The sequence below is a fragment of the Doryrhamphus excisus genome, chromosome 19, assembly GCF_030265055.1.
Source record: "Doryrhamphus excisus isolate RoL2022-K1 chromosome 19, RoL_Dexc_1.0, whole genome shotgun sequence".
Taxonomy (NCBI): Eukaryota; Metazoa; Chordata; class Actinopteri; order Syngnathiformes; family Syngnathidae; genus Doryrhamphus; species Doryrhamphus excisus.
This window is the reverse complement of record NC_080484.1, coordinates 1,614,495-1,740,180: the sequence shown is the minus strand read 5'-3', so window position 1 is coordinate 1,740,180 and position 125,686 is coordinate 1,614,495. Positions and strand designations below refer to the sequence as shown.

General features: G+C 36.6%; 1 protein-coding gene across 1 annotated transcript; it reads left to right on the top strand.

Annotated features, from left to right (window-relative positions):
* Positions 1-7,384: 7,384 nt before the first annotated feature.
* On the top strand, positions 7,385-123,640 carry efna2a (ephrin-A2a). The gene is made up of 5 exons (XM_058056171.1): positions 7,385-7,911; positions 7,997-8,165; positions 103,502-103,794; positions 112,798-112,864; positions 119,606-123,640. The coding sequence occupies exons 2-5, from the start codon at positions 8,035-8,037 to the stop codon at positions 119,724-119,726; spliced, it is 612 nt and encodes a 203-aa protein (XP_057912154.1). The 5' UTR covers positions 7,385-7,911; positions 7,997-8,034; the 3' UTR covers positions 119,727-123,640.
* The last annotated feature ends 2,046 nt before the right edge of the window (positions 123,641-125,686 follow it).

The following is a 125,686-nucleotide window of genomic DNA, read 5'->3' as shown; positions in this document are numbered from 1 at the left end:
CTTAAAAAAAAAAAAAAAAGTGTCTGCTTCAAACTTTTTTTTTTTTTTTTTTGCACCGCTCAACTTGCATGACAATGCTTGCTATGAAGGTCACTGAAGCACCCGTGTGGCGTTTTGGTTTTAGTTCAAAGGAACCCTGGTGGAGACAAATTGTTACATCCCATAATGTTTCTGGACTCGTATAGAGTAACTACACGCAATAATCCGCACAGAAAGCATTCTTGATCTTCCAGATTCTTCGGGTTTTCCGGCCTTCTGCTGAAATGAAATCTAGGCCCAGTCCACTTTGGTCACCCCCCCCCCCATCCTATATACAGATGAACTGTATAAAAAAAAAAAAAAACGGCATACAAAATTTACTTGACTCATCACACAGCAACTTAACACTGAAATGTATACCTCAGATATTCAAACCTGCACCAATACAAGTTAAAAATGGGGAGGGGCGGGGTATATTTTGTTTGAGCAGTACATTTCAACGGAGAACAAGCGGCATAGAGAATGGATGCTCCCTCCGTCCACCGGAGGGATGCTGGTTCAAAGCTTCAAGGCCGAGGGTTCCATCTCCTCATGCTTGACTGATCACGCCGTGGGCCTCAAAACTCACCATACTGGTAAGTAGTTGTTCTGTACCATGGACTACTATCACACTACCACTACTTTACCGTTGCTATGATGACTTCCAAAAGGTTCTTTTGTGACCTCTTGTGGTCATTTTGGTTGGCCGGCCACTCCTGGGAAGGTTCCATTAGTGGATAATGGCCATTAGTGGCTAATGGTGGGGTAAGGATCTTCTTTGAATGTTGTTGTGGGGTCTTTTGTGACCTCTTGTGGTCATTTTGGTTGGACGGCCACTCCTGGGAAAGTTCCATTAGTGGATAATGGCCATTAGTGGGGTAAGGATCTTCTTTGAATGTTGTTGTGGGGTCTTTTGTGACCTCTTGTGATCATTTTGGTTGGCTGGCCACTCCTGGGAAGGTTCCATTAGTGGATAATGGTGGGGTAAGGATCTTTGAATGTTGTTGTGGGGTCTTTTGTGACCTCTTGTGGTCATTTTGGTTGGCCAGCAACTCCTGGGAAAGTTCCATTAGTGGATAATGGCCATTAGTGGGGTAAGGATCTTCTTTGAATGTTGTTGTGGGGTCTTTTGTGACCTCTTGTGGTCATTTTGGTTGGCTGGCCACTCCTGGGAAGGTTCCATTAGTGGATAATGGTGGGGTAAGGATCTTTGAATGTTGTTGTGGGGTCTTTTGTGACCTCTTGTGGTCATTTTGGTTGGCCAGCAACTCCTGGGAAAGTTCCATTAGTGGATAATGGCCATTAGTGGGGTAAGGATCTTCTTTGAATGTTGTTGTGGGGTCTTTTGTGACCTCTTGTGGTCATTTTGGTTGGCTGGCTACTCCTGGGAAGGTTCCATTAGTCGATAATGGCCATTAGTGGCTAATAGTGGGGTAAGGATCTTCTTTGAATGTTGTTGTGGGGTCTTTTGTGACCTTTTGTGGTCATTTTGGTTGGCCGGCCACTCCTGGGAAAGTTCCATCAGTGGATAATTAGTGGCTAATGGTGGAGTAAGAATCTTCTTTGAATGTTGTTGTGGGGTCTTTTGTGACCTCTTGTGGTCATTTTGGTTGGCCGGCCACTCCTGGGAAGGTTCCATTAGTGGATAATGGTGGGGTAAAGATCTTCTTTGAATGTTGTTGTGGGGTCTTTTGTGACCTCTTGTGGTCATTTTGGTTGGCCGGCCACTCCTGGGAAAGTTCCATCAGTGGATAATTAGTGGCTAATGGTGGGGTAAGGATCTTCTTTGAATGTTGTTGTGGGGTCTTTTGTGACCTCTTATGGTTGGCCGGCCACTCTTGGGAAAGTTCCATTAGTGGATAATGGTGGGGTAAGGATCTTCTTTGAATGTTGATGTGGGGTCTTTTGTGACCTCTTGTGGTCATTTTGGTTGGACGGCCACTCTTGGGAAGGTTCCCTTCGTGGATAATGGTTTTCCCACTGTGGTTCCCAGAGTCACAATTTGTGTCACTTAAGTTACGTTTTAACTTTTAAAAGTTTTTCCGTGTTTTTCCATGCGAGGCTTTATCCTTGTCCCCCTCCTTGGATTCCTGTTTACTTGCGGCGTCTTTGCAGCATTGCGCTTCAGCACCAGCATGTCGAAGCAATGGAATCCTCTGCGGAATAAGTTGAAATGCAAAGAGATTGCATAATTTGGCAGAAGAGTTTGGGTGGGAATTCAAAGTGCTAAGATCCCAACAAGTTCCCCGCTGCTGCGTATGATTCCGTCTTCACAGGCGCCGCCACCAAAAGTCGACCTGGCTTGTCCGAACGTTTGCTTCCAAAGAGACTTTTCATCCATGAAATAGAAAAAGGGGGTCCGGACTGGACTTGAACATGAAAAGCACATCTGGCAACACTTATTGACATCAGGCTGTGCTTTCTAATCAAGCAAATACGCACCAAAACAAGCGGCTTTTCCTGTTGGGGAGACTACCCCGATTCAGAATTTGGATCTTGATGAAATCCAAGAAGCGGGGGTAGGGGGGGATGGGGGGCACGTTACAAGTTTGCAATGAATGGAGACTTTGTTTGGCGTCGCTAATATTTAGTATTGCTAACTTGGGTAGTCTAACGCTGAGGCTAATCTGACTAACGTTACTACCCAAAAAATTATGTTTACAATGTGCCGCGGACCGCAAATGGTCTTGTGACCACACTTTGAACACCATTTTTTAAAAATAATTTTTTAAGAATAAAGCTATAGAGAAGAAATTTGGGTGATTTTTTGGTGTAAAAAAACCCTCAGCACAACCAAAGTATACTTCAGAGATACTTCAACAATATTCATATTCATATATTGAAAATATTCATTTCATCCATCCAGTCGTCCATCCATCCAGTCATGCATCCATCGGTCCGTCCATCGGTCTGTCCATCCAGTCATGCATCCATCGGTCCGTCCATCGGTCTGTCCATCCAGTCATGCATCCATCCGTCCAGTCGTCCGTCCATCCATCCAGTCGTCTGTCCGTCCAGTCATGCATCCATCCATCCTGTCGTCCGTCCATCCAGTCATGCATCCATCCGTCCAGTCGTCCGTCCATCCATCCTGTCGTCCGTCCATCCAGTCATGCATCCATCCATCCTGTCGTCCGTCCATCCAGTCATGCATCCATCCATCCTGTCGTCCGTCCATCCAGTCGTCCGTCCATCCAGTCGTCCGTCCATCCATTCGTCCGTCCATCCATTCGTCCGTCCATCCATTCGTCCGTCCGTCCGTCCGTCCGTCCATCCAGTCGTCCGTCCGTCCATCCAGTCGTCCGTCCGTCCATCCAGTCGTCCGTCCGTCCATCCAGTCGTCCGTCCGTCCATTCGTTCGTCCGTCCATTCGTTCGTCCGTCCGTCCATCCAGTCGTCCATCCAGTCGTCCGTCCGTCCATCCATCCAGTCGTCCGTCCGTCCATCCAGTCGTCCATCCAGTCGTCCGTCCGTACATCCATCCAGTTGTCCGTCCATCCATCCAGTCGTCCGTCCATCCAGTCGTCCATCCATCCATCCAGTCGTCCGTCCATCCAGTCGTCCGTCCGTCCATCCATTCGTCCGTCCATCCATTCGTCCGTCCGTCCATCCAGTCGTCCGTCCATCCAGTCGTCCGTCCGTCCAGTCGTCCGTCCGTCCGTCCATCCAGTCGTCCGTCCGTCCATCCAGTCGTCCGTCCGTCCGTCCATCCATCCAGTCGTCCGTCCATCCATCCAGTCGTCTGTCCATCCAGTCGTCCATCCATCCATCCTGTCGTCCGTCCATCCATTCGTCCGTCCGTCCAGTCGTCCGTCCGTCCGTCCAGTCGTCCGTCCGTCCGTCCAGTCGTCCGTCCGTCCATCCAGTCGTCCGTCCGTCCATCCAGTCATCCATCCAGTCGTCCGTCCGTCCATCCATCCAGTCGTCTGTCCATCCAGTCATGCATCCGTCCGTCCATCCATCCATCAGTACGGAAGTCCACAGACCTGAAGAGGTGAGGTCTAGCCTGACTGCCCAGCCAGGAGGAGGGTCTAAGGCAGACCTAAGGATGGACTGGAGGGGTCATGTCTCATGGATGAGGAGCTGGAGACCAGGAATTCTGGACTTATTTACTGTTTTCTCCAAAGACTGCATTATCCACCGGGAATGAATGTGAGTGTTTGGATACAAGAGCTCTGCCATTGGCTGATGACCAGTCCAGGGTGTCCCTTGTCCCTTGTCCCCAAAGTCGGCTGGGATAGGCTCCATCATACCCTCGCCACGCACATTTTAGTAGCGTTCCCGTTTTTATGTCGATTTGAACTCCGGTGTTTCTCCTTTTTCCCTACAAATGGATGATGACAAGCGAACTTCCGCTGTACTTTGTATTCCCGGGAGGCCTTCAAAGGATCCACTTAGTCCGGCGATCCTCCGCATCTGAATCCTCCCAAATAGCGTTCAGGCTGCACAGCTTATACGATTTAGGACTCCAAAGTCGGGAATGACGGCGGAGGAGGAAACTCTTCAAGGAGGCTTTACTTTACTTTACTTCATGGTGGCTGCATGACTGCACCCCCCCCCTCCGCCGTCCCCCCTTGAGCTAAAACTGAAGGAGCCAACCGGGAGACTTGTCCACCTGTTTACATATTCAGGTCTCAGACAGATGTTGCATAATTCATGGGACGGGGGGGGGGCGGCTGTATTTGGGTTAGGAATATGATGGAAAAGTAGGCCACTCCGAGAGTAGACGAGGTGACCCTAAGATATAAAAGTGATGGAGAGCTCCGAGGGCGGCCATATTTCACCTCGCCGGCGACGCCGTCCCACGCCAAAAGATGCTTCAGGGCCCCCAACCCAGGCGGGCCGGCGGGTCGCTATCTGGTGCTTTATGGCGCCCGCGTTTTACACTCGGATGGCCGCCCCCTTTTTTTTTTGGGTGGGGGGGGGTGGTCCATCCATGCGTCAGGCGCCACTTCTCCTCTCTCTCTCTCTCGGGCGCCATCCATCTTAAGTTGAGCTTCCAAACGGGTTGGACTTTATGGCCGCTTTAAGTGCGTCTTAAAACGCCTTCAGTGGGCGGGGAGTGGCGCCGGGGCAAAGACGCCTTCAGTCTCGCCCCCCCCCCGCGCTTGTGGACCCAACAACATAAGGTACCCCCGTCCCCCCGATGCCATCCCCCTTTGAGGTGGGCCCGTTTGTATACCCTGGATGGATGGATGGATATTCCCGTCATATTTGGACATTATTCCTATAATAGTATAACTCCCCCCCCACCCCCCCACACTTACAACTTTATTCTTTCTTAGAATATTACAACATTTAAAAAGTAATATATAATATTATATATAATATAATATTTCATTCTATGCTACTAAAATGATATTTTCCCTCGTAATAATACACCTTTATTCACACAAAATTGGGACTTTTTTTCTGGTTAGAATATAATATATAAATAAAAAATATTATATAAATATATATAATAAATTATAAAAATATTTTGACATATATATAATATTTTTTTTGTAAAATTACAGCTGTTTTGTCCTTGTAATATTTTAATGTTTTCCCCCAACCCAATTTTCTAAAAAAAAAATACATTTGTCATAATATTGCTACTTAAAAAAAACATCTTAAATATTAAAATTCTATGGTACTAAAACAACATAATATTTCCTCATAATATTACGGATTTATTCTCTTTGTTTTTTCTTGTAAGAGTATTATTTTTTTCTGCTAATATTTAGGATTTATTCTCATAAAATTAAATATTTTTTTCCATTTCTATTATTTTTGATTTTCCAATTAAATCTACTTTCTTCCTGTAATATTTGTGACTTTATTGTCATAATATGTCATAATTTATTCACATAATTTATTTGACATTTTTAAAATTTCATTTATTCTTTATTCTTGTAAAGAAAAACACATTTTTCCTTAAATATTTAAACTTTATGGTACTAAAACAACATAATATTTCCTCATAATATTATGGGTTTATTCTTTGTTTTTTCTTGTAAGAGAATGTTTTTTTTTCCTGCTAATATTTTGGATTTATTCTCAAAATTAAATGTTTTTTCCATTTTTGTTGTTCTTAATTTTCCAATTAAATCTACTTTCTTTTTGTAATATTTGTGACTTTATTGTCATAATATTTTATTCTTTATTCTTGTAAAAAAAATTTCCTTAAATATTTTAACTTTATGGTACTATAACAACATAATATTTCCTCATAATATTACGGGTTTATTCTCTTTTTTTCTTGTAAGAGATGAAGTTTTTCCCGCTAATATTTTAGATTTATTCTCATAAATTAAATATCTTTTTTTTCCATTTCTGCTATTTTTAATTTTCCAATTAAATCTATTTTCTTTCTGTAATATTTGTGACTTTATTGTCATATTTTATTCTTTATTTTTGTAAAAAAAAAACATTTTTCCTAAAATATTTAAATTCTATGGTACTAAAATATAATATTTCCTCATATTTTGGCTTTATTCTTTGTTTTTTCTTGTAAGAGTGGTTTTTTTTCTGCTAATATTTTGGATTTATTCTCATAAAATTAAATGTGTTTTCAATTTTTGTTGTTTTTAATCTTCCAATTAAATATACTTTCTGTAAAATTTGTGACTTTATTGTCATAATATTTTATTCTTTATTTTTGTAAAAAAAAAACATTTTTCCTTAAATATTTAAACTTTATGGTACTAAAACAACATAATATTTCTTCATAATATTATGGCTTTATTCTTTGTTTTTTCTTGTAAGAGTATTATTTTTTTCCACTAATATTTTGGATTTATTCTCATAAAATTAAATGTTTTTTCCATTTCTGCTGTTAATATAATTTTCCAATTAAATCTACTTTCTTCTTGTAATATTTGTGACTTTATTGTCATAATATTTTATTCTTTATTCTTGTAAAAAAATATTTTTCCTAAAATATTTAAATTCTATGGTACTAAAACAACATAATATTTCCTCATAATATTTTGGATTTATTCTCATAAAATTAAACTTTTTTTTCCATTTCTGTTTTTAATTTTCCAATTAAATCTTTCTTTTTGTAATATTTGTGACTTTATTGTCATAATATTTTGTTTTTTATTCTTGTAATATTATAAAATTTTCCCAAACAATTTTTTAATTTTTTTTTAATGGGACTAAAGTCATAATATTGGAATAAAGTAGAAATATTTTAATTTAATAAAACTTAAGCATCTACCTCAGGGGTCTCCAAGTCTTGCCACGGGGGCCAAAGCAGCTGATTTTTAATGATGAACCTCCTCTGGTTTGAGGGGGAGGAGCTGTCAATCAAATCACCTGCTGGAGAAACCGTTTCGAGGGGGCGGATCTGTCAATCAAATCACCCGTAGACACGTGATGCAGCTCACGGTACCAGTTTAACTCCGGTATCACACCGGTATCGATAATATCGACGTTCGTTTCGACCCGCGCGGCTCAGGAGTTCCTAATAAAATGGCTGCAAGCGCAAGGAGGCAGTGAGCCGTAAGGGGGCGTGGCCAGACCCCGCCCTCGCAGAGGAATAAAGAGCGGGGACGAGCGTGGCGGGTGGGCGTGGAGTGGAGTGGCCGTGTGCTGCCGGGGATGCAACGCGCGCATTCATGTGCACGCTGCGTGGGGCGGGGAGCGTGGATTTTTACACGCGGAGTTGGAACCAGGTGCGCCATTTCTTGTTTTTTTTTTTTTTTGCGTGTATTTCGCTTCTTTTTCTTTGTTCGTGAAGTGCACCTGAACGCATCACCGCTGTTTTGAGTTCCGGAGTCCAGTCTAGAAGCGGAACGCCTGCGAGATTTTCATTCGGTTTTTTTTTTGGGGGGGGGGGAAGAAAACTTTGGACTCTCACAGAGGACCCGCAGAACCCCCCCACCACCACCGCCGCCCCGCCCACGTGTGAGTACCATGAACGCCGCGCACTTGCAGAACCCGAACCGGTTTTCAGCGAGAGCATCTCAACTTTCCGCTTTGTGGACCGCAGCGAGAACGTAAACAAAAACCGGATCTGGACCAGACCAAATGACGATGAGGGGGACAAAGTGTGCCACGGAGGTGCTGCTTGTGACCCTGCTGTCGTGGGTGTGCGTGTGGGCCGAGGAGAAGATCATATTTGACAGACACTCCGTCTACTGGAACAGCTCCAATCCCAAGTGAGTGTGCGCATGCGTCAACGCCTCGATTGATAAATTGATTGATTGAATGAATGCTTGCGTTCGGTTTCTTTGTGTGTGTGCGTGTGTTTGTGCGTGTTGTTGAAAGTCACGCTTTTTCTCGCGTGCACGCGCACGCTTGGAATGCCTAATTAGCAAAAAACAAAACAAATAAATCCATAAATAAAAAGGCGTTTTTAAGAGTTGAATAATCTGCAATGGAAATGGCAGGTTATACCAATTGTGGCCACCAGAGGGCGCTGTTTTACATTTTCTCCCCGTGTAACGCAAAGATGTATGTAATACTTTACATTATTAATTTGCTGATGCTATCAAAACGATACGAGGACATCCATTGAATATGAATATATAAATATATAGTATATATATTACTGGAATAAATGAATATTTAATTAATTGAGATGTTACAGCGTTGCATATAAACGCTTCAGTGTATGTAGTGTCCTTGAGATTGGCGCCATTGTTATGGTTATGCTTTGGTAATGTTGTTGCTATAACTTTATTGCAATGTCGCGTATTACAATTTTTTTCATATGAATTTGTGTTTCAATTCCCGTTGATATGTTTTGCTTTTAGGGGCGATGTACTAATTTTTTTTTTTTTTTGGACTTCATCTGCTTCTGAGATAATAAAATTAGTTAAATATATTTTATTGTATATATATATATATATATATATTTATTGTTTATGACCTGATGCTAGTTAGCTACTTTATTGGAGATATTTAACGATATTATTATTAACGATATTTTACATGCAAATTGAATCTGTTCATACAATAGATTTAGGCATTTTGGCTTTAAAACTAAATTAATTTTTTTTTTTAATTTGACATTTTTAAATCACATATTTTCAGAATGTAAAAACTGGCAAACGTGTGTCCAAATTTTTGTTGAAAAAAAAAAATTTTTTTTGTTTGACCCAGTTTTTGATGAATTATTATTAAATGTTGCCTTGGTTATAGTACGCCCTGGTTTTCATACTTCCTAGTTTTTGGTTTAAAAAGTGTGCCTAAATGGGTGGGTGGGGGGTGTCAACATTGAGTCTAGGTTTTTCTCTGCTCCAGTTTTTTTGAAATTTTTGGTTAAAGTTCTCCCTCATTTTTAGTCCAAAAATGTAAAAAATTTCCATTTGTTTATTGTACGCCCCAGTTTTTGCCTAATTATTAGTGAAATGTTGCCTTGGTTATAGTGCGCCCTGGTTTTCATACTTCCCAGTTTTAATTTAAAAAGTGTGCCTAAATGGGGGGGTTCAACATTGAGTCTAGGTTTGTCTATGCTTCAGTTTTTTTTGAAAATTTTGGTTAAAATTCTCCCTCATTTTTTGTCCAAAAATGTAAAAATTTGCAAATATTTGCATGTATTTTTATGTGTCCCAAAATTTCCCAAACATTTTCCATTTGTTTATTGTACGCCACAGTTTATGCCTAATTATTTGCAAAATGTTGCAAATAATTTTGTAATATTTATATATTATATATATAAAATTTTTGCCACCAGCTGCTTATAAAGATCTGCTTTGTCGTTTCTAAGAAACTCTGATGCAAAATTCAATTTCTGCATTAATTTTCTATGCCGCTTATCCTCGTTAGGGTGGAGAGTTCATCTAAGCTGCACTTTTCTTTATTAGCGACTTTAACCAAGACAAATTCCACTACTTCAGTTCCGGAAGCATTTAGCTTGTAGACCGGTGTTGTCATTCAGTGGTTTAGATTCTGCCTAGCAACAAGTACCAAATATGTCACATGGCCAGGAAAAATAATAAGCAATTTAGTCGATTTAGATTTTTGATTCTTCGACTGAATGTTTTGGTTTACATACATAGTCAGCCAAAATACTTTTGAACTTCCTGTTCCTGTCACTTCCTGTGTAAATTGTCATTCAAAGAGCAGCGGCGGGTACATGATGATTTTTGTTGTTGGAATTCTGCCTAGCAACAAGTGGCAAAGCAGGGAAAAAAAAAAAAAACGTCTGCGTCTGCTAGAATTAAATGTGAAGGTTTATAGCGAATGATTTGCACGACGATGCTCTTTTCCGCTTTTTTGGTGCTCCGCTTTTTTTTTTTTTTCCTGTAGAAAAACACTCATGTTCCTGATGCTCACACACACACACACACACACACACACACACACACACACACACACACACACACACTCTGACTACATCACTTCTCCACTGAAGCCATCTCAAATATTTAACAGGCAAGGGGGAACATTTTCTCCCTTTCTCGCTCTCCGTCTCGCTCCTTTTCTTCTCCTCTCTGCACTTTCTACTCCTCCTCTCTCTCTCTCACACGCACGTACGCGTGCACGTACGCACGGCCAACATCAGCCGCTATGTTTAAGCTATATGGAATGCTGCCGCGGGCGATGCTATTCCTTCAGGGAAGTTGAAGCGAGGAAGTGGGGAGGAGGCGCGTATCAAAAATGCATAGCAATGAACGAGGACGGTGACGCCGGTGAACTTGGTTCCCCCTTCTTCCGTCCCACACCGGGTTCTGAATGGGGGGTGGGGGGCCAATTTTTTTGCAAAATTTTTTTCACGGCACGTTTTTGTGAAAAAAAAAATGTGAAAAAGTGAACATTTTTTTCACTGTTAGCTTTTGTGAATTTTGTTTTGTGAAAAAGTGAAAAAAAATTTCACTGTTAGTTTTTGTGATAAATTTTTGTGACAAAGTGAATTTTTTTTTCACTTAGTGTTTGTGAAAAAAAAAAAAAAAAATTTGTTGAAAATCCCCCAACATTTTCCATGTGTTTGCTGTACTCTGCAGTTTTTGCCAAAGTTTTGGCAAAATTCTACCTCGGTTATAGTGCGCCCTGGTTTTGTTGAAATTTTTTTTCACAGTTAGTTTTTGTGAAAAAAATTTTGTAAAAAAATGTTTTTGTTGTTGAAAATCCCCCAACATTTTCCATGTGTTTGTTGTTCTCTGCATTTTTTGCCAACGTTTTTGCAAAATTCTACCTCGGGGGAATTTTTTTGCAAAAATTTTTTCACGCCATGTTTTTGTGAAAAATTTGTGAAAAAGTGAATTTTTTTTTCACTGTTAGTTTTTGTTGAAAATCCCCCAACATTTTCCATGTGTTTGTTGTACCCTGCAGTTTTTGCCAAAGTTTTTGTAAAATTCTACCTGGGTTATAGTGCGCCCTGGTTTTGTTGAAATTTTTTGACAAAAATTTCCCTCAAATTTTTTTTCACGGCACGTTTTTGTGAAATTTTTTTTGTGAAAAAGACCTTTTTTTCACTGTTAGTTTTTGTGAAAAAAAAATTGTGAAAAAGTGAAAAAAAAATTCACTGTTAGTTTTTGTGAAAAAAAATTTGTAAAAAAAAATTTGTAAAATTTTGTAAAAAATTTGTTGGTTGAAAATCCCCCAACATTTTCCATGTGTTTGTTGTACTCTGCAGTTTTTGCCAAAGTTTTGGCAAAATTCTACCTTGGTTATAGTGCGCCCTGGTTTTGTTTAAATTTTTTGACAAATTTCCCTCAAATTTTTTTTCACGGCACGTTTTTGTGAATTTTTTTTGTGAAAAAGACCTTTTTTTCACTGTTAGTTTTTGTGAAAAAAAAAATTGTGAAAAAGTGAAAAAATATTTCACTGTTAGTTTTTGTGAAAAAACAATTGTAAAAAAAATTGTTTTTTGTATAACATTTTTTTTGTGGAAAATCCCCCAACATTTTCCATGTGTTTGTTGTACTCTGCAGTTTTTGCCAAAGTTTTGGCAAAATTCTACCTCGGTTATAGTGCGCCCTGGTTTTGTTGAAATTTTTTGACAAAAATTTCCCTCAAATTTTTTTTCACGACACGTTTTTGTGAAAAAATATTTGTGAAAAAGTGATTTTTTTTTCACTGTTGTCTAAAAATTTGAGGGAAATTTTTGTCTAAAAATTTGAGGGAAATTTTTGTCAACAATCAGACATTCATATCAGACATTTTGACTTCATCTGAGTTTTTTGGGGGTAAAAATTTGGGGTTTAATTCCCGCGCCATCGTGTGGTGAATTATCCAGAAATATAATAGCACACACAACACAGGAGTCTTCCATGTTTTGACACATTTTCCGGCCTTTTAGTGGAACCAGTCCGGAGCAGAAATTGTTTATACAGCTAAGCATTATACCCAAAGTGAACAAAGTAGGAATAACGGCAATGTTTCTCAACCAATCTTGCTCAAATTTCACCCACGTGAGTTTGCCCGTCATGTAAACGTGTGTACCAAATTTGGCTGTGATATGATGAAATATTCCGAAGTTACAGTGCATTAACAAATTACTTATGTATTTAGAAAACAGCGCCACCGTGTGGTTTATTTGCTTTAAAAATAATAGCACATGCGCTACAGTGGGGGGGCACGTTTTGCCCAATTTTCAGCCTTTTGTGTGCAGCGGTTCAGGAGTAGAAGAGTTAGACGTAAGTAAATAAATATTCCTGTTTACAACCATGCATGCTGCTAATTGTTGCAGTCCATTCTAGGCGGGTTAATGGATAGCAGATAGCGGGATGGGGGATGGAGTTTTGGGGCGGCGGCGGGGGGAGGTGCGGGGGCGGGGCTGATTCTCCATTTCAAGGTCTGTTCTGACAATAGAAAATGTTCCCGCTAATTCAATTCAAAGCACTCAAGCAAAGCTTGCGGTCACGGCGAGTAGCGGCGTCATACGTGATGGGGGGCGGGGGGCGGTGGGTGGCAGTGGGGGGGTCGGGGGGGTTGCATTGCGCTATAAGAAAAAGAGGCAGCGAGATGTAGGTCACACAAACACCATTCAGGTTCCATTTTCCTGCTTGTGTACACACACACACACAAACTGGCTCATATAAAAGGCTTGCATGTTACGGTGCTTTGTGCAGCTAATAGCGTCTTTTGCACACAAGCTAGCAGGATAAAAAAATGTCGGCGGCAAAAAACATTACAGAGAAAAAAGTCGTCATTTTAGGAGGAAAATAAAGTTTTTTTTATCAACATAAAGTTTCAAATACTAAAGAAAAAAAATGTTGATTTTTTTTTTAAAAAATATTATTAATATTATAAAAAAGATGTAATTTCTGGAAAATTCTGTTTCGGAAAATTTGTGAAAAAAAAGAGGAACAAAGTCATAATATTAATAGAAAAAACACCCAAGTATAATTATAACTCATAATTACAAGTACAATAGTTATAAAAATAAACAATATGGAGTCATTAAACGATATTTCATAATATAAACATGAAAAAAATTGCTTGTTCTACTTACTTGTTATATTAAGTCAAAGGCATCAAAGCCCCGCCCACAAAAAAAAATTATACATTTTTTTCTTATTAAAAAAATTCTGTAAATAAAAATGAAGAGAATCTGCACAATTTTTTTTTAATTTTAATTTAATTTTTAAAATTAAATCATCAATACAACAATCCCTTTCACTATTTAATTTCTGAAAGATTACTACTTTTTTAAAGTGAAGTACTGTCTTGTTTTATGTCTACTATATTGCGTAATAGGAGTGTAAATGTGACTATAGGGGTGTTATTTCAAATCTAGAGGTCTCTAATAATGTTAAATATCATATTTAGGAGGTTGTAAACAGGTTTTCTATGCTTAATACATCTTACTGTCTCTTATTATGTCTACTATATTGGGTAATAGGAGTGAAAATGCGACTATAGGGGTGTTATTTCAAGTCTAGTGGTCTCTAATAATGTTAAATATCATATATACAAGGTCATAAACAGGTTTTCTATATGTAATATATCTTACTGTCTTGTTTTATGTCTACTATATTGGGTAATAGGAGTGTAAAGGTGACTATAGGGGTGTTATTTGAAGTCTAGAGGGCTCTAATAATGTTAAATATCATATATAGAAGCTTGCAAACGTTTTTTTTTTATACTTAATACATCTCACTGTCTTGTTGTATGTCTACTGTATTGGGTAATAGGAGTGTAAATGCTACTATAGGGGTGTTATTTCAAGTCTAGAGGTCTCTAATAATGTTAAATATCATATATAGAAGGTTGTGAACATTTTTTTTATACTTAATATATCTTACTGTCTTGTTTTATGTCTACTATATTGCGTAATAGGAGTGTAAAGGTGACTATAGGGGTGTTATTTGAAGTTTAGAGGTCTCTAATAATGTTAAATATCATATATAGAAGGGTGTAAACAGGTTTTCTATATGTAATATATCTTACTGTCTTGTTTTATGTCTACTATATTGGGTAATAGGAGTGAAAATGTGACTATAGGGGTGTTATTTCATGTCTAGAGGTCTCTAATAATGTTAAATATCATATTTAGGAGGTGGTAAACCGATTTTCTTTGCTTAATACATCTTACTGTCTTATTGTGTGTACTATATTGGGTAAGAGGAATGAAAATGTGACTATAGGGGTGTTATTTCAAGTCTAGAGGGCTCTAATAATGTTTAAAATCATAATTAGGAGGTCGTAAATCGATTTTTGTTGCTTAATACATCTTACTGTCTTGTTTTATGTCTACTATATTGGGTAATAGGAGTGAAAATGTGACTATAGGGGTGTTATTTGAAGTCTAGGGGGCTCTAATAGTGTTAAATATCATATATAGAAGGTCATAAACAGGTTTTCTATGCTTAATACATCTTACTGTCTTGTTTTATGTCTACTATATTGGGTAATAGGAGTGTAAAGGTAACTATAGGGGTGTTATTTCAAGTCTAGAGGTCTCTAATAATGTTAAATATCATATATAGAAGGTTGTAAACAGTTTTTTTATACTTAATACATCTTACTGTCTTGTTTTATGTCTACTATATTGGGTAATAGGAGTGGAACAATTGACTATAGGGGTGTTATTTCAAGTCTAGAGGTCTCTAATAATGTTAAATATCATATTTAGGAGGTGGTAAACAGGTTTTCTATGCTTAATACATCTTACTGTCTCTTATTATGTCTACTGTATTGGGTAATAGGAGTGAAAATGCGACTATAGGGGTGTTATTTCAAGTCTAGAGGGCTCTAATAATGTTAAATATCATATATAGAAGGTCATAAACAGGGTTTCTATACTTAATACATCTTCCTGTCTCTTATTATGTCTAATATGATGGGGAAATAGGAGTGAAAATGTGACTATAGGGGTGTTATTTCAAGTCTAGAGGGCTCTAATATGTTTAAAATCATAATTAGGAGGTCGTAAATCGATTTTTGTTGCTTAATACCTCTTACTGTCTTGTTTTATGTCTACTATATTGGGTAATAGGAGTGAAAATGTGACTATAGGGGTGTTATTTCAAGTCTAGAGGTCTCTAATAATGTTAAATATCATATTTAGGAGGTGGTAAACAGGTTTTCTATGCTTAATACATCTTACTGTCTTTTATTATGTCTACTATGATGGGAAATAGGAGTGAAAATGTGACTATAGGGGTGTTATTTCATGTCTAGAGGTCTCTAATAATGTTAAATATCATATTTAGGAGGTGGTAAACCGATTTTCTTTGCTTAATACATCTTACTGTCTTATTGTGTGTACTATATTGGGTAAGAGGAATGAAAATGTGACTATAGGGGTGTTATTTCAAGTCTAGAGGGCTCTAATAATGTTTAAAATCATAATTAGGAGGTCGTAAATCGATTTTTGTTGCTTAATACATCTTACTGTCTTGTTTTATGTCTACTATATTGGGTAATAGGAGTGAAAATGTGACTATAGGGGTGTTATTTGAAGTCTAGGGGGCTCTAATAGTGTTAAATATCATATATAGAAGGTCATAAACAGGTTTTCTATGCTTAATACATCTTACTGTCTTGTTTTATGTCTACTATATTGGGTAATAGGAGTGTAAAGGTAACTATAGGGGTGTTATTTCAAGTCTAGAGGTCTCTAATAATGTTAAATATCATATATAGAAGGTTGTAAACAGTTTTTTTATACTTAATACATCTTACTGTCTTGTTTTATGTCTACTATATTGGGTAATAGGAGTGGAACAATTGACTATAGGGGTGTTATTTCAAGTCTAGAGGTCTCTAATAATGTTAAATATCATATTTAGGAGGTGGTAAACAGGTTTTCTATGCTTAATACATCTTACTGTCTCTTATTATGTCTACTGTATTGGGTAATAGGAGTGAAAATGCGACTATAGGGGTGTTATTTCAAGTCTAGAGGGCTCTAATAATGTTAAATATCATATATAGAAGGTCATAAACAGGGTTTCTATACTTAATACATCTTCCTGTCTCTTATTATGTCTAATATGATGGGGAAATAGGAGTGAAAATGTGACTATAGGGGTGTTATTTCAAGTCTAGAGGGCTCTAATATGTTTAAAATCATAATTAGGAGGTCGTAAATCGATTTTTGTTGCTTAATACCTCTTACTGTCTTGTTTTATGTCTACTATATTGGGTAATAGGAGTGAAAATGTGACTATAGGGGTGTTATTTCAAGTCTAGAGGTCTCTAATAATGTTAAATATCATATTTAGGAGGTGGTAAACAGGTTTTCTATGCTTAATACATCTTACTGTCTTTTATTATGTCTACTATGATGGGAAATAGGAGTGAAAATGTGACTATAGGGGTGTTATTTCATGTCTAGAGGTCTCTAATAATGTTAAATATCATATTTAGGAGGTGGTAAACCGATTTTCTTTGCTTAATACATCTTACTGTCTTATTGTGTGTACTATATTGGGTAAGAGGAATGAAAATGTGACTATAGGGGTGTTATTTCAAGTCTAGAGGTCTCTAATAATGTTAAATATCATATATAGAAGGTTGTAAACAGTTTTTTTATACTTAATACATCTTACTGTCTTGTTTTATGTCTACTATATTGGGTAATAGGAGTGGAACAATTGACTATAGGGGTGTTATTTCAAGTCTAGAGGTCTCTAATAATGTTAAATATCATATTTAGGAGGTGGTAAACAGGTTTTCTATGCTTAATACATCTTACTGTCTCTTATTATGTCTACTATATTGGGTAATAGGAGTGAAAATGTGACTATAGGGGTGTTATTTCAAGTATAGAGGGCTCTAATAATGCTTGAAATCATAATTAGGAGGTCGTAAACAGGTTCTCTTTGCTTAATACATCTTCCTGTCTCTTATTATGTCTAATATGATGGGGAAATAGGAGTGAAAATGTGACTATAGGGGTGTTATTTGGAGTCTAGAGGGCTCTAATAATGTTAAATATCATATATAGAAGGTCATAAACAGGTTTTCTATACTTAATAAATCTTACTGTCTCTTATTATGTCTACTATATTGGGTAATAGGAGTGAAAAGGTGACTTTAGGGGTGTTATTTCAAGTCCAGAGGTCTCTAATAATGTTAAATATCATATATAGAAGGTTGTAAACAGGTTTTCTATACTTAATACATCTTACTGTCTCTTATTATGTCTACTATATTGGGTAATAGGAGTGAAAAGGTGACTATAGGGGTGTTATTTCAAGTGTAGAGGGCTCTAATAATGTTAAATATCATATTTAGGAGGTTGTAAACAGTTTTTTATACTTAATACATCTTACTGTCTTGTTTTATGTCTACTATATTGGGTAATAGGAGTGTAAAGGTGACTATAGGGGTGTTATTTCAAGTCTAGAGGGCTCTAATAATGTTTAAAATCATATTTAGAAGCGGGTAAACAGGTTTTCTTTGCCTAATACATCTTACTATCTCTTATTATGTCTACTATATTGGGTAATAGAAATAAAAATCCTGGGTAAAGCAGGTACGGCCTGCATTCCAGGACGCGAGCATCCATTCCAAAGGCATTAGCATTCCCGCCGCATCCGTGCCTCAGCGTCCTCCCTTTAATACTTCTTCTTCTTCTGCAAGTCCCCATCGTGCTGATTGTGTTTGCCCAGCCAAGAAAGAACGAAGAAAGAAGTCGGTCGTCTTTCGGGACCGCGGCCTCTCATTCTTCAACACGCATAATAACACACCCGCTACTGTCGGGATCCGCAGACAAATGCGGGCCAAAGGGCAGACGGGGACCGGGGACGGGGGGGTTGTTTTGGCGAGGGAGTCCAATCCTTTGGAAATTTGGATGGAGAGAATTCACGAAAATAAAAGCGTAAAAGAATTTCTAACCAGAAAACGTCTTGAATAATGCTGTATCATTATGAAAAATTAATATGAAAATTATAAAAAAATAATATGAAAATTATGAAAAAATATTATTTTAATTAATAATTAAAATATTTTATTTAATATAAAAATTATATTATTTAAATAAAGAAAAATGGGGAAAATATTATGTGAATACAGTATTAATGTATTAATTGGAAAATGTAAGTCGAACAAAGTTTTAAAATTACGAGAAAAAAAGTCAACCAGACTTGTTGCATTTTTACAAGAATAAACTTGTAATATTAAAATTTTAATAACATAGAGTTGAAATATTTAAGTTGTAATATTTTATAAGAATTAAGTTGGGGATGAAGGTTTAATATTTTGAGAATAAGGGAAAATATTATGGGAATAAAGTCTTAATATTACAAAAAAAAATGAGGAAAAATGAGGAAAAAAGTCCAAATAATGTGAGAAAAAGTCAGCAATTTTACAAGAATAAACTTGTAATATTCGGAGGAAAAATAATTTGAAATATTAAAGAAAAGTTATTCTTTTTAACTTGTACAATGACTAGAAACAAACAAAGTCTTAATATTACAAAAACAAAATGAGAAAAAAAGTCCAAATAATGTGAGAAAAAGTCATCTAACATGAAAAAAGTTGCAATTTTACAAGAATAAACTTGTAATATTAAAATTTTAATAACACAGAGTTGAAATATTTAAGTTGTAATGTTTTATAAGAATTAAGTTAGGGATGAAGGTTTAATATTTTGCGAATAAAGGAAAATATTATGGTAATAAAGTCTTAATATTACAAAAAGAAAATGAGAAAAAAATCCAAATAATGTGAGAAAAAGTCAGCAATTTTACAAGAATAAACTTGTAATATTCGGAGGAAAAATAATTTGAAATATTAAAGAAAAGTTATTCTTTTTAACTTGTACAATGACTAGAAACAAACCAAAAAAAATTAAGTTTTAAATTTAAATTTAATTATTTAAAAAAATTAAAAATTAAATTTTCTGAAGATTTGGTTGACTAAAAATATATAATATTAGGGGAGTAAAGTCTTAATATTACAAAAAAAATTAGAAAAAAAGTCCAAATAATTTGAGAAAAAAGTTGCAATTTTACAAGAATAAACTTGTAATATTAAAACTTTAATAACAGAGTTGAAATATTAAAGTTGTAATGTTTTATAAGAATTAAGTTGGGGATAAAGGTTTACTATTTTGAGAATAAGGGAAAATATTATGGGAATAAAGTCTTAATATTACAAAAAAAATGAGAAAAAAAGTCAAAATAATGTGAGAAAAAAGTTGCAATTTTCCAAGAATAAACTTGTAATATTCGGAGGAAAAATAATTTCAAATATTAAAGAAAAGTTATTTTTTTAAAAGTTGTACAATGACTAGAAACAAACAAAAAAATTAAGTTGTAATTTTCTGAAGATTTGGTTGACTAAAAATATATAATATTATGGGAAAAAGTCCAAATAATGTGAGAAAAAAGTTGCAATTTTACAAGAATAAACTTGTAATATTTGGAGGAAAAATAATTTGAAATATTAAAGAAAAGTTATTCTTTTTAACTTGTACAATGACTAGAAGCAAACAAAAAATATATTTAATTTAGGGGAGTAAAGTCTTAATATTGCAAAAACAAAATGTGTTGAAATAGTTTGACAAATTAAAAAAAATGGAAAAAACAGTTGGAATTTTATGAGAATAAAATCAGAATATTTTTAAAAAAGCCATATTCAAAAAATAAAATACATTTTTATTAGAATAAATATGTCACATTATGACGTCATTTTAGTGGAACAGAGTATTACAGAAAGGTGATTGTCTGTCTGGTGTGGTGGTCCAGGCGCTGGTGTGGTGGTCCAGGTCCAGGCCCAGGTCTGGTGGTCCATACGCTCATTATGGATACACAAGCACCAGTCCGCAGGCGCCTCGGCTTATCATAACCAGACTTGCGATGCGGGAAAAAGTCTGGCAGTCGTGTTTAGTATTTAGTGTGAGCTTTGGATTAAACCTGAGGTGAAGATTAATGTGAGGGCCCCCGGGTACGGGGTACGGGGGCGGCGGGGGGCATAATTACACAAGCAGCGAAGCACAAGGTTGCGTACTGTACATATGGACACCTCAGGAGAGCGTAGCCGGCGGCGATAAGAACATACGTTGATCCCGCCTCATTATCCTCATTAGCATGGTATCAATGAGTCATTCCGTAGCGGTCCTTTTCGGTCCCCGTCGCCACATGTTGGCGTGGACCGCAACGCAAAAGGTGCTCGGGTCGACTCTTTTGTTTTGAGTCCTGGGGGATCCGCTGGGGATCTTTTGGATGCAGATGAGAAGCGGATGCTTATTATTATTACTGCTACACTCTAGCACATGCGGGGGGGGGGGGGGGGGGGGTGAAGCGGGGGGGTCTCTCTGTGGCTTTAGTGCTGGGAAATAACAATTTTCAGAGCCGACTCGTTTGCCGAGTAGCATGCCAGCGTGTTCAAATGTTAATTAGATGTTTTTAGCTCCTTTTGAGTTAGCATTTTTAGCATTTGTTAGCATTTGTTAGCATTTGTACAATCCGCCGTTTTTCCCGTCTTGCTCACTGGAAGGGGCGGAGACCGCTACCCTGCTGAGTTATCACTGTCCATTTCATAGGAGCAGATCCTATTATTATTATTATTATTATTATTATTATTATTATTATTATTATTATTATTATTATTATTATTATTATTATTATTATTATTATTATTATTATTATTATTATTTGTCACACCTAAATGTTTCACATCATCCATAAAATAAATCAAAAATTTTTTTTTTTTTTAATTCCAAAGGATTAAAACTGACACAAATTGAGATCTATCAATGTTCAAAAGCTTTGGGACTCTAGCAAAGCACAGTGAGAGCCATTAGGCACAAATAGTCAAAACACGGAATGGTAGTGAACGTTCCCGGGTGTTGAGCGCAGCCACGACTCATCCGTGAGGTCACAAAAGACCCCACAACAACGTCCAAAAAAGGTCTGGTGTACCCCCCCCTCCCCCCCATCACATCTGGCGTAAAATATGGATGTCCCATATTGCCGTTTTTATCATATTTATTATATTATCCAACTCTCAATTTTTCGATACTAATATCAATATATGACATATGACTATGATATGACTATGAATATTATAGCAATAGTAAAATATGGTGGTGGTAGTGTGATGGTCTCGGACTCTACGTGGAATCTGACTGGAAGGAGGAAGTGGACGAATAATTTCACTACTGTGTATGTTACATTATACACTACATTTTATATAGATCGATATTATTATATTTTTCCATATTTTATATGGAATTTAAATTTTTTTTTAGAAAGTACGATTGTAGAAATTTAAATTAGAAAATTTAAAAATTAGAAATGTACAGTACAGTACAGTCAGTAGTTTACAACAAGTAGTAAATTAATCGCATTTGGGCCATTAACTCAAAATTAATCACGATTAATCAGATGTTTTGTGTTTTTTTCCCCCTTTGTCAGTACAGTACAGTCAGTAGTCTATACAAGTAGAACGCCATCCATATACTGTAGTAGTATACTGTATAAATAACAATAAAAAATACAATTAAAATTATAATAAATAAAATTATTCCCGAATAATTAACATTTTTTTCCTTGTTTTTCCCAGAATATTTGGACATTCCTTGTAAAATGGTGTTGGTTGTCGTCGGCGTTCACCCTGCCCACGGTGTTCGATGCCCGGCGTGGTGCTTTGGCGTTCTATAAACATAAGCGGAAATGACGTGAATAATTAATGAGGCGTTACGGCGGAGCGTACGGGACGTTTTTTTAAAAACGAAGCGTGTGATGTTTAAAGCCGGCGTCGGGCCAAAGGCTCCCCGTACCTCGACGGTATTCCCTGGCGTCTCATTTCCCGGATGCATCACCAATTCCCTTTGATGAATATGGAGGTTAAGTTTCTCTCTCGCCGCTTCGGCGATGTTTACGGAGGCGACGGCGATAAGCATCGTGAAAACGGAGCGCGGCTTAATGGCGTTGATTAAAATGTTGATGAGGGAGCGGCGTGACGTGCAAACAGACGGCGATGATGCTGACGCATGCAACAGTGTGATCCAGTGTGTGGACTCGAACGCTGGAGCTTCAGGCGAAGCATCCGTGCCGACCATCCTTCAGAAATAATTGGAACAACTGGCAACGTATACACAAACGACAACTATGCTAGGCTAATTACGTCTTATGTTACTCATATCACGACACAGTACTACACATTACACTACTCATTCATTCATTCGTTATTAAGGAAGGAATTAGGATAAATGATATCAGACACTGAGTTTAGGATAAATGATATCAGACACGGTGGCAGTCCTGAAATTATATGAATGAATGAATTAGGATAAATGATATCAGACACTGTGCTAGTCCTCAAATAACAATGAATGAGTTTAGGATAAATGATATCAGACACCATGGTAGTCCGGAAATAACAATGAATAAATTAGAATGAATGATATCAGACACTGTGCTATTCCTGAAATAACAGTGAATGAGTTCAGGATAAATGATATCAGACACTGTGGTAGTCCGGAAATAACAATGAATGAGTTTAGGATAAATGATATCAGACACTGTGGTAGTCATGTAATAATAATGAATGAATTAGGATAAATGATATCAGACACTGAGTTTAGGATAAATGATATCAGACACAGTGGCAGTCCTGAAATTATATGAATGAATTAGGATAAATGATATCAGACACTGAGTTTAGGATAAATGATGTCAGACACTGTGGTAGTCCTGAAATAATAATTAATTAAGATAAATGATATCAGACACTGTATTAGTCCTGAAATAATAATTAATGAATTAGGATAAATGATATCAGACACTGTGTTAGTCCTGAAATCATAATGAATGAATTAGGATAAATGATATCAGACACTGTGGTAGTCCTGAAATAACAATGAATGAATTAGGATAAATGATATCAGACACTGCATTAGTCCTGAAATAATAATTAATGAATTAGGATAAATGATATCAGACACTGTGGTCGTCCTGAAATGATGATGGGGTTTGGGATAAATGATATCAGACACTGTGGTCGTCCTGAAATAATGATGGAGTTTAGGATAAATGATATCTGACATTGTGGTCGTCCTGAAATAATGATGGAGTTTAGGATAAATGATATCTGACATTGTGGTAGTCCTGAAATAACAATGAATGAGCTTAGGATAAATGATGTCAGACACTGAGTTTAGGATAAATGATATCAGACATTGTGGTAGTAATGAAATAATAATGAATGAATTTAGGATAAATGATATCAGACACTTTGGTAGTCCTGAAATTATATGAATGAATTAAGATAAAGGATATCAGACACTGTGGTAGTCCTGAAATAACAATGAATAAATTAGGATGAATGATATCAGACACTGAGTTTAGGATAAATTATATCAGACACAGTGGCAGTCCTGAAATTATATGAATGAATTAGGATAAATGATATCAGACACTGTGGTAGTCCTGAAATAACAATGAATGAATTAGGATAAATGATATCAGACACTGAGTTTAGGATAAATGATGTCAGACACTGTGGTTGTCCTGAAATAATAATTAATTAATTAGGATGAATGATATCAGACATTGTGGTAGTAATGAAATAATAATGAATGAATTTAGGATAAATGATATCAGACACTGTGGTAGTCCTGAAATCATAATGAATGAATTAGGATAAATGATATCAGACACTGTGGTAGTCATGAAATAATAATGAATGAATTTAGGATAAATGATATCAGACACTGTGTTAGTCCTGAAAAAATAATGATTGAATTAGGATAAATGATATCAGACACTGTGGTAGTCCTGAAATAACAATGAATGAATTAGGATAAATGATATCAGACACTGTGGTAGTCATGAAATAATAATGAATGAATTTAGGATAAATGATATCAGACACTGAGGTTGTCCTGAAATAATAATGAATAAATTAGGATAAATGATATCAGACACTGTGGTAGTCCTGAAATAATAATTAATGAGTTTAGGATGAATGATATCAGACACTGTGGTAATTCTGAAATAATAATGAATGAATTCAGGATTAATGATATCAGACAATGTAGTTGTCCTGAAATATTAATTAAAAAATTTGGACAAATGATATCAGATACTGTATTAGTCCTGAAATAATAATGAATGAGTTTAGGATAAATGATATCAGACATTGTGGTAGTCCTGAAATAACAATGCATGAATTAGGATAAATGATATCAGACACTGAGTTTAGGATAAATGATGTCAGACACTGTGGTAGTCCTGAAATAATAATGAATGAATTTAGGATAAATGATATCAGACACTGTGGTAGTCCTGAAAAAATAATGATTGAATTAGGATAAATGATATCAGACACTGTGGCAGTCCTGAAATAACAATGAATGAGTTTAAGATAAATGATATCAGACACAGTGGTAGTCCAGAAATAATAATGAATAAATTACGATAAATGATATCAGACACTGTGGTCGTCCTGAAATAACAATGAATGAATTAGGATAAATGATATCAGACACTGAGTTTAGGATAAATGATATCAGACACTGTGGTAGTCCTGAAATAACAATGAATGAATTAGGATAAATGATATCAGACATTGTATTAGTCCTGAAATAATAATGAATGAATTAGGATAAATGATATCAGACACTGTGGTAGTCATGAAATAATAATGAATGAATTTAGGATAAATGATATCCGAGACTGAGGTTGTCCTGAAATAATAATGAACGAATTAGGATAAATGATATCAGACACTGTGATAGTCCTGAAATCATAATGAATGAATTAGGATAAATGATATCAGACACTGTGGTAGTCCTGAAATAACAATGAATGAGTTTAAGATAAATGATATCAGACACAGTGGTAGTCCAGAAATAATAATGAATAAATTACGATAAATGATATCAGACACTGAGTTTAGGATAAATGATATCAGACACTGTGGTAGTCATGAAATAATAATTAATGAATTTAGGATAAATGATATCAGACACTGAGGTTGTCCTGAAATAATAATGAATAAATTAGGATAAATGATATCAGACACTGTGGTAGTACTGAAATAATAATTAATGAGTTTAGGATAAATGATATCAGACACTGTGGTAATTCTGAAATAATAATGAATGAATTCAGGATTAATGATATCAGACAATGTAGTTGTCCTGAAATATTAATTAAAAAATTAGGACAAATGATATCAGATACTGTATTAGTCCTGAAATAATAATGAATGAATTAGGATAAATGATATCAGACACTGCGGTACTCCTGAAATCATAATGAATGAATTAGGATAAATGATATCAGACACTGGTAGTCCTGAAATAACAATGAATGAATTAGGATAAATGATATCAGACACTGCGGTAGTCCTGAAATAACAATGAATGAGTTTAGGATAAATGATATCAGACACTGTGGTCGTCCTGAAATAATGATGGAGTTTAGGATAAATGATATCAGACATTGTGGTAGTCCTGAAATAACAATGAATGAATGAATGAATGATATCAGACACTGTGGTAGTCCTGAAATAATAATGAATGAATTGGGATAAATGATATCAGACACCGTGGTAGTCCTGAAATAACAATGCATGAATTAGGATAAATGATATCAGACATTGTATTAGTTCTGAAATAATAATGAATGAATTAGGATAAATGATATCAGACACTGTGGTAGTCCTGAAATCATAATGAATGAATTAGGATAAATGATATCAGACACTGTATTAGTCCTGAAATAATAATGAATTAGGATAAATGATATCAGACACTGTGGTAGTCCTGAAATAATGATGAATTTAGGATAAATGATATCAGACACTGTGGTAGTCATGAAATAATAATGAATGAATTCAGGATAAATGATATCAGACACTGTGGTATTCATGAAACAATGACGAATGAATTCAGGATAAATGATATCAGGCACTGCGATATTAATACTACGAAATAATAACACACGAATTCCGGGGTAAGTTTTATCAGACACTGCGGTGTTGATGAATTCATCTTAAATGATATCAGACATCGTGGTATTAATACAGTAGCCCATCCCTATCCTGTACTTGTACTGTCTGGAGTGGATGCAGTAGACGGCGTCCATGTTGCAACACAAAGAGCCAGCAGGGAAGTAATCAGGAGGACAGGAAGTACTGCTACTTCTTAGCCGGTACCATTATGTACAAGTACACACGTAGATTACTACTAATACTGCCCAACATAAACACAAGCATACAGTACATTAGCATAGACTGTCGAGTGGACAAGTCAATTTTTGGGGTGCATCTTCAAGACGGCTGTGTGAGTGAGTTATGGGGGTTGGGGGCTTTGGGGGGCGGGGGCCAAGGGTGGTCTCAAAGACTGGAGCAATCTCATCAGCAAAGAAGCTCATTTTCCATTTCCATTCCACGCTGCCAAAAAAACTAATAATGTTCTCACATCTTCTCTCGCCACAGGGAGGGGAGGCGGGGGGAATCTTAATGGAGTCCTCCACGCATGGGGGCGGCATGGGGGGCACGGGGGCGGGGGGACATCTGAAATGTGTAATCACATCCTCTTCATTGTCATATTACATTGGAGATCAAAGCTGTCGTCTTGTGTGATGGAGTCGGCACCATATGCGACGAAAATGATGTATTTCTTGTTGCCCTCAGTCTCTGTTTGGATAAAACTGGTCTAAAAAAAAAAATCACACATGCTGTAGTTAACATACCCCGTTGTGGCAGAGTTATGCTCCACAGTCACCATTTTTCAGCAAAACAAACATTTCTTGTTGCCCTCAGTCTCATTTTGGATAAAACCGGTCTCCTTAAGCAGATAAGGTAAAAAAAATGCATACCATATTGATGCCATATTATGCTCCATCGTCAACACATTGATGCTGTGCTCTGGTTTCCTTTTGCCCTCAGTCTCGTTTGGATAACACTGGTGTCCTCACGCAGATAAGCAAAAAATATATATCAACAAAAACTCATGTTAGCATACCCTGTCGGTGCAGTTTTATTCTGCCCATTCTCCATTTTTATGCAGTACTCTGTTTTCTTGCTGCCCTCAGTCTCTGTTTGGATAAAACTGGTCTGAGGGGAAAAAAAACAACAAACATGCTGAAGTTAACATACCCCGTTGTGGCAGAGTTATGCTCCACAGTCACCATTTTTCATCAAAACAAAATTTTCTTGTTGCCCTCAGTCTCATTTTAGATAAAACCAGTCTCCTTAAGCAGATAAGGTAAAAAAAATGCATACCATATTGATGCCATATTATGCTCCATAGTCAACACTTTGATGCTGTGCTCTGTTTTCCTTTTGCCCTCAGTCTCTGTTTGGATAAAACTGGTCTGAGGGGGAAAAAAACAACAAACATGCTGAAGTTAACATACCCTGTTGTGGCACAGTTATGCTCCGCAGTCACCATTTTTCAGCAAAACAAAATTTTCTTGTTGCCCTCAGTCTCATTTTAGATAAAACCGGTCTCCTTAAACAGATAAGGTAAAACAATGCATACCATATTGATGCCATATTATGCTCCATAGTCAACACTTTGATGCTGTGCTCTGTTTTCCTTTTGCCCTCAGTCTCTGTTTGGATAAAACTGGTCTGAGGGGAAAAAAACAACAAACATGCTGAAGTTAACATACCCCGTTGTGGCAAAATTATGCTCCACAGTCACCATTTTTCAGCAAAACAAAAATTTCTTGTTGCCCTCAGTCTCATTTTGGATAAAACCGGTCTCCTTAAGCAGATAAGGTAAAAAAATGCATACCATATTGATGCCATATTATGCTCCATAGTCAACACTTTGATGCTGTGCTCTGTTTTCCTTTTGCCCTCAGTCTCCGTTTGGATAACACTGGTGTCCTCACACAGATAAGCAAAAAATATATATCAACAAAAACTCATGTTAGCATACCCTGTCGGTGCAGTTTTATTCTGCCCATTCTCCATTTTTATGCAGTGCTCTGTTTTCCTTTTGCCCTCAGTCTCTGATTGGATAAGCAAAAAATATATATCAACAAAGACTCATGTTAGCATACCCTGTTGGTGCAGTTTTATTCTGCCCATTCTCCATTTTTATGCAGTGCTCTGTTTTCTTGCTGCCCTCAGTCTCTGTTTGGATAAAAACTGGTCTCCTTACATAGATACATTTAAAAATATATAACTAGAGACACATGTTGGCGTACTTTGTTGGTGCAGTATTATCCCCGTCATTCTCCATTTTGATGCAGTGCTTTGTTTTCTTACCGCCCTCAGTCTCCATTTGGATAAAACTGCTCTCCTTACTCAGATAAGTTACAGAAAGTACACACACATGCTGTTGTTAGTGCTGCAGATTTATGCTCCACAGTCTCCACTTTGCTGCTGTGCTTGTTGTCTGGCCGCCCTCAGTCTCCATTTGGATAAAAATGTTCTCCTTACACAGATAAGTTACAGAAAGTACACACGCATGCTATTGTTAGCGCTGCAGATTTATGCTCCGCAGTCTCTGTTTGGATAAAGCCAGCCTCGACGGAATCGAGAGCCGCTGCTGCATACTCTGTTTGATCAAGGGCGCTTCAAACAGCCGTGCCTCCTTCCTCCCTTCCTACCTTCCTTCCTACCTTCCTCGCTTGTCCAAGTTGTGAGAGAGCGCCAGCGTTTCCTGCGTGCGGGGGCGTGCACGCGTGTTTGTTTGCTGACAATGGCGTTACGTTTGGGTTTCATGGAAAATGGGTCAAACGCAAACATGCAGACGAGCTCACAGTCAATCAATACGCATACGTCTTCTTCCTCTTATGATTATTATTATTATTATTATTGTTAAACATCTATAGCTCCATTCATTGATGATCTTCATCCATTTCATCTCGTTTTATTGTAATTGACTTCTAGTCTAACTACTAATTAGTGTACTATTTGATTACTATTACTATTAATAATTATATGTATTTTATTTTTGATGTATTAATTTAGTGTTTATTTTATTGACACATTCATACTCACAGACTGAAATTGTTTACAATAAACATTTTTATTAATAATACAGTGTAATTACATTTTATGATGTTATAATTATTTTTTAGATACAATTAATTGTATCTTACAATTTAAAATAATTATTTTTATTTTTTTTCACAATTTTTTTTTAATAATTACATTATATATATTTCTTTATATGTATAAAGAAAAATAAACATTTTACATACTGATAATATATGTAATAATTAAATTTTTACATGTTTTTCCTATAATTAAATGTTTTATATAATATATTCTAATGTCATAATACTTGTTTTTAATTATGATTTATTTTATTTTCGTTTTATAATTTAAAATTGACATTTTCAACTTTTAATTTTTTAAATTTACATTATTACTGTAATTTATTTTAATTGTATATTTTAATAGTTTTTAATCATGGTCTTATTGTTGTACTTTGTTTTTAATTATTATATCTTTAATTTATTTAAAATTAAACATATTTTAGTGACCATATTTTTTTTATGAATTATAATTTATTTTATTTTATTATTTAACATTTTCATTTGAAAATATACTTTCTTCCAAAATTTTTGTTTTGGTAATTTTCCGTTTTTAATCATATTTCTTTTGTATAATTAAATACTTATTTCATACAATATATTTTAGTAGCCATAATAATTAATTTTAATTTATTTTGTGTAATGTTATTTTTGTATGTTCTAATTTTTAATTCTTAACCCTAATTTTTTTTTTATTTTAATTTTTATTCTTTTATTCTCAATTGCTTGAATTCACGGTCATTTCAGTAATCGTTATGATTTTATATACTTAGAATGTTTTTTTTTCTGCATATTCATAATAAAATTATTAGCCGAAATGAAAATAAAATTCAAAATAGAATAAATAAAGAGTAAATAAATAGATACAGTAAACACACAATAAAAGAATGACATTTTGTAAATATCCCATACATGAAAAAATGAATCATATGCAGCATAAGAATGTGAGGACGCCTGCTGGGATCCATCATGGCCGCCTGGCGTAGTGGCTAAGTGATTGTTTAAGCGTACCGTAGCCTCGCTGTCCATGAAGTGTATGTGACTAACGTCTCGGCGTATCATCTCATGTTCTTCCTTCGCTTCTTGCCTTTTTTTTCATCTCCTCTGCGGCTCCAGAGATCTCATTAATTCCACCAACGGAGACGAGCCGCGGGATGATGATGATGATGATGATGATGACGATGATGATGATGATGGTGGTGTAGTTGGGAGTCTCTGCAAGAGCTTCGCCGCACAGTTATTTAAAAAAAAAAAAAAAAAAAATCCAAGTCCTCTCATGTTGTCACTGCCAAGTTGGATGCTTTGAGGGCGAATTATTGATTGCTAGGTGAAATGTGCAGCTAGCTGTATGGCTAAGATGTTAGCATTTGATAGCACTAGGGATCGACCCATATTGTTTTTTTTTCCGGCCGATACCGATTTTTTTTTCCATCACCGATTTTGCTTGGGGCCGATATTTATAATGGTGTAGGAGAGGGGTGGGCAAACTACGGCCCGGGGGCCACATCCGGCCCGCCAAGTGTTTGAATACGGCCCGCCTGTTCTTTCCAAAATATTTCATTGAAACTCAACGTACAACCTGGCATCGTGGCTTGAGCCAACCTTTTGATGGTCAAAGTAGCCGTTTTATCAATTTCGTTATTTGATGCGGTCTGATGTTTACAAAATGCTCCTAAAAAAAGGGACACAAGCACATAATAATAATAATAATTAAAATAATCATAATAATAATAATAATAATACATTCATTTTCTACCGCTTATCCTCACGAGGGTTGCGGGGGTGCTGGAGCCTATCCCAGTTGTCTTGGGGCGAGAGGCGGGGTCCACCCTGGACTGGTCGTAATAATAATAATAATAATAATAATAATAATAATAATAATAATAATAATAATAATAATAACAATCATAATTCATTCATTTTCTACTGCTTATCCTCACGAGGGTTGCGGGGGTGCTGGAGCCTATCCCAGTTGTCTTGGGGCGAGAGGCGGGGTCCACCCTGGACTGGTCGTAATAATAATAATAATAATAATAATAATAATAACAATCATAATTCATTCATTTTCTACTGCTTATCCTCACGAGGGTCGCGGGGGTGCTGGAGCCTATCCCAGTTGTCTTGGGGGGAGAGGCGGGGTACACCCTGGACTGGTCGTAATAATAATAATAATAATAATAATACATTCATTTTCTACCGCTTATCCTCACGAGGGTTGCGGGGGTGCTGGAGCCTATCCCAGCTGTCTTGGGGCGAGAGGCGGGGTCCACCCTGGACTGGTCGTAATAATAATAATAATAATAATAATAACAATCATAATTCATTCATTTTCTACCGCTTATCCTCACGATTGCCAGTAAATTTAGTTTTATTGCGCAACTTCTTTTGAAACTTGCACGACAGTTAAGAATGAGAGTACTTTTGTTTTAGTTTAGTTTTATTTAACTGAAGTAGAACTTGTTAGTTATTTTTGTATTTTTTGTTATTTTTGTTAACAGCTAGCAGTCGTTAGCTTTGTTTTACACTTGTTTTACACACGTTTTATTTATTTAGTTTACAGTTAAGAATGAGAGTACTTTTGTTTTAGTTTAGTTTTATTTAACTGAAGTAGAACTTGTTAGTTATTTTTGTATTTTTTGTTATTTTTGTTAACAGCTAGCCGTCGTTAGCTTTGTTTTGCACTTGTTTTACACACGTTTTATTTATTTAGTTTACAGTTAAGAATGAGAGTACTTTTGTTTTAGTTTAGTTTTATTTAACTGAAGTAGAACTTGTTAGTTATTTTTGTATTTTTTGTTATTTTTGTTAACAGCTAGCCGTCGTTAGCTTTGTTTTACACTTGTTTTACACACGTTTTATTTATTTAGTTTACAGTTAAGAATGAGAGTACTTTTGTTTTAGTTTAGTTTTATTTAACTGAAGTAGAACTTATTAGTTATTTTTGTATTTTTTGTGATTTTTGTTAACAGCTAGCCGTCGTTAGCTTTGTTTTGCACTTGTTTTACACACGTTTTATTTATTTAGTTTACAGTTAAGAATGAGAGTACTTTTGTTTTAGTTTAGTTTTATTTAACTGAAGTAGAACTTATTAGTTATTTTTGTATTTTTTGTTATTTTTGTTAACAGCTAGCAGTCGTTAGCTTTGTTTTGCACTTGTTTTACACACGTTTTATTTATTTAGTTTACAGTTAAGAATGAGAGTACTTTTGTTTTAGTTTAGTTTTATTTAACTGAAGTAGAACTTGTTAGTTACTTTTGTATTTTTTGTTATTTTTGTTAACAGCTAGCAGTCGTTAGCTTTGTTTTACACTTGAAAGAATGTCACGCAGTGTGTTCAGCAACTCTCCTTTTTCATTCCTTGAAACATTTTGCAAGTCCTTTAGTTTTATTTATTTAGTTTACAGTTAAGAATGAGAGTACTTTTGTTTTAGTTTAGTTTTATTTAACTGAAGTAGAACTTCTTTTCAAGTAAAGAACGCAAATATCGACCCGATATATCGGTCCTTAGATCCTTAGACAGCACCCATGCTAACGGTAGCATACACTGTAGGACACGGGTGTCCAAAGTGAGGCCCGGGGGCCATTCGGAAAATAGACTTTAAGGAGAAAACAAAATAAAGTCCGAGAATACGAGAATAAAGTCCATCCACGCAAAGTTAGCATCAAAAGTTAGCATAATTTCTGTTCCAAAATATCAAAGTGGCAAAGTTGCATCGTTGTGACCTTCCAAAAAGTCATGAAAAGCGTATTCCCATGCAGCCGGCGTCCTCCCAACAAAGCCATTATATGACCCAAATAAGGGAACGCCATTGTATCCTCTTAGTCACATGACCATAAACATTCCTAATAAAGCACCTGGGGAGCGACTTAGCCGACAATCGGCGGTCGCTAATGAGAGAAAGCGGTTTTCACGCGCACGGCGCCCCCGCATCCGTCCAAATTATTTCCCCGCCGAGAGACGGAATCTCACACCCGGGGAAAAAGTTGTGGAATAATCCAATTCCGAGAGCTGCGGGCAACAAGCGCCGCAGATCAAATCCGTCACGGGATCGGGGCCCCGCTTGCCTCGCCCCCCCCCCCCCCCCCCCCCCCCCCCCTCGGCCGCACCGCTAGCTAAGCTGCCTTCAGAAGGTTTCTTATTTTTATACCCGGAAAATACAACTTCCATTTTTATTCCATGATTTTACTCTACTGCCAAAATCAAAGATCCTCTCCGTGACAGGAGCGCTTTGCTGAACTCAGGGGGGCTGATCTATGGTCTTTTTCGGAGTGCTACCGTAATTCCTGTAATATATGGGCAGATTAATTGCTCTTGAAAGGTACGGACGTAAGCAGAAAGATTAGCATTTGCATTAGCATTAGCATTGACGGGATGTTATTTATTCCAAAGGAGCCTGTAGTCTGTAGTGCCTGTAGTGTTTTCAGAAGAAAATAATACTAATAATGTATTTGATTCCGGATGTCGGAACGCCGGAATGGCCATTGATGTTGTCGATTTTTTTTTGTCCTCCAAAGGAAAAACTATTTTGACATTTTGTCAAACATTTTGACACTCATTTTGTTTTATTTTGGTTTTATTGTACAACTATAAATGTCGTTTTACACGATAAAAATTTAAAAATATTAAATAATATATTATTGTTATATATTTTTTATTTTATATATGTATATTTCATATTTTATATATATTTAATAATTATATTATTAAATATTAAATCAATAAAAATACCAAATTATGAAAAAATTATTAAATATAAAATAATATATTATTTTATATATATTTTATTATATATATATATATATATATATATTTATACATTTATATACATATTTAATCATTATAATATTAAATATTAGATCAATAAAAAAATACCAAATTATGAAAAAAAATATTAAATATAAAATAATATATTTTTTATATATATTTTATTATATATGTATACATTTATATACATATTTAATCATTATAATATTAAATATTAGATCAATAAAAAAATACCAAATTATGAAAAAAATATTAAATATAAAATAATATATTATTTTTATATATATTTTATTTTATATATATTTTTATAAATTTTTATATATATTTAATAATTATATTATTAAATATTAAATCAATAAAAATACCAAATTATGAAAAAAATATAAAATATGAAATAATGTCATTTTTATATACATTTTATTTTATATATATTTTATATGCATTTTTTATATATATTTAATAATTATATTATTAAATATTAGATCAATAAAAATACCAATTTATGAAATAAATATTAAATAATATATTATTCATATATAATTTTTTATATATTTTAAAATATATTTTATATACATTTAATAATAATATTATTAAATATTAAATCAATATGGGGGGCTTAATTTAACATTTCAAATGTTGTAAAATAGGCCTAATGACGCTACTGATGTTGACAGGGGTTAGCTTCTTTTTACACCTGAATGACTTTAACAGCCTTAAATTGGGATTGAAGACATTAGCCGAGATCCGATGACGAAATGGATCGCCTTTCCAACGTATAGATTCCATCACAGCTGTGGATGGAATGCGGATGCTTGCAGATTCCTAACGTGTCCTCCCGATGTGCAGCAGACAGGAAGTCCTCCTGATGTGCCGCGACGGACAGGAAGTCCTCCTGTCTGCTCAACGACAAACATATGTTTTTTTGGTTTGGTACTTTTCTATTACTTTCTCTTCACTCTCAAATCGCAATTAAGGTTGGGGGGGGGGCAAACCACGTCTAGTGTGTGTGGCGGTTATCATTCATAACTGGCGAGAGGAGCGCTTGCATCAATTATGTCACATTTACTTTTTATTACGTTTTTATTTATGTCCTTGTGTGTGAGCGAGCGAATTATGGGCTTGGACTGTTCCCATGATGGAAGGCGGCGGTGGTGGTTATCATGAATAACTGGTGAGAGGAGCGATCACAATAATTGTACAGTGTAACATGTGCAGTATGTTGTGCGCATGCATGATCATCAGCTTTCTTTCACTCTTATTTTGAGGTTTTCTGTTTCTATTGTGCAAAGGTGGCGGTTATCGCTCATAACTGGTGGGAGGAGCGGTTCATTATGTGGCATGTTGAGATTGCACACACGTGTTGTGACAGTACGCACTTCGATTTTGAGAACTGAGTTGTTCTATTTATTTATATTACGCATAGTGTCCGATGTCATTAATAACCGGCGAGAGGAGGTTATAACTGCACTTCTTTGGATGTTGTTGTGGGGTCTTTTGTGACCTCTTGGATGATAATAATCCAAGATAATAAAAGGTTTCATTTTAAAAATGCATTTTTGTTGTCATTGATTGTATTTCAAGTTGTTTCATGATCTGAAACATTTAAGTGTGACAGACGTGTAAAATAATAAGAAATGAGGTATAACTGGCGGGAGGAGCGATGGCATTCATGATATGATGTTTTTAAGTTGCACGTGCATGTAAACCGTGACAGAGCAGACTTTGTGGATCATTTTGAGCGGTTGTGTTGATTTCTGTCAAACAAGGTGGTAGATATCATCTATAACTGGTGGGAGGAGCGATCATGACATGAATGTAAACCGTGACGGAGCACTCTTTGTGGAACATTTTGAGCGGTTGTGTTGATTTCTATCAAGCAAGGTGGTAGATATCATCTATAACTGGCGGGAGGAGTGATCATGACATGAATGTAAACCGTGACAGAGCAGACTTTGTGGATCATTTTGAGCGGTTGTGTTGATTTCTATCAAACAAGGTGGTAGATATCATCTATAACTGGCGGGAGGAGCGATCATGACGTGAATGTAAACCATGACAGAAAACTATTTGTGGATCATTTTGAGCAGTTGTGTTGATTTCTATCAAACAAAGGTGGTAGATATCATCTATAACCGGCGGGAGGAGCGATCATGACATGAACGTAAACCGTGACAGAGCGGACTTTGTGGATCATTTTGAGCGGTTGTGTTGATTTCTATCAAGCAAGGTGGTAGCTATCATCTATAACTGGCGGGAGGAGCGATCATGACGTGAATGTAAACCGTGACAGAGCAGACTTTGTGGATCATTTTGTGCGGTTGTGTTGATTTCGATCAAACAAGGTGGTAGATATCATCTATAACTGGCGGGAGGAGCGATCATCTATAACTGGTGGGAGGAGCGATCATGACATGAATGTAAACCGTGACAGAGCACTCTTTGTGGATCATTTTGAGCGGTTGTGTTGATTTCGATCAAAGAAGGTGGTGGATATCATCTATAACTGGCGGGAGGAGCGATCATGACGTGAATGTGAACCGCGACAGAGCAGACTTTGTGGATCATTTTGAGCGGTTGTGTTGATTTCTATCAAACAAGGTGGTAGATATCATCTATAACTGGTGGGAGGAGCGATCATCTATAACTGGTGGGAGGAGCGATCATGACGTGAATGTGAACCGCGACAGAGCACTCTTTGTGGATCATTTTGAGCGGTTGTGTTGATTTCTATCAAACAAGGTGGTAGATATCATCTATAACCGGCGGGAGGAGCGATCATGACATGAATGTAAACCGTGACAGAGCACTCTTTGTGGATCATTTTGAGCGGTTGTGTTGATTTCTATCATACAAGGCGGTAGATATCATCTATAACTGGCGGGAGGAGCGATCATCTATAACTGGTGGGAGGAGCGATCATGACGTGAATGTGAACCGCGACAGAGCACTCTTTGTGGATCATTTTGAGCCGTTGTGTTGATTTCTATCAAACAAGGTGGTAGATGTCATCTATAACTGGCGGGAGGAGCGATCATGACATGAATGTAAACCGTGACAGAGCACTCTTTGTGGATCATTTTGAGCGGTTGTGTTGATTTCGATCAAACAAAGGTGGTAGATATCATCTATAACTGGCGGGAGGAGCGATCATGACGTGAATGTAAACCGTGACAGAGCAGACTTTGTGGATCATTTTGAGCGGTTGTGTTGATTTCTATCAAACAAGGTGGTAGATATCATCTATAACCGGCGGGAGGAGCGATCATGACATGAATGTAAACCGTGACAGAGCACTCTTTGTGGATCATTTTGAGCGGTTGTGTTGATTTCTATCATACAAGGTGGTAGATATCATCTATAACCGGCGGGAGGAGCGATCATGACATGAATGTAAACCGTGACAGAGCAGACTTTGTGGATCATTTTGAGCGGTTGTGTTGATTTCGATCAAACAAGGTGGTAGATATCATCTATAACTGGCGGGAGGAGCGATCATGACATGAATGTAAACCGTGACAGAAAACTCTTTGTGGATCATTTTGAGCGGTTGTGTTGATTTCGATCAAACAAGGTGGTAGATATCATCTATAACTGGCGGGAGGAGCGATCATCTATAACTGGTGGGAGGAGCGATCATGACGTGAATGTAAACCGTGACAGAGCAGACTTTGTGGATCATTTTGAGCGGTTGTGTTGATTTCTATCAAACAAGGTGGTAGATATTACCTATAACTGGCAGGAGGAGTGATCATCTATAACTGGTGGGAGGAGCGATCATGACAGAGCAGACTTTTTGGATCATTTTGATCACTTTGGATGTTGTTGTGGGGTCTTTTGTGACCTCTTGGATGATAATAATCCAAGATAATAAATTGTTCTTTTACTTTCTCCTCACTCTCAAATCGGAATTAAGGTTGGGGGAAAAAAATCACGTCTAGTGTGTGTGTGTGTGTTTGTGTGTGTGTGTGTGTGTACATGCACACACACCGTGGTAAGGAGGAGAGAACTCTTTGAACTGTGAACCAACGAGCATCCCAGCAGCGGCAAAGATGTTGCTAGGAGCTATTTGAGCATCCAGCTGAGGACACACACACACACACACTCTCTCACACACACACACACACACACACACACACACACACTCACACACACACACACACACACACACACCATGACTGACACTCCTTCTCCCGGTCGCACTAACATGTGATGTGTCAGGATTGTGTTATCCGATGCCGCCTCCCTTTCCGTTCCTCCCTCTCTGCGCTCCTCGCTCCTTCTCGCCCATCGCCTCTTCTCCTCACCTAATGCAGAGAGACACAGAGGATGTATAATTCATAGCCCCCCCCCCCCCCCCCCCTACTGTGTTGTGTGTGTGTGTGTGTGTGTCGTCAGGCCAGAAAGCTCACCACAAGAGTAGCAAAGCGGAAAGAACAGGTCGTCTTTGTGTGTGTGTTTACATTTCCATGAATGATGTATAGGCGTGGGAATGCTCCACATGTATACGTTTGATGATGACGTATGGACACATATGTCACATGTGTTTATTCCGTGTGTGTGTGTGTGTGATTAGGAAACTGTAAAAAAAAAAAAAAAAAAAAAAAAAAAACAGGCCAGCCAGCGTTTTTTGTTTTGTTTTTCTTCTTCTTCTTCTCTCGGTCCCAGTTTCACGGGAATGGAGTTTAGGGAGGGCGAGACCCACCTCGCTCCTCTCCTCCACACTCAAGTATTCACTTAGTAAGTCCCTCGGTGTGTGTGTGTGTGTGTGTGTGTTTGTGTGTGTGTGTGTGTGACGAGGTAGACGATTGCAGAGGAGAGAGAGAGAAAGGAGGAGACGAAGGAGGGCCATCAAGTGCAAAGGAGGATAAAAAAAATGGAGAGGAAAAAAACATGGAACTGGATTAGCAGAACCTTCAAGGTCAAACGCGATTGATTCCGAGTTCATTCCGTTTGACCTTTGAATTCACGACCCGACGTCATGCGGTCCGATAGAAAATAAAAAAATAATAATAATAACGTGTATCATCGCTTCATAACGTTTCACAATTTGTGGCTTATTTGGAGTCTGTTTCTATTGTGAAAGGTGGTGGCTATCATTCATAACTGGCGAGAGGACCGCCAGTGATCGCATGCATTCATTACATGACATATGGACATTTCACCTGCACCTGTATTGCGCTTCTGTGGTATTTCAAGTCATCCGTTTCTATTGTGAAAGGTGGTGGCTATCATTTATAACTGGCGAGAGGACCGCCAGTGATCGCATTCATTACATGACATATGGACATTTCAACTTCACCTGTATTGCTCTTCTGTGGTATTTCAAGTCTTCTGTTTCTATTGTGCAAGGTGGTGGTTATCATTCATAACTGGCGAGAGGACCGCCAGTGATCGCATGCATTCATTACATGACATATGGACATTTCACCTGCAACCTGTATTGCGCTTCTGTGGTATTTCAAGTCATCTGTTTCTATTGTGCAAGGTGGCAGTTATCATTCATAACTGGCGAGAGGACCGCCAGTGATCGCATTCATTACATGACGCATTGACATTTCACCAGCACTTGTATTGCGCTTCTGTGGTATTTCAAGTCTTCTGTTTCTATTTGTTTCTATTGTGCAAGGTGGTGGTTATCATTCATAACTGGTGAGAGGAGTGCCAGTGATCGCATTCATTACATGACATATGGACATTTCAACTTCACCTGTATTGTGCTTCTGTGGTATTTCAAGTCATCCGTTTCTATTGTGCAAGGTGGCGGTTATCATTCATAACTGGCGAGAGGACCGCCAGTGATCGCATTCATTACATGACATATGGACATTTCAACTTCACCTGTATTGCGCTTCTGTGGTATTTCAAGTCTTCTGTTTCTATTTGTTTCTATTGTGCAAGGTGGCGGCTATCATTCATAACTGGTGAGAGGAGCGCCAGTGATCGCATTCATTACATGACATATGGACATTTCACCTGCACCTGTATTGTGCTTCTGTGGTCTTTCAAGTCTTCTTTTTCTATTTGTTTCTATTGTGCAAGGTGGTGGCTATCATTCATAACTGGCGAGAGGAGCGCCAGTGATCGCATTCATTACATGACATATGGACATTTCAACTTCACCTGTATTGTGCTTCTTTGGTATTTCAAGTCATCCGTTTCTATTGTGCAAGGTGGCGGTTATCATTCATAACTGGTAAGAGGAGTGCCAGTGATCGCATTCATTACATGACGCATGGACATGTCAACTGCACCTGTATTGCGCCTCTGTGTTATTTCAAGTCTTCTGTTTCTATTTGTTTCTATTGTGCAAGGTGGCGGCTATCATTCATAACTGGCGAGAGGACCGCCAGTGATCGCATATCAAACAAGGTGGTAAATATCATCTATAACTGGCGGGAGGAGCGATCATGACATGAATGTAAACCGTGACAGAGCGGACTTTGTGGATCATTTTGAGCGGTTGTGTTGATTTCTATCAAACAAGGTGGTAGGTATCATCTATAACTGGCGGGAGGAGCGATCATGACATGAATGTAAACCATGACAGAGCATATTTTGTGGATCATTTTGAGCGGTTGTGTTGATTTCTATCAAACAAGGTGGTAGGTATCATCTATAACTGGCGGGAGGAGCGATCATGACATGAATGTAAACCATGACAGAGCATATTTTGTGGATCATTTTGAGCGGTTGTGTTGATTTCTATCAAACAAGGTGGTAGGTATCATCTATAACTGGCGGGAGGAGCGATCATGACACGAATGTAAACGGTGACAGAGCAGACTTTGTGGATCATTTTGAGCGGTTGTGTTGATTTCGATCAAACAAGGTGGTAGATATCATCTATAACTGGCGGGAGGAGCGGTCATGACGTGAATGTAAACCGTGACAGAGCGGACTTTGTGGATCATTTTGAGCGGTTGTGTTGATTTCTATCAACCAAGGTGGTAGATATCATTTATAACTGGCAGGAGGAGCGATCATCTATAACTGGCGGGAGGAGCGATCATGACATGAATGTAAACTAAGACAGAGCACTCTTTGTGTATCATTTTGAGCAGTTGCGTTGATTTCTATCAAACAAGGTGGGAGATGTCATCTATAACTGGCAGGAGGAGCGCTCGTATTGTTTCTGCGTGTATTTGAATGGCGTTTAAAAGTGAGTAGCGTTAGCAGAGAGCAGTTTAATGGCGAGTACATGTACAAAAACGCTTAGAAATGAGGACTAAAAGCCAGTCCTGGTCTCTGAGAGGCGAAGGGCACGATCCGAGAGAAGAGAACATGAGGAGACAAAAGGATGGATGGGGGGGGGGTCATCTCTGTTCCTCCTAATGGCTGAGTGAACATCAAGAGCAGTCAAGTGAGTTCATGTCAGGAGGAAGAAGCTCGGCGTAGTCCTGATCCACTTCGCCAACATGCTGCTGGAAGTGGATGAGTCAGCTGACTTGATCATGTGATCACATGATGTAAACAGCAAAGGAAGGATGCACAGGGGAGATGTTTTCATTTGAAAAGTTTCAAAGAGTAGTTTGTTGGTGTTTTTTTTTGTTTTTGTTTTTTAAGAACGCAAGCGAGCAGCGGGAGTTTTGCATCAAAGCCGTGCTGGTGATAGAAATATATATTACATATTTCTATGTAAAAAAAAAAAAAAAGTTCAAAGAAACACATTTTTCTTCTTGTTGTTGTTGTCCTCCAAGCTCCAGAAAGGTCCGTGTCCGACGACATGCTGATTCCCGGGAATAAATAACTGCTAATTGATGTCAGCCAGTCAGCAAGGAGCAGCGTTCCGGGTTCCGCAAGAACGCCATTGCAGACAAATGTATGATATTAATGATAAATAATCATTATTTTATTCAAAAAGGTTAGAAATCTGTTCTTTGACCGTCCTTGAACGCACCTTCTAACATTTTCCCATTGGTCCCAAATGATGACACCATAAGGGAACGTTTGATGACCTTTATGAGTCTTCATGTGTTGATTTGTAGGACAAACCTGTCTACCTGTCCTACTGGTTGGTGGCTCTGGATTCATTCATTCATTCATTCATTTTCATGCATTCATTCATTTTATTTCATTCGTTCATTTTATTTCATTCATTCATTCATTTTCATGCATTCATTCATTGATTCATTTTCATTCATTCATTCATTCATTTTCATTCATTCATTTTCATTCATTCATTCATTTTCATTCATTCATTCATTGGTTCATTCATTCATTCATTCGTTCATTTTCATTCATTCATTTTCATGCGTTCATTCATTCATTCATTGGTTCATTTTCATTCATTCATTCATTCGTTCATTTTCATTCATTCATTCATTTGGTTCATTTTCATTCGTTCATTCATTCATTCATTCATTCATTTTCATGCATTCATTCATTTTCATTCATTCATTCATTTTCATGCATTCATTCATTCATTCATTTTCATGCATTCATTCATTCATTCATTTTCATGCATTCATTCATTTTATTTAATTCATTCATTCGTTTTCATTGATTCATTTTCATTCATTAATTTTCATTAATTTATTCATTTTCATTCATTCATTCATTGGTTCATTCATTCATTAGTTCATTTTCATTCATTCATTTTCATGCGTTCATTCATTCATTCATTTTCATGCATTCATTCATTCATTCATTTTCATGCATTCATTCATTTTATTTAATTCATTCATTCATTTTCATTGATTCATTTTCATTCATTAATTTTCATTAATTTATTCATTTTCATTCATTCATTCATTGGTTCATTCATTCATTAGTTCATTTTCATTCATTCATTTTCATGCGTTCATTCATTCATTCATTGGTTCATTTTCATTCATTCATTCATTCGTTCATTTTCATTGATTCATTCATTCGTTCATTTTCATTCGTTCATTCATTCATTCATTCATTCATTTTCATGCATTCATTCATTTTCATTCATTCATTCATTTTCATGCATTCATTCATTCATTCATTTTCATGCATTCATTCATTCATTCATTTTCATGCATTCATTCATTTTATTTAATTCATTCATTCATTTTCATTCATTCATTTTCATTCATTAATTTTCATTAATTTATTCATTTTCATTCATTCATTCATTGGTTCATTCATTCATTAGTTCATTTTCATTCATTCATTTTCATGCGTTCATTCATTCATTCATTGGTTCATTTTCATTCATTGATTCATTCGTTCATTTTCATTGATTCATTCATTCGTTCATTTTCATTCATTTGTTCGTTTTCATTCATTCGTTCATTTTCATTCGTTTTCATTTATTTTCATTCATTCATTCATTGGTTCATTTTCATTGATTCATTCATTCGTTTATTCGTTCATTTTCATTGATTCATTTTCATGCATTCATTCATTCATTCATTTTCGTTCATTCATTCATTGGTTCATTTTCATTCGTTCATTCATTTTCATTCATTCATTCATTCATTCATTTTCATTCATTCATTCATTGGTTCATTTTCATTCATTCGTTCGTTTTCATTCATTCGTTCATTTTCATTCGTTTTCATTTATTTTCATTCATTGATTCATTGGTTCATTTTCATTCATTGGTTCATTTTCATTCATTGGTTCATTTTCATTGATTCATTTTCATGCATTCATTCATTCATTCATTTTCGTTCATTCATTCATTCATTTTCGTTCATTCATTCATTCATTTTCATTCATTTTCATTCATTGGTTCATTTTCATTCATCCATTCATTCGTTTATTCGTTCATTTTCATTTTTTCATTTTCATTAATTCGTTCATTTTCATGCATTCATTCATTCATTCATTTTCATGCATTCATTCATCCATTGGTTCATTTTCATTCATTATTTTTTATTCATTCATTCATTAATTCATTCATTCGTTCATTTTCATTCATTCATTCAATCCATTGGTTCATTTTCACTCATTCATTTATTCCTCCTACGACGAGGGTCGTAGGGATGGCCAGCCAATCCCAGGGCACATATAGACAAACAACCATTCACACTCACATTCATACCTATGGACAATTTGGAGTGGCTAATTAACCTAGCATGTTTTTTTGGAATGTGGGAGGAAACCGGAGTACCCGGAGAAAACCCACGAGGGTGGTTGAGGGTGGAATTGAACTCGGGGTCTCCTAGCTGTGAGGCCTGCGCGCTAACCACTTGACGCCGTGCGTTGATTTGAATTAAAAATGAATTAAAATTTGAACCAAAAAAAAGATTAATCTTAGAAATACTACAAAGGAAATGAAGTTTCCCAAGCAGTCTATAAAAAATCCTAATAAAGAGTCAATTTCACAGCTACGCTTTCACTCCTGGGGGGGGTCCTGTGGTAGCTGACAGCTGTTGTGGGTGTTGGGGGATGGGGGGGGGGGGGCTTCTGTTCTCTCCTTCCAAAATGGAAGACAACTTCGACTTAAAGGTCTACAGGAACGCAAGGATATCTCCCAGCGGAGCGACGCATGGATTGTTCCTCTCTCGCCCCCCCCGTCCCCCCCAACACCAACACCACCAACCCTCCCCCCATCATCTCTGAGCACATCACTCCCCCAAATCGACCCCCCCCCCCTCACACACACACTCCAGTCAGTCTTGGAGGGTTTGATGGAGAGGCAGCGACAGGAGAGCTGGATGTCGACTGACAAGATCAGGCGAGGGATTCGAGCGCGGTAACCTCGTTGCGGTGCCGATACACTTCAGTGCTTTCCAATATGTAAATACTAGGAAAAAAAACACCAAATATACACCAAATATATACAGTATATACTATGAAAAGGTGTACTCTGGTGGTTGCTTTTATTGATTCCATACTGAGGCAATCCAGCCGTAGATGATACAGGGGGGGTCAGGGAGGGGGGGGGCGTCCTTTTATTGGCCTGCTGCATATTCTAAAAATAGAATGAATGGAAAAAAAACTGGTAAAAATGGTAACATTTCTCAAGAATAATAATATGAAGACAAACAATGGTAATCTGACAAGAACATTTTATTCTTAATATTATGTGGAAATGTTGCCTCATTATCGTTGCATAAAGTTGACATATCAAATTAAAAAAGTTGTAAATTTATAATATTATCAGAAACAAAGAAAACGAAATTAAAAGTTAGGTGAGGCACAGGGGTTTTTTTTCAAAAAAAATTTCTTTTTTTTGGTGAGGCACAGTGGTTTTTTTTTCCTTTTTTTTTCAATTTGTTATTTTTTGGGTGAGGCACAGTGGGTTTTTTTTCAATTTTTTTTCATTTTTTTTTGGTGAGGCACAGTGTTTTTTTTTCAATTTGTTATTTTTTGGGTGAGGCACAGTGGGTTTTTTTTCAATTCTTTTTCAATTTTTTTTGGTGAGGCACAGTGGGTTTTTTTTTATTTTTTTTGGGTGAGGCACAGTGGGTTTTTTTCCATGTTTTTTTCCATTTTTTGGGTGAGGCACAGTGGGGTTTTTTTCAATTTTTTTTCTTTTTTTTTTTGGTGAGGCACAGTGTTTTTTTTCCAATTTGTTATTTTTTGGGTGAGGCACAGTGGGTTTTTTTTCAATTCTTTTTCAAATTTTTTTTGGTGAGGCACAGTGGGGTTTTTTTTCAATTTTTTTTTCAATTTTTTTGGGTGAGGCACAGTGTTTTTTTTCTCCATGTTTCTTTCCATTTCTTTTGGGTAAGGCACAGTGTTTTTTTTTTTTCAATTTTTTCCATTTTTTTGGGTGAGGCACAGTGTTTTTTTTCTCCATGTTTCTTTCCATTTCTTTTGGGTGAGGCACAGTGTTTTTTTTTTTCAATTTTTTCCATTTTTTTGGTGAGGCACAGTGGTTTTTTTTTCCTTTTTTTTCAATTTGTTATTTTTTGGGTGAGGCACAGTGGGTTTTTTTTCAATTTTTTTTCATTTTTTTTTGGTGAGGCACAGTGTTTTTTTTTCAATTTGTTATTTTTTGGGTGAGGCACAGTGGGTTTTTTTTCAATTCTTTTTCAATTTTTTTTGGTGAGGCACAGTGGGGTTTTTTTTATTTTTTTTGGGTGAGGCACAGTGGGTTTTTTTCCATGTTTTTTTCCATTTTTTTGGGTGAGGCACAGTGGGGTTTTTTTCAATTTTTTTTCATTTTTTTTTTGGTGAGGCACAGTGTTTTTTTTCCAATTTGTTATTTTTTGGGTGAGGCACAGTGGGTTTTTTTTCAATTCTTTTTCAAATTTTTTTTGGTGAGGCACAGTGGGGTTTTTTTTCAATTTTTTTTTCAATTTTTTTGGGTGAGGCACAGTGTTTTTTTTCTCCATGTTTCTTTCCATTTCTTTTGGGTGAGGCACAGTGTTTTTTTTTTTTCAATTTTTTCCATTTTTTTGGGTGAGGCACAGTGTTTTTTTTCTCCATGTTTCTTTCCATTTCTTTTGGGTGAGGCACAGTGGTTTTTTTTTTCAATTTTTTCCATTTTTTTGGTGAGGCACAGTGGGTTTTTTTTCCTTTTTTTTCAATTTGTTATTTTTTGGGTGAGGCACAGTGGGTTTTTTTTCAATTTTTTTTCATTTTTTTTTGGTGAGGCACAGTGTTTTTTTTTCAATTTGTTATTTTTTGGGTGAGGCACAGTGGGTTTTTTTTCAATTCTTTTTCAATTTTTTTTGGTGAGGCACAGTGGGGTTTTTTTTTTATTTTTTTTGGGTGAGGCACAGTGGGTTTTTTTCCATGTTTTTTTCCATTTTTTTGGGTGAGGCACAGTGGGGTTTTTTTCTATTTTTTTTCATTTTTTTTTGGTGAGGCACAGTGTTTTTTTTCCAATTTGTTATTTTTTGGGTGAGGCACAGTGGGTTTTTTTTCAATTCTTTTTCAAATTTTTTTTGGTGAGGCACAGTGGGGTTTTTTTTCATTTTTTTTTTCAATTTTTTTGGGTGAGGCACAGTGTTTTTTTTCTCCATGTTTCTTTCCATTTCTTTTGGGTGAGGCACAGTGTTTTTTTTTTCAATTTTTTCCATTTTTTTGGGTGAGGCACAGTGTTTTTTTTCAAATTTTTTTTTCAATTTGTTATTTTTTGGGTGAGGCACAGTGGGGGGGGGGTCAAATTCTTTTTCAATTTTTATTGTTGCTGAGGCACAGTGGGTTTTTTTTCAATTTTTTTTCAAATTTTTTTTTGGTGAGGCACAATGTTTTTTTCAATTTTTTTCAATTTTTTTTTCTTTTGGTGAGGCACAGTGGGGTTTTTTTTAATTCATTTTTTTTGGTGAGGCACAGTGTTGAAATATGACATAAAAAAATAAATTTGAGGCTAACTGATTAGCTCGCGAGCTTGCGACCGTCTCGAATTCACGACGGGTTGTAAAAATTGTATAATAGGAATGTAAATGTGACTATAGGGGTGTTATATCATGTCTACAAGGCTCTAATGTTGGAAAATATGAAAAATATCAAATTGATTAATATTGAGGACTCTATATTGCGGGAATTCATGTACTTTGGTTGGGGTCTGGAATTAATGAAGTGCTCTAAATGAGGGACTAATGAATATCACAAATATGAAATGCATATTTATTTTCTTCTTATCAAAGTGGCCCTTGCATTTTCATGTTCATTTTTTCATTGTTCCCCTGATTTATGTATTTGTTATGTATTTATTGAAGTTGGGTGCTTTGACTGTTTAAAATTGATTGCATAGAATTATTAGAATTCTTATTGTTAAATATGAAATATCCCAAAATGACCCAGATTTCTTTCCCTAAAGCCGTTCAAATGCTTGAGGGCATGCCAGCGTTTAAAAAAATGAGGTCATTTGTTTTTCTTACATTTTCTTTTTAAGGAAAAGCTCAATGGAGTGTGTGTGTGTGTGTGTGTGTGTGTGTGTGTGTGTGTTTTTGTGTGTGTGTGTGTGTGCTTTGCTGTCACTTTGAGCCTCATTAGACACGCTTTAAACGGAATCAATACACAATGGCTGCGGCGTTGCGGCGCACGTACACAACACCGCCTGGCAGCCCGAGGAATCAGTCATCGGCAGTGTCCAATTCTTTTTAGAAGATGGAGCTGTGTGTGTGTGTGTGTGTGTGTGTGTGTGCGTGTGTGTGTGTGTACGAGAATATAATGAGGTGTTGCAGCTAAGCAATACTGCAGCTCGTACGTCGATAACCGTTTTTTTTTTTGTTTTTTTACGCCAGCTGCTGCTGTTGTTTACGCAATCCCCGCACAGGAAATGGAAACCATCCACTTTGGGGTCAAAGTGTCATAGTAACATAACATAACGGTTTTGCAAGTGTAAAAAGAAGTGAACCCATGTTGAAAAAACACCCAAACTTCGATTTGTCACTCCTAACGAGCCTTTTTAACCGTCACTCGCAAGTGTAAAAAGAAGCAAAGCAATAACCGGAACCAGGAACCGGAAACTGAGCTAGTATTTAATATTAGTATTTATCTATTTCCCGCCACAGATACATCTGGACCGCCACAAATTGATTTAGCGCCATTAAATCCATGTATCGCTATTCTCTGTTGGCCCCTCCCCCCATCTGCCGGAACCAGAAACTGAGCCCCCCGATATCCAGCACGTGTTTATAACTAGTTCCCGCCACAGATACATCTGGACCGCCACAAATTGATTTAGCGCCATTAAATCCATGTATCGCTATTCTCCGTTGGCCCCTCCCCCCACCTGCCGGAACCAGAAACTGAGCCCCCCGATATCCAGCGCGTGTTTATATCTAGTTCCCGCCACAGATACATCTGGACCGCCACAGATTGATATAGCGCCATTAAATCCATGTATCGCTATTCTCCGTTGGCCCCTCCCCCCACCTGCCGGAACCAGAAACTGAGCCCCCCGATATCCAGCGCGTGTTTATATCGAGTTCCCGCCACAGATACATCTGGACCGCCAACAAATTGATTTAGCGCCATTAAATCCATGTATCGCTATTCTCCGTTGGCCCCTCCCCCCATCTGCCGGAACCAGAAACTGAGCCCCCCCCCCACGTGTTTATATCTAGTTCCCGCCACAGATACATCTGGACCGCCACAAATTGATTTAGCGCCATTAAATCCATGTATCGCTATTCTCCGTTGGCCCCTCCCCCCATCTGCCGGAACCAGAAACTGAGCCCCCCGATATCCAGCACGTGTTTGTATCTAGTTCCCGCCACAGATACATCTGGACCGCCACAAATTGATTTAGCGCCATTAAATCCATGTATCGCTATTCTCCGTTGGCCCCTCCCCCCATCTGCCGGAACCGGAAACTGAACCCCCCGATATCCAGCACGTGTTTATATCTAGTTCCCGCCACAGATACATCTGGACCGCCACAAATTGATTTAGCGCCATTAAATCCATGTATCGCTATTCTCCGTTGGCCCCTCCCTTCATCTGCCGGAACCGGAAACTGAGCCCCCCGATATCCAGCACGTGTTTATATCGAGTTCCCGCCACAGATACATCTGGACCGCCACAAATTGATTTAGCGCCATTAAATCCATGTATCGCTATTCTCCGTTGGCCCCTCCCCCCATCTGCCGGAACCGGAAACTGAGCCCCCCGATATCCAGCACGTGTTTATATCTAGTTCCCACCACAGATACATCTGGACCGCCACAGATTGATATAGCGTCATTAAATCCATGTATCGCTATTCTCCGTTGGCCCCTCCCCCCACCTGCCGGAACCAGAAACTGAGCCCCCCGATATCCAGCACGTGTTTGTATCTAGTTCCCGCCACAGATACATCTGGACCGCCACAAATTGATTTAGCGCCATTAAATCCATGTATCGCTATTCTCCGTTGGCCCCTCCCCCCATCTGCCGGAACCGGAAACTGAACCCCCCGATATCCAGCACGTGTTTATATCTAGTTCCCGCCACAGATACATCTGGACCGCCACAAATTGATTTAGCGCCATTAAATCCATGTATCGCTATTTTCCGTTGGCCCCTCCCCCCACCTGCCGGAACCAGAAACTGAGCCCCCCGATATCCAGCACGTGGTTTATATCTAGTTCCCGCCACAGATACATCTGGACCACCACAGATTGATTTAGCGCCATTAAATCCATGTATCGCTATTCTCTGTTGGCCCCTCCCCGGAACCGGAAACTGAGCCCCCCGATATCCAGCGCGTGTTTATAACGAGTTCCCGCCACAGATACATCTGGACCGCCACAAATTGATTTAGCGCCACCCATTCAAGCACAGTGAATCCATGTATCGCTATTCTCCGTCGGCCCCATCTGTCATGCAACATCACGCCGATCACGCCAATTTAACAGCCCACCGCCACCTCCGCAAATAGATTGCGGTCCTGTGGGAAACGCCCCGCCGTACGTTGCGCTATAGCATGCTACAGCATAGAGCAGCATCTCATTCATATTTCATAGCAGTAATGAGGGACTGGATGGGATGTAAAAGATCTAAGACCAGCTGACCCGCATCCACAGCTAACGCTAACGCTCATGCATGAGCCATGAAAGATGCATAGCGACGCTATTTATGGTGTCGGCGTTACGCAAGGGCCAACAACGTGGACGTTTTTTTTTTTTTTATCTTTGTGTGGCACCACCTTCTTACGGGGACGGGGGACATTTTGGCTGGTCTTAGATTGAGCCCCTTATTTTATTTTATTTTATTTTATTTTATTTTATTTTATTTTATTTTATTTTATTTTATTTTATTTTATTTTATTTTATTTTATTTTATTTTATTTTTATTTATTATTATTATTTATTTTTTTATTTTAATTTTATTTTTTTATTTTTTTTAATTTTATTTTTTTATTTTATTTTATTTTATTTTATTTTACAATGTATATTGCACATATTGCAATTTTGAGTGACAGCCCCTTGACCCTTATTGTTGGGGGCGGTTCTTTTTTGTGGGGACATTTTGTGACTTCATGACCACTCAAGGAACATGCTAGGATGAGTCTTGGAATTCCAATGTGTGTGTATATTTGGATTCTTGTCTTTTCCTGATTGTGTGGCACCCCACCTGGCACCTCACCCTTATTGTGGGGGCGTTTCTCTTTTGTGGGGACATTTTGTGACTTTATGACCACTCAAGGAACATGCTAGGATGAGTCTTTTGAATATTTGTGTATATTTGGATTCTTGTCTTTATGTTTGTGTGGCACCCCACCTGGCAGCCCACCCTTATTTTGGGGGTGTTTCTCTTTTGTGGGGACATTTTGTGACTTTATGACCGCTCAAAGAACATGCTAAGATGAATCTTAGATTTTGAATGTGTGTGTATATTTGGATTCTTGTCTTTTCCTGTTTGTGTGGCACCCCACCTGGCACCCCACCCTTATTGTGGGGGCGTTTCTCTTTTGTGGGGACATTTTGTGACTTTATGACCACTAAAGGAACATGCTAGGAAGAGTCTTTTGAATATTTGTGTATATTTGGATTCTTGTCTTTATGTTTGTGTGGCACCCCACCTGGCACCCCACCCTTTTTGTGGGGGCGTTTCTGTTTTGTGGGGACATTTTGTGACTTTATGACCGCTCAAGGAACATGCTAGGATGAGTCTTTTGAATATTTGTGTATATTTGGATTCTTGTCTTTTCCTGTTTGTGTGGCACCCCACCTGCCACCCTACCCTTATTGTGGGGGTGTTTCTCTTTTGTGGGGACATTTTGTGACTTTATGACCGCTCAAGGAACATGCTAGGATGAGTCTTTTGAATATTTGTGTATATTTGGATTCTTGTCTTTATGTTTGTGTGGCACCCCACCTGGCAGCCCACCCTTATTTTGGGGGTGTTTCTCTTTTGTGGGGACATTTTGTGACTTTATGACCGCTCAAAGAACATGCTAAGATGAGTCTTAGATTTTGAATTTGTGTGTATATTTGGATTCTTGTCTTTTCCTGTTTGTGTAGCACCCCACCTGGGCACCCCACCCTTATTGTGGGGACGTTTCTCTTTTGTGGGGACATTTTGTGACTTTATGACCACTCAAGGAACTTGCTAGCATGAGTCTCGGAATTCCAATGTGTGTGTATATTTGGATTTTTGTCTTTTCCTGTTTTTGTGGCACCCCACCTGGCACCCCACCTGGCACCCCACCCTTATTGTGGGGGTGTTTCTCTTTTGTGGGGACATTTTGAGACCTTATGACCAATCAAGGAACATGCTAGGATGAGACTTGGAATTCCAATGTGTGTGTATATTTGGATTCTTGTCTTTTCCTGTTTGTGCGGCACCCCACCTGGCACCCCAACTGACACCCCACCTTTATTGTGGGGGCGTTTCTCTTTTGTGGGGACATTTTATGACTTCATGACCACTCTGGATATTGACACTTAGATTTTGAATGTGTGTGTATATTTGGATTCTTGTCTTTTCCTGTTTGTGTGGCACCCCACCTGGCACCCTACCCTTATTGTGGGGGTGTTTCTCTTTTGTGGGGACATTTTATGACTTGTCCACTCAAGGGACATGCTAGGATGAGTCTCGGAATTCCAATGTGTGTGTATATTTGGATTTTGTCTTTTCCTGTTTGTGTGGCACCCCACCTGGCACCCCACCTGACACTCCACCCTCATTGCGGGGACATTTTCTGTCACCCTATTGGAGCGTGTGTATTTTTGCATTCTTGTTTGTTTATATTTGTGTGGCCACCACCCTTGACACCCCACCGTTTTTTTGGGGGACAGGATATTTCTGGTGGCGTGGCACCCCTCCTGGCACCCCACCCTTATTGTGGGGACATTTCTCTTTTGTGGGGACATTTTGTGACTTCATGACCAATCAAGGAACATGCTAGCATGAGTCTTGGAATTCCAATGTGTGTGTATATTTGGATTTTTGTCTTTTCCTGTTTGTGTGGCACCCCACCTGGCACCCCACCTGATACTCCACCCTCATTGTGGGGACATTTTATGATTTCATGACCACTCAATGAACATGCTAGGATGAGTCTTAGAATTGGAATGAGTGTGCATATTTGGATTCTTGTCTTTTCCTGTTTGTGTGGCACCCCACCTGGCACCCTACCCTTTTTGTTGGGGCGTTTCTCTTTTGTGGGGACATTTTATGACTTCATGACCACTCAAGGAACATGCTAGGATGAGTCTTAGAATTCCAACGTGTGTGTATATTTGGATTCTTGTCTTTTCCTGTTTGTGTGGCACCCCTCCTGGCACCCCAACTGACACCCCACCCTTATTGTGGGGGCATTTTATGACTTGTCCACTCAAGGAACATGCTAGCATGAGTCTTAGAATTCGAATGTGTGTGTATATATTTCGATTTTTGTCTTTTCCTGTTTGTGTGGCACCCCACCTGGCACCCCAACTGATACTCCACCCTCATTGCGGGGACATTTTCTGTCACCCTATTGGAGCGTGTGTGTATTTTTGGATTCTTGTTTGTTTATATTTGTGTGGCCACCACCCTTGACACCCCACCGTTTTTTTGGGGGGACAGGATATTTCTGGTGGCGTGGCACCCCTCCTGGCACCCCACCTTTATTTTTTGTTGTGGGAACATTTTCTAACGTCTCCAGTCACTTTTTTAATCCTACTATATGGTTTAAAATACGCTATATGTGATTATAAGACATTGTATCCGTTCAGCCAATAGAAACGCAGGAATGAGAGCTCCTTTTTCCGTTTGCCTGTGAATGCAGCACTGCAGCAAAGCACGTGTGCGCCACCAGCGTTTGACTGCTAAAGAGCTGAAAAGCCTTCAATCAATACTGCTAATGAGAGTCTTAGAGCGGGGATGGAAAACCTCTCACCCTCCTTCTTTCACTTTCACTTTCACTTTCACTTTCCCGTTTTCTGCTCCTGCTTTTCCATCGGAATCTTGTCAGGTTTTGGCAAACCCCAGCAGCCTCCTCTTCCTGTTTAAAAATGGAATATTCCCACTTCTGTAAAAAAAAAAAACAGAAGACGAATCGTGTTCTCTTCAACCTCAATGTCAAGACATTCCGACAAAATTCCGAAATTCCGACACGGCATAAAAAAAAACTATCCACTCCGGGTTTTAATTTAACATCGCTTCCACAGCCGGGGGCAATTATTCCGGCGCTGCATGGAAATCGATGGCTTCTAATCGCACCCGTGGATGATCCATCAGAGTCAAGAGCGCGTCCGCCGCTGTTGTCGATATCAACTCTGTTAGCTAAAAATGCTAAAACGCCACCAAATACGATACCTGGACGGTTCATAGTCACCAGTCATCATCCTCATAAAAAATGGAGGCTGATCAATTTATGATGTTATTGGATTTGAAAGTCTGTGATTGGCTGGCGACCAGTCGGGGGTGGACCCCGCCTCTTGCCTCAAGTTATCTGGGATAGGCTCCAGCATACCCCGCAATGGTGAGGAGGATAAGCGGCATTGAAAATGGATGGATGGAAGGATGGGTGGATTGATGGATTGATGGATGGATGAATGGATGGATGGTTTGATGATGGATGGATGGTTTGAAGGATGGATGGCTGGGTGGATGGATGGATGGAAGGATGGATGGTTTGATGGATGGATGGATGAATGGTTTGATGGATGGAAGGATGGTTTGATGATGGATGGATGGTTTGAAGGATGGATGGCTGGGTGGATGGATGGTTTGAAGGATGGATGGCTGGGTGGATGGATGGATGGATGGAGGGTTTGATGGATGGGTGGATGTCTGGATGTAAGGATGGATGGATGGATGGAAAGATGGATGGAAAGATGGATGGATGGTTTGATGGATGATGGATGATTGGATGGATGGTTTGATGGATGGATGGATGCATGGAAGGATGGATGGATGGATGGTTTGATGATGGATGGATGGTTTGAAGGATGGATGGCTGGGTGGATGGATGGATGGAAGGATGGATGGTTTGATGGATGGATGAATAGCTGGTTTGATGGATGGAAGGATGGTTTGATGATGGATGGATGGTTTGATGGATGGATGGCTGGATGGATGGAAGGATGAATGGATGTTTGATGATGGATGGATGGTTTGAAGGATGGATGGCTGGGTGAATGGATGGATGGAAGGATGGATGGATGGAGGGTTTGATGGATGGGTGGATGGCTGGATTTAAGGATGGATGGATGTAAGGATGGATGGATGGATGTTAGGATGTTTGGATGATAGAAGGATGGATGGAAGGAAGGATGGATGTTTGGATGGATGGATGGTTTGATGGATGGAAGGATGTATGGATGGATGTTTGGATGGATGGATGGATGGAAAGATGGATGGAAAGATGGATGGATGGATGGATGGTTTGATGGATGGCTGGAAGGATGGATGGATGTAAGGTTGGATGGAAGGATGGATGGTTTGATGAATGGATGAATGGATGGATGGAAAGATGGATGGATGAATGGATGGATGAATGGATGGATGGATGGATGGATGTAAGGTTGGATGGAACGATGGATGGTTTGATGGATGGATGGAAAGATGGGTTGAAAGATGGATGGAAAGATGGAAGGAAAGATGTATGTATGTATTGTAAGTGTCTCCAAACTTCTGACTGTTTGTGCGTCCAACCAAAGTCCTTATGGAATGTATCCTGACCAGGATGCATCCCCGTATATCAAAAGCTTATTCGGTGCCTCATTCGGACCTCATCTTAAAGGACCGTTGTTGTGTGCGGACCAGACAAAATGTTGGTAAAAATGAGAAGCGTCCCACAATAATAAAGTTGGTCCCTCACAAAGATAAAAACACAACACAAGTTTTGTGTTGCGGACGTGACAAACATTGCAAACCTTGCTGAAGTAGCATCTGCGTCCAAAGCGCTAATGGCGGATCACTTTTCTCCAAATGATCCCCGAGTGCCGGGACATTTAGAAGTGCATGTCCATTATGTTGTGGACTTGGAAGGAAAACAGCCTCCCCCTGGGGGTGGGGGTGGGGGGGGGTGGGGGGGGTAAAACTGTTCCAGCTGAGGTCCAAATATAATGCATTAAAAAAAAAAAACAAGCACAAAAATCATTAAGGCTCTTACTTCCTGTTTAGAAAACTAGTAGTACTTTCAATTTGTGATGCTAGTACTTTTTGAATTCTACCTTTTTTTGAGTACAGAATCAAACTCTGATAGAAAAATTATATTCGTATCTGGTTCCGATTTTGGGGAGAATATTTTATATTTACTACATTATAAGTAACCTCAGGTTCATTACGTATATTATATTATACTTTAAATTATACCAGTGTTATAAAGTATTGTGGACTGTGCAGTATTTTTAGACAAGTAGACAATTTTTAACTTGACATACAAGTGTAAAAATAAGTTTCCCACTAAAAAACAGTCCTAAATGACAAATAATGAATTTCCATTCTTAACTACTCCAGAAGTTATACAGTAAAACTGTAATACTGTTGTACTGTAGTACTGTAGTACTGTAGTACATAGGGCCCAGTCCACTACAGCAAGTAGAGAATAGTCAGACAACTGACGCTTATTTTTTACGACTGACATGCAAGTAATGTAGTGTTTTTCTCAGAAATCAATAATAGGCTCCGACCGATTAATCTGCAAACGGATTAATTGGTTGTTTGATTTAATCTGGCAATTAGAGCCATTAGAGAATAGATGGTTACACTTATTTTTCTCTCATAAAACACAGGTCACATGGCGTTTTTCTTAAATATTAACGAGTGGCTAAAACCAATTAATCAGCGGATCGATTAATTGGTTGTCGATTTTTAATTCTAGCCATTGGAGAATCATCGGTAACAAAGTTATCCAATGTTAACCGTTATTTTTCACAAATAAAATGCAGATAATATGGTGTTTTTTTTACAGGGTCAGACTGATTAATCGACTCACCGATTAATTGGCCGGACAATTTCATTGGTTGATTATAGTCACTGGAGTATAATCTAACAATTTTTTGTGGCTGATAATGAATTGCAGGCAGGGTAGTGTTTTCTTATGAATTAATGATAAAGTACAACCGATTAATTGGTTGACTGATTAATTGGTTGTCCATTTTAGCTGGCAATTTGTAGCCATTGGACAATTGTTGGTAAAGAACTGACACCGATGTTAACACTTACTTTCATGAGTAAAATCATATGGTGTTTCTCTTAGAAATGATTGACAGGGTCTGACCGATTAATCACTTGACCAATTAATTGGTTTGATTTAATTGACCATTCTAGCCATTACAGAATAACGAGTAACAAATTGAAGCACTTGTCTCTCATAAATTGCAGGTTTTGGTTTTTATTCCAAATAAATTATAGGTTCCAAACGATTAATCAGTTGACTGATTAATTAATTGTTCATTTTAGCTAGCAATAGCCATTGGAGAATTGTCGGTAAAGAACTGACACCGATGTTAACTCTTACTTTCATGAATAAAATAAGATGGTGTTTTGATTGACAGGGTCTGACCGATTAATCACTTGACCAATTAATTGGTTTGATTTAATTGACCATTCTATCTAACAGAATAACGAGTAACAAATTGAAATACTTGTCTTTCATAAATGGCAGGTTTTGGTTTTTATTCCAAATAAATTGCAGGGTCCAAATGATTAATCAGCTGACTGATTAATTAGTTATCAATTTTATCTGGCAATAGCAATTGGAGAATTGTTGGTAAAGAACTGACACCGATGTTAACTCTTACTTTCATGAATAAAATAATATGGTGTTTTGATTGACAGGGTCTGACCGATTAATCACTTGACCAATTAATTGGTTTGATTTAATTGACCATTCTATCTTACAGAATAATGAGTAACAAATTGAAATACTTGTCTTTCATAAATGGCAGGTTTTGTTTTTTATTCCAAAGAAATTACAGGGTCCAAACGATTAATCAGCTGACTGATTAATTAGTTCATTTTATCTGGCAATCGCTATTCTAGCCATTACAGAATAACGAGTAACGAATTGAAGCACTTGTCTCTCATAGATGGCAGGTTTTGGTTTTTATAACAAATAAATTACAGGGTCCAAACGATTAATCAGGTGACTGATTAATTAGTTCATTTTAGCTGGCAATAGCTATTCTAGCCATTACAGAATAACGAGTAACGAATTGAAGCACTTGTCTCTCATAAATGGCAGGTTTTGGGTTTTATTCCAAATAAATTACAGGGTCCAAACGATTAATCAGCTGACTGATTAATTAGTTGTCCATTTTACGTTAGCCATTGGAGAATTGTTGGTAAAGAACTGACACCGTTGTTAACTCTTAGGTTCCAAACGATTAATCGGCTGACTGATTAATTAGTTGTCCATTTTACCTTAGCCATTGGAGAATTGTTGGTAAAGAACTGATACCGATGTTAACTCTTAGGTTCCAAACGATTAATCGGCTGACTGATTAATTAGTTGTCCATTTTACCTTAGCCATTGGAGAATTGTTGGTAAAGAACTGATACCGATGTTAACTCTTAGGTTCCAAACGATTAATCAGCTGACTGATTAATTGAGATTTTCATAGAATAATCGTAAATGTAAAGATTTAATCAGCTGATATTTGCTAGTATCGAAATAGGCATCAGAATCCCCCCCCCAAAATCCTTATCGTCAGGCCCTGTTTTTAAGACGTCAATCCGTCTCTGTCTCTCTTTAATCGCCGTTGTTCGCATGCAACAGAAGAAGCTAACAAGCCAATAAATGGCGGCGATGTCGGAGCTCAATGCAGCGACGTGCTGATTAATGGCAGACGTTTTGAGTTATTAGCTTAACGAAGACAAACGATCAGTCGCACGTGGAACGACTCATTGATTGGTCGGTTTACGCCTGAAGACATTCCATCGATCCGCCCTCCGAATCCTGCAGTCCGACGCCTTCTGTCGACGGCTAACCGAACCGGACAGGTGTCAGCGTCTCGGTGACGTCTCCCCGACGGAGACGTTATCCAGCGGGCCCCGCCGAGGACGTCGGCAGAGTCCCCCGACTCGCGGGCCTGTCGCCAACGTTTACCGTCTTTCGCCGCCAACCGCTGATTGACTGCGGCGTTGGACTGCATACCGATTGGCAGGGCGGAGAGAACCGGCCGTGTCACATGCACCGCCCGACACCCCCTCAATGGGGGCACGTGCAGGGGTCCAGGGATCACCCAGAATGCTTTGCCCTGCTGCTCCTTTCACGGCAATAAAGGCAGGGGGGGCGGAGTGGGCCCCTCGCTTGCCAAAAGATGGGTCAGGGTCTTTCCTTGCCAGCATCCTTCTTTCACCCGGGACTCCGTCTCCCACGGCAACCCTTTCTTGTGCCCTGTTGTGAGGAACATGAAAGAGCTAAAGAAGGTCCGACGCCTCTGCCTGCCAGAGCTTCTCCAATTTCCTCTCCACGCCTAATCTGATTGGCCCTCGCCGCCGCGCACACGGTGAAAGGAGCGCCGGATTGGAGGATTTGTAGGACTCTGCGGGAAAAGGGGCCGGGCTGGTTGGTGGGACGGGGGTAGACATTTGGGGCGCCTATGGAACATGTTCCTGGAAGCGGACCTCGGTTTGGCTACTTTGAGTATCGTAGTACTTCCTGATGTACCAGGGGGTAACGTGGATGTACTTTAGAGTAGTCAGAGTACAGCTGGACCGCTGGATAGCTTGTCGTAGGTCGTTAAATCCGTCTGTCATATAAAGGATCTTTGACCTTTTTATTGCAAGCAGCAATATAGTGGATCTCTTCAAAACAGCAAAGTTCTACTGTCATATAAAGGATCTTTGAGGTTTTTTTTGTAGTACGTCATTAAAAACAGCAGATCACTTCTCCCTTATAGAGGATATTTTGCAGTAGATCCTTAAACAGCAGAGTACTCTTGTTATATAAAGGATCTTTGACTTCAGTTTTTGAAGTAGATCTTGTCATATAAAGGATCTTTGACTTGAGTTTTTTTTTTGTAGTTGATCCTCAAAACATCAGAGTACTCTTGTCATATAAAGGATCTTTGACTTTGGCTTTTTGTAGGACATCATTAAAAACAGCGGATCACTTCTGTCTTATAGAGGATCTTTGAATATATTTTTGCAGTAGATCCTCAAAAACATTAGAGTACTCTTGTCATATAAAGGATCTTTGATTTGTTTTTGTTTTTTGTAGGACGTCATTAAAAACAGCAGATCACTTCTGTCTTATAGAGGATCTTTGAATAGCTTTTTGCAGTAGATCCTTAAAAACAACAGAGTACTTTTGTCATATAAAGGATCTTTGACTTCAGTTTCTGAAGTAGATCCTGTCATATAAAAGATCTTTGACTTGAGTTTTTTTTGTAGTACGTCATTAAAAACAGCAGATCACTTCTCCCTTATTGAGGATCTTTTGCAAACAGCAGAGTACTCCTGTTATATAAAGGATCTTTGACTTCAGTTTTTGAAGTAGATCCTGTCATATAAAGGATCTTTGACTTGAGTTTTTTTTTGTAGTACGTCATTAAAAACAACACATCACTTCTGTGTTATAGAGGATCTTTGAATAGCTTTTTGCAGTCGATCCTCAAAAACATCATTGTACTCTTGTCATATAAAGGATCTTTTATTTGTTTTTTTTTGGTAGGACGTCATTATAAACAGCAGATCACTTCTCTCTTATAGAGGATCTTTGAATAGCTTTTTTGCAGTAGATCCTCAACAACATCAGAGTACTTTTGTCATATAAAGGATCTTTGATTTGCTTTTTTTGTTGTTTATCCTTAAAAAACAGCAGATGGCTCCTGTCATACAGTATAGAGGATCTTTGACTTCAGTTCACAGCGGATCTGTCTTGTGATTTTGAGGATCTTTGACTTGCTTTTTTTTAGTCGCGCACGAGTTCCTTCCTTGGCAAGCGTATTTTGCAGTAGATCCTGTTATATGGAGGATCTTTGACTTGACAGCAGTGCATCCTATATGTAGTGTACGGGGTGGAGTATCAAATAGAGGATCTTTGCGTTTTGTGCAGTCGGTCCCGAAAAACAGTCGATAAAATGTTGAAGTTGAAGAGTGGATGATAAATAAGAGAGACGCTGACTAATGTGGCGGAAGAACGGCGTAAGGATTAAGGTCCTCTGATGGGGGGAGGGGGCGTACTCTTGTTATATAAAGGATCTTTGACTTCAGTTTTTGAAGTAGATCTTGTCATATAAAGGATCTTTGACTTCAGTTTTTGAAGTAGATCTTGTCATATAAAGGATCTTTGACTTCAGTTTTGAAGTAGATCTTGTCATATAAAGGATCTTTGACTTGATTTTTTTTTGTAGTACGTCATTAAGAACAGCGGATCACTTCTGTCTCATATAGATGATCTTTGAATAGCTTTTTGCAGTAGATCCTCAAAACTGCAGAGTACTCTTGTCATATAAAGGATCTTTGACTTGAGTTTTTTTGTACTACGTCATTAACAACAGCAGATCACTTCTCCCTTATAGAGGATCTTTTGCAGTAGATCCTTAAACAGCAGAGTACTCTTGTTATGTAAAGGATCTTTGACTTCAGTTTTTGAAGTAGATCTTGTCATATAAAGGATCTTTGACTTCAGTTTTTGAAGTAGATCTTGTCATATAAAGGATCTTTGACTTGAGTTTTTTTTTTGTAGTACGTCATTAAAAACAACAGATCACTTCTGTCTTATAGAGGATCTTTGAATATGTACTCTTGTCATATAAAGGATCTTTTATTTGGGTTTCTGAAGTAGATCCTGTCATATAAAGGATCTCTGACTTGAGTTTCTGAAGTAGAGCCTGTCATATAAAGGATCTTTGACTTGAGTTTTTTTTTTTGCAGTATGTCATTAAAAGCAGCGGATCACTTTTGTCCTATAGAGGATCTTTGAATAGCTTTTTTGCAGTAGCTCCTCAACAACATCAGAGTACTTTTGTCATATAAAGGATCTTTGATTTGCTTTTTTTGTTGTTTATCCTTAAAAAAACAGCAGATGGCTCCTGTCATACAGTATAGAGGATCTTTGACTTCAGTTTTTGCAGTATATTCTCAAAAACAGCAGATCTGTCTTGTGATTTTGAGGATCTTTGACTTGCTTTTTTTTAGTAGCGCACGAGTTCCTTCCTTGGCGAGCGTATCTTGCAGTAGATCCTGTTATATGGAGGATCTTTGACTTGACAGCAGCGCCTCCTATATGTAGTGTACGGGGTGGAGTATCAAATAGAGGATCTTTGCGGTTTTGTGCAGTCGGTCCCGAAAAACAGTCGATAAAATGTTGAAGTTGAAGAGTGGATGATAAATAAGAGAGACGCTGACTAATGCGGCGGAAGAACGGCGTAAGGATTAAGGTCCTCTGATGGGGGGAGGGCGTGGGGGGGGGGTAAATTGGGGAGACAAAGGACCTCACAGAATGAGGAGTGCTTGTTGGGCATCCTCAGAGGACAAACACAGCACACTGCTTTGTGCTTCAAGAGGAAGCTGAGGGTCTTCATGGACGTGTGCATTAGCTGCTCTTTGGATTAGTGGATCCTGCATGCCCCCCCCTGCCCCCGTACCCCCGTCCCTCTTCACCTTCTCAATCATCCAACATCATCTCTTCTCCATCACCTTTCACTTATCTGTCCACGGCATCGCTTTTTCTCTCTCTCTCTCGTCTCACATGTTTTATTTATCTCTTGTGCACGGCTACACAAAGAAAGTACCAGAATAGAAACACACACACACAAACACACACAAACACACACACACAAGCGTGTCTCTCCCAGGCTTCCCAAACATGGCTTCCTCGGCAACATCCCCAGGTGAACATCTCCACATCAAACACATTTTTTATACATTTCTGACTTTTTTTTCTAGAAGAAGGCAAACCCAAAAACAATCCAAGCATCGAAATGGACAAATTAGTGATCTGTTTTCTTTCTACCGGATCCCGGAACAGTACTACTTAAAATACTATGGAAAAGTCCCCTGTTGACTTTGTGGAGTGGGAAAATCTAGAGAAGGGTCACATTTTCAAAAGGGCAGTCATGACACACTTTTGTTTACGTCATTTGACTTTTTTTTATTTAAAAAAATATTTATTAATGTATTATTTATTAATTTAATATTTGTTAATTTTTTATTCATTTTTTTTATTTATTATTTTTTATTTGTTTTTTTATTCATTATTTTTTTATATTTTTTTTATTTGTTATTTATTTATTAATTATTATTATTATTTAAAATTATTTAGGTTTTTTAGTTATTTAATACCTTTTTAAAATTATTTTTACTTTTTTAGTCAATTTTATCTGATAGTTAATTTACACTCATTTTAATTTGGATTTATAATAATTTTTTTACACTTTTTAAATTCTTGTTTTTATTTATTGTATTTATTATTATTAAATTTCTTATTGTATTTATTGAAAAGGACCAATTATGCTCATTTTTCAGCCCTTTGAAAATTATTTTTACATTTTTGGTAATGTTTATTTATTTATACTTTTGTTTACGTCATTTTACTTTTTTTTTTATTTAAGTCATTCAATACCTTTTTAAAATTATTTTTGCATTTTTAGTCAATTTTATCTGATAGTTAATTTACACTCATTTTCATTTGGATTTATAATTATTTTTTAGACTTTTTAAAATTCATTTTTATTTATTTATTGTATTTATTATTATTAAATTTCTTATTGTATATATTGAAAAGGACCAATTATGCTCATTTTTTAGCCCTTTGAAAATTATTTTTACATTTTTAGTCATGTTTATTTGATAGTTAATTTACACTCATTTTAATTTATTAAATAATAATTACTAAAATAAATTAAACAAAAATAATTTTAATTTAATTTTTTAAATTATTATTATTTTATTTTTATTTTATTTTATTTTTATTGAAAGGGACCAATTATGCTCATTTTTCAGCCCTTTGTATTGAGTTGTGAACTCCGATAGAGCAGCTGCACACAATAACCACTATAGAAAGCTTTTTAGATCTTCCAGAATCTTCACCCATTCAGCTGAATTTCTTTGGATTTTGTGGACCCTATTTTAACGTATTCCACTCACGGCCCATTTTAAAATTTAAAATATATTTTATAAATATATAAAAATATATTTATATATGTATAAATATATTTTTTTATTGCTGCGATGGTACAAAAAATAACGTTATTGGTATCGTGGATACAGCTTCACGCTGTAAGAAATGTAGCGATCCCCCCCATACATGGGATGCCGGCGTCCGTCTCCGCGCGCTCGTTACATCCGCCGTGGTGCGTGAATATCTGCCAGTCATTCTCGCGCACCGACGCACAGATGCTAACAGTTAGCCACGCTTGTTTATTCATGCACACAGGTACTCGAACACACACACACACACATGGCCTCACGCTCTAATAGATAATCGAGGCAAGGAAGGCACACCTGCATGCACACAAAATAGCTCACAGATGCACACGGGAACACATAAAAAACACACGCACACAAACGCATCGCCGGCCTGTTCCAATTTCCTGGAGGTTAGGGGACACGGGGAATTTTGACATTGAACACGGTGCAAAAGGAAGCGGCGTATTAGCGTCCATAAAGCCGACTAATAAGCAGTCGGGGTAAATAACGGCGAGGTTAATGAGCTAGCTTGCTAGCTTGTGTCAGAAAAAAAAAAAAAAACAAGCTCAAAGTTCAGGCGCATGAAAGTGTTCTGTCGTCACGGCGACGCTTGGAAAACAACAAATTGGCAGCAGAATAGTTTTTTTTTTTTTTTTTTTTTTTTTACGATTACGGCGACCACAGCATGGATTTGCACTTCAAAGTAAGAGTTTTGGAGTCCATTTAGACCAGGGGTCTCAAACTGAATTTACTTGGGGGGGCCACTGGAGCTAGGGTCTGGGTGAGGGTTTTTACAAAAAAAAAAAAATTGCATTTATTAAAAAAAAATTTGGTTCCAATTTTCTACAATAATTAATAATAATAATAATAACGAAAAAAATAATTTTTATTTTTCTACACAAAATAAAATGAAAAATAAATAAATCAAGAATAAAGAAAATCAATCAGTAATAAATAAATATAATAATAATAATAAAAACTTCTTTTTATTTACAACATATTGCACAACTGCAATGTGTCTTGAGACACATGCTAACTCGCAAACTAGAGAGCTAGCCACCTAAACGGTAGCCTTCGAGTTATTTCCTTTCAACTTAAATAGCCCAAAACTTACCACTTCCACACGGATAGGGAGGATAACTATTAACAGTTATTTAACCTTGGTTAAAGGTGCGACTCAAACCAAAACGGATTCTATGGGGAACTTTTGTGTTGGGAAAAACGGAATAGCATCCATGTCATGAAGCATCTGGACATCGGAATTTGGATATCAGTTTTTAGTTTGAGTACTGCCTTGCTTAGTGTCATTAATCCTTTCAAGAAGGTGCGCCTCAAACCAAAACGGACTCTATGGGGAACTTTTGTGTCGACCTAAACCAAAACGGACTCTATGGTGAACTTTTGTGTTGGGAAAAACGGATAGCATCCATGTCATGAAGGATCTGGACATTGGAATTTGGATGTCAGTTTTTAGTTTGAGTACTGCCTTGCTTAGCATCATTAATCCTTTCAGGAAGGTGTGACTCAAACCAAAACGGACTCTATGGGCTAACTCGCAAACTAGAGAGCTAGCCACCTAAACGGTAGCCTTCAAGTTATTTCCTTTCAACTTAAATAGCCAAAAAAGTACCACTTCCACGCGGATAGGGAGGATAACTATTAACAGTTATTTAACCTTTAACATGAACATTAATAAAAACGTAATCATTTTTTCTGGGTACATGATACCATACGGCATCCATATCAATCATGCGCGGGCCTCAAACTAGTGTCCTGCGGACCACATTTGGCCCGCGGGCCGCATGTTTGCGACCCCTGATTTAGGATAATACAAAAAAATAAATACTTTCAAGAAGATCCGACTAAAACCAAAACGGACTCTAACCAAAAAAAGGGCGGTTGGGGTTCTCAGGAGGCAGAGCGGGTGTCCACAAACTATAAAGTCGGTACGTCGATCGCCTTGGTTCTGATTGCTCCTGATTGAGGCCAAATTGCAGTACAAAATGGCGGTGGTCGCGGTACGATTCCCTCCTGACGCAGTCATTATTATTATTATTATTATGATTATGATTAGCATCATTATTATGGAGACGCTGTTGGAGATCAGGGAAAGCCAAATCAAAGATAAGTTTGGTAAACTTTTTCCTGAAGGTCGTGTTAGAGCGTGGTGGGGACGGACCCCCGGGGGGCGGCGGGGTTTTGTGGGGGGGGGATCAAAGGGGCTGCTTAGTCGGCCAATCAAACGGCAGGAAGTGTGTCATCTTCAGTGGACGGAACAGAGGAAGAAAGGAAACTTTGCTCTCCCGTAAGGTGGCGACGGATGATCCGGAACATTTTTCCTTTATTTTCCTCTTTCGGATTTGACCTCATCGTGACGTGGATATCAATTCATGGAGAAATCATCTGGGAATGCTTGGAAAAATTAATGAGTGAAAGCTGTTGAACGGATGTTGTTATTTCTGGTGGAAAAAATTTGGAATTTTGGTCAAATGGGTCAAACTTTTGTGTCGACTCAAACCAAAACGGACTCTATGGGGAACTAGTGTGGAGACTCAAACCAAAACGGACTCTATGGGGAACTTTTGTATTGGGAAAAATGGATAGCATCCATGCCGTGAAGGATCTGGACATTGGAATTTGGATATCAGTTTTTAGTTTGAGTACTGCCTTGCTTAGTGTCATTAATCCTTTCAAGAAGGTGCGACTCAAACCAAAACTGACTCTATGGTGAACTTTTGTATTGGGAAAAACGGATAGCATCCATGTCATGAAGGATCTGGACATTGGAATTTGGATGTCAGTTTTTAGTTTGAGTGGTCGGTGCCTTGGTTAGCATCATTAATCCTTTCCAGAAGGTGCGACTCAAACCAAAACAGACTCTATGGGGAACTTTTGTGTTGGGAAAAACGGAATAGCATCCATGTCATGAAGCATCTGGACATCGGAATTTGGATATCAGTTTTTAGTTTGAGTACTGCCTTGCTTAGCGTCATTAATCCTTTCAAGAAGGTGCGCCTCAAACCAAAACGGACTCTATAGGGAACTTTTGTGTCGACTCAAACCAAAACGGACTCTATGGGGAACTTTTGTGTTGGGAAAAACGGATAGCATCCATGTCATGAAGGATCTGGACATTGGAATTTGGATATCAGTTTTTAGTTTGAGTACTGCCTTGCTTAGCGTCATTAATCCTTTCCAGAAGGTGCGACTCAAACCAAAACGGACTCTATGGGGAACTTTTGTGTTGGGAAAAACGGATAGCATCCATGTCATGAAGGATCTGGACATCGGAATTTGGATGTCAGTTTTTAGTTTGAGTACTGCCTTGCTTAGTGTCATTAATCCTTTCCAGAAGGTGCGACTCAAACCAAAACGGACTTTATGGGGAACTTTTGTGTAGACTCAAACCAAAACGGACTCTATGGGGAACTTTTGTGTTGGGAAAAACGGAATAGCATCCATGTCATGAAGGATCTCGACATTGGAATTTGGATGTCAGTTTTTAGTTTGAGTACTGCCTTGCTTAACGTCATTAATCCTTTCAGGAAGGTGCAACTCAAACCAAAACGGACTCTATGGTGAACTTTTGTGTTGGGAAAAACTGATAGCATCCATGTCATGAAGCATCTGGGCATTGGATTTTGGATGTCAGTTTTTAGTTTGAGTACTGCCTTGCTTAGCGTCATTCATCCTTTCCAGAAGGTGCGACTCAAACCAAAACGGACTCTATGGGGAACTTTTATGACGACTCAAACCAAAACAGACTCTATGGGGAACTTTTGTGTTGGGAAAAACGGATAGCATCCATGTCATGAAGGATCTGGACATCGGAATTTGGATGTCAGTTTTTAGTTTGAGTACTGCCTTGCATAACGTCATTCATCCTTTCCAGAAGGTGCGACTCAAACCAAAACGGACTCTATGGGGAACTTTTATGACGACTCAAACCAAAACAGACTCTTTGGGGAACTTTTGTGTTGGGAAAAATGGATAGCATTCATGTCATGAAGCATCTGGGCATTGGATTTTGGATGTCAGTTTTTAGTTTGAGTACTGCCTTGCTTAGCGTCATTAATCCTTTCCAGAAGGTGCGACTCAAACCAAAACGGACTTTATGGGGAACTTTTGTGTTGGGAAAAACGGATAGCATCCATGTCATGAAGGATCTGGACATTGGAATTTGGATGTCAGTTTTTAGTTTGAGTACTGCCTTGCTTAGCGTCATCAATCCTTTCAAGAAGGTGCGACTCAAACCAAAACGGACTCTATGGGGAACTAGTGTGGAGACTCAAAACAAAACGGACTCTATGGGGAACTTTTGTGTTAGGAAAAACGGATAGCATCCATGTCATGAAGGATCTGGACATCGGAATTTGGATATCAGTTTTTAGTTTGAGTACTGCCTTGCTTAGTGTCATTAATCCTTTCCAGAAGGTGCGACTCAAACCAAAACGGACTCTATGGTGAACTTTTGTGTTGGGAAAAACGGATAGCATCCATGTCATGAAGGATCTGGACATTGGAATTTTGGATGTCAGTTTTTAGTTTGAGTACTGCCTTGCTTAGCGTCATTAATCCTTTCCAGAAGATGCGACTCAAACCAAAACGGACTCTATGGGGAACTAGTGTGGAGACTCAAACCAAAACGGACTCTATGGTGAACTTTTGTATTGGGAAAAATGGATAGCATCCATGCCGTGAAGGATCTGGACATTGGAATTTGGATATCAGTTTTTAAGTTTGAGTACTGCCTTGCTTAGTGTCATTAATCCTTTCCAGAAGGTGCGACTCAAACCAAAACGGACTCTATGAGGAACTTTTGTGTTGGGAAAAAACGGATAGCATCCATGTAATCAAGGATCTGGACATTGGAATTTGGATGTCAGTTTTTAGTTTGAGTGCTGCCTTGCTTAGCGTCATTAATCCTTTCCAGAAGGTGCGACTCAAACCAAAACGGACTCTAACCAAATCATTTTTTTTCCATAGAAAATAATGTAAATCCAATTAATTAATTCCAGACACACAGAAATTTACACAAAACACATTTTACATGAAATAATTTTAGTTTTACATGCAATTAAAATTATTTAAAAATTATTTAAAAAATAATAATAATTAAAAATTGTATTATTAAATTATTTTGGACACGAAAAAAGTCAAAAATTTAGGTAACAGTGTATTTTTGTTATGAAAGCTTTGGTACTGCTATGGAATTTACAAATATTCTCCATTTGTGTCAGCTGGAATTGCGGAATTTTGGGGGGGATAACCTGGGATTTGGTGAAGAATGGATATCCGCCATTTGATCTGAACATTGACTCAGCCGAGTCTTAGCGCTTAGTCGGCATTCTCAAGTCCTGTGAGAAAGTTTTTCAAAGGGAATTTTGACACGGAAAACCGTGGCTGAACATTCCATAAGAATGAGTCGTAGAAATGTTAAGGAGCATCGTTCCGGCTGTTTACATAAGGACTCATCCTGGGAATGCTTTGTCACAGCGAGCCGTGAAAGGAGATGGGAGCGGGGGTTGGGGCGGCTGGGGGGGGTAGGTGGCGGTCCGATGGAAGTCTGATGGAGTCGCCTGGGGGTGCGGCGGTCACTCGGAATCAGAGATGAGGACGGACGGGGTGAGTGAGGGAGGGATGTGGAAAGGGAATGCAAGATGAAGGCCGAGATGGACTGGATTGGGATGGGTGAGGAGGAGGAGGGAGGGGGGGGCGCACTTAGCCGTCCTGGAGGAACAAAGGAGGTTAGGAGAGGAGGAGGGGGGTGGGGATAAAAAAAAAAAGATGGCAATAAAGCGAACACAGTAGGAGTCGGAAAATAATCCCAGTCGGTTTTCCTAATCTTCCTAAGGATCCTAATCTATATGAACACACTCTATGTGTAATCTATATCAACACATGCTACACTCTATTTCAGGGGTCTCAAACCCAATTTACCTGGGGGGCACTGGAGCTAGGGTCTGGGCCAGGTTTTCCAAAAAAAAAAAAAAAATGCATTTATTAAAAACAGAAAAATATACAAATTTTTCAGTGCTTTAGTTCCGATTTTTCACAATAAAAGCTCTGATAAAACATTCCACTGTTCTCAAATATCTTAATTTTTATTTTTCTACACAAAATAAGATAAAAAAAATAAATAAATCAAGAATAAAGAAAATCAATCAATCAGTAATAAATAAATATAATAATAATATTTTTTTTCATATTAAAATGAACAAAGCATTATTAGAGCCCTGTAGACATGACAAAACACGACTATAGTCACATTTATACTCTTTTTATTTACAACATATTGCGCAACTGCAATATGTCTTGAGACACATGCTAACTCGCAAACTAAAGAGCTAGCCACCTAAACGGTAGCCTTCGAATTATTTCCTTTCAACTTAAATAGCCAAAAACTTACCACTTCCACACGGATAGGGAGGATAACTATTAACAGTTATTTAACCTTTAACATGAACATGAATCAAACGTAATCATTTTTTCTGGGTACATGATACCATACAGCATCCATATCAAATATTAAACTTTCATATCAAGGCGGGGGCCTCAAACTAGTGTCCTGCGGGCCACATTTGGCCCGCGGGCCGCGTTTTTGAGACCCCTGGTTAAAATCATCTGGAACGTTCCGTGCGTTCCGTTTATTTACAACATATTGCGCAACTGCAGGGTCTTGAGACACATGCTAACTCGCAAACTAGAGAGCTAGCCACCTAAACGGTAGCCTTCGAGTTATTTCCTTTCAACTTAAATAGCCAAAAACTTACCACTTCCACACGGATAGGGAGGATAACTATTAACAGTTATTTAACCTTTAACATGAACATGAATCAAACGTAATCATTTTTTCTGGGTACATGATACCATACAGCATCCATATCAAACTTGCGCCACATGCCACATTTGGCCCACGGGCCATGTGTTTGAGACCCCTGATTTAGGCTAATACAAAAAAGGAAATACTTTCAAGAAGGTCCGACTAAAACCAAAATGGACTCTAACCAAAAAAAGGGCGGTAGGGGCTCAGGAGGCAGAACGGGTGTCCACAAACTATAAAGTCGGTACTTCGATCCACCCCCCCCCCCCGTCTTTGAGTATTTTGAAAAGCGCTATAAAATTAAAATGTATTATTATTATTATTATTATTATTATTATAAAAATGTCAAAATGAACCTAAATATAAATATAAGGCATTCAGAGACTCATTCAAAGATGTAGTGATGATTCTACTAACATTAAACTTTCATATCAAGGCGGGGGCCTCAAACTAGTGTCCGGCGGGCCACATTTGGCGTGTTTGAGACCCCTGATTTAGGATAATACAAAAACGGAAATACTTTCAAGAAGGTCCGACTAAAACCAAAACGGACTCTAACCAAAAAAGGGCGGTAGGGGCTCAGGATTATAAAAATGTCAAAATGAACCTAAATATAAGGCATTCAGAGACGCATTCAAAGATGTAGTGATGATTCTACTAACTTTCATATCAAGGCGGGGGCCTCAAAATAGTGTCCTGCGGGCCACATTTGGCCCGCGGGCCGCGTTTTTGAGACCCCTGATTTAGGATAATACAAAAACGGAAATACTTTCAAGAAGGTCCGACTAAAACCAAAACGGACTCTAACCAAAAAAGGGCGGTAGGGGCTCAGGATTATAAAAATGTCAAAATGAACCTACAACAGGGACGATAATCCCTAACACGACGAGTGTTCAAGTCGGGGGCCTCAAACTCGTGTCCTGCGGCCCGCGGGTCGTGTTTTTGAGACCCCTGATTTAGGATAATACAAAAACGGAAATACTTTCAAGAAGGTCCGACTAAAACCAAAACGGACTCTAACCAAAAAAGGGCGGTAGGGGCTCAGGATTATAAAAATCTCAAAATGAACCTACAACAGGGACGATAATCCCTAACACGACGAGTGTTCAAGTCGGGGGCCTCAAACTCGTGTCCTGCGGGCCACATTTGGCCCGCGGGCCGCGTTTTTGAGACCCCTGATTTAGGATAATACAAAAACGGAAATACTTTCAAGAAGGTCCGACTAAAACCAAAACGGACTCTAACCAAAAAAGGGCGGTAGGGGCTCAGGATTATAAAAATGTCAAAATGAACCTACAACAGGGACGATAATCCCTAACACGACGAGCGTTCAAGTCGGGGGCCTCAAACTCGTGTCCTGCGGCCCGCGGGTCGTGTTTTTGAGACCCCTGATTTAGGATAATACAAAAACGGAAATACTTTCAAGAAGGTCCGACTAAAACCAAAACGGACTCTAACCAAAAAAGGGCGGTAGGGGCTCAGGATTATAAAAATGTCAAAATGAACCTACAACAGGGACGATAATCCCTAACACGACGAGTGTTCAAGTCGGGGGCCTCAAACTCATGTCCCGCGGGCCACATTTGGCACGCGGGCCGCATGTTTGAGACCCCTGCTCTATTTATTTAACTTTGTTAAGGGGGTGGGGGGGAGGATGATCCAAGGTCACTTAAGAATGTCCCTTTTTCTTCTTATGTAACCTCTCTCCATGCCCTCTCTTTTTGTAGCTACACACACACACACACACACACAAACATGCACACGCATACTAATTTAAGCGGGAGTGCATCGATTTAGCATGGTGTGCAAGATTCCCACCGCTGCCCCGATATGCAAATGAACACACACATACACACACATGAGCAACACACACACATGAGCAACACACTGCGCTCTCCAAGCTTTTCCTTTACGGGTGCAAGCGGGTTATTGTCGTTATGCATAATCATTTTTCCGCATATTCATAATTAGTTCCGCACGTTGAGTGTGTTGTCACAGCGTTTTGTAAGGTGCCGCGTTTTCTCGTTTTTTTTTTCCCCGTCTTCGTGCGACGCCACACCTTTCACGTCCAACTTGGACGTTTGTGTCATGTCCAGGGGACAAAATGCTAACGATGCTATTTGACTAACTTTGTGTGTCTGCGTGGGGGGGGAGGGGCATCTTTGACATCTCAACCTCAGAGTGGGGACATTTTTAGTTGGTCCATACAAGAAATAAGATTGTGTGTCCAAGCTTTGTAGTGAGGACATCTGTGGGGACATTTGTCCTCATGGGGACATTTTGGGTTGTCCACATAAGAAAAATACAAGGGGGGCTGTGTTTTTTTAAAAAAATTTGACCAAAATTTGATATCCAAGTTTTATTTTGAGGACATCTGTGGGGACATTTGTCCTCATGGGGACATTTTGATTGGTCCACATAAGAAAAATACAAGGGGGGCTGTTTTGTTTTGGGGTTTTTTTCTACCAAAATTTGATATCCAGGTTTTATTGTGAGGACATCTGTGGGGACATTTGTCTTTGTGGGGACATTTTGGGTTGTCCACATAAGAAAAATACAAGGGGGGGGGGGGCTGTGTGTTTTGTTTTTTTTCGACCAAAATTTGATATCCAAGTTTTATTTTGAGGACATCTGTGGGGACATTTGTCTTCATGGGGACATTTTGACTGGTCCACACAAGAAATAAGCCATTAAGACTATGTATGTGTGTCCCATCTTTATAGTGAGGACATCTGTGGGGACATTTTGGCTGGTCCACACAAGAAATACCAATTGACATCCCAGCTCCACTGTGAGGACATTAGTCTTCATGGGGACATTTTGGTCAGTCCAAATAAGGAATATTGTGAGAACATCTGTGGGGACATTTTGGCTGGTCCATACAAGAAATAAGCCAGGATAAGATTGTGTGTGAGGACACAGCTTTGTAGTGAGGACATCTGTGGGGACATTTGTCTTCATGGGGACATTTTGGGTTGTCCACATAAGAAAAATACAAGGGGGGGGGGCTGTTTTGTTTGGGGTTTTTTCGACCAAAATTTGATATCCAAGTTTTTTTTGAGGACATCTGTGGGGACATTTGTCTTCATGGGGACATTTTGACTGGTCCACACAAGAAATAAGCCATTAAGACTGTATATGTGTGTCCCATCTTCTGTGAGGACATTTTGGCTGGTCCATACAAGGAATAAGACAGGATAAGATTGTGTGTCCCATCTTTATAGTGAGGACATCTGTGGGGACATTTGTCTTTGTGAAGACATTTGGGGGAGATGAGTGTTTTTTTTTCCTTTCTTACAAAATTTGACATCCAAGCTTTATAGTGAGGACATCTGTCTTCATAGGGGACATTTTGACTGGTCCACATAAAAAGTAAGCCAGGATAAACTGAGGACATCTGTGGGGACATTTGTCCTTGTGGGGACATTTTGGGTTGTCCACATAAGAAAAATGCAAAGGGGTTTTTGCCATTAGGACAAAATTTGATATCCAAGTTTTATTGTGAGGACATATGTGGGGACATTTGTCTTCATGGGGACATTTTGACTGGTCCACACAAGAAATAAGCCATTAGATTGTGTATAGTGAGGACGTCCGTGGGGACATTTTGCCATAAGAAATATTGGTTCTTGTCTTTGTCAACCATTGACACCCGAGCTCCAAAGTGAGGACATTATCTTTATGGGGACATTTATGTCTGTCCAAATAAGGACAAGACTAGGTAGAGCTAGTTTTCATGGCATTAGCCTGTTTGTGTGTAGTTGTGTGTATTTGTCCTTGTGTCTTTGTGAACCCTTGACGTCCCACCTGTATTGTGAGGACACTTCTTAGTGTGTGTGGACATTTTTCCCGGTCCGCACATTAAAAACCCGAGTATGATGTAGTTGAACTGTTTGAGAGTGTTTGCATAATCATCACTCTACGCTCCCAGCATGCCAGATGTTATCCCTGCTAGCTAACGCCGTCCCTCTCGTCTCCTCTGATTGGCTGATTCGTCCCCGTGAAGCCTCAACATCAAGGACCCTCACAGATACTTGTGGTACTACTACAGGTACAAAAGTGGCGCATGGAGTACCGAAGGGAACCCGGGGTCCGGAGTTTTAGGGGCCACGACGTGAGAAAAAGACTGTAGACCATAATACTGTAGAAATATGCTAAGCTAATACGGAAAGCTACGCACCAATGAGCACGCTTACGGGTTTGATGCCCCGTTCTCCCGTGATCATGATGAAGTATCCTTAGATAAAATACCGAAGTTGGCGCTGATGCTGCGCCATCAGTAGCTAACGATGCTAACAGCGTCAAAGGGTTTTGAGGTGGCAAAGCGCTAAAAAAGTGAAAGATAATTTTATGAAATTACCATCCGCGCCCGGAACCACTACTGCACACCCTTCCGCGTCCACCCCTGTGCCGGGGGCACGGCCTTCCGCATCCGATCCTGGGCCAGCCGAAATATACATGGCACCCCTGGACACGTCTCTCCCTGCCACACACCACGCCACCAGGACCGCCTTTCCTGCATCCCCTGGCGCACCCCCCAGCGCACCCCTCGGCGCACCGTTCTCCTGTGATCATGATGAAGTATCCTTAGATAAAATACCGAAGTTGGCCCTGATGCTGCGCCATCAGTAGCTAAAGATGCTAACAGGGTCAAAGGGTTTTGAGGTGGCAAAGCGCCATCTGGCCCGGGAACACCATTGCGCACCCTTCCGCATCCGCCTTCCGCATCCGATCCCGGGCCAGCTGAAATATACATGGCCCCCCTGGACACACCACGCCACCAGGACCGCCTTTCCTGCATCCCCTGGCGCACCAACTAGCGCACCCCTCGGCGCACCCCTCGGCGCACTCCCGCCGCACCGTTCTCCTGTGATCATGATGAAGTATCCTTAGATAAAATACCGAAGTTGGTCCTGATGCTGCGCCGCCATCAGTAGCTAAAGATGCTAACAGGTGGCAAAGCGCTAAAAAAAAAGTGAAAGATAATTTTATGAAATTCTAAAATTGCATCAAATATTTCCGTAACGGATTCCGGAAATGTTCCTGTGAAGCTCAAGTGAAAGACGTCTCCCAAAAAAAACAAAACGAAACGGCTCGCCACATCTTGAAGTAATCCAACTGCACCCAAATCCTCGTCTCTCATCTTTTTTTTTTTTTTCCCGTCTTTGCTTCCTGCCACGGATCTGCCTAAATTCCACCCCCCCCCCCTTCCCGCACCGGCATTCCACCCCCAAATCCTCCCGGGAGCCTCGTCTCTGCATAAATTATACTTTACCAAATCACACCCAAACATCAAACCCTGTTTCCTGAATTTGGACCGTGGACTCGACCGAGGTCTTTGGACCATAACGTAACGATGGTAGCGTGTACTTGTGTACTAATTGTAGTTTTCTTGCCCCTGACCACCCCCCCCCCTTTTTGTCATCATGGTCTTCTTCCTGTCTCTCATTGTCTCGCCCTCCATCTGCCGTCTCTCTCTTTCTCTGAGCATTAATCAGCGTGTTCAAGCACCGTGACCAAAACAAGTCTACGGAGGTTCGCCGATCTCACACACACACACAAGACACAACACACACACACACACAACACACACACACACACTTAGGCTCCGCCTACTAGACACGCTCGCATAACGTAAACATCCCTCAATCATGCTGATGTGATGGATCGCCTTCATCAGTTTAAATGGAAGACAAAGAGTTGGAAAAAAAATTTTTGGGGGGGGGGGCATCTGCCATCATGACCCCCCCCCCCACCCCCCCAGCATCAGTCACCTGGTTGGCCCAGGCTGCGTCCACTGCTTTGGTAGCCGCAAGGTCTGGCACCATCCGCGCCCGGAACCACCGCTGCACACCCTTCCGCGTCCACCCCCGTGCCCGGGGCACTGCCTGGACACGTCTCTCCCTGCCACACACCACGCCACCGGGACCGCCTTTCCTGCATCCCCTGGCGCACCCACTGGCGCACCCACTGGTGCACCCCTCGGCACACCCCCCGGCGCACCGTTCTCCTGTGATCATGATGAAGTATCCTTAGATAAAATACCGAAGTTGGTCTTGATGCTGCGCCATCAGTAGCTAAAGATGCTAACAGCATCAAAGGGTTTTGAGGTGGCAAAGCGCTAAAAAAGTGAAAGATAATTTTATGAAATTATCTGGCGCACCCCTCGGCGCACCCCCGGCGCACCGTTCTCCTGTGATCATGATGAAGTATCCTTAGATAAAATACCGAAGTTGGTCCTGATGCTGCGCCATCAGTAGCTAAAGATGCTAACAGCATCAAAGGGTTTTGAGGTGGCAAAGCGCTAAAAAAGTGAAAGATAATTTTATGAAATTATCTGTCGCACCCCTCGGCGCACCCCGCTTAACGCACCCCTTGGCGCACCTTTCTCCTGTGATCATGATGAAGTATTCTTAGATAAAATACCAAAGTTGGTCCTGATGCTGCGCCATCAGTAGCTAAAGATGCTAACAGCGTCAAAGGGTTTTGAGGTGGCAAAGCGCTAAAAAAGTGCAAGATCATTTTATGAAATTATCTGGCGCACCCCTCGGCGCACCCCTCGGCGCACCCCCGGCGCACCGTTCTCCTGTGATCATGATGAAGTATCCTTAGATAAAATACCGAAGTTGGTCCTGATGCTGCGCCATCAGTAGCTAAAGATGCTAACAGTGTCAAAGGGTTTTAAGGTGGCAAAGCGCTAAAAAAGTGAAAGATAATTTAATGAAATTATCTGGCACCATCCGCGCCCGGAACCACCACTGCACACCCTTCAGCGTCCACCCCCGTGCCGGGGAACGGCCTTCCGCATCCGATCCCGGGCCAGCCGAAATATACATGGCATCCCTAGACACGTCTCTCACACCACGCCACCAGGACCGCCTTTCCTGCATCTCCTGGCGCACCCCTCGGCGCACCTCCCAGCGCACCCCTCTGCAAACCCCTCGGCGCACCCTCCGGCGCACCCCCGACGCACCCACCAGCACACCCACTGGTGCACCCCCTCGGCGCACCCCCCCCGGCGCCTCCACCTCTGCACGCCCCGTCCACGTCCACTTTCCACAGTGGGACACCCCCCCCCCACACACCAAACACGCCCTGCCATATCCGCCGTCGCCGCCCCCCGCCACCCTGCCCCCCGGCACACATCCGCCACTGCACCCTCCACCCTCCACGAGGGACATGACTCGTTCCGTTGTTTACATGCTAGGCTCGCTTTTCCATGCGAGACGGAAAATAACGGCAATGCCGGAATTGACTGTGGATCCAACATCCTTCTGCGGCCTTAGCAGAGATTTGCTCTAATTGGGCGACATATTAGCTTAGCGGGGAGCCATGTCAGCCTGTCACATGACTCTTTCCACACAGACGGCGTGATGACAGGTTTGAGTTTGATCCCCCGGCTAAAACGGATGAGTGTACCGAGTCTTTTTTTTTTTTTGACAGACTGCAGACGTCCTGTGTGGACAAACAGGTACTGGATCTTTAATGGATTTAAGGCCTGGGCTAACCTCCGAGTCGGAGCCCAAATGCTAATTCCGAGGTGTCGGAATGACTTTGAACGGAGCTTTTTTCCGATTAAAGAAATCTCATAATTCACACATTTGAAGGACTGGAAATAATTTATGTCCAATATCCTCAGCTTTGGAAATGAAAGCGTTGGATATCAAGTAGAAATAGCTCCTGTTTTATATTTAATACAGAATACACCAAATTAATACGATGCAATAAAACGTTTTTGACGTCACTTTTGTTCGTTTTGCCACAAAAAAATGTATATACCGTATTTTCCCGACTATAAGTTGCACTTATTTTCACTTATAAATGAATATAAAAATAAATAAATAAATAAATAAATAAATAAATGTTAAAATTAAAGATAAATGTGAAATATAAATATTAATATAAATGTTAAAATAAATATTAAATATATATAAATAATATTATATATATATATGTATATTTGCACCATATTTTCTGGACTATAAGTCACACTTTTTTCATAGGTTGGCGGTTCCTGCAACTTATACTCCAGAGCGACTTATAAATGAATATAAAAAAATAACAAAATAAATGTTAAAATAAATGTTAAATATATATAAATATTATATAAATATTATATAAATATTATATAAATATTATATAAATATTATATAAATATTAAATAAATATTAAATAAATATTAAATAAATATTATATATACACACACTGTATTTTCCAGGCTATAAGTCAGTTTTTTTCATAGGTTGGCGGTTCCTGCAACTTATACTCCAGAGCGACTTATAAATGAATATAAAAAAATAACAAAATAAATGTTAAAATAAATGTTAAATATATATAAATATTATATAAATATTATATAAATATTATATAAATATTATATAAATATTATATAAATATTATATAAATATTATATATACACACACTGTATTTTCCAGGCTATAAGTCAGTTTTTTTCATAGGTTGGCTGTTCCTGTGACTTACACTCCAGAGCGACTTATAAATGAATATTAAAAAAATAACAAAATAAATGTTAAAATAAATGTTAAATATATATAAATATTATATAAATATTATATAAATATTATATATATACACACAGTATTTTCCACACTATAAGTCGCAGTTTTTTTCATTGGTTGGCTGTTCCTGTGACTTATACTCCAGAGCGACTTATAAATGAATATAAAAAAATAACAAAATAAATGTTAAAATAAATGTTAAATATATATAAATATTATATAAATATTATATAAATATTATATATACACACACCGTATTTTCCAGACTACAAGTGGCACTTTTTTTCATAGGTTGGCTGTTACTGCGACTTATACTCCAGAGCGACTTATCAATGAATATAAAAAAATAACAAAATAAATGTTAAAATAAATGTTAATATTATATAAATATTATATAAATATTATATAAATATTATATAAATATTACATAATTATTATATAATTATTATATAATTATTATATAAATATTATATATACACACACACATTGTATGTAAAAAAAGTGCCACTACAAGTGGCACTTTTTTTCATAGGTTGGCTGTTCCTGCGACTTATACTCCAGAGCGACTTATCAATGAAAAAAATGTTTTATGTTCCATAAACACTGGACACCTTTTCTGTTCATGTTTATTTTTTGTGTAGCCGAATAAGCATTGTGTTAGCATATCTTACATATTTTATTCTTTTATATTATATTGCATAGTAACTCTAATTGTACATATGTGTTGTATAAAGCATTTTTTTTTCATATTGTTATTATAAAAACGGGCCGGTAAATTATCGGTACAGATAATAAGACGTACGCTTGTGTTATAACGGTTTCTACGATGGTGACATCTTGACACTGGAACTGATTAATTCAATGCCCCGACTGAAATGTGAACAATTTGTGTGTTCTTTGGTTCTTTCTAAAATGGCCGCCGGATGAGATTAGCGCGGCGGAGGGATGATGGCTTAAAAGCGTAAAGATGGCGACGTCTTCTTGATCTCCCCCCCCCCCCCCCCCTCTCTCCTTTGCTCCTATTTTAAAAGGGAACACCGCTTTTCACCAGCGGTGGACAAACCTTGACCCTCCAGCTCGTCTAGAAATAGGCCTCCACTCGGGCGGCAGAAGAAGGAAACAAACACACACACACACACACTGTTTTATCTATACACAATATAAATATAAGTACAGTTAGTGCCCCCCTATGAACCGACGTTCAGGGACAAGCTGGGAAAAAAGAACTTCCAAGGTCTTCATGTGGAAAAGCCATGTTTGTGTGCAGCATGAAAGGAAAGGCTAGAGGCTCTATCTGTGTGTGTGTGTGTGTGTGTGTTTGTTTCCTTCTTCTGCCGCCCGAATGGAGGCCTATTTCTAGACGTCGCTCTGGAGTATAAGTCGCAGGAACAGCCAACCAATGAAAAAAATTGTGACTTATAGTCTGGAAAATACGGTGTGTGTATATATATAATATTTATATAATATTTATATAATATTTATATAATATTTATATAATATTTATATAATATTTATTTAATATTTATATAATATTTATATAATATTTATATATATTTAACATTTATTTTAACATTTATTTTGTTATTTTTTTATATTCATTGATAAGTCGCTCTGGAGTATAAGTCGCAGTAACAGCCAACCTATGAAAAAAAGTGCCACTTGTAGTCTGGAAAATACGGTGTGTGTATATATAATATTTATATAATATTTATATAATATTTATATAATATTTATATAATATTTATATAATATTTATATAATATTTAACATTTATTTTAACATTTATTTTGTTATTTTTTTATATTCATTGATAAGTCGCTCTGGAGTATAAGTCGCAGGAACAGCCAACCTATGAAAAAAAGTGCCACTTGTAGTCTGGAAAATATGGTGTGTGTATATATAATATTTATATAATATTTATATAATATTTATATAATATTTATATAATATTTATATAATATTTAACATTTATTTAAACATTTATTTTGTTATTTTTTTATATTGACGTCGGTTCATAGGGGGGCACTAACTGTACTTATATTTATATTGTGTATAGATAAAACAGTGTGTGTGTGTGTGTGTATGTGTGTGTATGTGTGTGTGTGTGTGCGAAAAAAAATGCACCCTTCACACTTTATTTCTTTTTATTATGAGTAGTCAGTGTACATCTTGTATCATTTGGGTTTCATTCTCCACCATTTACTAAATAGAACATTAAGTATCCCACACGAGCGTCACAGTCCGGGGCTGCATGAGTGCTGCTGGTGTGCCGTGGTTGGTTGAAGGGAGAACCTGAAGCCCATTATGAATTATTGATTATTGATTATTGAATGAATGATTGAATCCATCTATGCGATGTGTGTGTGTGTAGTGTCATGGTTTGGGGCTGCACGAAGGCTGCCGACAACGTGGGGGAGCCGCGGTTTTCGATCTGTCTATCTACGTATCCATCCATCCATCATGTCCAACATGTCCAAAAGGAGTAGGAAGAAGCAAAGCTTATTAAATCCTACCCCTCCATCTGGTACTTTTACAATCAGTAACTGTGACATTTGTTCACTTCCTGCTTTCCTAATATATATTTTTTTAAACTTAAATTTAAAAAAAACTTTTACAATCAGTAACTTTTACATTTGTTCACTTCCTGCTTTCCTAATATATATTTTTTTCAACTTGAACTTTAGAAAAAAAAAGTTTTACAATCAGTAACTGTTACATTTGTTCACTTCCTGCTTTCCTAATATATATTTTTTTAACTTGAAAAATTTTTAAAAACTTTTACAATCAGTAACTTTTACATTTGTTCACTTCCTGCTTTCCTAATATAATTTTTTTAACTTATTTTTTTTTTAACTTTTACAATCAGTAACTGTTACATTTGTTCACTTCCTGCTTTCCTAATATATATTTTTTAAACTTAAAATGTTTTTTTTAAAACTTACAATCAGTAACTTTTACATTTGTTCACTTCCTGCTTTCCTAATATATTTTTTTTTTAACTTAAATTGTTTTTTAAAAAACTTTTACAATTAGTAACTGTTACATTTGTTCACTTCCTGCTTTCCTAGTATATATATTTTTTTAACTTGAAAAAAAATTAAAAACTTGTACAATCAGTAACTGTTACATTTCTTCACTTCCTGCTTTCCTAATATATATTTTTTTAAACTTAAATTTAAAAAAAACTTTTACAGTCAGTAACTTTTACATTTGTTCACTTCCTGCTTTCCTAATATAATTTTTTTAAACTTAAATTTTAAAAAAAACTTTTACAATCACTAACTGTTACATTTGTTCACTTCCTGCTTTCCTAATATATATATTTTTTAAACTTAATTTTTTTTTAAACTTTTACAGTCACTTTTACATTTGTTCACTTCCTGCTTTCCTAATATATATATATTTTTTTACTTAAATTTTTTTCAAAAGACTTTTACAATCAGTAACTGTTACATTTGTTCACTTCCTGCTGTCCTAATATATATTTTTTTAAACTAAATCTTTTAAAAACTTTTACAATCAGTAACTGTTACATTTGTTCACTTCCTGCTTTCCTAATATATATTTTTTAAACTTTTTTTTTTTAAACTTTTACAATCACTAACTTTTAAATTTGTTCACTGCCTGCTTTCCTAATATATTTTTTAAAGTATTTTTTTTACTTTTACAATCAGTAACTGTTACATTTGTTCTCTTCCTGCTTTCCGAATATATAATTTTTTAAACTTGAACTTTTTTTTAAAAAACTTTTACAATCACTAACTGTTACATTTGTTCACTTCCTGCTTTCCTAATATATATATTTTTTTAACTTAATTTTTTTCAAAAAACTTTTACAATCAGTAACTGTTACATTTGTTCTCTTCCTGCTTTCCTAATATATATTTTTTTAAACTTAATTTTTTTTTTACTTTTACAATTAGTAACTTTTACATTTGTTCACTTCCTGTTTTCCTAATATAATTTTTTTTACTTAATTTTTTTTCAACTTTTACAATCAGTAACTGTTACATTTGTTCACTTCCTGCTTTCCATAATACAGTTTAAGGTTTTTTTTGTTTTTGTTTTTTTTTCTTAAATAATGTACCTCGTACCAAAGTACTCGGTGATATGAGCATCCAATGCCATAATGTGTACCATAGTGCGTGTCAATATAGTGATATATATAGCACATCATGACTGGTTCAAAATGGTGGACAATGAAACCCAAACGATGGCGGACCGAGTGGATCTCCACGGAAAGTTGAAGATCTTCTCATCTCAGGGAACTTTTTTTTTATCCCTCCTAAATTGAAAAGCACCTCCTTGAATGTAATTAATTGGAAAAGTCACGGCGCCTTAATTTGGAAGCAGGGCCCCGTAACCGTGGTCAGCGCTGAGACTAATAGCGTTTCCGAGTAGCGGGGGCCGAGAGTTGTTTGCCTAAAAATCCCTCTGCGGGGGGGCGTCACGCTGCAAAGTTTGCGGGGGCCGGCTGCGGAGACTAAACGGGGGCACGACGGAAACGAGCGCGAGAGGAAGAAATGAAGACGATGGTGGGTAACAGATTAGCGGGCATCGGGGGTGCGCCACCGCCTGAATTATTCACTCCAGCCAAACTGTTGCTGGGGGTCTCATTCATTTTTAATGGCGTCTTTTGATGTTGATTAATTAAGCGCTGCTTGCTCGGCTCTTTGGATTACACACACACACTCACAACGATTAACCGGGTACCCAAGATGGTGGCACGCAAACTTTTTGGGGGGTTCTAATCTTTATTTAGTTTATTTTCTTTATCCAATAATTAACATTTAAATCACAAAACTATTTCTTAGTGTGACCCCACCTTAAAGGGGCCCCACGCACACTAGCAAAAATGCCCCCACAATAAGTGTAGCATCCAGGGTGGGTGGCTGGGGGCCACATTAAGGTCGACTGACAATGAAACACATCATAAGTATAGGGGGCTCATTCTAGTACTCGTAAAAAAAAAATGGTCCCCTAAAATGGAAAATGACTCGAGACAAAATGTCCCCACAAAGTAAAAATGTCCCCACATCGTCCCCGGAATCAGGGTGTCCTCACACAGATAGAAAGACGACAACACCCCCTCACACACACACACAGTCCTATAGGGTAAAACGAGCTGACTCGAGACAAAATGTCCCCACAAAGTAAAAATGTCCCCACATGGTCCCCGGAATCAGGGTGTCCTCACACAGATAGAAAGACAAGAACCCCCCCCCCCCCCCCACACACACACACACACGGTGTCCTATAGGGTAAAAGGAGCTGATTCTACACAAAATGTCCCCACAAAGTAAAAATGTCCCCACAAAGCAACCGATGTCCCCACCAAAAGGGTGGGTTGGGGGGTGGGGTGCAGAATGCCACACAAAGATAGAAAGACAACAACACCCCCCCCCCCCCCCCACACACACACACAGTCCTATAGGGCAAAAAGAGCTGATTCTAGACAAAATGTCCCCCCAAAGTAAAAATGGTCCCCACATGGTCCCCGGAATCAGGGTGTCCTCATGTCCTCACAGAGATAGAAAGACAAGAACAACCCCCCCCCCCCCCCCCCCCCCCACACACACAGTGTCTTATAGGGTAAAAGGAGCTGATTCTAGACAAAATGTCCCCCTAAAGTAAAAAATGGTCCCCACATGGTCCCCGGAATCAGGGTGTCCTCACAGAGATAGAAAGACAAGAATAACACCCCCCCCACACACACACAGTGTCCTATAGGGTAAAAGGAGCTGATTCTAGACAAAATGTCCCCCCAAAGTAAAAATGGTCCCCACATGGTCCCCGGAATCAGGGTGTCCTCATGTCCTCACAGAGATAGAAAGACAAGAACAACCCCCCCCCCCCCCCCACACACACACAGTGTCTTATAGGGTAAAAGGAGCTGATTCTAGACAAAATGTCCCCCTAAAGTAAAAAATGGTCCCCACATGGTCCCCGGAATCAGGGTGTCCTCACAGAGATAGAAAGACAAGAATAACACCCCCCACACACACACACAGTGTCCTATAGGGTAAAAGGAGCTGATTCTACACAAAATGTCCCCCCAAAGTAAAAATGGTCCCCACATGGTCCCCAGAATCAGGGTGTCCTCACAGAGATAGAAATACAAGAACAACACCCCCCCCCCCCCCCCCCTCCACACACACAATGTCCTATAGGGCAAAAAGAGCTGATTCTACACAAAATGTCCCCCCAAAGTAAAAATGGTCCCCACATGGTCCCCGGAACCAGGGTGTCCTCACAGAGATAGAAAGACAAGAACAACCCCCCCTCCCCCCCCACACACACAGTGTCCTATAGGGCAAAAAGAGCTGATTTTACACAAAATGTCCCCCCAAAAGTAAAAATGTCCCCACCTGGTCCCCGGAATCAGGGTGTCCTCACAGAGATAGAAAGACAACAACACCCCCCCCCACACACACACACACATACAGTGTCCTATAGGGCAAAAGGAGCTGATTCTACACAAAATGTCCCCCCAAAAGTAAAAATGGTCCCCACATGGTCCCCGGAATCAGGGTGTCCTCACAAACATAGAAAGACAAGAACACACACAGTGTAATATAGTGCCAGGAGCATCCTAGACAAAATGAAATGTCTCCACTAGGAGCTCCTTTTAGCCAAAATGTCCCCACAATCAGTGGGGGCGGGGGCGGGGGCATCAAGGCCGGGTGGCACACCACAGTAAAAAAACAAGAACATACACAAAAAGTTTTATTTTAAGAAATTTTGGCAGATGATGATATAGGGTGGGGGTTGGGTAGCGGGGGGTAAAGATGCGTGGGGGTTGTGGGTCGGGGGGGGCGGGTGGATGCCTCTGAGCAAACACACAGTGGCTTAGCGGAGGTGTGTGTGTGTGTGTAGTATTGTTTGAGGCGCCGCCGTACCATGGATGCTAATTGTGTGCGCGTCTCTTTCATGTTTTCCCGTCCAATCAAAATCCAAGAGCGACTTCCACGGCGTCCAATCAGAACGCGGGAGTCTATAAATAGCCGCGCGCCCGTCCCAAATGGAAGCTAATAGCCGTGAGTGGCTGCCATGACACCAAAGTGGAACTTTTTATTTAAGAGAGCGGCTTTAGAGGCGGTGAAAAATTCAGAAGCCGTTGTTGCGTTGACTTTTACGTTTTCGTCGCCATCATCGTGTGTGCGTGAGGGGGCGGAGTCTATAAATACCTGGCCCCGAAAGCGCTCCTGTCATGTCACATTGATGCTAGCATGACGCTGTGAGACCTCCTGCTTCCATCAAGGCTTTAATAACAAATGGAGAAAGTGGAGGAAAAATAGAAATGCACTCAGACAACCCATTTCACACAGCAGAAGCAGGAAGTGCTTATTTTTCGGAGTGGGGGGGGTACAGAAAGTATTTTTTTTTTCTGCCGACCGGCTAATCGCAATTCTAGCTTTAGCATTTTAGCATTAGGTTTTTTTTTACAGCATCGAAAATGTCTAACAACATAACAAAAACTGCTCCAAAAATCCCGTACAATTAAACATGCAGTAAACTGTGCAATAACCGTGCAATAAACCTGTGGCACATAGGGGATCTTTGACTAGATTTTTGTAACTGCTACTAAAAAAACAGGTATCGCAGGTCTATCCGTCCTGCCGCTGTCGTACTCCATAACAAAAACTGCTCCAAAAATCCCGTACAATTAAACATGCGGTAAACTGTGCAATAACTGTGCAATAAACCTGTGGCACATAGGGGATCTTTGACTAGATTTTTGTAACTGCTACTAAAAAAACAGGTATCGCAGGTTTTTTCCCTCCTGCCGCTGTCGTACTCCATAACAAAAACTGCTCCAAAAATCCCGTACAATTAAACATGCAGTAAACTGTGCAATAACTGTGCAATAAACCTGTGGCACATAGGGGATCTTTGACTAGATTTTTGTAACTGCTACTAAAAAAAACAGGTATCGCAGGTTTTTTCCCTCCTGCCGCTGTCGTACTCCATAACAAAAACTGCTCCAAAAATCCCGTACAATTAAACATGCAGTAAACTGTGCAATAACCGTGCAATAAACCTGTGGCACATAGGGGATCTTTGACTAGATTTTTGTAACTGCTACTAAAAAAAACAGGTATCGCAGGTTTTTTCCCTCCTGCCGCTGTCGTACTCCATAACAAAAACTGCTCCAAAAATCCCGTACAATTAAACATGCAGTAAACTGTGCAATAACCGTGCAATAAACCTGTGTCACATAGGGGATCTTTGACTAGATTTTTGTCACTGCTACTAAAAAAACAGGTATCGCAGGTCTATCCGTCCTGCCGCTGTCGTACTCCATAACAAAAACTGCTCCAAAAATCCCGTACAATTAAACATGCGGTAAACTGTGCAATAACCGTGCAATAAACCTGTGGCACATAGGGGATCTTTGACTAGATTTTTGTAACTGCTACTAAAAAAAAACAGGTATCGCAGGTCTTTCCGTCCTGCCGCTGTCGTACTCTCCATAACAAAAACTGCTCCAAAAATCCCGTACAATTAAACATGCAGTAAACTGTGCAATAACCGTGCAATAAACCTGTGTCACATAGGGGATCTTTGACTAGATTTTTGTCACTGCTACTAAAAAAACAGGTATCGCAGGTCTATCCGTCCTGCCGCTGTCGTACTCTCCATAACAAAAACTGCTCCAAAAATCCCGTACAATTAAACATGCAGTAAACTGTGCAATAACCGTGCAATAAACCTGTGGCACATAGGGGATCTTTGACTAGATTTTTGTAACTGCTACTAAAAAAACAGGTATCGCAAGTCTTTCCGTCCTGCCGCTGTCGTACTCTCCATAACAAAAACTGCTCCAAAAATCCCGTACAATTAAACATGCAGTAAACTGTGCAATAACCGTGCAATAAACCTGTGGCACATAGGGGATCTTTGACTAGATTTTTGTAACTGCTACTAAAAAAACACGTATCGCAGGTCTTTCCGTCCTGCCGCTGTCGTACTCTCCATAACAAAAACTGCTCCAAAAATCCCGTACAATTAAACATGCAGTAAACTGTGCAATAACCGTGCAATAAACCTGTGGCACATAGGGGATCTTTGACTAGATTTTTGTGACTGCTACTAAAAAAAAACAGGTATCGCAGGTTTTTTCCCTCCTGCCGCTGTCGTACTCCATAACAAAAACTGCTCCAAAAATCCCGTACAATTAAACATGCAGTAAACTGTGCAATAACCGTGCAATAAACCTGTGGCACATAGGGGATCTTTGACTAGATGTTTGTAACTGCTACTAAAAAAACACGTATCGCAGGTCTTTCCGTCCTGCCGCTGTCGTACTCTCCATAACAAAAACTGCTCCAAAAATCCCGTACAATTAAACATGCAGTAAACTGTGCAATAACCGTGCAATAAACCTGTGGCACATAGGGGATCTTTGACTAGATTTTTGTGACTGCTACTAAAAAAAAACAGGTATCGCAGGTTTTTTCCCTCCTGCCGCTGTCGTACTCCATAACAAAAACTGCTCCAAAAATCCTGTACAATTAAACATGCAGTAAACTGTGCAATAACCGTGCAATAAACCTGTGGCACATAGGGGATCTTTGACTAGATTTTTGTAACTGCTACTAAAAAAACAGGTATCGCAGGTCTTTCCGTCCTGCCGCTGTCGTACTCTCCATAACAAAAACTGCTCCAAAAATCCCGTACAATTAAACATGCAGTAAACTGTGCAATAACTGTGCAATAAACCTGTGGCTTGGGCAGCATGTGTAAATAGTGTGTATTTGTACTACCTTGATTTTGCACTTGTGTGCTTTTGTACTCTTGGGTGCTCTTGTACTTTTGCTGCTGTAAAACTGGAGGATCTTTGACTTGCCTTAAAAACAGTTTTTGGCACATAGGGGATCTTTGACTAGATTTTTGTAACTGCTACTAAAAAAAACAGATATCACAGGTATTTCCCTCCTGCCGCTGTCATACTCCATAACAAAAACTGCTCCAAAAATCTTTAACAATTAAACTTGCAGTAAACTGTGCAATAACCATGCAATAAACCTGTGGCTCGGCTTGGATCTTTGACTTGATTTTTTGCAACTGCTACTAAAAAAAACCGGGAATGTGGCCGCGCGCTCCTCTTTAACATCCACTCAGTGGAAAACATGACATATCTGCAGGGTGCTGACGTGTAGCTTTCACCCCGCTGTTCAATTTCCCTCTCGGCGCGCTTGGAACGCCGCCATGAGTTGGCACCTTCTCGCTTCGCCGGGGGGGCGGGGGGGGGGGCGCCTCGTCGATAACGATCTTCCGCCGCCAATGTTTGTCTACGATGGAGGCTTGAATCATGTACTGGCTTGAAGTGTTTACCTGCTGGGGGGGTGGAGGGGGGGTGGGGGTCTCTTGGCCACCATACCCCCCCGTCCCCCCTTGGTGACAGCTCTCCTTGTAGGGTGTCCAGATTGTCTTTGACGTGGTTTGTTATGATAATTCCACCCTTGGGTGCCGCATGTGTTGAGTGTCTGATGTGTGATGGTGGGGGGGGGGCATGTTATTGATAGACTGGCGGCCACCGAACCACAGGGGGGGTGGGGGCTGGGGGGGCACCGTGCCGCTTTGCTCTTGAGGAAACGCACGACTCCGGTACAACTCAGCAGAGCACAGAGATCCTAAAACGCATGCATTATTCACTGGGAAAAATAAAGGAACATGGAATAAAAATGCGGAAAATAAAATCCTCGCTCTGCACCAAATCCTCTTAAAGTTTAGTGGAATTTGTTCAAGAAACTTTTTTTGTCATTGCGCTGAAAAAAAAATAATACATAAATGACTATGAATGGCACCCAGCAGACTGGGCCCCAGTTACTTAGGACTGTGGTGTTTTTTGGGGGGAAACGGGGGAAAAAATGTCTTGAAATTTAACAAGAAATATAAAAAAAGCAGCAGCAAAATTGGAAAAATCAAGAGTAATTTTACAAGAATAAAGTCAAAATATTATGGGAAAAATCAACAGTAATTTTACGTGAATAACTTTAATTTATTACGGGAGAAAATAATTTATTATTAATATAATTTTTTTCAATATTTTTTTTATAATTTTTCATTTTATAGATAACATAGAAATATTTTTTAAATGTGATTTTTTTAATTGTGAAATTTAAAAATTTCACAATTTTAAAAAATTAAAAAAAAATTCAAAAATTTAATGAGTTTACGGAAAAAGTTTAAATGTTACAAGAGTAAAGTCAAAATAAGTAAAGAAGTAGAAATTTTTTTTCATGTAATTTTTTTAAAATTGTGAAATTTAACAAAAAAATTTGAATACGTTTACAGAAAAAGTTTTAATATTACAAGAGTAAAGTCAAAATAAATAAAGAACTAGAAATATTTTTTTGAATGTGATTTTTTTTATTGTGAAATTTAACAAAAAATTTGAATAAGTTTACGGAAAAAGTTTTAATGTTACAAGAGTAAAGTCAAAATAAGTAAAGAAGTAGAAATATTTTTTTATGTAATTTTTTTAATTGTGAAATTTTACAAAAAAAATTTGAATAAGTTCACGGAAAAAGTTTCAATATTACAAGAGTAAAGTCAAAATAAGTAAAGAAGTAGAAATATTTTTTTCTATGTAATTTTTTTTAATTGTGAAATTTAACAAAAAAAAATTTAATGAGTTTACGGAAAAAGTTTTAATGTTACAAGAGTAAAGTCAAAATAAGTAAAGAAGTAGAAATATTTTTTTATGTAATTTTTTTTTATTGTGAAATTTAACAAAAAATTTTTTAATAAGTTTACGGAAAAAGTTTTAATGTTACAAGAGTAAAGTCAAAATAAGTAAAGAAGTAGAAATATTTTTTTATGTAATTTTTTTTAAATTGTGAAATTTAACAAATTTTTTTTTAATGATTTCACGGAAAAAGTGTTAATGTTACAAGAGTAAAGTCAAAATAAGTAAAGAAGTAGAAATATTTTTTTATGTAATTTTTTTTAATTGTGAAATTTTACAAACAAATTTGAATAAGTTTATGGAAAAAGTTTTAATATTACAAGAGTAAAGTCAAAATAAGTAAAGAAGTAGAAATATTTTTTTAATATAATTTTTTTTAATTGAGAAATTTAACAAAAAATTTTTAATAAGTTTACGGAAAAAGTTTTAATGTTACAAGAGTAAAGTCAAAATAAGTAAAGAAGTAGAAATATTTTTTATGTAATTTTTTTTATTGTGAAATTTAACAAAAATTTTTTTAATAAGTTTACGGAAAAAGTTTTAATGTTACAAGAGTAAAGTCAAAATAAGTAAAGAAGTAGAAATATTTTTTATGTAATTTTTTTTATTGTGAAATTTAACAAAAAAATTTTTAATAAGTTTACGGAAAAAGTTTTAATATTACAAGAGTAAAGTCAAAATAAGTAAAGAAGTAGAAATGTTTTTTTATGTAATTTTTTTTAATTGTGAAATTTTACAAAAAAAATTTGAATAAGTTTACGGAAAAAGTTTTAATGTTACAAGAGTAAAGTCAAAATAAGTAAAGAAGTAGAAATATTTTTTTATGTAATTTTTTTTTTAATTGTGAAATTTAACAAAAAATTTGAATAAGTTTACGGAAAAAGTTTCAATGTTACAAGAGTAAAGTCAAAATAAGTAAAGAAGTAGAAATATTTTTTAATGTAATTTTTTTTTATTGTGAAATTTAACAAAAAAAATTTGAACGAGTTTACGGATAAAGTTTTAATGTTACAAGAGTAAAGTCAAAATAAGTAAAGAAGTAGAAATATTTTTTTAATGTAATTTTTTTTAAATTGTGAAATTTAACAAAAAAATTTTGAATAAGTTTACGGAAAAAGTTTTAATGTTACAAGAGTAAAGTCAAAATAAGTAAAGAAGTAGAAATATTTTTTTAATGTAATTTTTTTTAAATTGTGAAATTTAACAAAAAAATTTTGAATAAGTTTACGGAAAAAGTTTTAATGTTACAAGAGTAAAGTCAAAATAAGTAAAGAAGTAGAAATATTTTTTTCTATGTAATTTTTTTTAAAATTGTGAAATTTAACAAAAAAATTGAATAAGTTTACGGAAAAAGTTTTAATGTTACAAAGTAAAGTCAAAATAAGTAAAGAAGTAGAAATATTTTTTTAATGTAATTTTTTTTTAATTGTGAAATTTAACAAAAAAAATTTGAATGAGTTTACGGAAAAAGTTTTAATGTTACAAGAGTAAAGTCAAAATAAGTAAAGAAGTAGAAATATTTTTTATGTAATTTTTTTTAAATTGTGAAATTTAACAAAAAAAATTTGAATAAGTTTACGGAAAAAGTTTTAATGTTACAACATTAAAGTCAAAATAAGTAAAGAAGTAGAAATATTTTTTTATGTAATTTTTTTTTAATTGTGAAATTTAACAAAAAAATTTGAATGAGTTTACGGAAAAAGTTTTAATATTACAAGAGTAAAGTCAAAATAAGTAAAGAAGTAGAAATATTTTTTTATGTAATTTTTTTTTTAATTGTGAAATTTAACAAAAAAATTTGAATAAGTTTACAGAAAAAGTTTTAATATTACAAGATTAAAGTCAAAATAAATAAAGAACTAGAAATATTTTTTGAATGTGATTTTTTTTATTGTGAAATTTAACAAAAAATTTGAATGAGTTTACGGAAAAAGTTTTAATATTACAAGAGTAAAGTCAAAATAAGTAAAGAAGTAGAAATATTTTTTTAATATAATTTTTTTTTAATTGAGAAATTTAACAAAAAAATTTGAATGAGTTTACGGAAAAAGTTTTAATGTTACAAGAGTAAAGTCAAAATAAGTAAAGAAGTAGAAATATTTTTTTATGTATTTTTTTTATTGTGAAATTTAACAAAATTTTTTTTAATAAGTTTACGGAAAAAGTTTTAATATTACAAGAGTAAAGTCAAAATAAGTAAAGAAGTAGAAATATTTTTTTAATATAATTTTTTTTAATTGAAAAATTTAACAAAAAAAATTTGAATGAGTTTACAGAAAAAGTTTTAATGTTACAAGAGTAAAGTCAAAATAAGTAAAGAAGTAGAAATATTTTTTTTATATAATTTTTTTTTAATTGAGAAATTTAACAAAAAAAATTTGAATAAGTTTACGGAAAAAGTTTTAATATTACAAGAGTAAAGTCAAAACAAATAAAGAACGAGAAATATTTTTTTTATGTAATTTTTTTTATTGTGAAATTTAACAAACATTTTTTTAATAAGTTTACGGGAAAAGTTTTAATATTACAAGAGTAAAGTCAAAATAAATAAAGAAGTAGAAATATTTTTTTAATGTAATTTTTTTTTTTAATTGTGAACGTGTTTACGGTACGCTGTCATACTCTGCTCCAAAAATCTTGTACAATTAAACTTGCAGTAAACTGTGCAATAACCGTGCAATAAAACCTGCGGCTTGAGCAGCATGTACTCAAATTTTTGATTTGTACTACCTTGATTACTACTACTACTACTACTACTACTACTCTTGTGGGCTTTTGTAGAGGGAGGAGGGAAAACGATGATGATGATGCTGATGCTGATGCTGATGCGGATGCGGATGCGGATGCGGATGCTGATGCGGATGCTGATGCGAATGCTGATGCGAGTCGTGAAGATGGCGAAGGTAGCAGCAAGCGATGAAACACCAACACCCGTTGTCAAAAAATCGCCTGCCACCAAAAAACCTGAAAAAGAGTCCCGCGTTTGCGTTTCTCCAAACGCCAAAATCCGAGCGGGTTCGATGCCGCCGTGTCGCCATGGCGGCGCCGGCAACACGCAACATGGTGGCAGGGCTCCGAGCGCGCTCATTACTGTCACGGCCGCAAGCCTTCTGGCAGAAATATTCCCCCCGCGCTGCCGCCTGCAGGTACAACGCAACTGTCCAACATTCCCAAACTTGTGCTGTCAGCCGGAGATGCCCCCCCCCCTAAAAAAAAAAAAAAAAATCCCCCCTTCCAAAAATGTACTTGTCATTGCAAGTTTTTAAAAAGTTTTATCCAACTTCCTGTGCTGACTTTTTAATATTTTCACTCAAAAGTTTGTAGCTTTCTTCCTATTGGTCCAATGTTCGATTCCCAATATGATGTTCTTTATTCCTGGGGGTGCGTTCCATTAATATGGTGAATATAAGGACTAGGAATATTACTATAATACTTTATTAGTAATACTGTAAAACTGTTATTCATTCATTCATTTTCTACCGCTTTTCCTCACGAGGGTCGCGGGGGTGCTGGAGCCTATCCCAGCTGTCTTGGGGCAAACTCCACACAAAGATGGCCCAGGGTGGAATCGAACTTGGGTCTCCTTGCTGTGAGGCCTTAATAATAATTAATTCATTCATTTTCTACCGCTTTTCCTCACGATGGTTGGGGGGGGTGCTGGAGCCTATCCCAGCTGTCTTGGGGCAAACTCCACACAGATTGCCGAGGGTGGAATCGAACTCGGGTCTTCTAGCTGTGAGGCCTTAATAATAATTCTTTCATTTTCTACCGCTTTTCCTCATGAGGGTTGTTTGGGTGCTGGAGCCTATCCCAGCTGTCTTGGGGCAAACTCCACACAGAGATGTCCGAGGGTGGAATCGAACTCGGGTCTCCTAGCTGTGAGGCCTTAATAATAATTCATTCATTCATTTTCTACCGCTTTTCCTCACGAGGGTCGCAGGGGTGCTGGAGCCTATCCCAGCTGTCTTGGGGCAAACTCCACACAGATTGCCGAGGGTGGAATCGAACTCGGGTCTCCTAGTTGTGAGGCCTTAATAATAATTAATTAATTTTACCGCTTTTCTTTACGAGGGTCGCAGGGGTGCTGGAGCCTATCCCAGCTGTCTTGGGGCAAACTCCACACAAAGATGGCCCAGGGTGGAATCGAACTCGGGTCTCCTAGTTGTGAGGCCTTAATAATAATTCATTCATTTTCTACCGCTTTTCCTCATGAGGGTTGCAGGCTGGAGCCTATCCCAGCTGTCTTGGGGCAAACTCCACACAGATTGCCGAGGGTGGAATCGAACTCGGGTCTCCTAGCTGTGAGGCCTTAATAATAATTCATTCATTTTCTACCGCTTTTCCTCATGAGGGTCGCGGCGGTGCTGGAGCCTATCCCAGCTGTCTTGGGGCAAACTCCACACAAAGATGGCCCAGAGTGGAATCGAACTCGGGTCTTCTAGCTGTGAGGCCTTAATAATAATTCTTTCATTTTCTACCGCTTTTCCTCATGAGGGTCGCGGCGGTGCTGGAGCCTATCCCAGCTGTCTTGGGGCAAACTCCACACAAAGATTGCCGAGGGTGGAATCGAACTCGGGTCTTCTAGCTGTGAGGCCTTAATAATAATTCATTAATTTTCTACTGCTTTTCCTCATGAGGGTCGCAGGGGTGCTGGAGCCTATCCCAGCTGTCTTGGGGCAAACTCCACACATAGGGTGGCCGAGGGTGGAATCGAACTCGGGTCTCCTAGCTGTGAGGCCTTAATAATAATTCATTCATTTTCATTAAAATGAATCTATTTATAGCTTTTAAGTTATATTTGTTCTAAATCAATATCAACATATTTTATGATTTATTATAATACAACTTATACAGAAATACTGTAGTAGTGACTATTATTATTATTATTATTATTATTATTTTATTGGACATTGTTGGCATGCTTAGCATCACATGACCTTCTTCTCAAGGTTACATTATAATAACTCAATAACATTTTTTCTTTTTGTTAAAATTCAAGGTTTCACATAAAATTTAATAAAAAATCCATAAATAAAAATAAAGAAATATGGTATAGTGACTGTTTTCTAATTATGAAATAAATGAAATAAATATTGAAATATATTATTGTGTGTGTGTTTAACCCAAACTAGTGAAAGTTTATAAATTTAAAAAAAAAAAGTAAGCGTAATTAATCTCGGTCAAGGTGATATTTGCAAATTTTATTTTTTTATTTTTATTTTTATTTTTATTTTTATTTTTATTTTTATTTTTATTTTTATTTTTATTTTTATTTTTATTTTTATTTTTATTTTTATTTTTTATTGGACATTGTTGGCATGCTTAGCATCACATGACCTTCTTCTCAAGGTTACATTATAATAACTCAATAACATTTTTTATTCTTGTTAAAATTCAAGGTTTCACATAAAATTAAATAAAAATAAAAAAAACTGTATAGTGACTGTTTTCTAATTATGAAATAAATATAGAAATATTATATTGTGTATGTGTTTAACCCAAACTAGTGAAAGTTGATAAATACAAAAACATAAGAGTAATTAATCTTGGTCAAGGTGATATTTGCAAATTTTATTATTATTATTATTACTATTTTTTATTTTATTTTATTTTATTTTATTTATTATTTTTTTTTTATTTTATTTTATTTATTTATTTTTGGACGTTGTTGGCATGCTTAGCATCACATGACCTTCTCAAGGTTACATTATAATAACTCAATAACATTTTTTATTCTTGTTAAAATTCAAGGTTTCACATAAAATTAAATAAAAATAAAAAAAACTGTATAGTGACTGTATAGTTTTCTAATTATGAAATAAATATAGAAATATTATTATGTGTATGTGTTTAACCCAAACTAGTGAAAGTTGATAAATAAAAAAAAGTAAGAGTAATTAATCTTGGTCAAGGTGATATTTGCAAATTTTATTATTATTATTATTATTATTATTATTATTACTATTTTTTATTTTATTTTATTTTATTTTATTTTATTTTATTTTATTTTATTTTATTTTATTTTATTTTATTTTATTTTATTTTATTTTATTTTATTTTATTTTATTTTATTTTATTTTATTTTATTTTATTTTATTTTATTTTATTTATTATTGGACATTGTTGGCATGCTTAGCATCACATGACCTTCTTCTCAAGGTTACATTATAATAACGCAATAACATTTTTTTCTTCTTGTTAAAATTCAAGGTTTCACATCAAATTAAATACAAAACAAAAAAATAAAAATCATGATTTAAGCGCTAGTTTTGCTCATGGGTGAAAAATAATATTCAATTTACCGTCTCACACACACACACACACACACACATAATATAATTTTTTATATTCCAGACCACAGTGTGATTGCTGCATTAGTGTGAGTGACAGCAGGAGATCAAGTGAGGCTGGGTGTGTGTGGGTGGGTGAGTGGGGGTGTGGGGGGGGGGGGGGGGTGTAGTGACGTGGCAAGAGAATGGCAGCATCTTTTTGATGTGTGTGTGTGTGTGTGTGTGTGTGTGTGTGTGTGTGCATATGAACGTGCAGGCAGGTGTGCTAAACATTCATATTTTTTCTCCAAGCAAGAGACTTTGATCATCATCATGCCATGCTGAGATACCATGATGATGATGATGATGATGATGATGATACACGCACACACACACTACAGCCGAGGCCTGGCCGACATATATAATATATATATGTAATTTTAATATAATAAAAAAAATAAATATTTCCTTCAAGCATCATATCCATACAAAAAATCTATTTTCTACCATTCATACTCGTACCTTGTACTTTGGTACGAGGTACATTATCTAAATCTAAATAAAAAAAAAATAAAAAAAAATAAATAAAATAAAATAAAATAAAATAAAATAAAATAAAATAAAAATAATTAATTACTCTTACTTTTTTTGTATTTATAAACTTTCACTAGTTTGGGTTAAACACATACACAATAATATATTTCAATATTTATATTTATTTAATATTTAAGATCAGTGATTATAATAATAATCATTATTATTATTATTATTATTTTATAATTGTATTTTATAATTTTATAAAATAACTATTGTTTTAATTATTATTAAAAGACCAAGGATAATAATAACAATTATTATTATTATTATTATTATTATTATTTTATAATTGTATTTTATTATTTTATAAAATAATTATTATTTTAATTATTATTAAAAGACCAAGGATAATAATAATAATAATAATAATAATAATAATAATAATAATAATAATAATAATAATAATAATAATAATAATAATAATAATAATAATAATAATAATAATAGCTGTGAGTTCTGCGTGTTAACCACTTGGCCATTGTGCAGCCTTAAATATTATTTAAATATTTACAAATTAATATATTTAAATATTGAATTAAATTAATTTAAATATTTAAATTAATGAATAAAAATCAATATATTAATATTTTAATATTAAATAATTACATTATTTTAAATATAAAATTAAATATTTAAATATAATTTTAAATATTAAACTAAATTAATTTAAATATTTAAATTAATAAATTAATATTGAATATTTGAATTAATATTAAATATTTAAATATAATATTATTTTAAAAAATAATTTAAACTCCATGCTACAAAAAGAAAATGATTATTTTTTTCATCATACTATTCCAAGTTTTTTCTCAGAAAATTGAGACTTTTATATCTCCTATTTTTATTATTATTATTATTATTATTATTTTGCTTGAGAGTGATGATGCAACTCCACAATAGAAGAGATCATGTTGGGTGCACTTTTATGCTGAATAAAACAGACGCAACTACTACGCTTCCCATTGATGCAATAAATGAAAGCCATCCATGGAGTTCTTCCCGGTTCTTTAAACCGGGAATAACGGGGAAAATGCCAAGGAATTCTGGGATTAATTTGCACGTAAGCATTTCCGTACACAAGACGGCTAAACGCCGTGTCGCAGGAAATGCGACAACTAAACGCGGCGTGAGCGTACACTTCGGCATCTGTTCGGCGTTATCATGAATCATTCCCTGCCTGGGATTGCGATTCCGGAGCGCTGGGCCGTGCGCATCGGCAGCAACATCTGCAATCCGACGAGCGCGTCAGCGAGCGAAGGCTCTTAAATAAATTCAGTCCTTCACCTCGGCGGCCATTGATTGGCTGCAATGGCGACATTTGGGGGGGGGGGGGGGTCTGATCACCGGCTGGATATTCGGCTTTGGGACAAATTATCCTTCTCAAAAGGCGGTCGCGGCGTTCCCGGAGGGCAAATCAGGAAGTGAGTTGGATGTGAAATGAGCGCCTTCATGCCTCGCTGGACGCGGCTGGGAGTGTGTGTGGGGGGGGGGTGTATGGGGAGTAAATTCTGCCGAGGCCTAACGGGGCTCGTGAACAGATCATTTGGAGGCATTGATTCAGCCGGGGGGGGGGGGCGGGGGGAGTCGGGCTCGGTCCTCCCTGCTGCCAATCAAGTGCGATTAAGCACTTAATGGGGGGGATTGCTTGATGCTGGGGGGGTGGAAGGAGAAGTAGGACAATGGAGTAAGAGCGGGATCATCGGATGGGATGGAATGTGAGGAGGGAAGATGATGGAGCAGATGGGATGAAGCAGGGACGTCCAAACTTTTCCCACCGAGTGCCACGTCGGGAAAAATCATAGGATGCAACTTATTAACTCCATATGCTAACAGCTTCTGTATACAATATTTGTCATATAGCTAAATGTATCATGCTGTTCATTTTTATACTTCTTAAATCATTTTCAGAAATTGGATTTTATGAATAAAATAAAAATAAATATAATATAAATAATGTAAAATAGTAATAAATATAATAATAAGTAAATAAGATAAATAATAAATGATATAAAATATAATAATAAAAAAATATAAAGATAAATAATACAAATTTTCATAAATTGTATTTTATGAATATAATAAAAAATAAATGTAATATAAAATAATAATAAATATAATAATAAATAAATTAATATTATTATTAATATATAAAGAGTAAATAATAAAGATTTTCATAAATTGTATTTTATGAATAAAATAAAAAATAAATGTAATATAAAATAATAATAAATATAATAATAAATTAATTAAATAAATGAATAATAAATATTAATAATAAATAAATTAATATTAATATATAAAGAGTAAATAACAAAGATTTTCATGAATTGTATTTTATGAAAAAAATAAAAAATACATGTTAATATAAAATAAATAATATTAAATAATAATAAATATAATAATAATAAATAAAATAAAAAATAAATATTAATAAACAATACACTGATATTAATATATGAATAATAATCATTTTTATAAATTGTATTTTATGAATGAAATAAAAAATAAATATGATATAAAATAAATAATATAAAATTATAATAAATCTAATAATAAATACATAAAATAAATAATAAATATGAATAAATTATAGATTAATATTAATATATGAATAATAAACAATAAAAATTTTCAATATGAATGAAATAAAAAATAAATAAAATATAAAATAATATATAATATATAATAAATAATATTTTCATAATAATATGAATATTTTGAGATTATTCTCATAAAATTACAGCTGTTTTTTAAAATATTTCTGCTATATCAATAGACCCGAGTTCAATTCCCCCCCTCCCTGGATAAGCGGTAAAAAATGAATGAATTACAATTTGTGTAAAAAAAAAAAAAATCTTTAATATGTTGTAATTTAATGTAAAATTATATTTTTTTCCCTCATACTGTTATGAAATTATTTTCATAAAATTGAGACATTTTCTGGTTAGATTAAAAAAAATTTTCTCTTAATATTTTGCTTTTGTTTTGGGGGAAAATACTGCACTTTTTTCTTGTTTTTGTAGTTTTTTTTTGTTAAATTCTATTTTTAGAATTTTTGTTTTTTGTTTTTGTATAATTATTAGCATAATAAATGATAATAAAATATAAAATCAGAGCTAGTAAAGAGGCCAAATATACACAAATATTTATTTGTAGTTTATTTTGATTTATAATGTAGCAAAACTTTGCTACTGTTGGTGAATACGCATGCTAGCATAGCGTATCTGGAATTTTCGATTACAGGAAGTGTGATTACTTTTGCAAAATAATGGAGTTAGCCACGTTTACGTTTTGTCTGGCAAGAAGGAATCTGACTTCACTTATCACGATTGGGGTCTGGAAGCAAGTAACTGTGATAAACGAGGGACGGCTGTGAGTGCCGGACTAGATTGGATTTTGGGAAGAAATCCAACCTCCATCATCCGGAGTTTTCTCCCTTCTTTCAGTTGGTCCAGGCGACTTTTCCCTGCTGATTGGGAGTGGATTGGGTCGCCGCACGCTGCCGTGAAGCGACTCTCGGTCAACGTGCCAAGACGCATTAGCCGCTTGGCGCTCGACCGCCCCGCTTTTTTTTTCCCCCCCAACTTGAATTCCCGATATGCCAAAGTGCGAGCGCTCAGGTGTGTGCACGCTTTCACGCCGCCGTGCGCTTCCTCCTTCTTAGGTGTGTCATTTGGAATTAAACACATGCGCCGCTCGCGGCTGGGAAACGACACGATAATGCACTTTAGCTAGCGCTAGCGCGTGTGCGTGTGTGTCATTAGCATGTCCTTCCGTCATCATGCCTTTAAAGTATTTAAACCTTATGGACGCCATATTTGGGCTTTTAAGGAACATGGAAGACAAAACCTTTCAAGGTCACACTCGCAACACTACCATCGGTAACCATCGGTAACCATCGTTAACCATCAGTAACCATCATTAACCATCGGTAACCATCGTTAACCATCGTTAACCATCATTAACCATCATTAACCATCATTAACCATCAGTAACCATCATTAACCATCGTTAACCATCAGTAACCATCAGTAACCATCATTAACCATCATTAACCATCATTAACCATCATTAACCATCATTAACCATCATTAACCATCGTTAACCATCAGTAACCATCGGTAACCATCGGTAACCATCAGTAACCATCAGTAACCATCATTAACCATCGGTAATCATCGTTAACCATCAGTAACCATCGTTAACCATCGTTAATGGTTAGTACTGATGGTTAACCATCATTAACCATCAGTAACCATCGTTGACTGTCGTTAACCATCGTTAACCATCATTAACCATCATTAACCATCATTAACCATCATTAACCATCATTAACCATCATTAACCATCATTAACCATCATTAATAACCATCATTAACCATCATTAATAACCATCATTAACCATCATTAACCATCGTTAACCATCAGTAACCATCAGTAACCATCATTAACCATCATTAACCATCAACCATCATTTACCATCGTTAACCATCATTAACCATCATTAACCATCATTAATAACCATCATTAACCATCATTAACCATCATTAACCATCATTAACCATCGTTAACCATCGTTAACCATCAGTAACCATCATTAACCATCATTAACCATCATTAACCATCGTTAACTATCAACCATCATTAACCATCAGTAACCATCATTAACCATCATTAACCATCATTAACCATCATTAACCATCATTAACCATCGTTAACCATCATTAATCATCATTAACCATCATTAACCATCAGTAACCATCATTAACCATCATTAACCATCATTAACCATCATTAACCATCATTAACCATCATTAACCATCATTAATAACCATCATTAACCATTGTTAACCATCGTTAACCATCATTAACCATCATTAACCATCATTAATAACCATCATTAACCATCGTTAACCATCATTAACTATCAACCATCATTAACCATCGTTAACCATCAGTAACCATCATTAACCATCATTAATAACCATCATTAACCATCATTAACCATCGTTAACCATCAGTAACCATCAGTAACCATCATTAACCATCATTAACCATCATTAACTATCAACCATCATTAACCATCAGTAACCATCAGTAACCATCATTAACCATCATTAATCATCATTAACCATCATTAATCATCATTAACTATCAACCATCATTAACCATCATTAACCATCAGTAACCATCATTAACCATCATTAACCATCATTAATCATCATTAACCATCATTAATCATCATTAACTATCAACCATCATTAACCATCATTAACCATCGTTAACCATCATTAACCATCATTAACCATCATTAATAACCATCATTAACCATCGTTAACCATCATTAACTATCAACCATCATTAACCATCGTTAACCATCATTAACCATCATTAACCACCATTAACCATCATTAACCAACATTAACCAACATTAACCATCAGTAACGTTAGCCATAAGTATCGTTAGCGTGATTACTTTTGCAAAATAATGGAGTTAGCCATGTTTACTTTTGTCTGGCAATCTCATTTTCCCGCCAAAAACTACTGGCCGACCCGAAAATGGCCTCTCACGTCCCGTCCATGTGGTCTTCTTCAGGTTCTGGCACGGGGAGTACCGGGTGGCGGTGAACATCAACGACTACCTGGACATCTACTGCCCCTACTACGAGGGCCCCCCCAACCACGGCCGCATGGAGCGCTACATCCTCTTCATGGTCAACCACGAGGGCTACACTTCCTGCCAGCACCGCCTGCGGGGTTTCAAGCGCTGGGAGTGCAACCGCCCCAGCGGCGCCGACGGGCCCCTGCGCTTCTCCGAGAAGTTCCAGCTCTTTACGCCTTTCTCGCTGGGCTTTGAGTTCAGGCCCGGACACGAGTACTACTACATCTGTGAGTAAATGAATGCTAAAATCATCGCACAGCGACTTAACACCCACTTAAGACTCACTTATTGCTGTCCCGGCAGAAATAACCAATGGAATACTTTGCATTACACAAGGCCAAGACTCAATATAACATCTTACAATGAATGCTAAAATCATCACACAGGAACTCAACACTCACTTAAGACTTGCTACCCCAACAGAAATAACCAATGAAATATTTTAATATATACCGGAAGTTAAAATAGCCTTTGTATTTTATTTCAAACCCGTATTAGTACATGTAAATAATAACATCTTACAATGAATGCTAAAATCATCGCACAGCGACTTAACACTCACTTAAGATTAATTTATTGCTGTCCCGGCAGAAATAACCAATGAAATATTTTGCATTACTGGAAGTTAAAATAGTTGTTGTATTTTATTTCAAACTCATATTGGTACATGTTTGTATATTTATTAGGTCTTGGGTATAACTAATTTTTAAAAAATTACATTTTGTTTTGTTTGTTCCTCATAAAATTCCCTCTTTTTTTTAAAAAAAAAAGGATTTTTTCTTGAATATTTCAAAATTACATTATTTTTGCTCCTAACATAAGGAGTTTATTCTTGTAAATTATTAAATATTTATAGAATTAAATGAAATTATTAATAGAATTTTTTAATATATATATTTTGACTTTATACTCATAAAGGTACAGGTATTTTTTTCATTTTAGCTTTTTTTAAAAATATTTTTAAAAAATATTTTTTCACTTTTCTTTCTGTAAATATGAGTTTAGTCTCATGTTTGTGCTTATTCTTATTATAACTCTATTTTATTTTAAACCCGTATTGGTACATGTTTGTATATTTATTAGGTCTTGGGTATTTATTACAGTATATTTCAAGAAGGTGGAAAAAATATGATTAGTGTCAACTTTGCTGTTTGTCTTCTGAAATAATCTTTGTAAAAAAAATTCCATAATATTATGACCTTATTCCCATAATATTATCACTTTTTACCCCAAACTAATTTTCTAAAAATTACATTTTGTTTTGTTTGTTTCTCATAAAATTCCCTCTTTTTTTACAAAAAGTATTTTTTCTTGAATATTTCAAAATTACATTATTTTTGCTCCTAACATAAGGAGTTTATTCTTGTAAATTATTTTTCTTAATAGAATTTTTTTATATATATATTTTGACTTTATACTCATAAAAGTGCAGGTATTTTTTCCATTTTAGCTTTTTTTAAAAATATTTTAACTATTTTTTCACTTTTCCTTCTGTAAATATGAGTTTAGTCTCATGTTTGTGCTTATTCTTATTATAAGTCTATTTTATTTCAAACCCGTATTGGTACATGTTTGTATATTTATTAGGTCTTGGGTATTTATTGCAGTATATTTCAAGAAGGTGGGAAAAATATGATTCGTGTCAACTTTGCTGTTTGTCTTCTGAAATAATCTTATGACCTTATTCCCATAATATTATCACTTTTTAACCAAAATTAATTTTCTAAAAATTACATTTTGTTTTGTTTGTTTCTCATAAAATTCCCTCTTTTTTTTAAAAAAAAAAGTATTTTTTCTTGAATATTTCAACTTTATGCTACTAAAATTGCATTATTTTTGCTCCTAACATAAGGAGTTTATTCTTGTAAATTATTTTTCTTAAGAGAATTTTTTTTTAATATTTTGACTTTATACTAATAAAAGTACAGGTATTTTTTACCATTTTAGCTTTTTTTTAAAAAAAATATTTTAACTATTTTTTCACTTTTCTTTCTCTAAATATGAATTTAGTCTCATGTTTTGCTTTTTTTCTAACAAGAATAAAGTAGAAATTTTACAAGAATAAAGTCATAATATTATGAGGAAAATTTGAAATATTAAACAAAGAAAATATTTTTTTAAGTGGTAGTATTATGAGAAACAAAACATTATTATTATTATTATTATTATTATTATTATTATTATTATTATTATTATTATTATTATTATTATTATTATTATTATAGTTATTATAGTTATTATTTTTGTTATATTTTTTATTATTATAGTTATTATTATTGTTATATTTTTTTATTATATTTATTATTATTATTATTGTTATTATAGTTATTATTATTACTATTATTATTATTATTATAGTTATTATTATTATTATTATTATTAGTTATATTTTTTATTATTATAGTTATTATTATTGTTATATTTTTCATTATATTTATTATTATTATTATTGTTGTTGTTATTATAGTTATTATTATTACTATTATTATTATTATATTTATTATTATTATTATTATTGTTGTTGTTTTTATTATAGTTATTATTATTACTATTATTATTATTATAGTTATTATTATTATATTTATTATTATTATTATAGTTATTATTATTATAACTTTTTCCACAACCAAATTTTCCCCAAATTACAATTTCACCTCAATGGAGTGTTTGTGTGTGCGTGTTTGCTATGCAGGCATTTGTAAACATTATGTAAATATGTAAATATGTAAATATGCAATCAAGGCACGCTGATGGAGAGCAACCCAAACACGGCAGCCATCTTTCTTTTCCTTTTCACAGCCAGTTCGGCAAAAATAGCTTTTTTTTTTCTATAATCGTTTTTATATTATCCCTGCTGATGTTTCACCGCACGTTAACAAGAGATGTCTTGGTGTCGCAGATGGGGGTCCCGCCCCCCTCCCCGTGGGATGCCCCCTGTCACTGGCGCTGTCAATTACCAATATGCTTCCATAGAAACACACCCAGTCAGTGATGGGGGGTCAATGGCTTCTTCATAGACCGACTTCAATCCCAGAAACCACTTTAGATCATTTTATACACATGACAACAGGGTGTCCAAAATGTGGCACAGGGGCGGCTGTTTTTATATTGGAATAAAATTAAACCAAAAAAATTGAAACCAATAGCAGACATGGAAAAATCAGCTGGAAAATTCAGTTGGGAAAATATTGGAGTTTGTTTTTGTTTTGTTTCTTTCGGCTTTTTCCTGATTACGGAGTCGCCAGAGCGGATCCTTTGATCCGTAAAATCCGAATATCGTGAGAAGAAAATTTATGAGAAGAAACTTGAAATAATTGGACAAAAAAAACATTAAAAAACAGATGTAAATGTATAAAAATGTATAAAATTTATACATAAATGTATAAAAAATGTATGAAAAAATGTATGAAAAAATGTATGAAAAAATGTATGAAAAAATGTATGAAAAAATGTATAAAAAATGTATAAAAAAGTATAAAAAAGTGTATAAAAATAAAGTCAAAATATTAACAAACAAATATTTTTCTAATAAGAATAAAGTAGAAATTTTACAAAAATAAAGTCATAATATTATGAAGAAAATTTTAAATATTAAACAAAGACAATATTTTTAAGTGGTAATATTATGAGAAACAAACTAAATAATTCGGGGGGATGGGGTTATGTTGGGGGAATAATATTATGGGAATAAAGTCGGAATGTATTTATAATAATATAATAAAATTATAATAATCATATTATAATAATTAGAAATAATTGGACAATTTAAAAAAACATCAAAAATAAAAACAAACAGATGTAATTGTATAAAAATAAAGTCAAAATATTAAAAGAAAAAATATTTTTCTAACAAGAATAAAGTAGAAATTTTACAAGAATAAAGTCATAATATTATGAGTAAAAATTGAAATATTAAACAAAGAAAATATTTTTTAAGAGGTAATATTATGAGAAACAAACTAAATAATTCGGGGGGTGGGGTTATGTTGGGGGAATAATATTATGGGAATAAAGTCAGAATATAACACGATTTGGAAATATTTTAAAAATGTAAAAAAAAATACTACCAAAATGGGAAAAGATCCATAAAATCCTAATATCATGAGTAGAAAATTTATGAGAAGAAACTTGAAATAATTGGACAAAAAAAACATTAAAAAACAGATGTAAATGTATAAAAATGTATAAAATTTATACATAAATGTATAAAAAATGTATGAAAAAATGTATGAAAAAATGTATGAAAAAATGTATGAAAAAATGTATGAAAAAATGTATAAAAAATGTATAAAAAAGTATAAAAAAGTGTATAAAAATAAAGTCAAAATATTAACAAACAAATATTTTTCTAATAAGAATAAAGTAGAAATTTTACAAAAATAAAGTCATAATATTATGAAGAAAATTTTAAATATTAAACAAAGACAATATTTTTAAGTGGTAATATTATGAGAAACAAACTAAATAATTCGGGGGGATGGGGTTATGTTGGGGGAATAATATTATGGGAATAAAGTCGGAATGTATTTATAATAATATAATAAAATTATAATAATCATATTATAATAATTAGAAATAATTGGACAATTTAAAAAAACATCAAAAATAAAAACAAACAGATGTAATTGTATAAAAATAAAGTCAAAATATTAAAAGAAAAAATATTTTTCTAACAAGAATAAAGTAGAAATTTTACAAGAATAAAGTCATAATATTATGAGTAAAAATTGAAATATTAAACAAAGAAAATATTTTTTAAGTGGTAATATTATGAGAAACAAACTAAATAATTCGGGGGGTGGGGTTATGTTGGGGGAATAATATTATGGGAATAAAGTCAGAATATAACACGATTTGGAAATATTTTAAAAATGTAAAAAAAAATACTACCAAAATGGGAAAAGATCCATAAAATCCTAATATCATGAGTAGAAAATTTATGAGAAGAAACTTGAAATAATTGGGGAAAAAAAACAACATAAAAAATAAAAACAAACAGATGTAAATGTATAAAAATGTATAAAATTTATACATAAATGTATTTTAAAAATGTATAAAAATAAAGTCAAAATATTAACAGAAAAAATATTTTTCTAATAAGAATAAAGTAGAAATTTTACAAAAATAAAGTCATAATATTATGAAGAAAAATGTAAATATAAAACAAAGACAATATTTTTAAGTGGTAATATTATGAGAAACAAACTAAATAATTCGGGGGGATGGGGTTATGTTGGGGGAATAATATTATGGGAATAAAGTCGGAATGTATTTATAATAATATAATAAAATTATAATAATTATATTATAATAATTAGAAATAATTGGACAATTTAAAAAAACATCAAAAATAAAAACAAACAGATGTAATTGTATAAAAATAAAGTCAAAATATTAAAAGAAAAAATATTTTTCTAACAAGAATAAAGTAGAAATTTTACAAGAATAAAGTCATAATATTATGAGGAAAAATTAAACAAAAATATTAAACAAAGAAAATATTTTTTAAGTGGTAATATTTTAAATTAATAAATAATAATAATAATAATTTTGGGGGGTTATTTTGGAGGAATAATATTATGGGAATAAAGTCAGAATATAACAAGAGTTGGAAATATTTGTCAAATATACAAATATATACAAATATATACAAATATACAAAAAATGCTACCAAAATGGGAAAATGCGCAAAAAAAGTGGGCCTTTTCGTCTAAAAAACAAAGCTGAGATGCAGTTTTTGTTGAAATATTAATATATAACTCTTAGCCCCCCCCCCCCCCCCCCCCGTGAAAACAAATATGCAAATTCAAATTCTTCATCAAATTCATAATCATAAGAACTAATAAAGAACTGAAATGTACCAGAGGTCATAGTTTACAGGAAATAAGCTCCGCTTCCTGTTGCTTTGAAGGTAAAAGCCCAAATATGGGCGTACCATAATTATGCAAAAAAAAATTTTTTTTTAATAAATTTGCAAACATTTCAAAATAACATTATGGAGTATGTTATATGCAGAATTTTATTTGTATTCCATTTTGAAATCATCTTAAATCAAATAAGCTGTGGTAAAACTATGAATGTATGTAATGTATTTATTTCAATAAAATCAAAAGTGGGTCGTTTGGGTAAAATATTTAACGATAACGAGCACCTGATGTCCCGCTTCTCCGAGACACACACGCTGTTTTGTCTCCTCGGACAACCACCCGCCCCCCTTTCCCTGGTATTGTGTTACTGCGATCCCTGAGAAGTGTATTCCAAAAAGACAGGAGGAGTGTGTGTGTGTGGGGGGGAGGGGGGGGTCAGTTGTCAAGTGATTGTGAGTGCGTGAAAGGCCATGTCCATCATCTTGACAAGCCGACATGCACTTTGGTCTCTGAAACATGCAGATGAAGACACATCGATGTGCAACGGCAGCACTCGTGTACGTTTGTGTCTCGAAGTAAAAATTGATTTTCTCATAGTGATTCATGACCAGGTGTTTGTGTGTGTGTGTGTGTGTGTGTATACGCTCGTCATGTCCCTGACATGTTGACAGGTCAGCTCCGCCCCCCCCCCGTGACCTCCTCCAAGCACAACTTCTCCCAGCTGCCCTCCGATGAGGCTGAGTGCTTCTCAATGGGCTTTCAGGACACGTCCGATGGTGGATGTGCTGGGAAACCTAAGCTGATAAGATTTTTTTTTTTTAAAGAAAATAACAAAAGTGGAATTTGTCAGAAAAGGGATAAAAACAAAAATGGGGGGGTGGATGTATAACTTTTGTAAGACCAAGATCTTTTTGGATTTTGGGTTTTTCAGCAAGGAGCAGAGGCGAAGGGGACATGAATGAAAGGACGAGAGGTCACATTTATTTCCTGTGCGCTTCCCATGGGGATAACGGTCCAGCCAGGTCCACGAGGAAGAAGGTCAACACGTCTTAGAATAAAAAAAAGCCAAAGTTGCCGTCGTGTTGCTTTTATTTGTTTTTATTTGCCAGCTAACTCTTCTCCTCCTGAACCAGAGCACAGAAAATGATGAAAAATGATGACATTTTATACACATGACAACAGGGTGTCCAAAATGTGGCGCCGAGACCGTTTTTGTGGCTGCTGCGGCTGTTTTTTTTTTTTTTTTATTGGAATAATATTAAACAAGAAAACTGAAACCAACAGCAGACAAGGAAAAATCAGCTAAAAAATTAAGTTGGGAATTTTTTTTTTGTTTTGTTTCTTTCGGCTTTTTCCTGATTACCGAATCGCCATTTAAAAAAAATAAAATAAATAAAAAAAAAACAATCAAACAATCAATCAAATTATCAAAAATAAAAACAAATAGATGTAATTGTATAAAAAATAAAGTCAAAATATTCAGAGAAAACAAAAATAAAATGGAAATTTTACAGGAATAAAGTCATAATATTATGAGGGAAAAATGAAATATTAAACAAAGAAAATATTTTTTTAGTGGTAATATTATGAGAAACAAAAAAAAACACAACGGATCCTTTGTTTTCCGTAAAATCCTAATATCATGAGAAGAAAATTTACGAAAAGAAACTTAAAATAATAAAAAAACAACATCAAAAATAAAAACAAACAAATGTAATTGTATAAAAATAAAGTCAAAATATTAAGAGGAAAAATATTTTTCTAACAAGAATAAAGTACAAATTTTACAAGAATAAAGTCATAATATTATGAGAAATATTAAACCAGGAAAATATTTTTTAAGTGGTAATATTATGAGAAACAAACAAATTTATTTTGGGGGGTTTATGTTGGGGGAATAATATTATAGGAATAAAGTCAGAATATAACAGGATTTGGAAATATTTTTCATCGATATAACAAAGCTGAGATGCAATTTCTTGATGAAATATTATATATATATTTATTGGAATATAATTAAACAAGAAAACTGAAACCAACAGCAAGGAAAAATCAGCTAAAAAATTAAGTTGGGAAAAAAATTTGTTTTTGTTTTGTTTCTTTCGGCTTTTTCCTGATTACCGAATCGCCATTTAAAAAAAATAAATAAATAAATAAAAAAAGACAATCAAACAATCAATCAAATTATCAAAAATAAAAACAAATAGATGTAATTGTATAAAAAATAAAGTCAAAATATTCAGAGAAAAAAATATTTTCTAACAAGAATAAAATAGAAATTTTACAGGAATAAAGTCATAATATTATGAGGAAAAAATGAAATATTAAACAAAGAAAATATTTTTTAAGTGGTAATAAATTTAAAAAAAAAATATTAATTAATTTTTTTATTTTTTTTAATTAAAAATTAATTACAAAAAAAATAAAAAAACACAGCAGATCCTTTGTTCCGTAAAATCCTAATATCATGAGAAGAAAATTTACGAAAAGAAACTTAAAATAATAAAAAAACAACATCGAAAATAAAAACAAACAAATGTAATTGTATAAAAATAAAGTCAAAATATTAAGAGGAAAAATATTTTTCTAACAAGAATAAAGTACAAATTTTACAAGAATAAAGTCATAATATTATGAGAAATATTAAACCAGGAAAATATTTTTTAAGTGGTAATATTATGAGAAACAAACAAATTTATTTTGGGGGGTTTATGTTGGGGGAATAATATTATAGGAATAAAGTCAGAATATAACAGGATTTGGAAATATTTTTCATCGATATAACAAAGCTGAGATGCAATTTCTTGATGAAATATTATATATATATTTATTGGAATATAATTAAACAAACAATCAATCAAATTATCAAAAATAAAAACAAACAGATGTAATTGTATAAAAATAAAGTCAAAATATTCAGAGAAAAAAATATTTTTCTAACAAGAATAAAATAGAAATTTTACAGGAATAAAGTCATAATATTATGAGGAAAATTTTAAATATTAAACAAAGAAAATATTTTTTAAGTGGTAATATTATGAGAAACAAAAAATTAAAAAAAACACAGCGGATCCCTTGTTTTCCGTAAAATCCTAATATCATGAGAAGAAAATTTACGAGAAGAAACTTAAAATAAAATCGAAAATAAAAACAAACAGATGTAATTGTATAAAAATAAAGTCAAAATATTAAGAGAAAAATTATTTATTTTTAATCTCTGGAGTCTCCATGACAGTTAGCGTTGCCGTGGTTACGCCGGCTTCCTCGTATTATAATAATAATAATAATAATAATAATAATAAGCGCCACGTCCAATCCGAGGAGTATCAAACGATAAATACATCAAATTTCATCTCCTTGCAGCGTCTCCTCATCCCAACCATGTGGGGCGGGCGTGTCTAAAGCTGAAGGTGTACGTCAGACCTCCTGGTAAGTCCCGCACACACACACACACATGCACACACACACACACATGCACATTACATGTCCTGATTGGCTATCAGAGGGAAATTAGAGAGGAATAAGAGGTCTGATAGAACACTTTAACACTTTGACACCCTGGTGTGAACACGTGTGAATGAACAGGCAGATGTGTGTGTGTGTGTGTGTGTGTGTACACCTTCTGCTCCAATATCTCACACTGAGATCGTGTGCTCTTGCAGAAAATGTCTGCCAAGCGGTCACTTTACCTTGTACGATAAACCCGAGTCATTTTCTGTCTTTGAACGCGACGGGATGATTGAGCTGCACAAGCAACGCGCCGTTTCTACTGTCGTTAGGAAGTACTACTTCAAAGATCCGGAGGGTTACGGAACAAAAAACATCAAACGGTAGACCCAAAATTGTCATTGACATTGTCAAAAACCAGGACCGTCCTCAGTCCAAATGACGGTTGCTACTAGTGACGGTTGGTACTGGTGACGGGCAATGGTATACATGGAAAGGAATATTCTACAACATTTCTACTGCGGTCAGAAAGTCGTTAGGAAGTACTACTTCAAAGATCCGGAGGGTTACGGAACAAAAACATCAAACGGTAGACCCAAAATTTTCATTTCATGTTGGTGCGCAGGTGCTGCACTAACATTAAACTTTCATATCGAGGCGGGGGGCCTCAAACTCGTGTCCGGCGGGCCACATTTGGCCCGCGGGCTGCATGTTTGAGACCACCGCCATACAGCATCCATATCAAACTTGCGCGGACCGCACTAACATTAACTTTCATATCGAGGCGGGGGCCTCAAACTCGTGTCCTGCGGGCCACATTTGGCCCGCGGGCCATGTGTTTGAGACCCCTGCCGTACAGCATCCATATCAAACTTGCGCCGGCCGCACTAACATTAAACTTTCATATCGAGGCGGGGGGCCTCAAACTAGTGTCCTGTGGGCCACATTTGGCCCGCGGGCCACATGTTTAAGACCCCGTTATACAGCATCCATATCAAACTTGCGCAGGTGCTGCACTAACATTAAACTTTCATATCAAGGCGGGGGCCTCAAACTAGAGTCCTGTGGGCCACATTTGGCCCGCGGGCCGCGTGTTTGAGACCCCTGCCATACAGCATCCATATCAAACTTGCGCGGGTGCTGCATGAACATTATACTTTCATATCGAGGCGGGGGGCCTCAAACTCGTGTCCGGCGGGCCACATTTGGCCCGCGGGCCGCGTGTTTGAGACCCTCGCCATACAGCATCCATATTAAACTTGCGCGGGTGCTGCACTAACATTAAACTTTCATATCGAGGCGGGGGGCCTCAAACTCGTGTCCGGCGGGCCACATTTGGCCCGCGGGCCGCTTGTTTGAGACCACCGCCATACAGCATCCATATCAAACTTGCGCCGGCCGCACTAACATTAAACTTTCATATCAAGGCGGGGGGCCTCAAACTCGTGTCCGGCGTTCCACATTTGGCCCGCGGGCCACGTGTTTAAGACCCCCGTTATACAGCATCCATATCAAACTTTGCGCGGGTGCTGCACTAACATTAAACTTTCATATCAAGGCACGGGCCTCAAACTAGTGTCCTGCGGGCCACATTTGGCCCGCGGGCCAAATGTGTTTAAGACCCCCGTTATACAGCATCCATATCAAACTTGCGCGGGTGCCGCACTATCATTAAACTTTCATATCGAGGCGGGGGGCCTCAAACTCGTGTCCGGCGGACCACATTTGGCCCGCGGGCCGCGTGTTTGAGACCCCCTGCCATACAGCATCCATATCAAACTTGCGCCGGCCGCACTAACATTAAACTTTCATATCGAGGCGGGGGGCCTCAAACTCGTGTCCGGCGGGCCACATTTGGCCCGCGGGCCACGTGTTTGAGACCCCTGCTATACAGCATCCATATCAAACTTGCGCGGGCCGCACTAACATTAAACTTTCATATCGAGGCGGGGGGCCTCAAACTAGTGTCCTGTGGGCCACATTTGGCCCGCGGGCCACGTGTTTAAGACCCCCGTTATACAGCATCCATATCAAACTTGCGCGGGTGCCGCACTAACATTAAACTTTCATATCGAGGCGGGGGGCCTCAAACTCGTGTCCGGCGGGCCACATTTGGCCCGCGGGCCACGTGTTTAAGACCCCCATTATACAGCATCCATATCAAACTTGCGCGGGTGCCGCACTAACATTAAACTTTCATATCAAGGCAGGGGGCCTCAAACTCGTGTCCGGCGGGCCACATTTGGCCCACGGGCCGCATGTTTGAGACCCCTGCCATACAGCATCCATATCAAACTTGCGCCGGCCGCACTAACATTAAACTTTCATATCAAGGCGGGGGCGTCAAACTAGCGTCCTGCGTTCCACATTTGGCCCGCGGGCCATGTGTTTAAGACCCCCGTTATACAGCATCCATATCAAACTTGCGCGGGCCGCACTATCATTAAACTTTCATATCGAGGCGGGGGGCCTCAAACTCGTGTCCGGCGTTCCACATTTGGCCCGCGGGCCACGTGTTTAAGACCCCCGTTATACAGCATCCATATCAAACTTTGCGCGGGTGCTGCACTAACATTAAACTTTCATATCAAGGCACGGGCCTCAAACTAGTGTCCTGCGGGCCACATTTGGCCCGCGGGCCGCGTGTTTGAGACCCCCGCCATGCAGCATCCATATCAAACTTGCGCGGACCGCACTAATATTAACTTTCATATCGAGGCGGGGGCCTCAAAAGAGCGTCCTGCGTACCACATTTGGCCCGCGGGCTGCATGTTTGAGACCACCGCCATACAGCATCCATATCAAACTTGTGCGGGTGCCGCACTAACATTAAACTTTCATATCAAGGCGGGGGGCCTCAAATTAGTGTCCGGCGGACCACATTTGGCCCGCGGGCCGCATGTTTGAGACCTGTTACGCAAACCTAAAAATTTATGCAAATTAGATGATGATGTCATTGGTAGTCGTAGTAGTAGTATTATTGTAGTAGTTCTAATAAAAGTCATTGAAAGTGAACTATAGTGTATGTTAAAATACATAATAGTGCATGCAGACATTATGAATTATGCAATAATAATCATAATAATCGAGCAAAGTGGCAGCTAATTAACACATAGTGTTGTCTTTGATTATTTTCGGCGAATAAAAAAAAAAAAAAACGCTCAGATAGAGCAAATCTGTGAATGTAGGTCAAATGGCAGGAAGCTGTTACGCAACTCTTATTTTGAAAGCGGAGCGAGTGAGGAAGATTTCCAAGGCATCAAACCTGCCTAGTAACTTATCTCCCTTGATAGACACTCTCTTTGAAGTCGGCGGTGGTGGGAAAAAAAAAAAAATGGACGGGTGCCAGCTTTCCATGCTGGCGTCGTAAGCATTCCCGGGATGGGAGATACACATATACAGACTTCCTGGTACGGTTTTCATTCTTTTTCCGATGATGCGGACGTGCAATTAATGAAATCTGTCCGTCATTGACAAGTCTTCTCGATGTGTGTGTGTCAGCTGCTCCAGATTCCGGGAATCTCTGTGATTAAACTGTAATTAGGTTGGTTAAACCCCCCCACTACCACCCCACACCCCCCCCCTCAACCCCCCCCCCCCTGCGGAGCTGCGCTGCTGTCGCATCCTCCCACCTTCCTTCGTCAGCCTCTGTCATCTTCTCGCCTGATGGAAGCAAAAAAAAAAAAATTTCAAACCAACGGAATACATTTCAATCCCTGCTCGATCCGGTTTGTGTTCCTACTACGGAATGCCGTGCGCGGCGTCACTGAACCTTTAATGTGAAAAGTCGCAAACAATAACAAACAAGGTGTGATTGGACCCAAACGATGTCAGTCGCTCGGTGACTGTTGTTTTGCTACAAAAGAATGAAACCCTTCCTATATGGGCATGCCTCTACCTTTACAGGGTAAATATTTTGGACCTGGCGCCCCTCCGAATAGCGCTATCCTACCTTGTCGTAACGTTGTTGGAACACCAAACCGTTAAAAGTCAAAAATCCTAAAGGCGGACTTAGGAACAGAAATTTTTAATTAACAACTGAGATTGTACATTTTAAGAAATTTTAGTTTTTTTGTTACTATTAAAATATATTAAACTATTGTTACTATTAAAAATATAATTTTTTTCATCATTTCATATTCCAGGTATTCCTAAAAAAACATGTTTTTGATATCATGCCATTCACATTTTTAACTTATCTTTTACACATTTTAAGGAATTTTAAGAAATTTTAAGAAATTTTAAGAAATTTTAAGAAATCTTCTATAAGTGGGTCAAAAATGACCCGGTCATGTTGTTTTCATTAAATATCTTCATAATAAAAAATTTTTATCATTTCATATTCCAGGTATTTCTCAAAAAACATGTCTTTGATATCATACCTTTCACATTTTTAACTTATCTTTTAAACATTTTAAGAAATTTTAGTTTTTTTGTTACTATTAAAATATATTAAACTATTGTTACTATTAAAAATATAAAATTTTTCATCATTTCATATTGCAGGTATTCCTTAAAAAAACATGTTTTTGATATCATACCATTCACATTTTTAACTTATCTTTTATAAATTTTAAGACATTTTAAGAAATCTTCTATAAGTAGGTCAAAAATGACCCGGTCAGGTTGTTTTCATTAAATATCTTCATGATAAAAAAAATGTTATCATTACATATTCCAGGTATTCCTAAAAAAACATGTTTTTGATATCATACCATTCACATTTTTAACTTATCTTTTAAACATTTTAAGAAGTTTTAGTTTTTTTGTTACTATTAAAATATATTAAACTATTGTTACTATTAAAAATATAAAATTTTTCATCATTTCATATTCCAGGTATTCCTAAAAAAAACATGTTTTTGATATCATACCATTCACATTTTTAACTTATCTTTTAAACATTTTAAGAAATTTTAGTTTTTTGTTACTATTAAAATATATTAAACTATTGTTACTATTAAAAATATAAAATTTTTCATCATTTCATATTCCAGGTATTCCTAAAAAAAACATGTTTTTGATATCATACCATTCACATTTTTAACTTATCTTTTATACATTTTAAGAAATTTTACAAAATTTTAAGAAATTTTAAGAAATTTTCTATAAGTGGGTCAAAAATGACCCGGTCAGGTTGTTTTCATTAAATATCTTCATAATAAAAATTTCTTATCATTTCATATTCCAGGTATTTCTCAAAAAACATGTTTTTGATATCATACCATTCACATTTTTAACTTATCTTTTAAACATTTTAAGAAATTTTAGTTTTTTTGTTACTATTAAAATATATTAAACTATTGTTAGTATTAAAAATATAAAATTTTTCATCATTTCATATTCCAGGTATTCCTAAAAAAACATGTTTTTGATATCATACCATTCACATTTTTAACTTATCTTTTATACATTTTAAGAAATTTTAAGAAATTTTAAGAAATCTTCTACTATAAGTGGGTCAAAAATGACCGGGTCAGGTTGTTTTCATTAAATATCTTCATAATAAAAAAATGTTATAATTTCATATTCCAGGTATTTCTCAAAAAACATGTTTTTGATATCATACCATTCACATTTTTAACTTATCTTTTAAACATTTTAAGAAATTTTAGTTTTTTGTTACTATTAAAATATATTAAACTATTGTTACTATTAAAAATATAAAATTTTTCATCATTTCATATTCCAGGTATTCCTAAAAAAAACATGTTTTTGATATCATACCATTCACATTTTTAACTTATCTTTTATACATTTTAAGAAATTTTACAAAATTTTAAGAAATTTTAAGAAATTTTCTATAAGTGGGTCAAAAATGACCCGGTCAGGTTGTTTTCATTAAATATCTTCATAATAAAAATTTCTTATCATTTTATATTCCAGGTATTTCTCAAAAAACATGTTTTTGATATCATACCATTCACATTTTTAACTTATCTTTTAAACATTTTAAGAAATTTTAGTTTTTTTGTTACTATTAAAATATATTAAACTATTGTTAGTATTAAAAATATAAAATTTTTCATCATTTCATATTCCAGGTATTCCTAAAAAAAACATGTTTTTGATATCATACCATTCACATTTTTAACTTATCTTTTATACATTTTAAGAAATTTTAAGAAATTTTAAGAAATTTTAAGAAATTTTAAGAAATTTTAAGAAATTTTAAGAAATTTTAAGAAATTTTAAGAAATTTTAAGAAATTTTAAGAAATTTTAAGAAATCTTCTACTATAAGTGGGTCAAAAATGACCCGGTCAGGTTGTTTTCATTTTAAGAAATTTTAGTTTTTGTGTTACTACCCCAACCTTCCATAAGTGGGTCAAAAATGACCCGGTCAGGTTGTTTTCTTGAAATATCTTTGAAATGAATTTTTTTTAATCATTTCATATTCCAGGTATTCCTAAAAAAAAACATGTTTTTGATATCATGCCATTCACATTTTTAACTATCTTTTATACATTTTAAGAAATTTTAGTTAACAGTACATAGCTAACATAGCTACATAACTATTGTTATGGTGTGGGTGGACTGTACCAAATGTACTGCGGTGAAATTGGTGGAATTCGGTAAGATCCTTGCCAGATCCTTGGGTCCGGTTTTCCGAAATTTCGTTCATTTTGGAAGAACGAATTGACGTCGGATCAAGCGGTCAAGCGTTGACCGAACTTTGCCGGATCAGACTTTTTGTCGCCTCTCCTGTCTTGTGTTCCAGATGGGTCAGGATACGATTCCCCGGAGCCCTTCCTGACTGACGGATGTCCGAGCTGTAGGCCAGACCCCCTGGTCCCGGTAGCCGTTCTGGCCTGGCTGCTGCTGGGACTCTTCTACTGGCTGTGACCGCCCAACTCTCTTCCTTGGAGGTACTGCCCCGGGATTCAGGGCTGGGTCTGGGTCTGGGTCTGGGCCGGGCCGGGCTGGCTGTCCCTCTAACTCCACCACCCCCCTCAGGGAAGCCCCTTTTTTGACTTTGATTCCCCTTTCCTTGCCACTCCCTCACTATTTACAACGCGAACACCAGCCACCATCACTGCCAGCCGCCCGGCCCGCCCTCCACCCGAGGACACCCTTCCCTAGCCTGGCCTTCCCAAGTCTACAGGGCGGACCGCATATGTTGCACTCTGGGAATCGTCCTTTCACTGGTATCAGGATCCCCTTTTTTTAACGTGACTGTAGATTCTCGGCCGGGGACGGGGGGTCACGCCTCCAAGGGTATGATTACACTTGTCATCCGTATCATCCGAGCATTCCGGGGGGTCGATGTAGTAGTGGGTGGTGTTGAATGCGATCTGGTCAAATCCCAGTTGATGACAACTTTAACCATAGCCCCCTTGGAGGTCCGGGTGGGTTCCGGGTGGGTTCCGGGTGGGCCTGGCGTGGTGTATATTTTCAGGTGGGATGTGTTCTTGTCTTGTTTGTGTTTCTAAACAAAGCATTTATCACCGCCCGATCTCGGGACGGGCGCCGTCTTCTGCACTTGTCTTATTAGTCCCAACGGGTTGGGTGACTTCTGGAACCATGACTTTACTCCTGTATGAATGTACCACTGGTCACCCGCCTCTTTTGTTTTTGTGTCTTTGTTACGACGGTGGTCACTTCCCCCGGTCGGACGGGGCTTCTGGGGAACGCTTTCTGGGTGAACGTGATCTCGGGGACGGGGGTCGGGGTTTTAAAGGCGAGGAGAAGATGAAGTGGGACACTCCAAGTTGCATGACCACTGTGAAACCAGAACCGCCGTGTTTGTATTGATGATCTATTTTTTCATGCGGGGAACCAGAACCAGAACCGGAACCAGAACCACCCTGCTGACATGCCCCCGCTCTTCCCGGAGACTCTTCCCACAGCATAAGGGACGATTCCCGCTCATGAATTGACTGGGAAAACGTTGCTCAGAAACTGAAGCGGACCACACTGGATGTTTAACGCTGACTGGAACTGGTCTTTTTTGGGGGGGGGGGGCGGTGGGGGGTCAACCAGTCTTCAGGGAAGCGCATGGACTTTGGCGTGTGGGGTGTCACCACAAACACAAACACACACACATGAACATACACACACATACACATCCGTGGGCCGAAGACGGAATGTGTCATTGACGGAATTTTGCTGGGAATTGAACAAAGTGAGCGAGCACTGTGAACACATGGAAACACGCGTACAGGTAAACTGTCACAGGGATTTAGTAGTATCTCGTACAAAAACTACACATATGTTCATATTCCATGTATTCCTCAAAAAACATGTTTTTGATTCACATTTTTAACTTATCTTTTAAACATTTTAAGAAATTTTAGTTTTTGTGTTACTACCCCAACCTTCCATAAGTGGGTCAAAAATGACCCGGTCAGGTTGTTTTCATGAAATATCTTCATAATGAAAATTTTTTATCATTTCATATTCCAGGTATTCCTAAAAAAAACATGTTTTTGATATCATGCCGTTCATATTTTTAACTTATATTTTAAACATTTTAAGGAATTTTAGTTTTTGTGTTACTACCCCAACCTTCCATAAGTGGGTCAAAAATGACCCGGTCAGGTTGTTTTCTTGAAATATCTTCATAATGAAAATTTTTTATCATTTCATATTCCAGGTATTCCTAAAAAAAAAACATGTTTTTGCGATCATGCCATTCACATTTTTAAGTTACCTTTTATACATTTTAAGAAATTTTAGTTTTTGTGTTACTACCCCAACCTTCCATAAGTGGGTCAAAAATGACCCGGTCAGGTTGTTTTCTTGAAATATCTTCAAAATGAAAATTTTTTATCATTTCATATTCCAGGTATTCCTTAAAAAAACATGTTTTTGCGATCATGCCATTCACATTTTTAAGTTACCTTTTATAAATTTTAAGAAATTTTAGTTTTTGTGTTACTACCCCAACCTTCCATAAGTGGGTCAAAAATGACCCGGTCAGGTTGTTTTCTTGAAATATCTTCATAATGAAAATTTTTTATCATTTCATATTCCAGGTATTCCTAAAAAAAAACATGTTTTTGCAATCATGCCATTCACATTTTTAAGTTACCTTTTATAAATTTTAAGAAATTTTAGTTTTTGTGTTACTACCCCAACCTTCCATAAGTGGGTCAAAAATGACCCGGTCTGGTTGTTTTCTTGCTATCATGCCATAAAATAATTAAATTAATAAAGTTAAATAATTCACTAAATAATAACTAAATAACTAAATAATAACTAAATAATTAAATAATTAATAATTATTATAAAAACTATTATTAGTATCAATTTTTACTTTTTGCTGTTTATTACCCCATTTTTCCCCCCCAAAAAAATTGTTTGTTTTTCGCATGAATAATTAAAAAAAATTATTCTTGTGAAATTACAGCTATTTTTTCAACTTCTGTTATTTTTTTAAGTTATTGTGTTAAACTGTAAATTTATAAAATGCCAATAAAAAATGGCCGAATGGCCACACAGGGACGCCCCTGCCCTAATTTTTTTTTAAATCTTAGCAAAATTATTATTAAATAATTAACTAAATAAGAACTAAATAATTAATAATTATTATAAAAAACTATTATTAGTACACATTTTTTGCACAAATAATTTTAAAAAATTATTCAAAAAAATTATTCCCTTTTTAAATCTTAGCAAAATTATTATTAAATAATTAACTAAATAATAACTAAATAATTAATAATTATTATAAAAAAAACTGTTATTAGTATCAATTTTACTCTTTGCTGTTTATTACACAATTTTTTCCAAAAATTTTTTTTTGTTTTTTCGCATGAATAATTAAAAAAATATATTCTTGTGAAATTACAGCTATTTTTTCAACTTCTGTTTTTTTTTTAGTTATTGTGTTAAACTATAAATTTATAAAGTGCCAATAAAAAATCAGTCATGTGCCACAAATGGCCTAATGGCCACACTTTGGACGTCCCTGCCCTAGTTTTTTTTAAATCTTAGCAAAATTATTATTAAATAATTAACTAAATAATAATTACATAATTAATAATTATTATAATAAACTATTATTAGTATCAATTTTACTATTTGCTGTTTATTACACCATTTTTCCCAAAAACTTTTTTTTTGCATAAATAATTTTTAAAAATTATTCTTGTGAAATTTCAGTTATTTATGCAACTTCTGTTTTTTTTTTTTAGTTATTGTGTTAAACTATGAATTTATAAAGTGCCAATAAAAAATCACCCAGGGACCGCAAATGGCCTAATGGCCGCACTTTGGACACCCCTGCCCAAACTTTTTTGAAATCTTAGCAAAATATGGCATTTTTGTGGGAAAAATAAGTATTTTAAAATAAGTATTTTGGTCCAATTTACTACTAAATTCTTGTGACATGTAAAGAAAACCAACAATACACACACACACACACGCACACACACACACACACACACACACACAAACAAGGGGAAGCACCTCCTTCCCCGTTTCCTCTTATTTTTGTAGCATTTAAAAATCACTGTCGTGTGGGATGCAGTGATGGGCGGGGGTGGGGGCGGGGGCGGGGGCGGGGGCGGCATAGCCTGTGGAAGATTAAAACAAACAAACGAAAAAAAAATCTGTGTCTTCTTCTATTCCACCGATTCTTTGGTTTCTGATGATGGCTAGCGGTGGAGGGAGGACGCCATCTTGTACGACTTTGTCTACTTTTTTTCTTCTTTGTGCTGATTTTTTTTTCTTGTTTTTTTTTCTTTCCTGTGGCCGATTGAGAGGAAACACAGAAAGGAGAAACACACAAATAAAGATTGTCTTTTTGTCTACTTGGAAATGGAATACAGTGGGATTTCTTGCACTGTGGGTGCTTATTTTTTATTTTATTTTATTCTATTTTATTATTTTATTCTATTCTATTTTTTATTCTATTTTTTATTCTATTTTTTATTCTATTTTATTTAGTTCTATTTTATTCTATTTTTTATTTTATTATATTCTGTTCTATTCTATTATATTCTATTTTATTCTATTTTATTTTGTTCTATTCTATTTTATTCTATTCTATTTTATTCTGTTTTATTTTATTCTATTCCATTCTATTTTCTATTCTATTTTCTAGTCTACTTTCTATTCTATTCTATTGTATTCTATTTTAGTTTATTCTATTTTATTCTGTTCTATTCTATTTTATTCTACTCTATTCTACTTTCTATTCTATTTTATTCTATTCTATTTTATTCTATTCTAATCTATTCTTTTTTATTTTATTCTATTTTATTTTATTATATTCTATTTTATTCTATTTTATTTTGTTCTATTTTATTCTATTTTATTTTTTATTTTATTCTGTTCTATTCTATTTTATTCTATTCTATTTTATTTTGTTCTATTCTATTTTATTCTATTCTATTTTATTCTGTTTTATTTTATTCTATTTTATTCTTTTCTATTCTATTTTATTCTATTCTATTTATTTTGTTGTATTCTATTTTATTCTTATCTATTCTCTTTTATTCTATTTTATTCTATTCTATTTTATTTTGTTGTATTCTATTTTATTCTATTCCATTCTATTTTCTAGTCTATTTTCTAGTCTATTTTCTAGTCTATTTTCTAGTCTATTCTATTGTATTCTATTCTATTTTATTTCATTTTGTTCTATTTTATTCTATTCTATTTTATTTTATTCTATTTTATTCTGTTCTATTCTATTTTATTCTATTCTATTTTATTCTATTCTATTTCCTATTTCATTTTTTATTCTATTCTATTTTATTCTATTATAATCTATTTTATTTTATTCTATTTTTTCTGTTTTATTCTATTTTATTTTATTCTATTCTAATCTATTTTATTCTATTCTATTTTATTCTATTCTATTCTATTCTATTGTTTTTATTTTATTCCATTCCATTCTATTCCATTCTATTCCATTCTATTCCATTCTATTCCATTCTATTCCATTCTATTCCATTCTATTCTATTCCATTCCATTCCATTCCCTGTGACGTGGGCGTTGGCAGTCAAAAAGCGTGAAAAGATTCCGATGGAATCGATCCTGTCCGGCCTCGTGTTTTCCTCCCACGGCGATGCGACAGCTCGTCTGGCTGCGGACACACAAGCACCGCGTCCAGCAGCTACTTGCGTCAAGACCACAGCGGAGGTACGTGTCTGCTCATTTCAATCACTCTTGGCTCATTTTCATTTGTGGACCAATCACAGCCTCCCAGTTGCCATGGTTACCGTGTTTATCATTTACAGTATCTTTTGTCTCAAGGGTGGGCAAACTGCAGCCCACAAGCCACAGCAGGCCCACAAAGCATCTTAATTACTTTTTTTAGCTGCGGGCATACAAACATGTCAATGCACAATACCCATATATTCCTGCCGCAAGGCATGCTGGGTAGCTTATAGTACTCTCTCTCCTGACATTTTGCCTTGTTTGTTGGTTTTTTTTTTGTGTGTTTTTTTAGCATGTTGGCCACACAGTCAGTTATTATTATTATTATTATTATTATTATTATTATTATTATTATTATTATTATTATTATTATTATTATTATTATTATTATTATTATTATTATTATTATTATTAGGTTCCTAAAATATTGTGACAGGTCAATAACACTCAATAGGTTGTTACTTAGACCTATAAATATTTTTTTTAATTGTGCAATAAATATTTTACAATAAAAATAATTAATATTAATAATAATAATAAAAATAAATAAATAAATAAATAAATAAATAAATATATACATAAATAAATGAATAAATAAATAAATAAAAATGAATCATTTTTAACAACCTCTCATGGCCCACCTGCAGTACCACCACGGCCCACCAGGGGGCCGCGGCCCACACTTTGGGAATCA

Bases quoted from the DNA above. Each gene is read 5' to 3' on its own strand.
- efna2a (XM_058056171.1), top strand. From the start codon at position 8,035: ATGACGATGAGGGGGACAAAGTGTGCCACGGAGGTGCTGCTTGTGACC. The intron at 8,166-103,501 runs GTGAGTGTGCGC...GGTCTTCTTCAG, and splicing joins TGGAACAGCTCCAATCCCAA to GTTCTGGCACGGGGAGTACC. The intron at 103,795-112,797 runs GTGAGTAAATGA...ATCTCCTTGCAG, and splicing joins ACACGAGTACTACTACATCT to CGTCTCCTCATCCCAACCAT.